This window comes from Triturus cristatus, chromosome 3_1 (assembly GCF_964204655.1).
Source record: "Triturus cristatus chromosome 3_1, aTriCri1.1, whole genome shotgun sequence".
NCBI lineage: Eukaryota > Metazoa > Chordata > Amphibia > Caudata > Salamandridae > Triturus > Triturus cristatus.
In genome coordinates this window covers 529,756,945-529,901,123 of record NC_140583.1, presented here as the reverse complement: position 1 = coordinate 529,901,123, position 144,179 = coordinate 529,756,945, and positions in this window count along the sequence as shown.

Sequence of the window (144,179 nt, the reverse complement as noted above, 5' to 3'; positions counted from 1 at the left end):
AAAGATACGTTCAGTAAAAGCACTTCCCTGCTGGTGTGATCAGATCAGGCCTCATACATGCGGTTGTGTATTCACATCGGCACATTACATTCCGCAGTGTGCGGTGCTGCTGGTCGATTACCATATTCTTTAATCAATATCTTTAAAATTGTGTTTTTCAGGAAGTGCGCTTCTTACTATTATGTTGGGATGGCCGTTGTGTGAGGTTTGAGAAAATGTTGTTAAGTTTCCATTGCTAACTTCTAGGCTCTGCTTAATTGCCGATTGAGTCACGCAAGGCACTGCAGACAGTGTATTACCAGGATAGTGCAGCGTTGAGTGAAGTGTCTATTTGATGATGATAGAACAACCTCCTTACTTGGAGGAGTGAAGGGGTGGAGCGAAGGGGAGATGGGGCAGTATTTGTAACGACCATGACAACTGGTGGTGCGCATGCTCGGTATGCACACATGTGAGAGTTAATGGATAGACACAATTGGAATTACACTGTTTATACAATCAGCAACATGGACCTCACGCACGCCTGGCGTAGTCACATTATTAGGGTAGATCCCATGGGTGGGATTTTGCATGTAGATTTGGCATCTGCTTACTCGGGAAAGTTTTGTTGATGCTGGTTTGCATTTGGGATTGATTGGGGGTTAAGAAAACATGGTGAGTGCAGGTAGCCTGATGTAGGGTGTGTGTACACGATACAGCATGCGTGTACATGGCTATTTTCAGCGCTGGTACTGCTAGTCAGTCTGTTGGCCTCACTAATGGGCTGCGTATATCATGCATGTAGGTGGTATTTTTATTTCACAAATAAAGCCTAAAGTCAATGGACAGGGTCAATGGCAAGAATACAGTCAATGAGTCAGTGGAGGGGAAGATGGATTCTGAGAGCGGAGGTGCACTATTAATTCATCATGACGTAACGTTCTTTAAAGAGCTTCAGCTTTATCTTTTCCTAAATTGAAGCAGCGTTGTGGGGGTCCTGGTGGCTATAGGGATGCCATTCCTGATGCTGGGTGAATACGCAGAGAAGGTTATCTTGCCTTCTTTATCTTTAGCACTTCTTCCTCTAAAGACTTATGGTGTCTTGGCATAGTTACCGGAGTGAGCTTGTCAGGAAGATAGGTGCTGTTGCTGGTTGTCGTGTCCGTGTTGATAATTCGGCTGCTTCTGAAGATGGTGGAGGCTGGCCAGATGAGCCGGCGGATTTCCATTGGAGGGAGAGTAATGTGACCATATTTCTTGAAGATCTTGTGAGGTGTGCTGCAGCATGTATGAAACATTTAAAGGTGGACTCTAGAGTTTTCAAGGTCGTGAAGCAGGGCATTGCCACCATCCAAAGCAATGGTGTGATTGCTTGAACTGCAGTTCCGAAGTTGTCTTCTAGGAGGAATGGTTTCACCTTCTTTAGTAGAGAGAGCTTGTACGGGATATATTGGCATATTTCACAATATTTACCTTCAGTCCGAGGTGTAGCTGAGTGACCTGGCATTGGATAAACGTTGAGGTTTGAATCTGTCCGTGTTCATGCCTTTTTGCCAGGTTTGGATTAGGTGGTGTTTGTTCTTTTGGTGGGGATGAGCTTTAGGTATGTGCTAGAAAGTCAGGTCTGGATAAGGCGAATACAGTTTATCATCTGGTGAATGTGTGGTACCAAGGTAACTTTCAACTAGAGTAGTGTGTTGTGTTGCATGCATGTCATTGTACATCAATCCTATTGTACATGTCATGGTAAAGGAACTGAGGAACAGGTATTGAAAAGCTTGACATCCTATGCACTGTAGGCCATATTTACAGAGGGATTAGATGTGATTCAAATTTATAATGATCATGGTGTCTTACTTTCATGTAGTGTTTGCAGGAAAATGTTGGCACATCAAATACTGTATGGTTCAGAATTCTTATCTAGACTTGTGTTATTTTGTCCTTTTTGCTGCACTTATTTATTTGTATTTTTACTTATAATATTTTATATAGTGTGAGCGTTTCAGAGTGCTTTATGAGAGGGGGAAGTAAGAGATAAGTAAGAGACAAGAGCAACAGTCACATATACGAGAGAGGTGCAAACAGAGATTAACCAGATGATATACTAGACCTCCAAAGAAAGTCGGCAATATAGTAGCCATGATCAACAAATGAAAATGATCACAGATAAAATCTAGAGACAAAAGGAGTTATCTTAGGGCAAAAATGTATCCATCAGAAGTGTTTTCACTTCCTTTTGGAATGAGGCGGTTGAAGGCAATCAGGCAAATTACCAGAGGCAGAGATTTCCAAATTTTCGGGGCGATGCCCGAGAAGACTCTGTTACACATTTTCTTTTTATGGAAAATCTGAAGTTTCAGCAGCAGATAGCTTGTAATTCGCAATGATCTGCATCTGCCCGATAATTCTAAATTCTGAGCCAAATTCCTAGCGGTATTGAAATGTAAGGCTCTATGAGTGATGCATGCAATTTGTAGTTGGATTCTTGCCTCATAAGGGAGCCAGTTAAGAGATTTCCGATCAGGGGAAATGTGCTTGTTCCTTTTTGTTCCACTGGCAAGTCTGGCAGCAGAGTTGAGAGAAGCTCTTAGAGCTTGTGTATAGGCAAGCCACAAAGTGCAGCACTTTCATAATCGATTCTGGGCAAGACGAGCGGTTGGACCGCAGATTTAAGGTCGTCCCAGGGGAGGAAGGGGTTTTGTTTCCTTAAAATGCTCATCTGATAATTCGCTTTTTTGGTGGCAGTACTGATGTGATTCTGCATGCTCAGGTATTTGTCTAGGGTAGTTCCCAAAGATCTCGCAGAGTCTATATAGTGAGGAGAGCAGTAGAGGGCCGTTAGATGCTTCATCCAAAGACCGATCTTGACATTGTGGTTAGGTGGGGTAATGAGGAGGAACTCGGTTTTGGCAGCATTGAGTTTGAGATGGTTGCAAGTATGCTAATTATGGGTATTTTGTAGAATAGTGTTGAGGGACATGATGTCTGGAGATTTGCAGATACAATTGGGTGTCATCTGCATACATGTGATAATGAATGTTAGAGGATGTCAAGGAGTCTGCTAGAGGTTCCATGAATAAGTTGAAGAGAGTCAGTGAGAGGGTGGATCCCTGTGGGACCCCCAAGGGTGACCACGGTGGGCTTGGACAAGGATTGATTAACCATTAATCTTTGGATTCTGTTATGGGGGAATGAGGTAAACCAGTGTAGGACGGACCCTGATAAACCCATCCTCTGTTCAAGTAGATTCAGTAGACTGTTGTGTTTGATCGTATTGAACGCAGATGATAAGTCAAGGAAGATAGGAAGACAGATTGTCCCATCATTTTTAATATGTCATCCACCATGTGAGTGAGGGATGATTCTGTGCTGTGACTTTGACGGAAAGCAGGATTGGCATTGGTCAAGGAATTGGAAATTATCTATGTGGTTGCAGAGTTGGATCTGGACACATTTTTCAAGAACCTTCGCTAGAGTGGGAATGTTGGAAATTGTGCGTAAACTTTTAAGGTAATCGCAATCTGCAGTTTGTTTTTCAAAAAAGGGGTTACTTGCCTTACTGTGAGGCAGTCAGGGATGGTGCCTTGGTAGAGTGAGGCATTTATGATCTTGGCCTATAAAGGGAGAATAGACGAATTGGTCTCCTTGAAGATATTAGGTGGTGATAGGTCGACAAACTGATTAAAAGGTCTCAACGCTACTAGCATGTTGTGAATGTCAATTTCATTGAGGGGTGTGAATGTGTGCATTGTTTTTGGGGGAGTACCAGGGTGATCAGCAGTGTGTGAGGGATGCAACAAGATGTGTGATTTAGCCGGCAGGAGCTCCCTCGCTGACTGCAGGTCATTTTCAATGATTTCCGTTTTTCCCAACATGAAGGAAGCAAAGTCCTCGCAGTTTGGGAGCGTGTTGGCCCAGGTGCCTCGAGGGTTTGGTAGGCAGCGATTGTTGCTTGACAAAATCAAAATGTTTTTAGGTCTATTTCTAGCTTGTTCAAGCTGGGTTCTGAAGAAGTTGGCTTTACAGCTTATGATTCTTTTGTCATTTGTGTTCCTCACTGATGTTAAGCATTTTAGGTGCTCAATGGATGGCGAGGATCTCCAGGTTCTTTCTGCTAATCTCATATTGAGGCTTTCAGTATTAAGGTTGTCGTTGAACCAGTGCTAAGAGACTTCGGTAGATATATTTTCAGTTAAAGGGGGGCGATCGGGTCAAGGTTGTTCAAGGTAGAGATATTGTAGTGCTGTGTGAGGTAATGACCATATATCATGTCCATTTATGCATTCATAGAGTTGTGACTGAGGATGGATAAGTCATTATTGATTATGTTCTATAAACTTCTTTTCCATTGTTTTGGTTTCTTTAGTTTTCGGGATCACAACCGCATTGATGAGGAAGGTGATACGGAAGTGGTCTGTCCAGTCGCAAGGGAGAATGGAATCCAAAGTGATGTCCGTTTTGCAAAGATAAGGACTAAGGACTCACCCTTGTTGTGAGTAGGGCTGTCACAGATTTGGGTCAACTCAAGGTTGGATAGAAAGGATTTGAAGCTGCATAGTCATTAAGGTCATTCCAGTAAAGGAGCCCTCATGGAAGAACTAGGTAACTTGATGATCATCGTTGGTTGAGATGACTTCCATTACTTGTTCATTGAAAGGTAGGTTGTCTCCTGGAGGGTGATAGAGAGCGTGAAGGTTGAAAATGAGTCTTTAGTTGATAGCGATATTGATGCAAAGAAACTCGCAAGTGGGGAAAACAGTGGTTTCTGACTGATTCACAGAGAGGGTGTTAAGGTGGATGTAGGTTACTTCCCCACCAGGTCTGCTAGTTCTATCTAGTCGTATGATGTCGTGACTACAGGGGACTAGTAAGTCTAGAATCGGAAGGGATGAATTATTTAGCCAGGTTTCTGTAGGGACAACAATATTGAACTGATTTGTGAGGATGAAACCAATAAGATCAGACGTATGGCTGACAGCCAATCTGCAATTGAGGAGCATGCATTTCAGGTGGTTATTGGCATAGACACTGGCAGGCAGGGTGAGGTTAATGCGCTTAAGATTGGCCTTATTTACCGCTATGGGGTTGTATCTAGGTTCACTTTAGGGGTTAGCATGAATGGATTGGATTTGATCCTGATAGACCTTGTTTGTATCTTTAGTGGGGAAGTACGTGAGGAGGAAGGTGTGGATGTCACTGTCAGATAGACACTATGTCAATCTCATGGGTCGAGAGGGGGTGTTAGGGAGCGGTATGGTTTTCCAACTAAGGTGATGAGTGTGAAGCATGTGTGCAGGCATTGTGACGGTTTGCGAACCAGACCAATTCATTAGGACTCTGTTGGATCTTTGATTGAGCAGCAACTCTGTCATGATGGATTCAAGTCTCTGTAGTTCATCCTTGAGATGGAGCAGGTTAAATGAAATCTCATCAAGGCAAAATTCCAAGAGGTATGGTGGTGGGTGGTCATGGGTTGGGGATAAGGCCAGGTTGAGAGAGGGAGCCAAGAGTGGAGGAATGAAGGATTTCTAGTTCAGGAAGGTCTTGCAGAGGGACAGTCTGTGTGGGGACGGAAATGGAGGGAGAGAGGGGGGGATTATGTATAGAGTGGAAGACCTAGGTGGCGAGAGGCTAGTCCTGCTAGGGGCTATGGATTCCAATGTGGTTGGTATCTGGGCACAGGGGGCGGATGTGGGAGTACAGAATGGACCCACACTGGAGTGTTCAGTGGACAGGGGTGAGGCTGTGGGGTAGGGATTAGGTCCTGGAATGAGGAAATCTGTGTTAGTTGTAGTAGGGGTGTAGGGTGCCTGTGGTCTGGGTCGGTGCATCATGTGATCAGTCTCAGATCATGCAGGATACATAGAATCACAGGTATGGATGCAAGGAGAGGAATTGGGGGAGCCTGGGCTGTCGGTGGGGTATGGGTTGAGTGATTCTGGGGTAAGAAAGGGCGTTACTAGGGGTGCAAGAGCGAAACCAGGGGAGCTAGAGTGACTTTGGATGGGGGATGAGATCTTATTGTTTACAACCTTTTTGATGATGGACAAGATCTTGTTCAATATTGCTAGCTTCTCATTTCAAAATTAAATTAGAATGCTCTCATTGTTATATAGGGATATGGTAATGTCTACTCTGCAGAAAGGTGAGATACTGAGAGTCTAAGACCGTGGGGAGTTTTCCTGGAGTTGGTGATCCAGTTAAACGAGTAAAGGGCATTCCTCCATTGTGCACGTCTTTTTGTGTAAAAGATGAGGTTACTAACTAATGTTCCCTTACTAGAGCAGAAGTATGGGTCAGAGATAAGGGTGTCAGGGTGGGATTTGAGGAGTCTGTGTTTAAGACATTTGGAAGCATTTTTGGACAGATTAGGAGAGTACTTCAATGGGAAGAGTTTAAGACCCATATGGTCTAATTGTATACCCCTTGCTCTAGGAGAGATAGGGCCCATGATGGGTGAGCAGGTAATTCCCAATGGAGATGAGAGGTAGATGCCCGAAAGAAGTGTTCCAGGTCACTCTCCTATGTCATGGGGTGCAGGAAGAGTTAGGATAATGCTTAATTTAGGCTGGACAGGAACCTTAAGTGATCTCTGAGGGAGAGGAGGTTGCCAGAACTAACAAGGGAAAGTTCATAATGCAGGGACGTGTGTGCTATGGCAGATCCAATGTAAAGGAATAAAAAGATTGTGATGGTAGCAAGAGGTGAGTGTAACCCTCTCCGTCATGAAAGCAAGCGAGGGGCTACAAATGATAGGGAGGAATTAAAACCCAGAGCCATTCCAAGATGGCTGCTCCATTCTGAAATCAGGGTTCCTAAGGTAGAGACTTAGTCCATGTTTATTTCCAGGTAATTCCTCATGGGCTGAGTCCTATGCCCCTTTCCATTTGAGGGAGAGGGCCCCATGTGGAGAGAGAGGGAAAGAGATCAGGGTTCTTAGGAGTAGAGCCTTAGTCCTTCTTTAGTTTCAGATAAATCCCTATGTCCCTTTCCATTCCAGGGAAAGGGTCGCATTTTCTATTCCTTTTGCAGGGAGATGGTCTTTAAATTAAATGTGCCTGATGGCAGTAGCATTATCTGCCCACATCTTTTGTACGTGTCCTTCCACATGAATAATAGTGTTTTCATGTTTTAGTGACATATACTAAAAGGTGTATAGGTATACAAGTGGTCAAGAGGGATGTGCAACGTGTATGGAAGTGCCATTGCATACTGAATGATAGGACTCTTTTGTGGTCTGATACAGCCCTCTGGACTCACCCTTTTAATCTAAAACTCACTAAGGTTGACACATTCTCCTAACACTCCACTGACTGCACAGGTTCTCAAACTGATCTGTGTTAGAAACATATTAACAATTTTAAAGTAATCCCTGGGCTAATGAATGTGCTATGACACCAAAACATTGGCAGCTTGTGTGTTCTATAAGTGACAAATAATAAAATGACTGTAGACATATAATTAGTCTTCCATTGTGGAAATTGTGCAGGTGTTGTGCTTCTTCGTGTGGGGATAGGTGTTAGTTATGCTGAAGCATATGGCATGGAGAATATGCTATGTGCAAATTACTAAATGACTGCCTGCATTTGAAGGCACGTAGGCCCTCATTCCAAGTTGCTTTGATCTCCAATGGGCGGAGTATCCAGATGTTCTGGCCTTATCGCAATTACGAGTAATGTGGTAATCCTGTAGGCCCAGTTACTTTCCGAGACGACTCCGTGAAGTCCAATTGCAGTTATGTCCCATTCCTAAGTGGAAGAGACCAATGCTTAATGCACTGTTTCTTCTGGCCCCCAGAGATACTGTTCTGACAGGTTGAGGGTATCTCTAAGGAACAGAATTACCAGATGCACTAACTGGCTACTCATAACAAGGGCAATAGTAATCTATGTTGATTGACCCTCATTTTAAGACTGGACAGTACAGCATATACAATCGTAAAGAATCTGTGGGTAAATCAGGCCACACTGCAGTCACAGCCCATGGGTCTGTTATTTGCGTTTGGTTCCCGTCAGTCATTGCATCTGCCATCTGCATCTTGAGCATCCACCATTTACATTTATTCCTGAAGCTCTAAAAAACTGTAAATAGGTATTGCACTCAGTATATTTGTTGTATTACAATAAGCATAATGCACAAGCATGAGCTACTGAACCATAAGACTAGATGTAATGAAGTTGTGGATGATGAACTGTATAACACATAACTTTATGGTCTATAATCTAAAGCAAGGCTAGAAACAATGAAGGACTATTCACTCAATAAACTGTACCTGTAAGTGGTTTGCTTACCCGAGAGTGTAGACGCTATACTTTGTAGTGTTTGGCTTTCTGGAGGCAAAACATGGCAGTGTAACGTGGGGAAGATGATCCCTCATAAAGAGATTGCTATTGACCAGGTACTAGTACTATTTGGTAAAAATTTGAACTGCTTTCAACCAGCTGTTTGAAGAGCAACAAAAATAATTGAACGTAATGAAGTTGTGTGTAATATCCCTGTTAGTATTTCTTCTTTATTTATTGTTCCTTGTATGACGCTTGTATTCTAGAATGTGTGTGTGATGTCATTCTAGCCTACTCGTTCATCGAGACAGTACGGCCTCTCTGCGGGTCCGTTATTTAGAGACTTTATTCCTTTAAATAAAGGATTACTTGGAAAGCGACTCTCGAGTTGTTTGTCTACCGCCACATAATCTGGTACCAAATTATGTGGCGGTAGACAAACAACTCGAGAGTCGCTTTCCAAGTAATCCTTTATTTAAAGGAATAAAGTCTCTAAATAACGGACCCACAGAGAGGCCGTACTGTCTCGATGAACGAGTAGGCTAGAATGACATCACACACACATTCTAGAATACAAGCATCATACAAGGAACAATAAATAAAGAAGAAATACTAACAGGGATATTACATTGTGAAAAATGAACTGCATGACACTACAAGACTAGAAACAGAAAAGAGCTATTAGCACCATGAACAGCACATGTAAGTTATTTGTTGGCCTGATGGTGTGCGGGCCCCATTCTGTTGTGTTCGGTTTCACTCCCTCTGCACTGACCTAGTCTTTTACTTCCTGCCACACAGCCAGTGTGGCTACTGCAGTGAGACTTTCTTCCCCCACATTATAGCGCTGACCATGGTACCACAACATTTTTGTAGGAAAGTGGAGTATTATGTAGTGATGCTGGTTTGGCACACTTCAGTATAGAATACTCTCAAAATACTCCAAAGATGGTCCTTGGCTTCACAGTAATAAATCCTTAGCTCAGTCCTGGTAGAGTGGCGAAGAGCAGTCAGGCTTTTCTAGAGAAACATGTGTTAAGAATTCCAGCGTACCAACATGGACAATAAGTGATTGGCATGACTCCGAAGAAATCTGACACAATTTTTTAAAAATAAAGCACATGTTTTTATATAAATTTAGACACAAAAAAAGAAGTCAATTGGATAAGTATAACAGAGTTATGGATTTTAGAAGCAAAATTAAATCATTGCAAAACAATACTGAAAAACTTTATCATTGAGGTTAATAGGGAAAAAAGGACTAGTGACAATCGTTCACTTGCAGGTCGAGTTGCGTGGAACCCAAGGAGGGCAAGGTGATGCGGGTCCCAGGACGAAACCTCGACAGTCAGTTCAATTTTACCTGACCGTAGAAGTCTGGATGCAGAGATGTCTTGGCTGTTCTTGTTGCTGAGTTGTTTTTACCACTTACACATGCTGGTGAGGAAACATGGGCAAAAAGTCAGCAAAAAAGCCACTGCTGATGTCGGATGAAGGTTTTGAGGTGTTCCTTCGACGTGCAGTGTTGAGTAAAGGTGGTGGTTGCTGGACTGGCCAGCAACAAGCCTTGGTAGCGGGAAGCTCAGCAGAAAGTTATTTCAAGGTCTTGGGAAAAACGGTAGCCACCTGATTCTGGCTGGAGGTTGGGACTACTTTTCCCACAATGTGCTGGACCATTTGATTTTCGGCGAGCCCTCAGAGGGCTCAATGGCAAGCGATTCTTTGGTTCTGGTACGTTGTTTTTACCTGCGGTGAGCAGGGGACTAGTGGCGCTAGAACAAGGAAGTTTGGATTTGCCTCTATCTCTCAAAGGATCCCTCTGTCTGGGGGAACTGGTCTTTGCAGTCATGCAGATCCAAGAAGGTGCAGAGTATCACAGATTTGGGTTGTGCAGCTCGCGTCTCTTGTGACCTTTGCTGCAAATCAGATCAGAGCTGATGTGCTGGTGTCAGGGGTAGCCCTTAAATAACTAGATTTAGAGGCATTAGAGGTGTGGGTGAAAGTGGAAAATAGGCCTCTAAGGTGACCACATCCTTGGGGAGGGGGGTGAGGGTGTCAGCATTGAGCGGTTGTAGTCAGAATATGCTCCAATAATGTTTTGTGAGTCATAAGAGACTTGATGCACTTGATTTATATGAAGACTTTTATGTCTATCTTTTGGTCACAATTTGTAATATGTCTCTGCTCTCTTCTTTCCTTCTCTTCTTAGGTCTGAACCAAGAATGTATTTATTTATTTTAATTTTATTTTATGCATTTTTGTATACTGCGGACTTTACCCGAAGGTGTCAGAGCGCTGTACAATAGAACCAGTTACGTTACATGTGAGTAATGTTACAAAATAGAAACGTTCCAAAAATAAACAGAAGAGGTAGGGTAAACCATAGAAGTCAATAACACAATATCAAACACAGCAAGCAAGGGTGAGGAATGTACAAGAAAATATTACAAATTTACAATGATGAACGGACTTCCTAGAGGGGTTTGAGAATGAAGGTTTTAGTTCTGACAGTGTCTTTGGAAGAGAAGAGATTTGAGGTCAGCTTTGAAGATCCGGATAGAGGTGGTGGCACGGAGCAATGGCGGAAGCGAGTTCCAGATTCTCACCGCATTACCTGAGAACGATTGAGCCATTGATCTTTCCCTTTTGAAGGAGGGGGGCTCAAGCAGAAACTTTTCCGCATTCCGAGAAGGTCTCGAGCCTCCAGACATTTTAAGTTTATTCGCCAGGTAACGAGGGGAGGAAGTTAGCAAAGCTTTGTGGGTGATGCAGGAAGTTTTGTAAATAGATCTTGCCTCGATGGGAAGCCATCGAAGAGAAGACAGGATAGGAGTGATGTGATCACTTCATTTGGACACTGAAATAAAGCGAGCTGCTGAATGGAGGATGGATTTGAGGGGAGAGAGGTGAGATTTGGGTAGGCCAGTCAAAAGAGAATTGCAGTAATCCAGTCTAGAGTGAACTAGCGATTGAACCAATGTTTTTAGGACTTTTTCCGGTAAGAACCGACGAATCCCCCACAGAAGGCGCAGCTGGTAACATGCGTTCTTAGCAATGGAGTTGATGTGGGAGATTAGGTTGAGTCTTTTGTCAAGTATGAAACCTAGAGATTTAGCGCTGTCGACAATGATGGGTTTATTGTTGAGTAAATTCATCTGGTCCATCCAGGATTGAACAGGAGGAGGGGAGAGAGAGGTAGATAGGAGGAGGAATTCAGTGTTGGTGGCATTGAGAATGAGTTGGTGAACTAACATTCAGTTGTGAATAGAGTTGAGAGTAGAGTTGAGTAGTGAGAGATCGTGTGCGGAAGACACCTTGAGGTAGATTTGAGTGTCATCCGCATAGAGATGGTAGTGGAGCCCAGATTTGCTTAGGAGGTTCCCTAATGGTTCCAGATAGAGATTAAACAAAGTGGGTGCAAGGATAGAACCTTGAGGGACGCCTTGACCTACCGCCAATGGAGACGAAAGACTGTTCGCTATCTTGATCATTTGGGATCTGTCCAAGAGGAATGAGGTAAACCATTTAAGCACTGTACCTTCCATGCCCATTCTCTGTTGAAGAGAGTTGAGGAGAGTGTTTTGATTAACAGTGTCAAAGGCTGCAGAGAGGTCAAGAAGAATCAGAAGGCACGATTCCCCAGAATCGAGTATATGCAGCGCAGCACCAATCACTTGAAGCAGGGCTGTTTCAGTGCTGCAACTTTGAATGAAGCCAGACTGGAACACGTCCATAATATGTAGGGAAAGTTGTTTCGCAACACATTTTTCTGTGATTTTTCTAAAGAAAAGGCAGGATGGTGATGGGACAGTAGTTGTTGAGGTCATTCGCAACTGCGGAGGTTTTTTTAGAAGAGGTGTAACCTGTCCTGTTTCAAGGCCAGCAGGGAGGGAGCCTTGACTGAGGAAGAGATTAACTAGCCTGGTCCAGTAAGAGAGAGTATTGGTGTAGACATCAATGGCGATGACACTAGGAATGGGGTCAGAAGAATGGTTGGAGGGTTTGGTTTCCAGGATGCATTTGAGGAGGTCATCTTCCAAGATGGCAGCAAAGTTCTGCCAAGTGACTAAGGATTTTTGCTCCTCAATGGGGGGGGGGGGTGGGTGACCTGATCCACCAGTGATTTGACCTTTTCATCAAAGAATATAGCAAATTCTGCTGCTTTCTTTGAAGAATCCTCAGGCTCGATGGTTTGGCGAGAGCAGTTTGGGTTTTTGATGAGGTCAAAAAGTTTTTGGGGTCTATTATTGGCTGAGTTGTGGAGGGATCTGAAATGTAATGCTTTTTTATGGAAGATGTGCTTGAGGTATTTGGATCTTGCCGAACGTAAATGAGAGAGATTGGAGGTGGATGGAGATTGTCTTCAATGTTTCTCCAAGATTCTAAGGTTCTTCCTTTCATCATAGAGAGCTTTATTGAACCAAGGCGCTGAGGGGGTGGGTCTTTTCCTTTTGCTATGGAGTGAAGCGATATTATCGATTTTGACTGCTAGAACTAAGAGGCAATGGGAGGTGAGATCGTTGACATCCACATTAGGGTCTAGGCTAGGAAGTGAACGCATAACAGAATCACACAGAGTGTCAAGATCAATGTTTTTAGTATTGCGGAACCAGGTAGAAGCCCTTTTAGGTTGGCCGAGAGTTAAAACGGGCAATAGGTGAAAACGGAAGGGTCTGAGGAAGTGGTCTGACCAGTCTACATGGATAGGGGGAGCAATAGTAAGCTGGTCTGCTTTAGATATAACAAGGTCCGGAATTTAACCCTTAGAGTGTGTCATTTCCAAGCAGTGTTGGAAGAGATCATTGGCTGACAGACAGGTGGCAAGCTTGTTGGCAGCCGAGTCTTCCAAAGAGCCGCAGTGGAGATTGAAGTCACCCAGAAAGATCTGTCTGTCATTTTGAGAATATTGGTCACTGATGAAGTCGATAAGTTCCTCTAAAAAGGAGGAGCAGTTACCGGGCGGGTGGTAGATGGCATGTAACCTGAAGGGTGAGCCGTGATGAACTTGAAGTTCTAGAGATAGGCATTCGAAAGTACGGAAGGTAATTGAAGGAAAGGCTTTAATTTGAAGGGAGTTTCTGAAGATGATAGCGACACCTCCCCCAATTTTGTCTGTTCTGTCATTTCTGAGGATAGAGTAGTCAGTAGGTATCAGAAGATCAAACAAAGTATGAGAGGAGTCATTAAACCAGGTCTTAGTGAGGAAGAGCATGTCAAGATTGTAGTGGTTGATAGTGTTAGAGATTTCCAGTTTGTGTTTGATTGCAGATCTGCAGTTGTGGAGCAAACATTGCAGCTCTGACGCAACTATTTTGGTGATGGGAGTGTTTGGGCTGTTAAGGGAGATAAGGATAATATTCTTGTAAGAGGGTGCCAAGGAAGAAAAAGGCTTGTTAGTCTGACAGAAGAGATGGTCTGAATAGTGAATTGAGTAGAATTATTAGGAGAGGATAATGGAGGGGGATTGACGTTGGTAGTCTTGTAGCTAGCCAGTAAGTTGGCAATGTCTGCAGACTGTGGTTGGCTTTATTGGGGTGCCGGAGCAAGGAACTCCTCGGGAGGTTGTTAGGGAAGGTGGATATCTTAGCACTTAAAAGTGAGATGGAAGATTCAAGCTGAGAAATGGTAGAGATGAGAGCATCAAGTTTATTTTCCAGGGAGAGGAGGGTTGAGCACGGAGTGTTGGGTGGCTCGATGGTTAAGGGAGGGAGTGCAGTGGGCGAGGGAGTACAGGGAGAGGTGGGGTGGTGGAGGGGTAGAATACAAGGATTCCCCTCAAGGGAAGATGAAAAGCAGCAGGTAGGTTTCAAGTCTTATTCCTTCTAGTTCTTGGGTGGGGTCTGTGAGGGAAGACACCAATTCCTAACCCAACACCAAGTGGGTTTTCATTTCTAACGTGTTTTCCTTTTCTAGCAAGTTTTCACTGTCCTATGTATGAGCCTTGCTCCTCTTCCAGGAATTTAGTACATGGCTTACAAGACATGGTAAACAAGAACGAAAGAAATGAAGAAAAACCAACAATCCACTCTTAAATTGTGGAATTAGTTATGCTCTCTCTCTATTCAGAAGTCTACTTCTCTATACAGGGTTTTTACACAGGAGAACCGTCGAATATCCTGGGCCCCGCAATCCCTTTTGTGACCACCTCCCGGGTCTCCAACCTCCCAAGTACCTGGTCACGCACTTGGGTTAGCCACATATCTCCGAGAACATCTAAAGTAGCCACCTGGGTGCATGCCACATCATCCTTTACATGAAATTCATGTCAGGAGTGATGAGGTACGTTGTTTGATACCAAAGATGACATATTTCAGCTGTACCATAATGGAGCTGGAGACCTCTAGTTTGCCCGGGGGCCAGCCCATGTTATCCTAAGGACCGCTGATCACATAGTAGCCGTTAATGGTAAAGGCCACTGTAGGGACATATAAGCTTGCAAAATATGTCCATATCTTTACTATAATGCACCCAGCCTCCTGGGCTCAGGAGGCCTTACTTGGGGGAACTGGCATATATTAAAAATTGTGCAATTACTTTGCCACACTTGGTGAGAGCAAAGTCCAGTTAGACATGTTTGCACTGCTCCTGCAGTCTGCAATGGCAGGACTGCTGTCATCAGTTTACTTGGGTCACTCAGGTTGGCACAAGCAGTGCTTCAGGCCCTGGTGACCCTTTAAACACCAATGCCATGGGTACCACTGGTACCATATACTAGGGAGTTAGAAGGGGGTTACATTTCTTACCATTTGAACACTGGCACTGGGGCCTGGCCAGCAGGCTCCAGTGCACTTTTAGAGCTATAACCATCAGCATTGGAGCAAAAAAAAGGGGGGAGGTGACCATACAAAAAGGACACTTTCCTACAATTTTGGATAAGGATGTTTGACGATACACGTTTGTTCCACCACAGTTCAAATACAATACATGAAAACTCAGAAACACAGGCAGTTGAGAGAGGTGATTTGTCAGGCATAGGCCAGACATCTAGACAACAGCAAAAGGAGTAAGAATCAGAATTAACTAGAAATTCTGAGGACTGGAAAGTGGAAGTGTGGCACAAGAGGAATATGTGGAAAGCAGCTGACCCATTACATGGCCCGTAGCATTTTGCTCTCTCCATATGCTTACACCATACAGTGAGGGAAATGAGGGGGCTAACTGATGTCTCACCTCTCTACACACTAACATTGGAAAATCGCTGTGGCGTGGCAGTGTTCAACCCGGAGTGCCAAAACTGCAGTTTTCAGAACATCTAGGAAAATGCCTGCTGGGATCTGTCACGTCTCATTTGTGCAATTTCTCTTCCTCTTCATGCCATGTATAGGAGGTTCTATCCTTCCCTTCTTGGCCATTGCAACAGGAACAGAATAATCAGGAAAGAGGCTTGTTCATGTGCCTAATTAAGATTCATATTGGTGGAAAATTTGTTTTAGGTATGAGTGATTACCTCTTGAGTGTGAAAGCCACACAAGATATTATATAACTGTATGTAATATATTCAATTCTCTATTCATTTTTAATTATAAAGAGTGTTATAATACATGAGATTCTGTAATCGCTGTATATGCTCTAATTTCTTTATAAACGGTGACTTGGGACGCACCCAGTCACCGATTATAAAGAAAAGACGCCAGAACATCATGATTATAATTTATTACAGTTGAGTTCTAATGTCACAATGCCTGTTACCAGAGCCAGTAACGGAGGTCATGTCACAGAGCATAATTGAAGCATCTGTTTATCAATGAAAACTGAATGTTGCTTTTCCTTCTTATGCTCTATTTTCTCCCTTACAATGACAAGCAGAGATTGTATTTTTATTTTTGGCAATTAGTAGATAGTTAGTGAAAAGCTAGATACTTTCTGCATGTTTCTACTCATTCTGAGCTACTGCAGCTTTTTTGTTTAAAATAAACTGACTTCTATTGAACTTTTTCTAATATCTGTTTGCAACAAACATCTAACAGGTTTTTGATGTGTTTAATTTTGCAGTAGAGGGTTTCATTTTATTTTTCATATTTGAAAACATGCTCACTCTTTCATATGAAAAAGCTATGCACCTAGGTTTTAAGTAGTTTGTGGGAAAGGTGATGGTGTGAACATGTATTATATGGAATAAAGTACCCCCTGGTGTACATGATAGAGACATTGCACGGCACCCTAGAGTTCCATAACCTTACAAAGGAACTCAACCTATGGCCTTGTTCCTCTATATAGTTATGGAACTCCTCTGTGACTTGCAATATCCTTATAATGTGCAGCAGGGGGTAATTCATCCCTTATATATCATGCTGAAATGTCTTTTTTTTTTGGGTCAAAATTATTTTTATTCAGCAAGACTTCTGCAAAGAGTGTTACACATTACCAATCAAACAAGGTTTCCCGCCCATCTTATCATCTAATATAAATTCAATTTCTAACAGTGGAAAGATCCCATTTTTACCAAAACCCAACAATGGGGAAAATACCCCCTTCAATTCGAAACAACAGAAAAAGAAAGAAGAAACTCCCCTCCCAAAACTGTCCCTCCCCGCCCTCCCTGGTGGTGGTGTATCTTCTAAAGTACGCATGTGAACAGTCCGTTTTGATTTGTAAAGCGGGCCATTACCTGTCTCACAAATATCGAGCCATCCTTAATAAAAATGCGCCACTAGTTCGGGTTTGGCTGTCGTTGGCTTTAAACTGAAAGAGGTGCATCGCTCTGACGGAAGAGGGTCAAACCGCAGAGGGAAGTCCTTGTACAAGAAAGTAATTAACGGGCCCCATTTGTATTCAAAACTTTTGTATTCGTCCCTGAAGATATCAGTCATCCGTTCCATTGTGAGAATGCTCCAGACGTGAGTGCCAAAGCGACAGTGCAGGCGCCTCCTTCTTTTTCCATGCTGCTGCTATAGTAATTTTGGCAGCCCCAAGACATGCCCACATGATTGCTTTATCCGCTCGCGTCTGGTGCTCAAGGTCAGGGTCCCTAACGCCCAAGAGTACCCCCTTTACAGTTGTCGGGATGAGGTAACCCAGCATATCTTTAATATATGATAGAATCTCATCCCAAAAAGCTCTAATCGCGGGATAGTCCCACCATATGTGACAGAAGACCCCAAGAAGACCACAACCGCACCAGCAGAGCTCGGAGGTGTCTGGAAATATCTTTTTGAGCTTGGAGGGGTATAGACACCAAACAAATAGGGTCTTGTAGTGGGCTTCTGTTAGAAAAAACACACTCCCACACCGGAAGGGTAGTGGTGGTGTTCTCCCAGACACGCTGTGGTAGCTTGGCTCGAGCGGTAAGGAAGGCACCGTGTTAAGCATACGACATACCCACACAATAACCATGCGTGCATCCGTTCCAAAAACGACACTACACCTTAAAAATTATACTGAAAATATATCTCTTTATCTTCTTTTCTCTTAGTTGCTGATTAAATAAATAATAATACAATCACAGTACACAAGACTTTTTCTGTGGAAGGGTACGTCAAATAAATACTATCTTAACGATCCAATAAATAAGGTAGATCATAAATAATCAAGGCATAAATATAAGTGCATTACATAACAGGCAATTAAATATTATGAGGCAATAAATACTGCGAGACCATAAATATTGTGCGACAATAAATACTGTGAAACAATAAATACTGTGAGGCAATAAATAGGATAAATACAATAAATACAGTGCTCTCAATAAATAATAAAAGCCAACAGTGACACTTGAAAATCAGTTCACATTCCTGAGGTACTATGGGATGATTTGACCCAATCCCAGCTTGTAGAGATTTGGATGGCCTGAGGGGTATACTCCCTGGCTTGGACAAGGCTGAGGCCTAAACTGAGGTAGATCAAGGGGGAATCTAGAGATCTGGCTCTCCCACACTACACAACCCCTCTGTATTAGTCTCAGCTCACCCCTGGCACAATCAAGCTGGTTCCAGCACCTCTCTAGCCCCTAGGATAGTCTCTCAGGGCTCCACAGGGCCTTAGGCGCCCTCTATTCCACTTACTGCCCTTTTTATGAAGCTCCGACGCCGCTGGAGTCGTGTCGACGCCGTGAGGCGGCTCCGGTTCGATGTCGGCAGCCTCGGCGCAATGTCAGTTCTTGACGACGTCGGTAGGCGGCTCCGGTTCGATGTCGGCGGCCTCGGCTCGATGTCGATCTCCGGTTCGATGACGTAGGGCAGTCTTGGCTCGATGTCGACTTCGGGCGGCTCCGGTTCGATGTCGGCGGCCTCGGCTCCATGTCGACCTCTGGTTCGATGACGTTGGGCAGTCTTGGCTCGATGTCGACCTCCGGTTCGATGACGTCGGGCAGTCTTGGCTCGATGTCGACCTCCGGTTCGATGACGTCGGGCAGTCTTGGCTCGATGTCGACTTCCGACGGCTCCGGAGTGCGATCTCCACTCCCGACCTCCGGCACGATTCTCTTCAGGTTCCGGCGACTCCGGAGTGCGATCTCCACTCCCGACCTCCGGCACGCTTCACCTCGGTCTCCGGCGACTCCGGAGGGCGGACTTCACTCCTCCGTCGACGCCGCACACTCGACCTCAGGTGTCTTCCCTCCTCGATCTCTGGTACTCTCCACGACCTCCGTCGGCGCCCTCTCTCAACCTCTGGTGGCTCCGGGTACGACGTCTGCTTTCCAGTCAGCGCCGCTTCTTCACCTCAGGCCCCAGGTCTCTAGGCTTCTCAACGTCGGACTTCAGGTAGTTACCAGTAACCAGGTCAGGAACTTGCTGTTCTTTACTTTTAAGGCCTGTTCCTGCTGTCCAGGTCCTTAAGATGGGGTTTCTTGCTTTCTCCCACACAGGGCTCCAGGCTGGGCTCAGTCAGTAGGGACTAGTATCAAGGGTGGGTTTATGGACCCCACTCCAGGCACAAGTTTCCACCCCTGCTGCCTCACTCCTTCCTCCTTCAGGTTTTTGCTGCTCTCTCTTCACCAGTCAGGTGCCAACTGCCAGCTCCAACTGTCAACTCTGGCTTAGCTTCCCAACATTCCAAACCGCCTCCAACTGTCACAGGGTTCCAGAATGTTGCAGAAGGTTCTAGTAGGTTCCAGTGATGTCACAGGTGACAATGGGTGGCCACCATTTTGTGCTCCAGGCCCTCAGACAGAAGTTCCAGGGGTAGATAAAATGGCTCCCTGAATCTGCATCAATACTAAAAAGTCTGGTGGTTCCCAAAAAGGAAAAATACTAACAGGGTTTGAGGCAAAAGTGGGACAAAATAAATAATGATGAGGAGGGACCACCCAAAGGGCTGACAGGTCTAACAGCTTCCCTCAAAGAAACTTAGTGGTTATGTTTGGAAATATCCGACCATATGTGCCTCCATTCCTCTTATACAATTCTCTCCCCACTACTTGTTCCCAGATCGATTGATAGCGTGCTCGTGGAGCGTGAGTTGTGGATAGAAGCATAGAGTGCTGAAGTCATCACTTTAGCTGAGCCCGCCCTACGTATCCAATGCTCTACCTGCGTATGCTCTCTGGTGGCTGCCTCCCTCATCTGTGGTTGGGATACCCAGTGTTTGAGTTGGAGATAGTGAAAGTGTTCACTACTCGGAACTTGAAATTCCCGTTGGCAACTTGTAAATGTTAGCACCTCAAAGTTGTAGAATAGGTTGGAAACCCTCAGGCACCCTCCCTCCCGCCCGCCACCCGTCAAATGGGCCTTCCCGCAATGCTGGAGAAAACTCTGGATTAAACGTGGATGGGCGTGTATGGGGAGGGAAAGGTAGTCCACCTTTTATCTTTCGTAACCTCATCCCAGACCTTGAGTCGTACGAGTCGGATACTGATGTAGGCGTTGGCCGGTCTATCTTTTCCAGAGCACATCCCATATCATCCTTCCCACTATAGCCCTATCCATATGGAGCCAGTGTTTGTCAGACTCTCGCATAGACCATTCCACCATCACCCAGAGTTGTGCTGCTTTGTAACACAGTGACAGTGGGAGTGCTACCCCCTTCCTTCATGGGCCTACGGAGAACATGGAACAAAAGTCGTGCCCTGCCCCTTTGCCAGATGAATTTAATGATGAGAGAACGAAGCCGTGGAAATAGCTCGCGGTCCAGGTCGATTGAGAGTGCTTGGAACAGGTAGAGCAGTTTGGGAAGCAGGGTCATTTTAATGGCATTTATGCGCCTGAGCCAAGAGATGAATAAGGGCTTCCAGCGTTTGAGCTCTTGCTGTATCTGTGATAGTAAGGTGGGATAGTTGGCTTGAAACAGGTCAGAGATCTTTGGTGTAAGTTGAATACCTAAGTATTGCAAAGAACGTTTAGCCCATTAAAAGATGTCTGTCCTCGGAGTTGCTGAGTCTCCCTTTCAGAGACCGTTAGATTCAGAATGTGGGATTTTGTGAGATTAACCTTAAAACCCGCCACCCTTTCATATTCACCTAGTTCTGTTTGTAGTGCCTGAAGCAAGGGGCCGGGGGTCGTGAGTGTCATCAGGATATTGTCTGCGAAGAGCGAGGACTCGTGCTCGGTGCCTCCAAAGTGTATGCCCTTGATTTCCGTGTTTATCCTAAATCGAGTGGCCAAGGGTTCAGTGCTAAGGGCAAATAGGAGGGCAGAAAGCGGGCAGCCCTGCTTCGTACCCCTGCTCAACGCAAATGGGTGAGACGACACACCATTGACTTGGACTCTGGAGTGCGGTGGCATATAGTTAGTCATAATCATGTTCAGGAATGTATCCCCGAAACCAAATTTTTGAATGGTAAGGAAAAGACACGACCACTCCACCCTATCAAAGGCTTTCTCTGCGTCCAAACCCACCAATATCACTGGGATCTTAAATTTGGAAACCTTTTCGATCAGGTGTATTGTTCTCCGTATGTTGTCATGCATTTGTCTGCCTTTAATGAAGCCGGATTGATCAGAGTGGATTAGTGTAGGCATCACGTTCTCCAAGCGCGCTGCCTGAGCTGCAGGGAAGAGTTTGGCATCTAGATTCAACAACGCAATAGGCCTATATGAGGCGCAAAGCTGAGGGTTTTTTCCTGGTTTGGGGATGATTGTGACCACGGCCTTAGCCATAGAGGTCGACACCAAGGAGACATCCGCTATGGCATTAAATAAGGCTGTGAGGTGGGGCAGCAGCTCCGCCGTATAGAAATTTGTAGAAGTGTGCCATCAGTCCGTCAGGCCCTGGGGCTTTGTGGAGTTTAAGCTTCGAAGTTGCCTGTCGCACCTCCTCGGCCGAGATAGGTTTGTTTAGTTGGTCGCTCTCAGCCTGCGAGATATGGGGGAGGTCCAAAGAATCTAGATATTGTTGGTGCCCAGCTGCATCGGAGGGTGAACCAGTATAAAGGTCCCCATAGAACTGGTCAAAGATGCGGGCTTTGGACTTGTCTGAGCGAGTCAGCACACCACCCACATCCTGAATGCCCTCGATATACTCTCGCTTTCTCTTCTCGCGAAGTTGTCATGCCAAGTGAGAACCTACCTTCCCTCCCTGTTAGTAGGAAGCCGGCTTAAATCTCAGTAGTGTATATTCCGCCCTGTTCGTGTAAATCACCTTAATTTTCCCCTTTAGCACACTAAGTTGGCGCAGCAGCACTTGAGATGGTGTGTTCTTATGTGCCTTCTCTACCTTCTCCAGTTCCGTCTCTAACTCTTCCAGTTCTTTAGCCCTTCGTTTGTTTAGTGTGGAGTTCAATTGGATACATCTGCCCCTGATGACTGCTTTAAAAGCGTCCCAGTTATTCTGCGGAGACGTGGCCTGGGGTTGGTTCAGTTCGAAATATTCAGAGATGCAGTTCGTAACTCATCTCTCAGTACCTTATCCCTAGTTATGGAGAGTGGGACATACCATCTTGGAGTTCCCAGCCCCACTCCTCCCCAGGAGAGGCTAATGGTTACTAGGCTGTCGTCTGAAATCGTAATCGGGCGCATTTTTGCCGCCTGCAAGGACCCTAGAATGGATTGACTTACAAATATATGATCAAGTCTAGAATAAATCACAATAGTTGCAGTGCACACCTTCGATCTCCCACTTACAGTATTAAATACCTGGGGTAACATGGGGTTTTGTTAATGACAGAATCATAGGGAGAATAAGATCAAAGAATGACACTGTGTTTATGGTGATTCAAAAAGAGGTGCATTGTGGGTCATGGAGTCACTAAGGTTAACATAGTGACCAATGGAAGTTGGTGATAGGCTCAACCATAGAGGCAGGATAATGTCACAAGGTTTAAAACAGAGGGAAGTTATGATGTGTTTGGTAACAGTCACTGATGAAGGGAACCGACTTGAGGGATACATGTGGAAAGAAGTAGTGAAGGTATGAACTTACGGAGATAAGGTTTGGGCTGTAAAGAGGGGTTAAAATGAAGGTGTTTTTCGATAAACGCAGGGTCACGAGAATAGAATTGGGAAAGTTAAGATTTATAAGTAGAGACAAGGGCGTGTTCCAGGTAACAGTCGTGGTAGCATTCTGCACCGCGCGTTAGAGGGGAGCGGTGTTTGAAAGGGCAATTTGAATACATGGCATGGAGTTGTCAGCTTGTATTTTCTAGTTACTTAGAGGGTAGAAAACTGTGTGCTAACTGTGATTTCTTTTCACTGTAGAGAACCCCCGAAGAAGGGCTTATGAAACAGCCCGAAATGCATTGGGTACAACATAGAGTAGCTACTGAGGATGTTTATATGTTTTGGTGTGTCCGGAAAAAGGCCCGGATGGGCATATCCGAGGCATGAGAAGCTATAAAACTTCTTAGCGTCTCACGTGTGAAACAAACGGAGAAAATAAACGAAGTTTAACAAAAATGTTGGAGTACTTTGATTAATCATCGACAAAAATTCAAGTAATTTAAAACACTGGGATTATTCCCTTTCTAAAGCTGTGCTCCGGGTTTGAAGTGATACTGCGCTCCATATGCTGATCAAGTCTAGAATAAGTCATAGGGACATGCGAGAAAAAGAAATAATCTTTAAAAGTGGGGTATAGTGCTCTCAATGCATCTTTCAGGCCCAAGGCCTGCATTTTCTGTTTAAGAACCTTTGTGAAGTTGCTAGTAGTGGCCTTGTGTGAGTGTGTGCTGTCCAACTTAGCGTACCACGTAATGTTAAAGTCCCCCATAAGCACCATAGGCCCCTCCGCAAAAGCACCTATCTGATCTAGGAGAGAAGTCAGGAACATCTCCTGTTCCGTGTTGGGCACATAAATGGAAATGAGAGTGCAAAGCCTTCCTCTGAGCTTCCCCTTCACCATAATTCCCTGCCATCCTTGTCGGTCTTTATGTCTATCAGTTTAAATTTAGCCGCACTCTGAAATAGGAGTGCCACCCCTCTCTGCTTGGAGGTAGTTGAGGACCTGTAAATTAGAGGGTAACTTCTGTGACGGAGCCTATGTTACTCAGACTTTTTAAGATGCGTTTCCTGCAACGCTATTACATCGAATTGGTGGTTGGCAAGATATTTCCAGACTTTTTGCCTTTTAAGGAGCGAGTTCAGACCTTTCACATTCCAGGAGGCTAAGGATACCATGGTAGGAATGTTTGACTTCTGTGCCGCTCTAAACTAGTATCCATGTCTCTGCCCCTCCATCTCTTCCGCCTTGTCCCCACACTCCCATCTGATCCAACTGAAGCTGCGTGGAGTACCTGTCTTCCCGGCGCATCAACAAGTATAAGAAATTCTCCCGGCACCACCACCTGGAACCCTTCCCCTCCCCCCCAAGAAAGAAAAAATTAAATTGTCCCTTAAGAACTTTACAATGTAGAGCCAACTGACTCTTAACAAATTCAAACATGAGGAAAAACCATATGGTAATGGGCGCCATGGTCCTAGCCCGAAACCACAGTTGCATCAAGTCGAAGATAGTCTCTGAGGGTGGTATGGAACGGAGTCCGCTTCAGCCCACTCATCGTGAGGACAGTGTCAAAGTTCTTCCAACCGTGAGTGCTGCGTCAGGCTATCACTACAGAGTCGAGGTACACTCTTCCCGGTGAGAATTTGCATCGCAACGTTGCCGTCGTTTTTAGGTAAGTTTGCCTTTGGATACTGTACGCCACTGCCTTGCCACTCCTTGCTGTGTCCCTGTCGTAGGTCCTGGACTGCCATCATCGGCTGAGAGCGGGAGGCCCAGGATGCATTGGCCTTCTTCTAGTTCCGTGATGTGTCTTGATTTGTTGTTGTACTCAAAGGCGAGACCGAAGGGAAAGGTCCATCTATAACGGATATTGTCTTCTCGCAGCTTCGTTGTTATTGGCCACAGTTGCTGTCTGCGTGCCAAGGTGGAGGAGGCCAAATCCTAGTAGAGAGCACATTTATATCCTTGAAAGGAGGTCTCCTCTTTTTTACCCGCCGCCTGTAGGATTGCTTCTTTAGTAGTGAAAGAGTGCAGCTTAACTAGTACATCTCGTGTACATCCCCGCTCTCCCATTTGTTGATTTCCCACACGATGCACCCTGTTGATCTTAATTGTTTTCTGGCGTGGGATCAATATCTTGGTGAACCGGCCCTCCTCGAAGGCACCCAGGTCCGGTCCCTCCGCTCCCTCCTCCAGGTCTCGGATGCATATGTTCACACGTTGAGACCTATTTTTGAGAACCTCCGTCTTCATGGGAACCTGCTGGAGTTGCGACTGGAGATCGTTCTGTTTTTCCTGCAACTTGAACGTGCGTTCGTCAAGTGCCTGAGTCTGGTCCTCCAGTTTAGGCACTCTGGATCCCGCGGCATCGACATCTTGCTGGAGAGAAGAGATGCGTCCGGAGAGGTCGGATTTTAATTGGTCTAGAGATGCCTGTATATCTTGCTTTATCTCCGCACACAGTTCTGTTTTGAACTCTTGTAGTGCCGCTACCAGGTCATCTCTAGTGAGCGCCATCAGGGAGGTTTGCTCCCCTATGTCGTGAGCCGGGCCCTTTTCATCTGAAGTGAAATAGTTGGAGACCTTGTTTGTTACTTTTTTCGGTGGCATAAGGGCTGCAGCACGAACCTGTCCTGCGAGGTGCGCAACTCTCCCCTCGACTTGTGAGCACCCTGCGCAGACTGGAGAAGGATAAGGAAATGTTGTTGGGTAGGAGTGGGGTCGGTGACGCAGCTTCCGGAAGTCAGGCCTATAAGGCATCTCTAGATCAGGCAGGTTAGGTAGGTCTGAGGTTGTGGGGCACTCCACCTTTCCAGTATTCAGAGCACTTGGTGGGGGTTAAGCTGAGGAAGAAGTGTGTATTCAGACCTTTCTCTCCTCAGAGTGCACTCGGAAGACCCCTGCAGCTACAATGATGCGTTGATCTGGGTGCCATTTCAAAGTCAGGCAATGCCCTGGCCTGTCCTTACAGTGATCATCCTCGCCTCGATAGGCCCCCAGGACAGCACACCCTTGCAAGGGAGATCTGCTGAAATGCCCCCACTGCTCAGTTTAGAAGAGCCTCGGTGTCCTGGAGTCTCCTGCCACGGCAGTCAAGATTGGCTCAAATCGCCATCTTACGGACAGGCATTGCCCTAGTGAGGCCCCACCATAAATATTTCGGCCTATAAATATCCTCAGGCTTGAGCGCTATGTCAAAGGAGATCCCCTGAAGTGCCCCCACTCCTCAAAACGGGAGTGCCCCGGTGCCTCGTTCACCTCCCGGTCCCAGACATGCCAACTCTCCCGATTCAGGCGGGAGACTACCGATTTCAAGACTAGTCTCCCGCCTCCCGATTCCTGCAAGCAAAAACCCGATTCCTCGGGGTTTCAGCTGACAGGGCTTGGTATTGAGTAAAATTCTTCCAGCAATAGTCTGAGTGTCGATGCAGGGGTTCTGGAAGGTGTGATAAACCACCAAAGCCTCATTAACAAGCGAATGGTCTTTTGAAGACCTGTGAAGTGCTGGGGGGCGGCTGTGTGGAAGCGGTCTCAGACCGGGCTGCCACACAGGGGGATGGAGTGTATGGAGTGCCAGCAACCTGCAGGCCAGTGCACAACATTTGCATCACCCTCTCTCTGCCTGCCATTGCGCTCCATGCTTCTGAAAGGTAAGAAAACAAGCACTGGCATAGCCAATTGGTCTCGCTTTTGGGACCTTATAAGTATTTACTATGCAGCACAAAATCCTTGGTGCAACAACATCAACTAATTGCATGGCTAAACACTTATAAGATCCCAAAGGCGAGACCTATTGGCTATGCCAATGCTTGTTTGCTTTGCTGCCAAGCCCTGAGACCAGAAGGCAGAACAAGCAGCATGCTGTGTGCCTCAGAAAGCGTGAAACAGAGTATACATCTGAGAACAAGGCACGCCAAACCCTCTCGTGCGAACTGAAAAGCCAGTAAGTACTCCTGGGGGAACGGGGGGACTGGTTGAACAGCATGAATGTACGCAGGGCCCGCCGCCCGCTGTGTCACGCTGGGAGTTGTCTACCCGGGGCTCGCTGCCCTGTACTGGCAGAGGGAAGATCTCTTACAGCAAGTGACTGAGCTTGTTACGCGCACACGCTCCCTGCCGTGACACATGACCTGCCACCGGGGCACGGACGAGGTCACAGACGGCCGACTTCAGGGCAATGACAAGACAGGTTTCTAGGCCAAGACGAGGTGTATGCGGGTCAAGTGAGGTGTGAAGTGAACGTCAGCGGGAGAACATCCTAAACACTAGAGTAAGCTATAAATATGAGGAATAAACCACATTTTATAATCTTTGATGCTCAAATGTATAGCACTCACACCTGTATGCAAGGATGGCGATGCGAAGGAAGCAGCAGTTTAGCCTCCGTCTCCTTCGGTCCAGGGGTTCGCCACCGCTGTAAAGGCGCTGCCTAACATGAGATTCGTTCCCTCAATGTCACTGTGTGACAGGATGTTTCTCTCATGCGGGCTTTACTTCAAAGTAATATATGGGAAAGTATACATCCAGCACACATAAAACCCTTAACCATTCCCAGTGGAATGCAAATGGCATCATGGCACATTTAGGGGAGCTTTAGGGGAGGAGTCAAGAGCTTCGTATTGGGTCAATACGAGTTAATACTTTTTCTTGTACACCCGAAAGGACAAAACTAATTGCCTCTAAACACTTCAACATTTTGTGAGACGAATGATGACGGCCTCGTGATGACGAATGGTAAATATAACAGTTGCAAAAACAACAATTGATGGACAGAATGCAGAACAATGTCATACATTCACCCCAGTACAGAGATCTGGGCCAAAATCCATCGTTTTTTTGCTCACCATGCCATTCCAGTTTGAACCCAGCCATATGCAAATCAGTCTTGACCCTGTGCCCCATGGGAACAGTCCAGCCCGAACTGCCAAGCCAGGTCCTCCCTGGACTGGAAACAAGCATCCTAGGACCGGTTTCGGGCTTTCAGCCCTCGTCAGCCAGGATAGCCTGATTCCAGTGGCATGGAGAGCAAGGGACTCACGTCTGAGCATACCCTTCCCACTCGGGGTGACAAATGCAAAAACAACAATTGATGGACAGAATGCAGAACGTGGGACCCGTGCTCACTACGCCACTGGAGTCAAGCTATCCTGGCTGATGACGGCTGATAGCCAGAAACCGGTCCTAGGATGCTTGATTCCGGTCCAGGGAAGACATGGCTTGGCAGTTCGGGCTGGACTGTTCCCATGAGGCACAGGGTCAAGACTGATTTGCATATGGCCATGTCTAAACTGGGGTGGTGTAGTGGGCAAAAGAACGATGGATTTAACCCAGATCTCTTGACTGGGGGAGAATGTCTGCATTGTCAGCATTCCGTCCATCATTTGTTTGTTGTAACGCTTTTCACCCTAAGTGGGATGGGTATTCCCAGACGTGGGACCCGTGCTCACTACGCCACTGGAGTCAAGCTATCCTGGCTGATGACGGCTGATAGCCAGAAACCGGTCCTAGGATGCTTGATTCCGGTCCAGGGAAGACATGGCTTGGCAGTTCGGGCTGGACTGTTCCCATGAGGCACAGGGTCAAGACTGATTTGCATATGGCCATGTCTAAACTGGGGTGGTGTAGTGGGCAAAAGAACGATGGATTTAACCCAGATCTCTTGACTGGGGGAGAATGTCTGCATTGTCAGCATTCCGTCCATCATTTGTTTGTTGTAACGCTTTTCACCCTAAGTGGGATGGGTATTCCCAGACGTGGGACCCGTGCTCACTACGCCACTGGAGTCAAGCTATCCTGGCTGATGACGGCTGATAGCCAGAAACCGGTCCTAGGATGCTTGATTCCGGTCCAGGGAAGACATGGCTTGGCAGTTCGGGCTGGACTGTTCCCATGAGGCACAGGGTCAAGACTGATTTGCATATGGCCATGTCTAAACTGGGGTGGTGTAGTGGGCAAAAGAACGATGGATTTAACCCAGATCTCTTGACTGGGGGAGAATGTCTGCATTGTCAGCATTCCGTCCATCATTTGTTTGTTGTAACGCTTTTCACCCTAAGTGGGATGGGTATTCCCAGACGTGGGACCCGTGCTCACTACGCCACTGGAGTCAAGCTATCCTGGCTGATGATGGCTGATAGCCAGAAACCGGTCCTAGGATGCTTGATTCCGGTCCAGGGAAGACATGGCTTGGCAGTTCGGGCTGGACTGTTCCCATGAGGCACAGGGTCAAGACTGATTTGCATATGGCCATGTCTAAACTGGGGTGGTGTAGTGGGCAAAAGAACGATGGATTTAACCCAGATCTCTTGACTGGGGGAGAATGTCTGCATTGTCAGCATTCCGTCCATCATTTGTTTGTTGTAATGGTAAATATAACAAGCAGGAAGTGGGATAAGGGAGGGGGTGGCAAATGGTGATCACTTTCGTGGCCGCTTTGATGTTCTCAGTGGCCGCGCGGCTCACTGAGAACATCAAAGCGACTGCGAAAGTGATCAGGCAGGCTGCCAAATGGTGCGCGCGCCCGGCGTACCTGCACTGTATTTGGAGGCCTGAAAAGCACTAGTTTGCACTTCTAAATCCCCCATTTACTAAAGCTCTCGCCAGAGCAGCTCTAAAGCGCTGGCTCAGGCGAGACCTAAAAACGTGCATTTGCGTTTCAAATGTCCGATCCTGCAGCAGCACGCTTCCAAAGCCCCTACATGACAGTAACCCGATTCAAGGCCCCATTCTCCCGATTTTTTTTTTTCTATCTCCCACTTGGCTCTTTTGAAATGTTGGCATGTATGCGGTCCTGTCGGCAGCGGGACCGGCAGCGTCGGACGGGAGTCTCCCGCAGTAGCGGTAATCTTTGCAGGTCTGCTAGCCTCACATCTCCCGGGGCCTCAGCAGGAGCGTAGGTAGCTTCTGAGACATTTCTGGCTGCCGCAACCGGGAGCAGCAGATAGTTTTCGCTTTAGCCGCTGCCGATGTCGTTCAGGAATTCTGCCCGGGGGCAGCTGCAGCGTCATATTGCCTCCGCCATCGACTCAGGCAGTGTACCTTAGCGAAAGCACACGCCGAGCCCCTTGAAAGTCTCACGCCCTCTTCTCGATTGATCTCAGTCAGTTTCTGCTCCTCCGCTCAGAGGTAAGATCTACCGGCTATTCAGTGGCTCTGGAGCTGAAGTGGATCACTGCCACTCAGCTATCTTGCCTGGCCACGCCCCACCTGAAATTTCTTTGGTAACAGATAAATACAATAAATAAATATACATAAACATTCATTATTGTTGTGTTATAGTATCATAATTTGAATAGCACATTTCTATCATTGGTGTGGTATTGTAGCGCTTTATATAATTTCTAATAAAATGCAGCACAGGGGTGTCTAAAAAAAGTCCAGATCTAAACCATATTTTCATGATACACACATACAATAAATATACCTAGAATGGATGTAAATGAAACTTATTTACAGTGTTTACTTTGAAAATATGGTCTGGATCTCGCCTCCTGAGCTTGTGTTGGACACCTAGAATATAGCGCATTTCAATTCCATGGGCAGGATTAGGATCATGTTCTATTAACTAAATGTTACAGATTTCTATATGTTATTGTTCTGTCTGTTAAAGAGAAACCCCAGGGTATCATTCTCTTGGCTCACGCTTAGCATTATCAGTTTAAAGAGAGCTCAGTGCTGATCTTTCATTATTCATCTTCCTTATTATGAGATGGCAAACCTTGGACCATCAGTCACTGATAGGTTATCATTTGCCATAGAAGTTGCAAATATACAGTGCACTTCTTTATGAGTCTTCAAAGATGGACTTCAGATACTTCAATTGACACTTGTGATTACAGGGCTGTCAGTGCGCACTATGCTGGACGATGTTTTGTTTTTCTAAAAAACATGAATTTAACTTCCTAACTATCCATATTTAACTTTGAGCAGTGCTTTTTCAAGTTTTGCCAACAGACGGCTAACAACGGTCTGTTTTCAAAGAACTGTTTTGGACAACAACAATTCTTTCAGTGGGATTTGGATCAACCCATTGCATACTGTTTATTGACTTTGTCAATCTCATCTGCTTGTATTTTACTCAAGGGGTTTCCTTCCCTTGTGTGTGTTCCTCCTTTGAAGCATAGCTTTTTTACCACTCTTTTGATTGGACTAATTGCATCCTCCAAAGGCTCCGCTCCAAGGAACTGTCTTTTCTTTAATTTTCGGTCCATGTATTTTCTTGTTCTCTCCTCCATTTGCAGCTTCTCTCTCAAAGCCCGGCTTCCCATGCCCTCCTATTTGCCTCCCTCCAAGCTTGTACGTTGCTTTCCCCTGTCGCTCTCACTCTGCTTATTTTGTTGTTTTTTCATTTAAACAACTCTGAACTCAGCACTTCTACTTCTCTCACCCCCTCTTGCCCACTCCACCATTGTTCCTTCTGTACTGCCTGCCACAGTTTGTTCCTTTGGAGAGTCCAGAAGCTTCAACTTGCACCTTTCTTTAAATAATGTATTTTGCCACGCTTTTATAATTTTGTATTTACTGCTTGAAGATGGGATCTGCCATCTTGTAACAGAAAATTAAAAAGAAAAGAAAATGGGTGCCTTGTCATGACACATTAATCCATGTGTCATTCAGCCGAGGCCAGTGTAAATTCATGACATATGTGTGTGCATACGTCATGACACATGCAAACATATACCTTTTCTTGCTCTCTTTGCCCTGCTGTTCTCGTGCTTAATTTGAGCTGGTGGTTTCCTGTGCTCAGCACAGGCACTTAGTCACCAAGCGCAGCACTTTTCATGAGCACCAGTTAAAGACACATTCATGTTGAGCTGATGCTGAGACTCGAACCTGGTTACCCAGCTCCAAAGTCGGCAGCTCTGGTCATTGCGCTACATCCTCTCCCCCCTTTAATGGTTAGCAGTTGATTCTGTTTTAGGCAATGCTAACAGGAGACATGGGCTGGTGCAAGCTGCCTCCTGACAAGAGCCCTGGCACTTATGTCTTTTTTACAAATTAACCACTGGCTGTTCTGCATCAGCAAACTTTTTTTTCTTTTTGGCGATGCCGAACACCATCAGCAAAAAGCGATGGCGAAGCCAAAGGGTCGGGTATCGTCATTCAAAGGTGAGAGCTATTGGTTCTGACAACACTTGTTTCTTTTATGCTTAGGAACCTTTCCCCAGTAGTCCTATTCTACTTGCATAAATATGATGAAACTTCACGATCAATTTATTTGCACTTCTTAGGAAATGTGCGTACTGTAAATAAATACACACAAAAAAGAAAGCATACCCATTTCATAAACCCAAACATCATAAAAACCTAATAAATGATCCATTTTATACATAATGAGCAGATCTGATTTCATTACACTAATTTGTCGACGCTATGAAAATACAAATCCAATCAGAGGTTATCACTTAAAAAACTGAATTGCATATATGGATTGCCTCTTCCAAAAACCTATACACATCGTTCCACAATTTTTGATCTAGCCCACAAAGGGATAATAGTCCACCCTCCTGAACGATTTTCAATTTATATTGCTTAAAAAGTTAAAATTCCCGTTAAACCCAGCAATCCGGGACCCAATTAGAAGCATTCAAGATGTCTTCCTGAGTTGAACTGAATATAGGATAGCACCTTTTGTAGGATCGTAGGTTTAGCCATCTCTACATAGTTGCCAATAGTTTAAGCTGATTGAAACAGCTGTTTGTCGATATAACAAATATTGACCTACAACCATATCAACAGCTTATCACCAAGGTCTGTAAAAGGCAACTAACCATTTACTGTTCTTAACTACACAGTTTGAAGAGATCCAAAAAACTGTATGAAGAATATCGAGTAGGGCTACATTGTTAAGATAAGCATATATGGGTCAGCACAATTACACTATTCTTAAATACAAAGCTATCTGGAAAGCAGTAGGTCTGAAATAGATGTTCAAGTGTGTCTGCAACATAATGTTTTGATAATAGGGCCAGAATACAGCCTTGATTAAGTATGTTAAATGCATATTTGTTTCAGAGTCAATAAAAGTTGATCTATGCTCATAAAATTCAGATGACATCTTTCCACCCAGTCGAAAGTTGCACTGAAGTCTACAAAACAACAGCACAGTATCTGCCCCTTACCCAGAAGTGAACATCAAAAAGATCGATTTTTAAATCTAGTCTTTGCAAAAGAGAGCAACTGCTTACCTTCCATCCATTCCACCAGATTATTTTATGAGAGACTGAGGAGAAAGGTCGCTTTAGCTGTTCGGCAAAGCTATCAGCTGGTAACCTTCAGATACATCGTGCCTTCCTTCCTTAAATATTCGAAAGAGAATACAACCCTTCATGGACTTAGGTATCAGATCATGCTATCCAACTGTCGAAAAGACAAGAACAAAACTGTGGGTTGATCTTGATAATAATATCGTCTCCAATTTCCATATAGGTAAACATTCACCACACTGTCAATTGGACATTCCTACACAAATGATTGATGTACATCAATCAGAAATGAATATGACTATAAATAAAATGTTTGTGAGAGGTTGGCTTAGTATATGGTGCTCACCTATGTAAGTGTAGCACTCTGCACTAATTGAGAGAACTCTTATGGTGATTTTAGTGGTTTTAAACAACCTTAGAAAGCTCTCTAAGTTGTAGCTGTGGAGAGCAGCCTTCAGGCTTAGACCAGAAGGAGTGTAAAGCAGCTTGCTTTACCAGTACTTAATCTTATGGTATAGGATAAGTGAAAAAGAACCACATAGTGTAGTTATAAAAAATATGTATTTATTATTACCACTCACTAGTACAATGTATTATCTCCTACCTGGATATACAACACAATACACACAATACTTGGTCAAAAGAATTTGTAAACAGCACAGCGGTCCACAGGGGGAGACCTAGCCATATACTAAAATAGTAGACTGCAAACCACGACCTAAGTCGAGAATAGACCCAGAAGACATAGAGGAGCCGGGGACCCAAAGGAATCGCAGTTGCAATTTTAAAGAAGAAGGACCCTTCCCAGCATACTCCGAAGAAACCCCGTGGAAGATGGAAGCTTGGAGAGTGACCCCACCCGTGGATACCCCAGGAACCAGGATACCTAAACCAGGGAAGCCGGGTGCATAGGTGTGAATTGACGTCGGAAACCACCAAAGACCACAAACGAGGACTTTGGAAAAGATGCTGCTGGCGAGGAAGGTGAAAGCGCCCGGTGGAACCCAAGGGTGGATTCAAGGTGAGAGGTACCTGCAAGCAGAGGGGACAGAGTCTATGCCACTCAGAAGTGACCAGGAGGCACGCAAGACTAATGCCCACCGATGTCGGAGATGCAGGAGAGTTGATGGTGCCCTTGAAGTTGCAGCTGTATAGACCAGGCGATGCAGAGGAGGACAATGAGCTGCACACGAGCTGTCCCACGTCGGATGCCAAGAGCCAAGGGGACAGCGCCCGGCAGGAGCACTAACAAGCCTTGGCAACAGCAACCAATATAGTTGAAGAAAAAGGTGCGGTGTCGGGACCAGCAAGGTCCAAGCGACTCACCACGAGCAGGTAAGTCAGAGCAGGCCCTGAGCCAGCAGGGAGCTCACTGAAGCCAAAGAAGACTCTCAAGAGAACACAATGGATGAAGGCACAGGAGTCGCAAGAGAACCTCGAGCAGCTCATCAAAAGATGCAGGCCCACGGTGCAAAGTATACGATGCAGGTGAAGATCTTGGCTGCAGGAGATGCTTGAGATTGGAGCTTCTTGGAGCATGAAGATCTCTGGAGGAGAGTCAACAAGCCTTGGCAGCGGCAAGTCGGTGCACAGGGGTTCCATTCCAGCGGTTCCGACGAGGCATACTGGCCTCAAACTCGGAGAGACAACAGTGCAGGCCTTGAGAGAGGTGTGGAACCATGACCTGTGTTGCTGAGCCTTTTGGAGTCCGTGGGAGCCCAGGATCAGCAGACCGGTCAGTTGTGTTGCGGTGCCTGCAGATGCAGGGGAGTGACTCCTTCACTCCAAGGGAGATTCCTTCAGGTGTCTTTGATGTTCACAAGCCCTGTGAAGAACCTGTATTGAGCACAGGCACAGACGTTGTAGCGGGCTTGCAGGACAATGAGACCAGGAGCAGCAGGAGTCTTCCCAGTTGCAGTCTTGGTTCCCAACACAAAGTTCAGCGAGTTCTAGAGTGCCCAGAAGGTCGAAGTTGAAGTGGTGTATGGATTGAATCTTGTCCCACGACTAATCTAGAGACCCACCCACAGGTAAGCCCTTAAGTACCCTAAGGAAAGATTTGGAATTATTCAGGGGTCCCTCCCAGAGGAGGGGCTGGACAGTGGGGAGGATACTCCCATGTCCTCTGTCCAGTTGTGTGCCAGAGCAGGAACCAATGGCTCCCTGAAGTGGTTTGGACTGGAGTATGCAAGGGGACACCAAATGTGCCCTTCAAGCAGTCTGAGTGGTGCCGGCAAGCACTCCCACCCTGTCCCAAGAATAATAAGTCCTGTCAGGGAGGTGTGACAGGATACCTATTCTCCTGCCTTCCTCTGCTCGAGCTTGGCTCAGCAGCAGGAGGGCAGAATAGTGTCTTGGTCGGCAGCAATCTGACCTCAGATATAAGGAAACTTATATCTGTCATAAGTGGTGCTAGCACCAGCTTGCACAGGCTGCACTGACAGGCCTGTAGTCACAAATTGAGTGGTCTCTCATGGGTGGCATAATGCATGTTTCAGCCCATGGGAGAACCATATACTAGGGACTTATCATGATATACCAGTAGCCAATCTGAAATGTAGCTAAGTAATCTCCATGTCGAATTTAGGGAATGAGCACTGAGACCGGGGTCCTGATTAGCAGGATCCCAGTCAGACTTGTCAGTAAAACATAATGACCACAGCAAAACGTGTGGGTGACCATGAAAGTAGATCCTACTTTCCTACAGGTACAAACCCTCTGCAACTAGTGACTAGAATTATGGTCTCTTCAACATAGCTTCTTAAACTTTAGTGTTCATTTTATTCCAAATGTACTTGTCTTGCTGACTTTAGCAGCTTATTATAGTTTTTAAACGGGTGACTTCATACTCTTCAGGCACATCAAGAGACTTTTTAAATGCTGCTCATAAGGATTGTGCCAACATATTTTTCTCCCTCTTACATGAACTTTGGTGTTCTCTTTTACGTCCCTGTGTATCCCTTTCCCTACCAATGGTCTCCAAGATGTTAATGACCTTCAAACATTTCTTGAACGAGTTGGTAAATAGCAGCTCTGGATCTGCTGAAGCTGCTGTAGATTTTAAATATATTTTCAAGAGACAAGGGAACCCAGTGGATCTGAGAGGGACCTCGGGCAAGAGTAATTACAAAGGAACAGTGGCACCTTTCAACACAGATAAGTAGAACAAATCAACACAGAGATATAATAAAGACTGTGTCATATAATTCTTATGGGAGAATAAACAATTTAGTTTTACATCATAAAGAACATAGGAAAAACACAAAAGAAAGTCGGGTAGTGTCGAAAAATAGGATTAGAAGAACTCAGGCATAAACAAACAAACATGGCCAGGACACAATCAATAGTTAGGCCAAAAAGCATAATAAGAGCACAATTGCACCAGTATACAGTAGTTATATTGAACAATTTTGTGTCAAGGTGCTAAAGTCGACGGAGTTTCGATCCCACAGAGAATAATGGGAGCATCATCAGGACAAAAGGGTGTGTTGCCTGAGAAGAATGCTTTATCAAGAAAACATTGTGGTGTGTAAGGCCACGGTGGTCCAGGGTGGGTCAGCAGTCATCCATATATGCACAGAGGGCCTGATGTTGATAGATGGAAGGAAGGTTTGTACGTGATATATCGTGCTACCCCGGACAAACAACCGGACTCCCGGAAGGGACGCTTACAGCCCCACCCAGTCTATCGCTTACTACCATTCCAAGACACCCGGGTCTAGGCATGCCGAGGGTTCTAGCCCCCAACCAGTTCCTCTCCCTTCATTAGGAACAAGCTACAGGACCAAGTATAATTACATTTCAGGATTCCTTATCGTGTTTGTCCCAGGTATAAACAGACCATGGAACCGCTCTTCGGGGTGCAGGTTCCCCCTTACTGACACCGGTGCACATTTCAGTGAGCACGTAATCATATTTAGTGCGCTGCTTTACATCGCATGACATTTTCACTACGCTGGGCTCCCTTCCATCCATTTCCAGGCTGTACCTGCAGCTTGCCAGTCAGAGGCATTGGGCCATTACACAACACTCTAAGGCTCATGCAAAGAGAGTAATGTGATGGCTTCCTGATAAAGGCATTTCCCAGAAACGTGCATAGTAATTACATCTTCAAGCCCTACAAAATATGGTATGTTACACTGTTATGAATTATTGGTAATTGCTTCTTCAAGCCCTCCAAAATATGATATGTTATACTGTTATCAATTATTGATTATTACCAGTGAATTTACACTTTGAGTGTGGCTCAATGATTAGAGCGACAGACCCTGATGCAGAGGTCTAGCCCGGGACCAGGGTTCAATTCCCCGCTTCGGCGGGTCTTGGGCTCAAAAATTCCACGGACCTGATAATTCTCGCCTCGGTGCCATTCCAATCATGGAGTCCCACTCTGCAACTCTGGGCAATAGCTTGCTTAATCTCCACAACGGCCCCCACAACGCTAAGGATGCCTGGCCTCCACCTTGGGGGTGCCCAGGAGTGGACACCTCACAGGGAAAGCCAGGATGGGTTCCACAGCGGTATTCGTACAAGCGCCTTGAGACCCTTGCGGGTGAGTAGTGCGCTATACAAGTATCAATTTACATTTAAAGAAAATATCAAGTTTACTTGAGAATATGCTCAGCTGATTATCATTATACCAAAATTACTTACTGTATGTTCATGATATGAATTTCTACTAGATGTGTCACAAAAGACGATCCTGAACAGCTGTTTGGATAGTCTCCCAATTATATTTTAGCTTTTTTATGAATTGTACATCAAATAAATATTGCAATTTTTAATATAAAATATACCAGATTTGGTCTATGCTTGCATCTCACACATCATTCATGCATTTCTTGGTTTAAGTCATTTGTATACAGTCATATTGCCGTAATTTAAAGGAAATATTTCTTGCTATAGAATTTTTCTAAGTTATATTTCCTTCTCCCTTCTCTGGGCAAGCCATCCTTCTGCAGGGGACCCACTTTTCCCAAATAATATTGCGTGTCTAATGCCAGGCAATACATGAATTAGTACATACTTTGGTGGTGGTGTCCGAGGGATACCTGAATCTGTGTGAAAATTGGTATCCTAGGGCTGAGCCAGTATGTATGAATGGGTTATGACCTGCAGGCGGAAGCCGATGTAGGAACGCAGGTACCAGTGGTGTAGAATTTAAGACTAATGTATTTTGAGCTGAAAACCTTTGCTCCCAGAAGATCTTAAGACCAGATTTCTTGCTATTACAACTCATTTGTTTCTGATCTTTATCGAAATCAATCTTACAAAAGGTATCCTACAACCCTGTACTCAATTATAAAATGGTGACCTGGTCCTATTGCGCCAATATAAATACTAAATACTTTTCTTTTTGGACTCCCACACACCCTATTGTTGTTATGCTTAATCATTGAGTCACTGGAAACCAGGGTGGGTTCAACCTTCTTCCAGGTTCTAATTCTGAAGGGGAGTGAATGTTGAAAATGCCTTGTGGTTACCCCAGTGTCCCTTCATTTTGGGTACCACTGGTATGGTTAAAAAGTAAATAAAATTTAGGTCAATAAAAGGGAGGTTTACTACCCTTATAACCTTGTGTTAAGTCTTGACCTTAACACACCTTTTGTAAGATTAATTCGAGTTAGGGAGACAATTTCCTATGATGCCCATAATGAAATATTTTCTCTCTCCCCTCCCGCACTTTTGTGTGCTTTTTTTTTTATTGTAAGCCTTTATTGAAATAAAAAAAGGGATTTTTTTACATGGAGTTTTCCCCATGAACAATAATTGTGACATACCTGCAACGTCCAGAGATAGGCAAATTACAGTGTATTCCTGGTTTAATGTTTAAGAGGGTACCTACCCGGAATGCATACAGGGAGGCCCAAACCACATCAGGCGCCCTGTACACAATCCCTGCTTTAGAGAAGGTTATTGGGGTACTAGAGCACTTTTGTGAAGGAATGTCTCAGGTTCAGACCCGTTTGGTGGTGCTAATTAAATAAATTCACAAATAGCCTCCAGTCATAGATCACTGCTGCCTGTGAATAGTCCACCCTTTGCAAACTTAACAGGAAAGCAGAGAACCGAACATACTAATGCAGGACACCAACAATAATACACAACCTAAGGCCAATAGTTTGCCATGCACAAGTAGTAACAGTTGCCAGTAGCTATCCTGGCTACTCCTGCATAATTCTTTATATCTTAATGTCCACAGCCAGTGCCTCTGCCACAGAGGCAGCGGGTTCGTAGTCTTTGCAAAATAATATATGTTATATATTTGCATTATATAATATAACCCACATTTCTATGCACTTTCTGTGCTCCGACCAGGGTACGACGCGTCAAAAATAAACGATGAGGTGGATCCTGATCTTTTGGCAGAAAACGTGCTTCGTTTCATTGTTTCAAATCCGTATTTCGCATTTTTTGACGTCTGAGTGTAATAAAATGTGGATTTTAATATCTTGCCAGTGGCAACACCCAACACTTGTAACTCCGAATGGATGAATCACTGGAACAGTGTGTTCTATAACATGTCTAAAATATACAAGGCTGATCACCCCTGTTTGCTTTTTATTGTATACTGGCCAAATATTTGATTTTGTTAGCATTCAGCTCCAGAAGTCACTCCCTGGTGTAAAGTTAAAAGTTTGTAAAAGTACAGCAAACTTTCATGTGCAGTCTAAGTGTAGATAAAATGTTTGTCTCCTTCTTGTGCAAGGCCTGGAGCTGTGATTTGAATGTCACCCACTGAGGAGGACACCATGCATGTATGTGAGTTAATACAAATTCTACAAGTATACAAACGGTATCCATGTCACTGCAGATAATGCCTTTACACAGAAAACTCCTTTACAAGGAAGCCACAATGCAGAAATTTCAACAACAATGTTAAGTCATACTATGTTCTTTATTCATAATTATGAAGTGCAGTGAGTGGAAACGTCTTGGCGCTGTATAAGTAAACATCATAACCACCATTTGTAGGAGTAATAGAACATAAAAAGCCTAATCTAGAAGTTAAATAAATCTTTTAATTACAAGGTATACTAAAAAAGAAACTTTTCTATCAAATTCCTTTACTGCTGAAATGTATGTCCCACCCTATATTTACCCTTGCCTCATACCCATGCCTTCACCAAACTGCAACACTAACCTTTCCCTAACCCCAAACTTGCATCTTGAATTAACCCAAATATTTAATTGAGCTGACTGACCTACATGAAACTGACCTCAACCAACCTGAACGCTAATCTTCACTCTGAACCTAATCAAACCAAGCCTCTGCTTGAACTCCTATTAAAGCCAGCTTTAACTTTATCGCTTCTGCCGAGCCTTACCTTATCCCTCTGTAACATCGTTAACTTCTTTATTCAAATGTTTTATTTTCTAGCTATTTCTTTGCACTACCCTACTATTATTTTCACATGCAGCGGCTTCTCTGTGAAAGTATTTCTCTGTGACAGCATTTCTCTGAAGTTGTGTCCATGTACGGGCATTTCTCGAGTTTTCTCCTAAAAAAAAAAAACTCAGGTAGGCGGTGCTCAGTATATCGGCAGCATTTGTAGGCCAACTGAAAAGAGTAAATAATTCTAAGGAAAAGTTTAACTGTCAATGAACGCAAATTGGCATGATAGTCGCCGAAGGTATGTTTCACATGCACTTCCTTGTCAGCAGCAGCTAATGAAACGATTACCTACCAGTAATCTCCACTACTCTCAGTCATGCTTCCTCATCACTGTCCCAATTTATGAGAGTTTGTCCTGACACAGCAAATTGTTCTCTGCTAACCCCTCTACCTCTTTAATGTCCATTCACGTTTCCATGTATCATGTTCTCAACCGCCCTATAACGCGTCTCTGCACCCAGGCTACAATATTGGCAACATGCCATCCACCGGTTTATAGTGACAAGGTTGGTATTTGCTTGGTATACATAGAATCTAGAAATGTGATGAAGAAGCATTAGACTAGGATTAATGTAGACTGCTAGAACGTAATACACGGAATAAAAAATGAGATGAGATACTTGGGCATTAAAGTTACACAGGAGGTAGATAAAATAGCTGATCTCAATTTTAAGAAAGTTGTGGAAGAGATACAGTCCCTTTAAAGTAGTTGGGCGTATCTTCCCCTAACTATTTTTGGAAAAGCAAATTTTATCAAAATGATTATACTTCTGAAATACACATTTTATTTAATACTATCCCTCTAATATTTAAGAAACCGTGGTTAGCCAAACTTGAGGGGGCGCATTAGTTCTTTTATATGGGCATCCAAGGGCTCGTGCATTTCTTGGAAGAAACTGAGAAGGAGACGTGAGAAGGGTGGGCTTGCGCTACCTGATTTTCAGGTCTATGCTTGGGCCTTTCAATTGAAAAGCTGTAGCAAGTGGGAGCCTACTTGAAGTAATGCTCAAAGATGTTAGGGGAGGTAAATCTCAGTTTTTGTACAAGGTTGGGGACATGAAGTTTTACAAAAAAGTGATCTTAAAAGTGCTTCAAGCTATGGCCTATGTGGAGGCACAAATCAGAAGAAATACTAAAGGACCATATTACAGTAAGTATGCACCAACCTGGGACTCACCGAAACACCGGAATGTTTGACAGATAATCTAGCAATGCCAATTAAAGAAGCAGAAGTAGAGAGGTGGAGGTAGTTGCTGCAGAATCGAAATTTAGTTTCAGACGAAAGCTTTAGTGGTTCCCAGAGATCCATTTCAGCGTTTTAGATTTGGCAGATTAAGGGGTGGTCCAACATCCAGGGGCAGGACACTGAAAATTCATTGATACTGGAAGATTGCCTATGGCCAGGAAAAGACATCAAGAGGGAAGTATCTTGTTGGTACTGGTTGATTTTGGATCAGATGGATGGGACTTTCGACCTTCCGGAGGAGCATGTGGGGGAGATGCTTGCCTCAGCCGCCATTTACAGGATTTATGGCAAGTATCTATATGTTTGCTTTACATTACAGTTAAACCTGCATGTCTGAGGAGGAACCATCTCTTTTCTTTACACGGGGCATTTTGGTACCTGGAAAAGTTGTGAAAACTGGGAAAGTCAAGTCCAGTAAGCTGCAAGAAGTATGCTCTGGAAAGAGCCAGCAATGTTCACCAATTTATGGATTGCCCAGAGATTCAGGGATTTTGGGAACAAGTATGCAAAGTAATCGGTCAAAGTTTTCATGCAAAAATCAAGATAAGCCTTGGAATAATTATTTTTGGTACGGTCGATACCAGGATGAATCTCAGCAAGAAAAATGCTATGTTGCTGTTTTGTTTTAAGCTGCTGGCTGGGAGGGAGATATGCCGGAAGTGGGTGTCAAGGGCTACGCCCACTTTGGTTGACCTGCTGAAACAAATTTGGAGTATGCAAAACTCCCAGAGGTCTCAAAGAAGGCCACAATTTTGGGCTACATTTGTCGCATGGTTGGATAGGGTACCATCAGCAGGGTAATATACTCATATGCCATGATTACACCAAACCTTGAACCAGAGTTCTGCGTGAAAATAGTTCTTTGATGTCATTTCTCTTCCAGGCTGGTAACCTTATAAGCTCCCCCGAGTTGGAACCTGTAGGAAAGTGCCCCTTTTTGCTTGGTGACTCCCCACGTTTTGCCTGATATCTGATGTACTTTTACTGAATGTGCACAGGGTCCCTGCCAATCAAGCTCCTAGTGCCTGTGTTCTTTTAAAAAACTGTACCTTTGTGTTCACAACTGGCACACCTCTGGCTCACCTGTAAGTTCCTTGTGAAAGGTACCAGTGGTACCAAGGATCTTGTTAACAGAGAGGGTCTCTAAGGGCTACAGCATGTATCGTGCCACTCTCAGAGGCCCGTCAACAAACACATACACACTGCCATTGCAGACTGTGTATTGGTGCAGACAAAACGTAAGAGTCAACATAACACACATCCCTGTGTGCCATGCCCCCCAACCACTGCCTATGGCATAGAAGCGTCATCCCTCTAGCAAGCCTCAGATTCCTAAGGCAGCGTGCACTATACCACTGGTGAGGGCACAGAAGCATGAGCAATGTGCCTCTACAGTGTCTGTGCCATTCACAGACATTGTAAGTACAGTGGGGCCATATTAAGGACATGGGCTGGGAGTTTGTCATTACAAACTCCACATCTCCATGATGACTTTACTGAATACTAAGAAGTGTGGTATCAAACTCCTCAGCATAATAAACCCACACTGATGTCATTGTTGGATTTATTGCAAAATGCATTCAGAGGGCATCTTAGCGATTCCCCATGAAAAAACGACCCACTCCCTCATATACAACTGACTGGTCTGCACCAGCCTGCCACACACAGACATGTTTCTGACCCTCTGACGTGGGAGCCCTTGTACTATTGTAGGTCAGGGACAAAGGCTGCTCGGGTTGGAGGTGCTTCATACCTACCCTCAAGCAGGAACAGCATTTCAGGCGGTGAGCCTCAAAGTTTTCCTGCCGTTTGATATGCTAGCCAGGGCCTAGTTAGCTAGTGAAGATGCCCCCTTGACCAAGATCCACTTTTGGCGCCAAGGTCGGCAGGAAAATTAGTAGTCAGGAAATGTGTGCCAGGGCCACCCCTAAGGTGCCCTGGACCAAGGTGACCCCCCCCCCCTTAGGAAATCCTCCATTTTGAATGGAAAGATTTGACCCAATCAGGTTAGGGGATTCCCCTTCCCCAAAGGGAGGGGATATTCTAAGGGTTTAGTCATCCTAAAGATAAGTAGCCTCTTGGCTACAATCTGACAGTGCAAAAACCAAAGGAAATGATGGACGGAGTGTTGAACATTGCAAGCACTCACCCCCAGTCAACTGATCTGGGTTTAATCCATCACCGTTCTTTAGCCCACTCTGCCACCCCAGTTCAGACATGGCCATATGCAAATTAGTCTGACCCTGTGCCTCATGGGAACAGTCCAGCCCGAACTGCCAAGCCATGTCTTCCCTGGACCGGAAACAAGCTTCCTAGGACCGGTTTCTGGCATTTCAGCCGTCTTCAGCCAGGCTTGCTTGAATCCAGTGGCAAAGTGAGCAAGGGACTCACGTCTGAGCATACCCTGCCAACTTATGGCGAACAAAGCAAAAACCAAAGGAAATGATGGATGGAGTGTTGAACATTGCAAGCACTCACCCCCAGTCAACTGATCTGGGTTTAATCCATCACCGTTCTTTAGCCCACTCTGCCACCCCAGTTCAGACATGGCCATATGCAAATCAGTCTGACCCTGTGCCTCATGGGACCAGTCCAGCCCGAACTGCCAAGCCATGTCTTCCCTGGACCGGAAACAAGCTTCCTAGGACCGGTTTCTGGCATTTCAGCCGTCTTCAGCCAGGCTTGCTTGAATCCAGTGGCAAAGTGAGCAAGGGACTCACGTCTGAGCATACCCTGCCAACTTATGGCGAACAAAGCAAAAACCAAAGGAAATGATGGACGGAGTGTTGAACATTGCAAGCACTCACCCCCAGTCAACTGATCTGGGTTTAATCCATCACCGTTCTTTAGCCCACTCTGCCACCCCAGTTCAGACATGGCCATATGCAAATCAGTCTGACCCTGTGCCTCATGGGAACAGTCCAGCCCAAACTGCCAAGCCATGTCTTCCCTGGACCGGAAACAAGCTTCCTAGGACCGGTTTCTGGCATTTCAGCTGTCTTCAGCCAGGCTTGCTTGAATCCAGTGGCAAAGTGAGCAAGGGACTCACGTCTGAGCATACCCTGCCAACTTATGGCGAACAAAGCAAAAACCAAAGGAAATGATGGACGGAGTGTTGAACATTGCAAGCACTCACCCCCAGTCAACTGATCTGGGTTTAATCCATCACCATTCTTTAGCCCACTCTGCCACCCCAGTTCAGACATGGCCATATGCAAATTAGTCTGACCCTGTGCCTCATGGGAACAGTCCAGCCCGAACTGCCAAGCCATGTCTTCCCTGGACCGGAAACAAGCTTCCTAGGACCGGTTTCTGGCATTTCAGCCGTCTTCAGCCAGGCTTGCTTGAATCCAGTGCCAAAGTGAGCAAGGGACTCACGTCTGAGAATACCCTGCCAACTTATGGCGAACAAAGCAAAAACCAAAGGAAATGATGGACGGAGTGTTGAACATTGCAAGCACTCACCCCCAGTCAACTGATCTGGGTTTAATCCGTCACCGTTCTTTAGCCCACTCTGCCACCCCAGTTCAGACATGGCCATATGCAAATCAGTCTGACCCTGTGCCTCATGGGAACAGTCCAGCCCGAACTGCCAAGCCATGTCTTCCCTGGACCGGAAACAAGCTTCCTAGGACCGGTTTCTGGCATTTCAGCCGTCTTCAGCCAGGCTTGCTTGAATCCAGTGGCAAAGTGAGCAAGGGACTCACGTCTGAGCATACCCTGCCAACTTATGTCGAACAAAGCAAAAACCAAAGGAAATGATGGATGGAGTGTTGAACATTGCAAGCACTCACCCCCAGTCAACTGATCTGGGTTTAATCCGTCACCGTTCTTTAGGCCACTCTGCCACCCCAGTTCAGACATGGCCATATGCAAATCAGTCTGACCCTGTGCCTCATGGGAACAGTCCAGCCCGAACTGCCAAGCCATGTCTTCCCTGGACCGGAAACAAGCTTCCTAGGACCGGTTTCTGGCATTTCAGCCGTCTTCAGCCAGGCTTGCTTGAATCCAGTGGCAAAGTGAGCAAGGGACTCACGTCTGAGCATACCCTGCCAACTTATGGCGAACAAAGCAAAAACCAAAGGAAATGATGGATAGAGTGTTGAACATTGCAAGCACTCACCCCCAGTCAACTGATCTGGGTTTAATCCATCACCGTTCTTTAGCCCACTCTGCCACCCCAGTTCAGACATGGCCATATGCAAATCAGTCTGACCCTGTGCCTCATGGGACCAGTCCAGCCCGAACTGCCAAGCCATGTCTTCCCTGGACCGGAAACAAGCTTCCTAGGACCGGTTTCTGGCATTTCAGCCGTCTTCAGCCAGGCTTGCTTGAATCCAGTGGCAAAGTGAGCAAGGGACTCACGTCTGAGCATACCCTGCCAACTTATGGCGAACAAAGCAAAAACCAAAGGAAATGATGGACGGAGTGTTGAACATTGCAAGCACTCACCCCCAGTCAACTGATCTGGGTTTAATCCATCACCGTTCTTTAGCCCACTCTGCCACCCCAGTTCAGACATGGCCATATGCAAATCAGTCTGACCCTGTGCCTCATGGGAACAGTCCAGCCCGAACTGCCAAGCCATGTCTTCCCTGGACCGGAAACAAGCTTCCTAGGACCGGTTTCTGGCATTTCAGCCGTCTTCAGCCAGGCTTGCTTGAATCCAGTGCCAAAGTGAGCAAGGGACTCACGTCTGAGAATACCCTGCCAACTTATGGCGAACAAAGCAAAAACCAAAGGAAATGATGGACGGAGTGTTGAACATTGCAAGCACTCACCCCCAGTCAACTGATCTGGGTTTAATCCGTCACCGTTCTTTAGCCCACTCTGCCACCCCAGTTCAGACATGGCCATATGCAAATCAGTCTGACCCTGTGCCTCATGGGAACAGTCCAGCCCGAACTGCCAAGCCATGTCTTCCCTGGACCGGAAACAAGCTTCCTAGGACCGGTTTCTGGCATTTCAGCCGTCTTCAGCCAGGCTTGCTTGAATCCAGTGGCAAAGTGAGCAAGGGACTCACGTCTGAGCATACCCTGCCAACTTATGGCGAACAAAGCAAAAACCAAAGGAAATGATGGATGGAGTGTTGAACATTGCAAGCACTCACCCCCAGTCAACTGATCTGGGTTTAATCCATCACCGTTCTTTAGCCCACTCTGCCACCCCAGTTCAGACATGGCCATATGCAAATCAGTCTGACCCTGTGCCTCATGGGACCAGTCCAGCCCGAACTGCCAAGCCATGTCTTCCCTGGACCGGAAACAAGCTTCCTAGGACCGGTTTCTGGCATTTCAGCCGTCTTCAGCCAGGCTTGCTTGAATCCAGTGGCAAAGTGAGCAAGGGACTCACGTCTGAGCATACCCTGCCAACTTATGGCGAACAAAGCAAAAACCAAAGGAAATGATGGACGGAGTGTTGAACATTGCAAGCACTCACCCCCAGTCAACTGATCTGGGTTTAATCCATCACCGTTCTTTAGCCCACTCTGCCACCCCAGTTCAGACATGGCCATATGCAAATCAGTCTGACCCTGTGCCTCATGGGAACAGTCCAGCCCGAACTGCCAAGCCATGTCTTCCCTGGACCGGAAACAAGCTTCCTAGGACCGGTTTCTGGCATTTCAGCTGTCTTCAGCCAGGCTTGCTTGAATCCAGTGGCAAAGTGAGCAAGGGACTCACGTCTGAGCATACCCTGCCAACTTATGGCGAACAAAGCAAAAACCAAAGGAAATGATGGACGGAGTGTTGAACATTGCAAGCACTCACCCCCAGTCAACTGATCTGGGTTTAATCCATCACCGTTCTTTAGCCCACTCTGCCACCCCAGTTTAGACATGGCCATATGCAAATCAGTCTGACCCTGTGCCTCATGGGAACAGTCCAGCCCGAACTGCCAAGCCATGTCTTCCCTGGACCGGAAACAAGCTTCCTAGGACCGGTTTCTGGCATTTCAGCCGTCTTCAGCCAGGCTTGCTTGAATCCAGTGGCAAAGTGAGCAAGGGACTCACGTCTGAGCATACCCTGCCAACTTATGGCGAACAAAGCAAAAACCAAAGGAAATGATGGACGGAGTGTTGAACATTGCAAGCACTCACCCCCAGTCAACTGATCTGGGTTTAATCTATAACCGTTCTTTAGCCCACTCTGCCACCCCAGTTCAGACATGGCCATATGCAAATCAGTCTGACCCTGTGCCTCATGGGAACAGTCCAGCCCGAACTGCCAAGCCATGTCTTCCCTGGACCGGAAACAAGCTTCCTAGGACCGGTTTCTGGCATTTCAGCCGTCTTCAGCCAGGCTTGCTTGAATCCAGTGGCAAAGTGAGCAAGGGACTCATGTCTGAGCATACCCTGCCAACTTATGGCGAACAAAGCAAAAACCAAAGGAAATGATGGACGGAGTGTTGAACATTGCAAGCACTCACCCCCAGTCAACTGATCTGGGTTTAATCCATCACCGTTCTTTAGCCCACTCTGCCACCCCAGTTCAGACATGGCCATATGCAAATCAGTCTGACCCTGGGCCTCATGGGAACAGTCCAGCCCGAACTGCCAAGCCATGTCTTCCCTGGACCGGAAACAAGCTTCCTAGGACCGGTTTCTGGCATTTCAGCCGTCGTCAGCCAGGCTTGCTTGAATCCAGTGGCAAAGTGAGCAAGGGATTCACGTCTGAGCATACCCTGCCAACTTATGGCGAACAAAGCAAAAACCAAAGGAAATGATGGACGGAGTGTTGAACATTGCAAGCACTCACCCCCAGTCAACTGATCTGGGTTTAATCCATCACAGTTCTTTAGCCCACTCTGCCACCCCAGTTCAGACATGGCCATATGCAAATCAGTCTGACCCTGTGCCTCATGGGAACAGTCCAGCCCGAACTGCCATGCCATGTCTTCCCTGGACCGGAAACAAGCTTCCTAGGATCGGTTTCTGGTATTTCAGCCGTCTTCAGCCATGCTTGCTTGAATCCAGTGGCAAAGTGAGCAAGGGACTCACGTCTGAGCATACCCTACCAACTTATGGCGAACAAAGCAAAAACCAAAGGAAAGGATGGACGGAGTGTTGAACATTGCAAGCACTCACCCCCAGTCAACTGATCTGGGTTTAATCCGTCACCGTTCTTTAGCCCACTCTGCCACCCCAGTTCAGACATGGCCATATGCAAATCAGTCTGACCCTGTGCCTCATGGGAACAGTCCAGCCCGAACTGCCAAGCCATGTCTTCCCTGGACCGGAAACAAGCTTCCTAGGACCGGTTTCTGGCATTTCAGCCGTCTTCAGCCAGGCTTGCTTGAATCCAGTGCCAAAGTGAGCAAGGGACTCATGTCTGAGCATACCCTGCCAATTTATGGCGAACAAAGCAAAAACCAAAGGAAATGATGGACGGAGTGTTGAACATTGCAAGCACTCACCCCCTGTCAACTGATCTGGGTTTAATCCATCACAGTTCTTTAGCCCACTCTGCCACCCCAGTTCAGACATGGCCATATGCAAATCAGTCTGACCCTGTGCCTCATGGGAACAGTCCAGCCCGAACTGCCAAGCCATGTCTTCCCTGGACCGGAAACAAGCTTCCTAGGATCGGTTTCTGGTATTTCAGCCGTCTTCAGCCATGCTTGCTTGAATCCAGTGGCAAAGTGAGCAAGGGACTCACGTCTGAGCATACCCTGCCAACTTATGGCGAACAAAGCAAAAACCAAAGGAAATGATGGACGGAGTGTTGAACATTGCAAGCACTCACCCCCAGTCAACTGATCTGGGTTTAATCCATCACCATTCTTTAGCCCACTCTGCCACCCCAGTTCAGACATGGCCATATGCAAATTAGTCTGACCCTGTGCCTCATGGGAACAGTCCAGCCCGAACTGCCAAGCCATGTCTTCCCTGGACCGGAAACAAGCTTCCTAGGACCGGTTTCTGGCATTTCAGCCGTCTTCAGGCAGGCTTGCTTGAATCCAGTGCCAAAGTGAGCAAGGGACTCACGTCTGAGAATACCCTGCCAACTTATGGCGAACAAAGCAAAAACCAAAGGAAATGATGGACGGAGTGTTGAACATTGCAAGCACTCACCCCCAGTCAACTGATCTGGGTTTAATCCGTCACCGTTCTTTAGCCCACTCTGCCACCCCAGTTCAGACATGGCCATATGCAAATCAGTCTGACCCTGTGCCTCATGGGAACAGTCCAGCCCGAACTGCCAAGCCATGTCTTCCCTGGACCGGAAACAAGCTTCCTAGGACCGGTTTCTGGCATTTCAGCCGTCTTCAGCCAGGCTTGCTTGAATCCAGTGGCAAAGTGAGCAAGGGACTCACGTCTGAGCATACCCTGCCAACTTATGGCGAACAAAGCAAAAACCAAAGGAAATGATGGATGGAGTGTTGAACATTGCAAGCACTCACCCCCAGTCAACTGATCTGGGTTTAATCCATCACCGTTCTTTAGCCCACTCTGCCACCCCAGTTCAGACATGGCCATATGCAAATCAGTCTGACCCTGTGCCTCATGGGACCAGTCCAGCCCGAACTGCCAAGCCATGTCTTCCCTGGACCGGAAACAAGCTTCCTAGGATCGGTTTCTGGTATTTCAGCCGTCTTCAGCCATGCTTGCTTGAATCCAGTGGCAAAGTGAGCAAGGGACTCACGTCTGAGCATACCCTGCCAACTTATGGCGAACAAAGCAAAAACCAAAGGAAATGATGGACGGAGTGTTGAACATTGCAAGCACTCACCCCCAGTCAACTGATCTGGGTTTAATCCATCACCATTCTTTAGCCCACTCTGCCACCCCAGTTCAGACATGGCCATATGCAAATTAGTCTGACCCTGTGCCTCATGGGAACAGTCCAGCCCGAACTGCCAAGCCATGTCTTCCCTGGACCAGAAACAAGCTTCCTAGGACCGGTTTCTGGCATTTCAGCCGTCTTCAGCCAGGCTTGCTTGAATCCAGTGCCAAAGTGAGCAAGGGACTCACGTCTGAGAATACCCTGCCAACTTATGGCGAACAAAGCAAAAACCAAAGGAAATGATGGACGGAGTGTTGAACATTGCAAGCACTCACCCCCAGTCAACTGATCTGGGTTTAATCCGTCACCGTTCTTTAGCCCACTCTGCCACCCCAGTTCAGACATGGCCATATGCAAATCAGTCTGACCCTGTGCCTCATGGGAACAGTCCAGCCCGAACTGCCAAGCCATGTCTTCCCTGGACCGGAAACAAGCTTCCTAGGACCGGTTTCTGGCATTTCAGCCGTCTTCAGCCAGGCTTGCTTGAATCCAGTGGCAAAGTGAGCAAGGGACTCACGTCTGAGCATACCCTGCCAACTTATGGCGAACAAAGCAAAAACCAAAGGAAATGATGGATGGAGTGTTGAACATTGCAAGCACTCACCCCCAGTCAACTGATCTGGGTTTAATCCATCACCGTTCCTTAGCCCACTCTGCCACCCCAGTTCAGACATGGCCATATGCAAATCAGTCTGACCCTGTGCCTCATGGGACCAGTCCAGCCCGAACTGCCAAGCCATGTCTTCCCTGGACCGGAAACAAGCTTCCTAGGACCGGTTTCTGGCATTTCAGCCGTCTTCAGCCAGGCTTGCTTGAATCCAGTGGCAAAGTGAGCAAGGGACTCACGTCTGAGCATACCCTGCCAACTTATGGCGAACAAAGCAAAAACCAAAGGAAATGATGGACGGAGTGTTGAACATTGCAAGCACTCACCCCCAGTCAACTGATCTGGGTTTAATCCATCACCGTTCTTTAGCCCACTCTGCCACCCCAGTTCAGACATGGCCATATGCAAATCAGTCTGACCCTGTGCCTCATGGGAACAGTCCAGCCCGAACTGCCAAGCCATGTCTTCCCTGGACCGGAAACAAGCTTCCTAGGACCGGTTTCTGGCATTTCAGCTGTCTTCAGCCAGGCTTGCTTGAATCCAGTGGCAAAGTGAGCAAGGGACTCACGTCTGAGCATACCCTGCCAACTTATGGCGAACAAAGCAAAAACCAAAGGAAATGATGGACGGAGTGTTGAACATTGCAAGCACTCACCCCCAGTCAACTGATCTGGGTTTAATCCATCACCGTTCTTTAGCCCACTCTGCCACCCCAGTTTAGACATGGCCATATGCAAATCAGTCTAACCCTGTGCCTCATGGGAACAGTCCAGCCCGAACTGCCAAGCCATGTCTTCCCTGGACCGGAAACAAGCTTCCTAGGACCGGTTTCTGGCATTTCAGCCGTCTTCAGCCAGGCTTGCTTGAATCCAGTGGCAAAGTGAGCAAGGGACTCACGTCTGAGCATACCCTGCCAACTTATGGCGAACAAAGCAAAAACCAAAGGAAATGATGGACGGAGTGTTGAACATTGCAAGCACTCACCCCCAGTCAACTGATCTGGGTTTAATCTATAACCGTTCTTTAGCCCACTCTGCCACCCCAGTTCAGACATGGCCATATGCAAATCAGTCTGACCCTGTGCCTCATGGGAACAGTCCAGCCCGAACTGCCAAGCCATGTCTTCCCTGGACCGGAAACAAGCTTCCTAGGACCGGTTTCTGGCATTTCAGCCGTCTTCAGCCAGGCTTGCTTGAATCCAGTGGCAAAGTGAGCAAGGGACTCATGTCTGAGCATACCCTGCCAACTTATGGCGAACAAAGCAAAAACCAAAGGAAATGATGGACGGAGTGTTGAACATTGCAAGCACTCACCCCCAGTCAACTGATCTGGGTTTAATCCATCACCGTTCTTTAGCCCACTCTGCCACCCCAGTTCAGACATGGCCATATGCAAATCAGTCTGACCCTGGGCCTCATGGGAACAGTCCAGCCCGAACTGCCAAGCCATGTCTTCCCTGGACCGGAAACAAGCTTCCTAGGACCGGTTTCTGGCATTTCAGCCGTCGTCAGCCAGGCTTGCTTGAATCCAGTGGCAAAGTGAGCAAGGGATTCACGTCTGAGCATACCCTGCCAACTTATGGCGAACAAAGCAAAAACCAAAGGAAATGATGGACGGAGTGTTGAACATTGCAAGCACTCACCCCCAGTCAACTGATCTGGGTTTAATCCATCACAGTTCTTTAGCCCACTCTGCCACCCCAGTTCAGACATGGCCATATGCAAATCAGTCTGACCCTGTGCCTCATGGGAACAGTCCAGCCCGAACTGCCATGCCATGTCTTCCCTGGACCGGAAACAAGCTTCCTAGGATCGGTTTCTGGTATTTCAGCCGTCTTCAGCCATGCTTGCTTGAATCCAGTGGCAAAGTGAGCAAGGGACTCACGTCTGAGCATACCCTGCCAACTTATGGCGAACAAAGCAAAAACCAAAGGAAAGGATGGACGGAGTGTTGAACATTGCAAGCACTCACCCCCAGTCAACTGATCTGGGTTTAATCCGTCACCGTTCTTTAGCCCACTCTGCCACCCCAGTTCAGACATGGCCATATGCAAATCAGTCTGACCCTGTGCCTCATGGGAACAGTCCAGCCCGAACTGCCAAGCCATGTCTTCCCTGGACCGGAAACAAGCTTCCTAGGACCGGTTTCTGGCATTTCAGCCGTCTTCAGCCAGGCTTGCTTGAATCCAGTGGCAAAGTGAGCAAGGGACTCATGTCTGAGCATACCCTGCCAATTTATGGCGAACAAAGCAAAAACCAAAGGAAATGATGGACGGAGTGTTGAACATTGCAAGCACTCACCCCCTGTCAACTGATCTGGGTTTAATCCATCACAGTTCTTTAGCCCACTCTGCCACCCCAGTTCAGACATGGCCATATGCAAATCAGTCTGACCCTGTGCCTCATGGGAACAGTCCAGCCCGAACTGCCAAGCCATGTCTTCCCTGGACCGGAAACAAGCTTCCTAGGATCGGTTTCTGGTATTTCAGCCGTCTTCAGCAATGCTTGCTTGAATCCAGTGGCAAAGTGAGCAAGGGACTCACGTCTGAGCATACCCTGCCAACTTATGGCGAACAAAGCAAAAACCAAAGGAAATGATGGACGGAGTGTTGAACATTGCAAGCACTCACCCCCAGTCAACTGATCTGGGTTTAATCCATCGCCGTTCTTTAGCCCACTCTGCCACCCCAGTTCAGACATGGCCATATGCAAATCAGTCTGACCCTGTGCCTCATGTGAACAGTCCAGCCCGAACTGCCAAGCCATGTCTTCCCTGGACCGGAAACAAGCTTCCTAGGACCGGTTTCTGGCATTTCAGCCGTCTTCAGCCAGGCTTGCTTGAATCCAGTGGCAAAGTGAGCAAGGGACTCATGTCTGAGCATACCCTGCCAACTTATGGCGAACAAAGCAAAAACCAAAGGGAATGATGGACGGAGTGTTGAACATTGCAAGCACTCACCCCCAGTCAACTGATCTGGGTTTAATCCATCACCGTTCTTTAGCCCACTCTGCCACCCCAGTTCAGACATGGCCATATGCAAATCAGTCTGACCCTGTGCCTCATGGGACCAGTCCAGCCCGAACTGCCAAGCCATGTCTTCCCTGGACCGGAAACAAGCTTCCTAGGACCGGTTTCTGGCATTTCAGCCGTCTTCAGCCAGGCTTGCTTGAATCCAGTGGCAAAGTGAGCAAGGGACTCACGTCTGAGCATACCCTGCCAACTTATGGCGAACAAAGCAAAAACCAAAGGAAATGATGGACGGAGTGTTGAACATTGCAAGCACTCACCCCCAGTCAACTGATCTGGGTTTAATCCATCACCGTTCTTTAGCCCACTCTGCCACCCCAGTTCAGACATGGCCATATGCAAATCAGTCTGACCCTGTGCCTCATGGGAACAGTCCAGCCCGAACTGCCAAGCCATGTCTTCCCTGGACCGGAAACAAGCTTCCTAGGACCGGTTTCTGGCATTTCAGCTGTCTTCAGCCAGGCTTGCTTGAATCCAGTGGCAAAGTGAGCAAGGGACTCACGTCTGAGCATACCCTGCCAACTTATGGCGAACAAAGCAAAAACCAAAGGAAATGATGGACGGAGTGTTGAACATTGCAAGCACTCACCCCCAGTCAACTGATCTGGGTTTAATCCATCACCGTTCTTTAGCCCACTCTGCCACCCCAGTTTAGACATGGCCATATGCAAATCAGTCTGACCCTGTGCCTCATGGGAACAGTCCAGCCCGAACTGCCAAGCCATGTCTTCCCTGGACCGGAAACAAGCTTCCTAGGACCGGTTTCTGGCATTTCAGCCGTCTTCAGCCAGGCTTGCTTGAATCCAGTGGCAAAGTGAGCAAGGGACTCACGTCTGAGCATACCCTGCCAACTTATGGCGAACAAAGCAAAAACCAAAGGAAATGATGGACGGAGTGTTGAACATTGCAAGCACTCACCCCCAGTCAACTGATCTGGGTTTAATCTATAACCGTTCTTTAGCCCACTCTGCCACCCCAGTTCAGACATGGCCATATGCAAATCAGTCTGACCCTGTGCCTCATGGGAACAGTCCAGCCCGAACTGCCAAGCCATGTCTTCCCTGGACCGGAAACAAGCTTCCTAGGACCGGTTTCTGGCATTTCAGCCGTCTTCAGCCAGGCTTGCTTGAATCCAGTGGCAAAGTGAGCAAGGGACTCATGTCTGAGCATACCCTGCCAACTTATGGCGAACAAAGCAAAAACCAAAGGAAATGATGGACGGAGTGTTGAACATTGCAAGCACTCACCCCCAGTCAACTGATCTGGGTTTAATCCATCACCGTTCTTTAGCCCACTCTGCCACCCCAGTTCAGACATGGCCATATGCAAATCAGTCTGACCCTGGGCCTCATGGGAACAGTCCAGCCCGAACTGCCAAGCCATGTCTTCCCTGGACCGGAAACAAGCTTCCTAGGACCGGTTTCTGGCATTTCAGCCGTCGTCAGCCAGGCTTGCTTGAATCCAGTGGCAAAGTGAGCAAGGGATTCACGTCTGAGCATACCCTGCCAACTTATGGCGAACAAAGCAAAAACCAAAGGAAATGATGGACGGAGTGTTGAACATTGCAAGCACTCACCCCCAGTCAACTGATCTGGGTTTAATCCATCACAGTTCTTTAGCCCACTCTGCCACCCCAGTTCAGACATGGCCATATGCAAATCAGTCTGACCCTGTGCCTCATGGGAACAGTCCAGCCCGAACTGCCATGCCATGTCTTCCCTGGACCGGAAACAAGCTTCCTAGGATCGGTTTCTGGTATTTCAGCCGTCTTCAGCCATGCTTGCTTGAATCCAGTGGCAAAGTGAGCAAGGGACTCACGTCTGAGCATACCCTGCCAACTTATGGCGAACAAAGCAAAAACCAAAGGAAAGGATGGACGGAGTGTTGAACATTGCAAGCACTCACCCCCAGTCAACTGATCTGGGTTTAATCCGTCACCGTTCTTTAGCCCACTCTGCCACCCCAGTTCAGACATGGCCATATGCAAATCAGTCTGACCCTGTGCCTCATGAGAACAGTCCAGCCCGAACTGCCAAGCCATGTCTTCCCTGGACCGGAAACAAGCTTCCTAGGACCGGTTTCTGGCATTTCAGCCGTCTTCAGCCAGGCTTGCTTGAATCCAGTGGCAAAGTGAGCAAGGGACTCATGTCTGAGCATACCCTGCCAATTTATGGCGAACAAAGCAAAAACCAAAGGAAATGATGGACGGAGTGTTGAACATTGCAAGCACTCACCCCCTGTCAACTGATCTGGGTTTAATCCATCACAGTTCTTTAGCCCACTCTGCCACCCCAGTTCAGACATGGCCATATGCAAATCAGTCTGACCCTGTGCCTCATGGGAACAGTCCAGCCCGAACTGCCAAGCCATGTCTTCCCTGGACCGGAAACAAGCTTCCTAGGATCGGTTTCTGGTATTTCAGCCGTCTTCAGCCATGCTTGCTTGAATCCAGTGGCAAAGTGAGCAAGGGACTCATGTCTGAGCATACCCTGCCAACTTATGGCGAACAAAGCAAAAACCAAAGGAAATGATGGACGGAGTGTTGAACATTGCAAGCACTCACCCCCAGTCAACTGATCTGGGTTTAATCCATCGCCGTTCTTTAGCCCACTCTGCCACCCCAGTTCAGACATGGCCATATGCAAATCAGTCTGACCCTGTGCCTCATGTGAACAGTCCAGCCCGAACTGCCAAGCCATGTCTTCCCTGGACCGGAAACAAGCTTCCTAGGACCGGTTTCTGGCATTTCAGCCGTCTTCAGCCAGGCTTGCTTGAATCCAGTGGCAAAGTGAGCAAGGGACTCATGTCTGAGCATACCCTGCCAACTTATGGCGAACAAAGCAAAAACCAAAGGGAATGATGGACGGAGTGTTGAACATTGCAAGCACTCACCCCCAGTCAACTGATCTGGGTTTAATCCATCACCGTTCTTTAGCCCACTCTGCCACCCCAGTTCAGACATGGCCATATGCAAATCAGTCTGACCCTGTGCCTCACAACTGGCACACCTCTGGCTCACCTGTAAGTTCCTTGTGAAAGGTACCAGTGGTACCAAGGATCTTGTTAACAGAGAGGGTCTCTAAGGGCTACAGCATGTATCGTGCCACTCTCAGAGACCCGTCAACAAACACATACACACTGCCATTTCAGACTGTGTATTGGTGCAGACAAAATGTAAGAGTCGACATAACACACATCCCTGTTTGCCATGCCCCCCAACCACTCCCTATGGCATAGATGCGTCATCCCTCTATCAAGCCTCAGATTCCTAAGGCAGCGTGCACTATACCACTGGTGAGGGCACAGAAGCATGAGCAATGTGCCTCTACAGTGTCTGTGCCATTCACAGACATTGTAAGTACAGTGGGGCCATATTAAGGACATGGGCTGGGAGTTTGTCATTACAAACTCCACATCTCCATGATGACTTTACTGAATACTAAGAAGTGTGGTATCAAACTCCTCAGCATAATAAACCCACACTGATGTCATTGTTGGATTTATTGCAAAATGCATTCAGAGGGCATTTTAGCGATTCCCCATGAGAAAACGACCCACTCCCTCATATACAACTGACTGGTCTGCACCAGCCTGCCACACATAGACATGTTTCTGACCCTCTGACGTGGGAGCCCTTGTACTATTGTAGGTCAGGGACAAAGGCTGCTCGGGATGGAGGTGCTTCATACCTACCCCCAAGCAGGAACAGCATTTCAGGCGGTGAGCCTCAAAGTTTTCCTGCCGTTTGATATGCTAGCCAGGGCCTAGTTAGCTATTGAAGATGCCCCCTTGACCAAGACCGACTTTTGGCACCAAGGTCGGCAGGAAAATTAGTAGTCAGGAAAGGTGTGCCAGGGCCACCCCTAAGGTGCCCTGGACCAAGGTGAACCCCCCCCCCCCCCTTAGGAAATCCTCCATTTTGAATGGAAAGATTTGACCCAATCAGGTTAGGGGATTCCTCTTCCCCAAAGGGAGGGGATATTCTAAGGGTTTAGTCATCCTAAAGATAAGTAGCCTCTTGGCTACAATCTGACAGTACCTGTAAAGCCCCTAAATTCAGTATTCATGGGCAGCCTTGAACCTGGATCCTCGGAATCCTGTGACCCAAAAGAAAAGGATGAACAAGACGCTGTGCAGCAGAGTCTGGAAGACGACTACTGATCTGGCCCCAGCTCTACCGGCCTGTCTCCTGCTCAAAGACCCTGGGAAGAAGATCACGCCTGTCCCATGGTCAGCAACTTCCAAGAATCCCAGAAAGAATGCCATTCTTCAGCCAAGGCCAGATCTCCCGAGGACAGCAGCCCTTTCTAAAAGAAACTACACCAAGGATTCCAGATCCAGACGACCCCTGCCAATTCTGCACCCGACGCCCACAGCCCAAGTTCGAGTAGCTAACCTGTCCTGTGAGGTCTCCCCAGCCATCCTGACCTTGTGTCCATCGGTGGATGACCTCTCCTGGATCCCACAAAGTCGCCTGCAGCCTCTACACGAATGGTCCCCCTGACAGCCAACGGCTGCAACCCAGAAAACCCAACACCAAAAGGTGCTTCTGCATCCTCAGCCCTCCGGCCTTGGGGAGCTCAGCCTATGGCACCTTGACCTCCCCCAGCACTGCAACTTACCTGCCCAGCTGTAGGTCAACTTCATCCAGCCTCCTGGTCCGAGCCTGCAGCCTCTTTGTGCGACCGAGAATCTCCATTGACATGCATTGGGCGCCCGACGCTAATTTTGCACCCTGCACCCGACCACCCCTTGCTACTGGTGGTGTAGCTTTGGTTCTGCCTTGTGGCTCCACTGTGCTGATTTTAAACCCTGGACCTTGTGCCCTGAAACCACAGGTACTTACCTGCAAACTGTGCCTCTTCGAGGTGTCCCCAATCTCCATTGATTTACATTGGGTCCAGAGATCTCTGCACTCGGGCGTCCCAGTGCAGCTGGTGGTGCAGTACCTAACTGAAACTGAACCTTGCACAGTGTTGGTCAAAACCCCCGAAGACTGGGATTGTAAGTTGAGTACTCACCTGCTAATGCAGAACAATGTTTTCCTTAGGATAGGATTGCATTGCATTCTATCTACTGCATACAACTGTCTGTCTTTCACATTGCTAAGTGTTACTGTTTCTGATTGAAAAATAACCAAAGTATTTCTAAAGACTGTAAAGCATTTTCTTCTTCATTACAAAAACAAAGTGTTACAAACTTGAAAAACGTTACTTACCTACAACTGAGTATTTCTTGGTTCTAAAAATAAAATAAGCAATTAATAACTTTGTATATAAAACAATTGGTCTGGACTCAGTTTTTGAGTGTGTGCATTCCTTTCTTGCCTGAGTGTGTACTATAAATGCTTAACACAGCCCTCTCATAAGCCTAACTGCTCAACCACACAACCACAAATAGAGCTTTAAATATTTTTTTTACACTTGCCCAGTTCAGTCCTGTTTAACAATCCATGAACTGATTTGCCCTTACTGCTCAATTTTCTAAAAACTGTCAATAACCACTTCACATACACATATCCCCGTGGTTTAAAACCATCACATCAATGTGTATATCAAAACTCAAAGTATGAGAAAAGAAGGAAAAAGTTGAGAAAAGGCTAGAAAGCACCTCACGTACACAAATCCACAGAGCTGCTAAAAAAATAGTAAAGAATTAAGAAAAAAAGGTGTGTACTAGAATTCCTCAGATGTGGGAAGTCGATCAACATAAAAAAGTGTGTGACAAACAGCACCGAGCCTCTATAGCTCACTCAGGACTCACTTGTCCCCAACCATGCAAAGAGAATAAAGTTCTCGTAAATTAAAAATGAGGTATCACTCACATAAAACATATCCTTTATTAATTGTTGTTAGCGTCCTCAGTTTAAAAAGCAGGCATGTGTCTGGGCACTTTCACTTGCAAAAGGCCAACATGTTTCGTTGCCAAACAATCTAGGCAACTTCGTCAGGGCTGTTGGGGAACCAATCTTCTATATACAGTGCCGGCTTCCTACAGAACCTTAAGGCAAGAGGGTTTTTTTTGTTTTCATGAGGCCGGATGTAAAGAGAAGAATAGGTGAATGAGGACAAATGTTTAAAAAAATTACTAGAGCGTAATCATACTAATTCCACCTCATCCATCTTTTGTGTCACTGTTCATTTTTGCAGATTTATTATAAGAACCTTACATGGTCAAAAATGTATTTCACATTGAATATAGCTACTTAAACTCATAAAATGAAAACATGATAATGCCATAACTTCAAACGAGACAAAGTGCTATTAATAAAATGCAGTGCATTCCGGTCCTTTAAAATACCAAATCATCTTATCGTGTACATATTAATCTAATTGTATAAAATGTAAGATCTCCTATTCATTTGATATTACATTCATTATTACATCTAATCCTGAAATGATAATCCACCTGGAAGAGTCAAGTTCAAAATCCCTCATCATATTAAAGTGCTATGCATTTGGTTTCTAGAAAATGCTTTCCTTCGATGTTTCCCAATGGAATTAGTCTGAATCTCCATTCTATGACCCAACACCCGGTTTTTACTCAGATCCCCCTCCAATCCATACTTAAAAATGTATAAGAGTGTGATCAATAAAGTGCAGTGCAGTGCTTTTAACAATTCCACAGTTGTCGTATTTATACAATCTGGCTTGAGTCAACTACTTGACTTGCTACTTTGTCCATATGCTTCCGCACCACTGAGAATCTTTTTGTAGCACCTATCAACTACTTGACTTACTACTTTGTCCATATGCTTCCACACAACAGAGAATCAGTTTGTAGCACCTCCCGTTTTTGCATAGGCTTCCTCAAATGTTTTAGTGCAGATCATTTTATCATGGCAGTTTAGATAGTCTGGGACTTTAGTTGTCCTCCAATTCTGTAGAATCAGGGACCGTGCCATTAGAGAGGATATTGCTATACATGCTTCCTCTCCTTTAGAGATTGGGAAATTTTGCCTCTGTTTTACAACACCAAAAAGTGCTTTTTCCGCCTCCGGTTGTAGTTTTCTCTGTAGGCCATCACTATGGGTGGAAAAAACTTTCTCCCAAAACTGGGCTAACGTCGGGCAGGTGAAAAAAATATGAAGCCAGACCCCTTGGCCCAATTGATGGCGGCGAAAGCATCTATTCCTGGATGCATTTTATGTAACGCTCTAGGAGTATAGTCAGCCATCCATCATGATAAGAATGACATTCTTTTAAAAGTTGCCGCTCTTAAAACCTTGTTGCCATAATGCGATATCACCTGTCACTTAGACTTTGGAAAAGTGCATTGGGTTTCTTGGGTAATTCTATCTAAAAAACGTGTTACTATGGAGCACTGCCTTTGGCTCCGTAAAACCCTGTACCAATTTCCCACCCCCCTTAGCTTGGTTCTAAAGAGGGCAGCCAATACAGACACTGATGCAACACTAGATGGGGGGTAATAATTTTTTAGCAGGTGCATAATTTGGAGGTACGCTTAAAAGAAGAGCTTGTACCGAACTCCACACCTAGCCTGGATCTCCTGTCAATTTAGAGACCTCCCCTCTACTGTAAAATGACTGAGTTCCTTAAAGCCCTTACTTTCCCAGAACCTTATCTGGATATGCAAGCCCAGACTTTTACATTCTGAAAGCTTCAAATACTCATATCCAACAGTATAGGTCTCCATTGAATAAAATGACAGAAGTCTGACCCCATACTCCTGTATTGTTTTGTATCTAGTTTTCTTTGTGAGCTTGGCGGTCTTAATAAACACCGGAATCTGAGATCCTGCTTCCTGCACCATTTTATCCAAGAAGAAGTTATCCTGAGATCCCTTACAATCTATCAAAGAAGCCATAATATCCAAAAAAAGAAGCTTCATATTAAGTACAAGCTTGGGGTAGTGCCAGCCCCCCTTGGCTAATGTCTAGTTGAAGCACTGAAAGTTTTACCCCTGAAGCTTTCTTGCTCTAGATAAATTGGCAAAAAATTGCTTCCAATTCTTTGAAGTACAACATATTAATTTTAATCGGGACATTTGTAAAAAGAAAGATTAATAGTGGTAGAATAGACATTTTTATAAGAGCGACTCGACTAACTAATGTAAGTGGGAGAAGTGTCCATCTATCTAGTCTATCTAATCTTGATAAGCATTGTCCCAAAATTCAGTTTAAAGAGATCCTCATAGCGATTGGTAACATATATTCCCAAATATTGAATTGGGTCAGGGGAGCAAGCTTGCCTTTGAAGATTGTGCTGGAGGATTTGACACAGGGTATTAAATAGCAGGATTTCAGTTTTATTATGATTGATTTTATAACCCCCAATTGATTCAAACTGCATGTACTCTCTCAGCATTATTTCAATATTTTGCTCTTCAGGTCTAAGATAGAGAATAATATAGTTCGCAAACAGTTTTAATTTGGGCATACCCTCTATTGGCACTTTTATCTGCTGATTGTTCCTAATCCTAGCCGCGAGTGGTTCTATAAAAAATGTAAACAGCACAGGGGATGGGGGACAGCCCTGGCGGGCTCCTCGATTTATATCAACCTTCCTTACTGGACAAGAATTTATAAGAGCCAGATTCTGGGCACCTTGACATAGATTCCACAACATTTTAATGTTTAATATTGGGAACCCCATTCTTCTAAGAGCTTCCCGGTTTACAAGATCAAATGCATTTTCAGCATTGACCCTCATTATTAGTGCTGGTATTTGGTTGATGTTAAAAAAATCAAGTGCTTGGACTAAGAACCCGGTGTTTGATGACATTAATCTCCCTGCCACGAATCCTGTCTGATCACCTTCTGCGCTACTGGAGAGAACCGATTCGCCCAAATTTTCATCAATATTTTTTAATCAACATTTAGCAGGCGATTTGGCCTGTATGAGTTGACATCTTTGGGATTCTGGCCCTTCTTAACGAAGCTGACTATAGTAGATTCTTTAAAAATAGATGGAACCTCGCTTCCCGCTTTCACAAAGTTGAAAAGCTCAGCCAAGAATGGTATTAGTTCATCAGAGAATGCTTTATAAAACTCAGTAGGAAGCCCGTCGTTGCCACAGGCCTTTTTGCCAGGCATTGAGGCAAGGACACTTTGAATTTCTGCACCTGTAATTTCAGCTGTTATTTCCTCTGCCCGAATATTTGTTAGTTGAGGAGGCTTGGTGCCATAAAAGTATTGACTTATCGCCTCATTTGCGGCCGTATATTTTGTTGCATAAAGCTTGTGAATATGATCTAGAAAGATTTTTGTAATCTTTTCCTTATATGCAACCAAGACCCCAGTCCCTGGTTCCTCTACATCTGTTATTACTGTGGCCTCCTGCTTAACTCTGCTTGACCAAGCCAGTAGTTTCCCACCTCTGACTTTTCTCACACACACGTGCTGGAACATCCGTGAGATGTTTATCTCTTCAAGAATTAAAAATTCTTTTAACTCTTGCTTAGCTTTGGTTAAGTGCTGCTCGGCTGCATAGCACTGTCCCAAACTGCTATTTTTCTGTATTAAAGCTGAATCAACTGCCTGTTGGAGTTCTGCCATGCGCGCCCCTCGAGATTTAAATTGTGAGGCAGTGAAAGCCAGCATCTGCCCCTGCATTGTGGCCCTAAAGGCCCCCCAGACAGAGAAGAGTTCTGTGGTGCCCTTATTCTCCTGAAAGAATACTTGTATACATTTTTTTCATATTCTCCACCCATTGGGGGTTCCAGAGGAGGAGACAATCCATTTGCCACCTGGACTTCTCCCTCCTTCTTGCCTCTATTTCGATTTCAATTCTAACTAATGAATGATCTGAGAATTAATTAGGCCCAATTTCTACATTTAGACAGTTAATATGACGAGAAATAAGAAAGAAATTGATGCGAATAGCAGGTAAATTGTGAAGCTTCTTGGTGGCACTATGACATGGATCGATTAGTTGATAATCCTGCTTTATAAATCCAAAAATCTTTTAGTCTGGGGCTGCAATTGTTTTTGTTTTATTGAAAGTATCCCTTTTCAAATCTTGAATAAAGTTGAAATCCCCGCCAAAGATTATAGGGCCCACTGCCCCTCTAAACCGCTTACTGATCTTCATAATGGCTTTGGGATCGTTTTCTATCCGGCGTAGTAATTCACAAAGTTAAAGAACTTCCCATTCCCCCCAGCAACAAGCTACTTCGCTGTTTGAGAATTGTCTATTTTGAATGGCCCTGGTGAGTCTCTGTTCTTTAATATGAAAATCTGCTAAATTGACTAAGATTGTTCGAGGCAGCTTTGAGTTTGGGTTCTGCTAGGCTGGTACCCTACATGCTCTTGTGATAGTTGGACTGTAAACTCTGGCAAAATGTTATTTTTAATAAACGTCTCAACCCATTTATAAGCTTGCAAGCCTTCACATCCTTCTGGGACTCCCACTAGAGGCATGTTGGAGCGTCGTGAATGATATTCCAGCTCTTCGAGCTTGCTTTCAAGGAAAATTTTCAGTTTTTTTTCCAGTGTGGACTGATGCTGCATCGTGCTCATCTGATCTTTAAGCTGGATGTCTGAGATTCGGCCTCTTGCATTCTGACCGGAAAGCTGCAGACTTCCGCTTCGATATTCGATGATGTAGAGATGTTTTCTCACTTGTTTGTGTTGCTTTAAGCTCACGTATCTCATCGAGAATAAGAAGAAACATGGTTTTAATGTCATATTGGACAGTATGCCCACCTTCTTGCAGAATTTCTAGCGACTGATTTTCTGAGGGTGTGTCTGATGCTTGCCGAGCCTGGTCTTGCAGTGCCGCCTCTGGGGGTTTACCCAAAATGGAAGTCAGAGGCCATGGCAGAAAATCTGTTGAAGCACCATTCTGATGCTCTAGGAATGGAGGAGCCTCTTTTTCTTTTTAAAAAATATGGCAGAGTGAGAGATTGGTCAGTTCGTGACAGTCCTGATGGCTAGTTAATGGTGGGTCCTTGTTCTTGTACTTGTGATGCAGTCACTAACGTTGGAGTTGTTTTGAATTTCATGAATAGAGCATATTCCTTAGATTTTTCTTGGGTTGGGCTAGAAGAACCTTCTTTTGAGACACTTGATTCGGCCCCTCGTCTTTATTTTCTGCTGCCCAACTGCCTTCATTGGAAATAGCCACTTTTCCAGCTAGAACAGTTTGAGCTAGAAGTTGTCCATCAGAGTCTGCTTCTTCTGCCGACCTTGCCTGCTGAATAGTTTCGATAGCTTGGCCTCCAGCTTTAGCCTCCATTCCATGCTCCACCATATCTTCTTCTGAGTTCAGGGGGCTTGAGACTGCATCTGACCCTCGGTGAGATTTTTGAGAGTGCTCGGCTCTTCCCACTGCTGAAGCTATCTTCATGTGGGCTGTTCTTGATTTAGATTTGAGGCCCACTGCAGAGTCAACATGAGCCATCACATTAGACATTTTTAGATGCTTCCCTATCATCTCAAGGTCCAAGCGAAGCGATCCTGTTAGCAATGAATTTTAAGGGAGCAGCAGCAAAAACAAAAAAGATACTTTTTAATGATACTGGCTGCAGCGTGGTATCCTTATGAGGGGGATGGCAGTCCCAATATCGTGAAAGCATAAAATGCTGTCTGCACCTATATACCTTCTACTTTGTCAGTGAGCCACCATTTCAATTCTCTTTAGCGAGCGTCACACGATCTGTACTCCGGAGCCAAGAGAACACCCTCAGCAAAGACTCGGCAAAGACAGGCTGTTGATGAAAACAAATATCCTCCAAAGATTAGCTGCCACCCACCATTGGAACCATAGCGCCTGTACTTGGAGTCCACGTTGTTTGTCTCAACGGTAGCACCTGCCAGTCAAAAACTCGTTGCTGCCTTTACACTCATCAGGAGATGTATACAGATGATGCAGCCCTTCTGCGATCAGCTCTTTCACTGCCGAGCTGGAAACTCAGCTCCATACGCTGCCGGTATGTTGCTCTGCCACAATAGATGGCGGTTTTCGGACATCCGTGAACACAGCATGGCTCACTCCTGTGGCTGCAGCTTCCAGCACCATCTCCACACATCGCGTTGGCGCTTCGGAAGCAGAAACGAGGGGGAGTGGAGAGGTTCACTAATGGCTGACCATGCTGGGTTGTGGCTGTCCCTCTCGGCTACCTGATTTGACACTGTTCTTATGAGAATACAGCAAGTGGAAAAAGCACTGGAAACAGACAAGAGCTTCTATGATATTCTTCAACACCTGCAATTCAAAACAAGTTAATGGTTTGTCAGTACTCCAGACCCAAATGTGCTAATCTACCCATCCCACCCATAAGTGATGGTGCTGGCCAAACGTTTATCAGGATACCCAAGTTGTTACAATGCATGTGTCCTGCGGGAAACATCATTTACATCGCGATGTTTACACCGCAATACCTTAACAATGCGGGTATTTCAGCGCAAGTCATTAAAATGACTTGTGCTGGATGGCGCTCTAACCTAAGGAATAATATGATTTACTATTCCAACACCTTCCCTACTGTACGTAGACTGGAGTTGGAATAGTAAATCATACTATTCCTAAATCCAGCGCAAGTTGTTGTAACGACTTGTGCTGTAATGCCTCAGTTGTAAAGGCATTGCGGTGTAAACACCGCAATATAACGTCATATATTCGTGTCCTGCATGTGGATGCCTTCATATTTTGCACGTAACCCAATAATCTCCTGGATTCATCTTTCCACAATCCAGCCTTGCAGACCTTATTCTGAAGTTTCGAAGTAGCAAACCTAACTGCCTACGTAGGATGGCCAAACAGTATTTCTTCCTTCAACCAGATGGTTCACATGTCACAAACTATGCATCTTTTTGATGGAATAAATAAGTAGAGCCCGGGTTAACCGTCAGAAGACCATGTAGCAACATCTTCGCCACTTAGAGTTTTACTTGAGAGTTGCTTGGGTTAATCCCAGTTCTCATCTCGGGGCCTGAACATGCAGTATGTTGCCGCCCTAAGTTGTGAGAGTCTGTGGGATGTTTTGAAGAGGAAAGGAAATTTCAGGGAAACTAGCACATGTCAACAATTTAGCAAAGCTACCTGAATCACATAACTACTTATGTTCAGTGAAATAATTAGAAAGATCACTGTACTTCACATACAAGATAATGTGGTGTCCTGCAGGAAAGTTTAAAGCACTGACAACAGGCTTGCAGAAATCACAGTGGTGTCAATCTGTAAAATGGAGAATTTAAAATAATCCTATTCTAAAACCTAACATCAGAAAATGTGCAATGTTTTTGTACAGTAAAAAAATCAGGTGCCTCTAAGTGAGTTTACCTAGGAACTGCGTTCCAGCCAGTCACTTTCTTACACTTTGTCTGACTCAAAGGCAGGAGTCCAATGAATAAAAACATTTGTGTTTTAGATTAGAATTCTGTATCAAGCACGTGAACAGTTTTATCTTTAATAGTCAGAGGATGAAATATTTTGTATCTTATGATTCTTCCTGACAATGGCCCAGTTATAGCAGCCTCAAATACATCATTGCTTCTTGGTTCATTTTACTGTTTTGCAGATCCATTTGGCAACTTGACAAGATCTGGAGTACTGCAATACTGTAAAATGCACATGACCATCTATGACAGAAGAGACGCTAACACTGAATTGGAATTACTTTGCAGATTAGATGCTTAGATTGAAGGAGGAACATGGCAGGTTTTTAACATTCTGTAAAAAAAAAAAGGAAAAAAGTCTTTCAGAACCTCGTTCAGAGGGCCACAGGGGCTACTGGGCCCAACCGTGGTAGGTTGAGACCTTTTGTTCCTGATGCCCCTGGTCCCCTCCTACTATGGATCCTGAGCAATTAGGCGAAGTACTCCATCTGCACGTGACAGTGGTAGCTGTAGTTGAGCAGTTAAGGCACACACGGAGGTGTAGATACAAGTCAGAAAATATGGCTCATAACTCCAAGTGTAAACAGTATGAACAATACATCAACGTCCAGTCAAATACTCACTATTATGGATAAAATAAGTATTTTATTTCTAACTCTACACATACACCCAGCACATGCTTTCATTGCACACACACAGCGCAGCGCTACATCTTTCATGTCATGTATTCCTCACAGGCATACATACACTCAACATATGCACTAATCTCCCCTGTCCTACACACAGTACTACTATATCCCTGTACCCTTTCCAGGCACACATACAACCCATGCAGATGTACTGATCCTGGGCTATGCGGTGCCCACATCTCCCTAATGTAGGCCAAGGGTGAGTTAGCGACACAGCAGGTGTAATATTTAAAAAGTGAGTAAACGTGAAGGTCTCACTCCAGTGACACAGAGTAAAGGTCCTTTTCACTACTACTGGTCATAACATGATATGCTGCCACCACTGTGCTGGTGCTGATTAACACTTGGTGAAGGCACGAGCCTTCCACCACTATGCGGATAGAGCTTTGGGAACCTCTCCTGGTCCAACAAGACAGAAATCTGTGAGACAGGACTTTGTCATGGGGCACACGCATGATCCATGTTTGCCTAAGACAAAAAAAATCATCATTATTGACCCAGACAACAGCACAGTTTGGTACTCGGGGCAGAGGTACACGTCTTTACCATGCAGAGGAAATGTCTGTCCCAATAAAGAAATTATTCTCAAATTTGGCCAGAGACTTTCCATGGTAAAGGAATACCAAATTGAGAAGGGGTACCTTCCCATACAACTCTTCCTGCAGTGTATCCCTCACACTAGATTTGTAGGTATTGATTGCAACAATCTGTTAGGGACATATGCCTGATTTCTGCCCCCCAGAAAAGAAAGTTCAAAAAGGGTGAAGTGCATGATAGCTATACAACTGATCATTTTGTATTTATAAAGCACAACTTTCACGAGTAGATATTTTTGCGTTGAAATCTCTAGCATTCCTATTGATAGCTAACACGCCACTGTATGACTATTGCACACATTAAGGGCATGGCGGCTCCTCCGCAATGGCGGAGGAGCATTACGCCACTAGTTCAGAGCCAGCGAGTGAAAAATAAAACTATATACCATAATCGATGTATCTTTCATTTGCTGGCTCTGAACCAACGTGTGGCGGGAGGGGTCGCGCCAGGGTGTGGAAGGGGGGGGGGGGGTGGGGGGAGGAGTGCTGTGTGCACTTCTAAGTGTGTTTGGCCGGCCGTCTCAGGCACTGAGGTTTCTCCAACCCAGCTGTATTGAACAGCCGGGCTGGGGAAACAGCACAGATTCCCGGTCCTGAGAGGAGCGTCTTGCCTTTTGTATTTTCCTAAATTTCATCAATGCTTTTTCCTACCGAAGAAAGACTTTTCCACAGTCTTGCTGGTGCCACTGAAAGAAATCGACCTTCTAGAGTGGTTCAACAAAATGTAGGCACATTCACTAAACGCATCATTCTCAGAGTGTAAGTTTCATTTAGGAATGTAAAAAAGAATCATTTGGTTAGGGGGCTAGCTTTATGTACCTATTGTCATGCAACGCTTTGTGGACTAAACATTGCCCCTTGAAAGTGATCCTTTTTGAACCGTGAGAGAATTTGGCTAAACCCGGGGTGATGGATTCATGTTTCCTAATATTTAAAATAATTTTGACAGAAAGGTTTTACAGCAACTGAAGTTTATTTATCAACGTAGCCGGGACGCCAGCTCAGTCCCTCATATAGAGAAGCATTCATAATCTGCATGCATTGTGTGGATCAAACAGGTGAATAGTCCGTTTTAGAGCCTGTAAATGAAATAAACAGGATTTACTAACACCCTCGATCTGTTCTTTACATATGAATCACATTTTATTCCCAAAACATTTATACTTAGCCCTGCGATGGGCTGCAAGCCTAAAGAGGATGGTTTCACACCGCTGTTTGGAGAATGTAAGTCTTTTCTCTACTGAGTTTTAAATGGCTATGTACCTTCCATTTTTAACACTTAACATTTTGGTAAATAACCAACTCTAATGGTCGGATCGCCATCTATCACCACTAAAATGTTGTATTGTCTACATACAAAAGTGATGTAAACCCAAATCTTTCAATTAGTTGGGATAAGGGAAGTTATATGTAATTTGTACAGGAGAGGGGATCTTATAGAATCCTGTGGGACACTACTCTTCAAAGTTTTTGCCTGTGAATGTTTGGCACTATTTCTACTTGTATCACTCGACCAGTCAAAAAATAGTGGGAACAACTTAAAACTGTATTGTTAATACCACATTTCGCCAGCCATTGCAACAACGGCTGATGGCCCACAGTATTCAACGTGGCTTCCAAATGCTGCACTATAAAGGCCACGGGACCATCATTATCCACGTACAGCTGTGGATCATTTAGGATGGGCGTAACTATGCTTTCAATGCTTCATCCAGCATGACAGCCTGATAGACTTAAGTGGAGAAGGCTTCTACTAAGGTCCCAAGTTAGTTGAAAACTACTCTTTCCAATAGGTTGGCCGACTAGGCGAGCTAGGACACTGGCCAATAATTATCCAAACAGTCAGGAGTAGGTGTCAATTTCTTTAATAGGGAGCACATCCTCGCATTTTTAATTCATCTGGCATCTTTCCCGAAAGGAGAGACATGTATAACAGCTTGGATTGGTGCTTGAAAGCTTATCTGAGGTTCCTTGTGAAGTTTGGCCAGTATCCGTCCTTCAGTTATATGAGCTGACTACACTTCCTAGGGTGTTCAGTGTTCACGTACGAAGTTGGTAAAGTCATCGTTAATTGATAGTGTTGCCAGGTGAGAATTATTTAACTCGATTTTTTGCTCAAAGAATTTTACAAATGCATTATATCGGGGAACATAGTAGTCTTCAGCAATGTGCCAGGAGCTTATTTTAGCTCATTAGTATTCTGAAATATTGCCTTGGTAGGGTTGGGTGCCCATGGGATGTTATTTGTTTAATGATTGGCCTTCGCAGCTCTAATAGACCTTTTGTATTCTTTTTTAGAAGGAAGTCAAACATATTTTGCTTCATCTAAATAATCCCAATGCCATACTCATCCGAGCTATCAAAGCTTGTTTCTCATACTTTAGAGCTCTTCCGAAAATAATTTCTTGAATTCTTGTTTCCTTGTTTAAATGTGATGTTACTCAAGACATTAATTTAGGTATCATCTTTAATCAAGTGTATTAATTTATTGACGAATCAGGAGTCATGATTTTATCACTTTCACTCCGCCGTTGATCAAATTTGTTCGATTGGTGAATTATATTCAGGTTCCTCCAAATTCTCATAGGCATTGGAGTGTCAAAGTTCATATTATTAGAGTAAGGTGGAACCAACTCCCACCTGAAGGGAATAATGAAGCGGTCTGTCCAAGGCACCTTAAAAGCTATATTTCCAATATTTGACAAGGCCAAATTACTTCAATAGGCCGCTCAGACGTTCAAGAGACGTTCAAGGGCAGCTTTTTATCAGTGATATGTGCGAATTGATAGAAAATGAAAACTGAGAAACCGCATTGAAGGAAACCAACTCATGGAAAACCAAATCATGGAAAACCCATTTTAAGAAAAGACAATTTTAAGGAAAAATCCCAAATTACATTAAACTTTTTGGAGTTTAGGACTACTGTGGGGATTTTGGGTTCAGGGATGGGTAATTTTTAAGTTGATGAGGGGTTTTTAGGGGTGAGGAATAATTGGATTTCAGGAAAAGAAAGGGTTTTCAGGGTTCAGAAGTGGGTGGTGTCACGACAACCGAGCTCCTAAGGATCAGGGCGATGCTCAGAGGGGTCCACCTCCTGACTTCCCCACACTCTGACCATATATATATACACAGAGCATAGAGGCAATCAAGCGAGGGATAGGGTTAGGGTAGGAACAGCGGTAGATAAAGGGATACCTGAAACAAAACAAGCAAACGATTAGTAACCTGCAAACCCGGTCTACTCTCATGTAATTCTCACTAGAGTGTTTCCATACCTAAGGTAGGTTTATTCTTGAGGTGGACCCTTCTTCTACCTCTCTCTCTCTAAGGCAAGATGCTTCTCTCACCGGAGGGAAGTTGCTATACCTAAAAAGTCAAAGCACACTTTAATAACCTCAAAGGAATGCAGTACCATACTCTTATCCCACCGCTAATCATCCACATACGTATCCTCTGTCACACACCCTATAATCCACAAAGAAAAAAACAACTCCAGCACCAAGAAGAGTTCTCTGTGCAAGATAACCGTAAAAAGGTACACAGCTAGAAGCCACAAAAAGGTTTGCAAATACGGTTCCAAGACAGTCTCAGGAAAAACAGAAGAGTGTCAAACTAAGGACTCCAAGTAACAACTAGCCGCTTCAGCAATACAGTTTGTTAATACTTGTGTTTGTGTTTCCACCAAATCAAGAATGAAAGGAATGTCTCTTTTCCCCAACATCCAATCCGGATGCCCAGGGAGCTTACCGGACCTCCAGATGTATCAGATAATCCAAGGGCATGGAAGGAGCCCCACCAGGACAGAAGATTGGTCCCTCAGCTAAAACACGCTGTCCTCCTATTCTTTACTGCAGCCACGAGTAAAGATCCATGGCCTGGGAGGGAAATGCGGAATGGGAGTGGAGCCAAAGATCAAGGCGTTCACGCTCAGCCGAGCGGAACGCAACGGAGGGCTCGGACGGAGCCCAGCAGAGAACACGGAAGCACTTCCTCCGCAAACGGGAAAAAAACAATGAAGCAGGCGTTCCTGCTCAGCCGAGCGGAACGCGACAGATGGCTCGGACGGAGCCCAACACCAGATACTGTGGAATCTTCGTGTCTCAGCCGAGAACGCTAATCCGAGGAAAAACACGGACAGCACAATTCAGAGCAGCTGCTCTGACACTGGAACCACCACCAACCAGAATCACGCACAACGCTCCATGCGTAGAACGTGATTATAAACGTCATGGAGTCCCTCCCAGAAGGAAGGTCTTCTGGGAGATGTAGTCCTGCGAGTAATGTAGGCGCAACCAAATCATGTCCTGACAGGTGGAGTATGGTGTTAGATTTTAGGATACATGGATAAGTGGTGTATAGGTGTGTGAGGTGTTTTTAGGTTTCATGGATGGGTGGAATGTAACGGTATTGAGGGGTTTTAGGGACAGAGTTTAGATCTGGTGAGGGTTTTTAAGGTTCAATTATGGGTAGCGACTGGGGTGGTGAAGAGTTTTTGGGGTTCAGGATGGGGTGGAGTCTACGGTTTTGAGGGGTTTTAAGCATTCAGGGATATGTGGAGTTTAGATGTAGAAAGGGATTTTAGGCTTCAAGGATGAGTACTTGAGAGTGATGAGTTCTTATGGATCATGGATGGCTGGTATTTATGTGAGGGGTGGCGTTTTTAGGGTTTAGGAAAGAGTGGAGTATGTGTGTGCTAAGGTGTTTTGAAGGGAATTGAATGGGTGGGGTTCAGGTGTCGAAAGGGGTTTATACGGTTAAGGAAGGGGTGGAGTTAGGGGTAGTGAGTGACTTCATGGGTCAGGGATGGGATAAAAAGGGCTTTTATGCTTTAGCGATAAGTAAAGTTTGGGTGTGGTGAGCAGTGTTAGGGTGCAGGGATTGATGGTGTTTAGGGTTTGTGAGGGGTCAGCAATGGATGGTCCTTACAGGTGGTGATGGGTCAGTGAATTAAAAGCATCCAAAACAATTGTTTAACAACGTAAAAAATCTAAATATGAAATAATGTCTTGTGAAAGTAAAGCACTGAAATAAATCTATCCGACAAAACTGTATTTCATAAAGTAACATCTGTAACCATTGCATATTCACTTATAAAATAAACAGTCAAAATCCAATGTCTACCAAAAAGACATTTTATGAATTGGTTTCTACGAAAATGTAAATGGCATTCTTTCTGAAAATTTCCATTAAACAGTTTAGATGAAATGGTTTCTCAGTAATGGTATTCCATGAAATCATTTTTCTATGAAATCGCATACAAATACTTAGCAGTCTGAAGTTGAAAAAAAAAGTGCAATATGGTTTTCAGAGTGTCAATTAATTTTATCTGTAAAATGTCAAGATCAGCATGGATACCACCCTGTAACGTCTCACATTTTAATGAGTATTTGACAATCATGGTTAACCCCCAACCCCGTTTCTCTTGTCTGTAGGCTGACATTACTTGGTTGTTTGGATAAAATAATTAATCTAAGATGGTCATATTTTCAGTTTTTCAGTCATGTTCCCATATAATGTAGGTCTAGAACACATTCAATAAGCACATCATAAATATTTTGGCGATGTCTACCACTGAGAGCACACTTAGCATTGCTCCTTTGAAGCATATTTTAATATTAGGGGATATATTTTGGACCCGGTAATTAACATGTAAGTAGCCTGACCTCTTCTGTTGTATTTACAGATAGGGAACCACATGACTTATGTCCTCAGTTAACACACCCAGCTCACTTAACATTTCAACATACTTGGTGTCCAGGGAATTAATACAATTGGCCGATTCATGTGGCTCACGAGCAGTGGATTTTAATACATAATTACCTGACAAATTTCTTTCAGAAGGGCGGCACTTCAGGCCACTGATCGCAGCACAGGAATTGACAGGTGCAGAGGGACTCACCTTTGGTGCGCCACTGGCAGGGCCGAACTGGTCTAGAAGGCAAATAGGCGGTGCCCAGTGGGCCCAACTGACAGATCATGTGGGCTGTTTTTTTACTGTTTGTGGGCCTGTTTGAAGGTCTGCTGGGCTGTTTTTTACTGTTGGGTTCCCTGATATTAAAGTCAATATTGCCTTGCAAAACACTTATACAGCGCATCCTTACAGTATGAAACTGTCCATATTTGCAAACATGGGACACCTTTTTAGCTTTCTAATTCACTAATGGGGCCACTTTTTTTTTTTTATGCCCAGTCCTATTTTCTGACGCAGTCTTACCCTGACCACTGACACACCCTGTGCACATGCACTAGCCTTACATATCAACCCTGATTACACGTGGGCAGCTAGTCCACGGACCAAAGAAATGTGGCGGTCCATAGGAACAGTTTGGAAGTTGCAGAACTATTTTTAAAGACAGCAGACTTAACACACCCACAATGGCCTAATAATGGATCCATAGACCCACAGGTGCAGGCTGTAGTTTCTTGTGAGTTAGAGTTGAGGGGACCCTTTTGGTTCCTGATGGACTCTGTAGAAGAATAACGCAAGTGTTTAGGTGTGGGTGATAGAATTCCTGATGTAGAATGCGCAGTTAACGGTTACACGCTGAGAAATAAAGAAGTTTAATACCAAGTTCCGTGTGTGGTGCAATTATTTACATGTACCCAGGCTGGGGAGGATGCTACAACTGGTGACGAGATAGGAGATTACATAAAACCTGCGACCCAAAGAATCGAGAGTACTCTCTTGGAGAGTTTGTCGTGATCCCGGAAACTGCACATGCGTGGCACATGTGTGCCACATGCGTCTCAGTTGAAGTGAAAATCGGCGTATGTGGAGTCAAAGCACCATGCCAGCCTGTAAAAGGCCTGTGAAGAACGTTAAGGCCTTACAGAAAGTCTGTTTTTCGTCAGCTAGAAATTTGCTGGTAAAGTTGAGACAAGAGAAACTGTGCCACAGCATAACACAGAGCCATCATTCATACAGAGCGACAATACTAAAGGCAGCAACAACCAGGTACACAGAAGCGTCAAATACAATGATCACTGAGTGCAAGGAAGTGCTCAAATCGGTAAACATTTCTAACACAAAGAAATGCTAAAGGCAATGACAACCAGATACGAAAAGTGCAACGAGCGGTGACAGCCAGGTGCAAGAGAACGCTTTAAGTAGAAGTGGATAAATGCAGAGAAACAGAGGCAGCGATAACCAGATATGTGCAGAATTCGATCATGCTTACCAGAGTAAAGTGAGCCATCTGACCTCAGCACCAGGCACCGCAACCCAAGCAGAAGCACTGGGGTTGTGCGTACGAGGCTGGTGGATTGCATCAGCTTTTCCAATGGCGCTGAAAATAGCGTCAAAAATGGCGCCACCGCCTTCTTGAAACCATTGCCTCCCTTTAATACCGCCAAAAAGAAAAATATTCGACTGTCTGGATCAAAAACTTCAATGATTTCATTGATGCACTGAAAGAAGCAAAAGATCATTAAATATCTTAAGAATTTGGCAGGTGAAGGAGTCAAACAAGTGAAAAAGAAAATACAACACAGTTGTGAAGTGCCGTACCATCAAATCAGAGGCGATAAACATCAAGTTTAATCCAATGCCTATTGTTGATTATAAAAGGTATATTTTCAACCAAGAAAAGCTGAAAATTGATGGAACAATGGATGAGTTTGTAGAAAGACTTGATTCGCTCAAATAATGCAAATTGAATGAGTTCAATGATGAAGAGAGCATGCGTGTCAGAATAATAGATAGTTGTCTCTCAAAATCCTTCAGACGACAAACGTTGAAAGAGACACTCAGTATGGAATGAGTACTCATGGGTGCTAGATCAGAAGAGCTGTAAGACAAGCAGCTAGCATGGAGGCCGGAACGGTCCAAAATGAATCAGCCCGAGTGTGAAAAGCAAGCCTAAACACAAAATAGAAGGCCATAAAGAAATGTCTTCAAAGAAAAAGAAGTTGTGTTTTGGATGTGGATTTTCCTTTCCACATGTAGTTAAATGTCCTGCCATTGGACTGATATGCAAAGGCTGCGGGGAAAGAGAACTATTTTGTAACAGTCTGCAAAATGAAGGGAAGATCAGGTGCTTCAAGCTGAGGCAACAAAATGGATGGCAGAATGTTTCAGAGACATTCCAACCATGCCCACAAATCCAAGCAGCAACATCAGTTGAGGCAAGTAGAAACTGAACGTCGATTGGTGTCAAATTCCTCCTCTAAAAGTTTGTTACCACCATTGTTGAGCAACAGTGAGGAAGATGGGGGTGTGATGTCAATGTCAGCCACTGGACAGTGGGCGCATGTAGCATTAGCTTCTTGCATGGAAGAGTGCTGGTCGAAACGAGATCGACAAGTGAAAGTGCGAAATTAATTTGGACACTATCCCAAAATCACACGGAAGGTGAATGGGGGCTTCAAACCATTTATCATAGACAGTGGTGCATCAATAAACATTATGCAAGGGGAAAAGCAACTGGGAAGCATAAAAAGACGAAAGTACAAGCACCAATTCATGTCCTGCCAGGCACTTCATAGAGTGCATGTTTACTCACTTTCAGCTCTGCCGCTGACATGTAGCTGGTTTCTGTAAACTACAGCATCAATACCTTTCATGAGATAGTGAATCAGTTTCCATCTTTGTTTCATGGACTAAAAAGACCTAAGACAATGAAAGTGTACCTTCCTATAAATGAGGACATCTGTCCTGTTGTTCAATGGCATTGTCGAATTGCATTTCATTTACAAGAGAAAAAACTTGAGACACTGTTAAAGCATGACATCATTGAGCAATCAACTGATTTGACACCTATGGTATCACCCACAGTGGTAATGCCAAAAAAGGATAGTGGAGAATCCGTGTGCATCTGTGTTGGCATGCGCCAAGCGAACAAGGCGAATGAAAGAGAACAACATCCAGGTCCACACATTACTGACCTGATTACTCAGTTGAATAGAGCCAAAGTCTTTTGCGGCCTCGATTTAAACAAAGGGTATGAACAGCTAGAAGACAATTGAAGATATATTACTACCATTTAGACTCATGTTGGGTTGTTTAGATATAAGAGGCTACGTTTCGGAGTGTCGTCAGCTGGAGAAGTCTTTAAGGATGTAATTTGTCTCATAATACAGCCAGTCACAAATGCTTTCAATTACAGTGATGACATACTAGTTTTTGTGGCCACACCAAAGGAACATGATAAAGCCCTTACACCAGTATGTTGTATACTTGCTGTTGCTAGTCTCACTTTAAATGTAGAAAAGTGTGAGTTTCCTAAACCAAAACTCAAGTTTTTCAGTTACATCTTTCCTGATGAGGGAATGACTCCAGTTCCAAATAAAGTACAGGCCTTGCAATCCACTTCTCCCCCACAAGATGTAACTATGCTGCAATCCTTCCTTGGTATGGCCAGATACTGTTCAAGGTATATACATGACTTTGCCACCGTGAGTGCACAATTGAGAGACTTAACAAAACAAAATGTTCAATTTTGATGGTCATGTGACTGTGACTGTGACTTCCACTCCTCACTACCCTCGTTAGCGGCCGAATCTGCTATGTCTTCTTCCAACTTCACGGTGCTGGGTGACTTTAATATTCACTTCGACAACAGCACTGACAGCACCGCTAACGAGCTAGTTTCTAGCTTAGCCGCTATTCAACTAGAACAATTAATTAGGTCCCCCACTCATAACAAAGGTCACCTGCTCGACCCAGTCTTTAGCAATTGCCCCAACCTCACGGTTGGCACTATTACTCACCTCCCATGGACTGATCACTTTCTCATTCCCCTTAACTGGTCCACCCACAGATTCACTCCCTCCTCCCCCACTTCACGAAAGATGAGAAACTGGTCGAGACTCTCGCTAGAGCAGTGGTCGAGCCTCCTTTCCACATCCAAACCCGCTCTTTCCCAGAGCCCTATACCCGATAGCAGGACATTCAATAAATGGATCGAGGACTCCATCGACTCCATCCTCCCCTCCAGGAAAACCATGTTAAAAAGAGCACGAGAAACTGCCCCCTGTTATTCGGAGAAGCTCAGGGAGTTAAAACGTCAGTGTAGAAAGCTGGAAAGGAAGTGGCGCCTAGGATACGCCATCACCAAAAAAAAACAGGTATAGGGAAGCTATTAGGGCATACAAACTCGAAATAAACTCAGCTCAAACCAATTACTACAAAGAGAAAATTATGGCAGCTCGATCTAAGCCAAGAGAAATATACCAAGTAGTTAAAAGCCTTTCTAAGATCTCCCCTCCCTCAGCCCCAACCGACAATCCTATAGCTCGATGCAACGAGCTGGCTGAATTCTTCTTTCAAAAGATCAATAAAATATACTTATCCTTCGCAGCCCCCAGCCCAGAGACTATCACTGCCAAACCACCACCTCCAAGCGCTACAGAACACCCTCCGCGAGTTTCCTTGAATGAATTCCCACCACTAGACTTGGAATCACTCAAATCCCTTGCACATCAGGTAAAATCAGGCTCTCCCCTCGACCCAGCGCCCCCTCAGATGATGAATATGGCCAACCAAGTCATCCTCCCCACCCTCATGGACCTACTCAATAGCTCCATGCAAACAGGAGTGGTTCCCCCTTCTTGGAAACAGGCAATGGTGAGAGCATTACTTAAGAAGCCCAATCTCAATCCTACGGACCCTAACAACTACCGTCCAATCTCCCTGTTGCCTTGGGCAAGCAAAATTCTGGAGAAGCATATTCATCTCCACCTCACTAAATTCCTCGAGGAGAATCTTCTACTGGACTCCACCCAAACAGGATTCCGTCCTAAACATGGCACAGAAACGGCTCTTCTAGCCGTGACGGAAGAATCCAGGAGGATCTTGGACCGAGGGGGGTCAGTGGCAGTGGTCCTCCTCGATCTAAGCGCCGCGTTCGATACGGTGTGCCATAAAACCCTGCTGTCTCGACTAGCCGATCTGGGAGTCTCAGGAGACGCTCTTGACTGGTTGGGTTCCTTTCTGAGCGGAAGGACCTTTCAGGTCTTCGACGGTGACTCCTGCTCCACTAGCAGACCTCTAAACTGCGGGGTACCCCAAGGTTCCTCTCTGAGCCCCATGCTGTTCAATGTGTACATGAGGCCGCTGGCTGAGGTCGTCCGACAATACGGTATCAAGATCATCTCGTATGCGGACGACACTCAGCTGGTGGTCTCTCTGGCACAGAAGAACAGCGGGCTCCCCCAATCCAACCTGGCAGCCTGCATGGAGGATGTTAGAAGATGGATGACAGCATCCTCATTAAAACTCAACGGCGACAAGTCCGAGATTATACTCCTTGGCCCCCCTACTCCCACCCCCACTGACCAGCTATGGCCCTCCAGTTTAGGCCCACCTCCATCCCCGAAGGAGGACATTAAAAGTCTGGGAGTCTGGCTAGACAAAACCCTTACCTTTAATACTCAGGCAACTAAAACAGCAGCAACCTGCTTCGGGATCATCCGAATGCTGAGAAAGATCCTGCCGATTCTGCCCTTGGAAGCTAAGCAGGTTGTTATTCAGGGCCTCATCCAGTCCCGACTCGACTTTAACAACGCCCTCTACTTGGGAGCCCCTGAATACGTGCTGCAGAAACTTCAGCGCACGCAGAACTGTGCAGCTCGCACGCTACTCCAGATCCCTTGCAGAGAATCGGCTAAGTCAGGGATCAGGTCACTCTACTGGCTTCCTGTCAGGGAAAGAATAAAATTCAAAACCCTGTGCATATCGCATCAAGCCTTCCATAGAGCTAGTCCTGAGATTAACCACACACTTCTCACCCCCTATTGTCCCGGTAAACCACTTCGATCTACGAACGCATTCCTTGCTGCAGTTCCCAGAGTCAAAAAGTCCAGAGCAGGAGGCCGGTCCTTCACGCTCAACGCTGCTAAATTATGGAACTCCCTTCCCTTCTCACTAAGGTCCAACCCTATTCTCTCGTCCTTCCGTAAAGAGTTAAAAACATTCCTCTTCAGAAATTAGTTCCCCCCCTGGATCTCTCCCCCCGTCCCTCAGAGTTCTATTCCCTCTACTTAGCGCTTGGACGCCCTCGGGCAGCAGCCGCGCTTTACAAAACCCCTTCATTTCATTTCATTTCACTGTGAACAAAGCTTCAAGAAGATCAAACATGCAATTGAGAACACCACTCAATTGGCATACTTTGACCTGAAAGTGCAGGTGGACGTTTTTGTTGATGCAAGCCCATTGGGGTTGGGTGCTATTCTTGCCCAGCACACTCGATATCCCAATGCCCCAAAACACATTGTGGTTTATAGTAGCAGGGGTTTGTGATTAACAGAAAGTACCTATTCACAACCTGAAAAAGAAAGTAATTTTTATGTGTTCCTGTATGAGAAGCATTTCGCGGGTTGTCTCCGACCACCAAGCATTGCTCACCATTTTCAACAATTCGAAAGTCAAGTTGCCCCCTTACATTGAGAGGTGGGGGTTGCAACTGTAGGAGTATGATTCTACGATTGTGCATTGTCTAGAAAAAGATCAAAATCCCACTGACTACTTCTCACGTATGCCAACACCATATCATGGCACCACTTCTAAAGCGGCGAGTGCTTATGTTAACTGCATAGTGAAATCCAGTACACCTGCCGCCATATCAGTAGAACAAATCATTGCTGCCACGAGCACTGACAGAGATTTGCATATCCTCAAAGACTTTATTACCCATCAATCTTGGAGAAAGCATGCTCAACATCTTCATGATGACCTAGAATACCAGAAATTGAGAAATATGCAGGGAGAAATTTCAGTTACTCCAGAAGGCATTATATTATGAGGCTTAAGAATTGTCATACCTGAGAGTATGAGAAAACAAGTCATTGAACTCGCACATGAGGGACATCGTGGAATTGTTGCTACTAAACGAGCTCTATGGGACCAAGTATGGTTCTCTCATCTTGAGGAAAGTGTTGAAAAACATTAAGGGCCTGTTATTTGTGCAACTGCTTGTTATCCAAAACCACCCTGCATCCATTAAGCATGTCTGATCTACCAAAATATGCATGGGAGAAGCTTGCAATTGATTTCTTTGGGCCCCTTGGAAATGGACATCGCCTACTAGTCATTGTAGATGAATGCTCACGTTTTTCCCGGTGGGAGATCTGTCATCAACTACTCATGACAGAGTCATTGAGAGGCTAGAAAATATGTTTGCAAATTGGGGTGTTCCTTTGAATTTGACATCTGACAATAGCTCGCCTTTCAATAGTCGAGAATTTAAAGATTTTCACGCTCATCTAAATGACAAGCATCAGAAAAGCACGCAGGGGCGGTGCATCCATTAGGACGCAGGGGCATTGCCCCACAAGCTGCCCACGCCTGCAGCTCCCTCGGCGTCTGTGAACTTAAGTAAACTCTCTGTTTACTTAAGTTCAGAGACGCGAGGGAGAACTGATAATCATGTCAGTCAGCATGACGTCGGACCGCCCACCCCCTTCAGAGTCTGAAGGGGGTGGGCGGTTCGGCGTCATGTTGACTGACATGCAGGGGCAGGCAGCAGCACAATGCACAAGTGCGCATGACTGGGGAAGGTCAGCAAATTTTTGCGACCAGACCAGTCATGCGCACAAGTGTCTGCTCAAGCTGCGGCTGCGCATTAGGAGAGCAAGGGTTGAGCACAGGCTCAAACCTCAGTCTCCTAATGGGCAGGTGGGTGAAGATTACCCCTGCCTAGCCAATCCTGGCACTGCTGGAGCAGCGCCAGGATTGACTGAGAGGGTTTGCCAGCCAGTGCAGCAACTCATGCAGAAGACGACGCATGTTGAAGGCGCCAAACGCGGACCGCGGCCCAGAAGCAGACACTCAGAGGCGGCGGACCCGGTCAGGTAAGGTGAAGGTTTTTTTAACTTTATTTTTGCCCCCTCGGCCCCCCACCCCCGCGTAACCCCCCCTTCCACCCCCTGCGAGTTTTGCGAGCTGCAACTTTCTGTAGCTGGTATTAGGAATGCTTTGCCAAATCGTGATTTACTGGAAGGCGACATGACTGCTGAAAAATTAACATAACTAAATGATTTAAGGTACGCGCTCCAAGGTTAGCTGGATTGGCGCTTTAATGTCATCCCGAGTTTTAAGGCACCTCAAATACAATTGGGCTAATGGGCTGTTTACCTGCTGCCTGAGGGATTCCAGTGCTGCCTTAGAAACTGCCGACTAATGCCTCTTCAAGTCGTTGGCAGTCTGTGTTTGCAAACGCCCCAGGTACTGGTGTGCATGTAGATGTCTTGTCATTATTGCAAGCAGAATTTGGCAGGGCTTATAAATGGACGGTATAAACAATGTCTTCTGTTCTGTGTGCTTTGCTGGTAGCATTACATGGTAGAGTTGATTTTTAGCTGCTAACTTTCAATGTAAATTTGCTGTAAGTGGGCACTGAAAGTATAGCTCGAGGCGTCCCTGTGTAATACACAATGTTTACTTGAACCATAAACACTTTAATATTCTAATTTCCCCACACTGCTATTGTATTTATTTTTCTTTACCATAAATAACATCGATTTAGTTTCACTGATATGGATAGTGGGTAATTCTGGATGATGCTGGCATTTTTTGACACTGCCAACCACACTGCTCGCCGTTCATTAATACCGTATAAGCGTTCTCACCAAAGACCCCATCAAGATGCTAATTTCCCCTGAGATGCTGTTTAACATCATTTTACATATTGTGGGACGTATGCTTTTTTTTGCTAATTTCTTTTTGTGGCGATCACTGCAGCAAAACAAAATCGACGTTCCCTTGTATTTTTTAGGTAGCAAAAACATTTTATATTCTATCTTCAGAGATAAAATAGGAATAGTTATAATTGCCGTTGCGAAGGCGTGTTGATCACGACAAAAAGAAATGGAGCGAATATGACACTTGTAATGTAACATGAACTGAATGGCGCCTTTGTACACAGTATCACCAGCAGCGCACTTTAAGTAATCCAGCCCTTAGTTCAATGATGCAAAACGAACTTTCTTAGATGGAATAAGGGGCGTTTCATTTGACGAAACCCTGGACAACATGATTGACAAAGATTCACCCCGCTGTTATTGGATTTGCTCTGCGCGTGTGTATTTATAAAGAGAGCTGGTGGTCTACATGGGAGGTTGGCTCGTCCATATGCTCTTATTTCAAGGGCCGTTTAGGTGGTCTGTGTGTTAATTATGGGAGCACGTAAGATGGCATGAATGTTTACTGTGAAGCCGTTTGAATAGTCTGTGAAGCTGGTTTGATGACCAATCTCTTTTTAAAATAAGGTAGATTGCATACTGTAGGTGAATCATCAATCTTGCAGTGCAAAGGGTCCATCGCTGCATGAACGTACTTGTAGGTATGCACACAGGCTGAGATAGACACAGAGTTTTGAGCTCACTCTGCCTTTCGATAAAGAGCATCAGTTGGTGTTTAGCAGGATTCTATATAAAAATGCACTTCAAACTCCTGGGATAACCTGGTGCCCTACTCTCTCTTTTACTTAGCGGGGAATAAATAGGCAGAGTCTGCACACATTGGCGTGCTGGGCACTCACTCTTCTTCTCTGGGGTACACATATGCCAAGTTCATCCAAAGCCATTCTTTCTCTGCCAGATCAGAGCATCCTGTACCGAGCACTCTCTCTCAGATACAGAAATAATTGTAGACCGAAGGACAATCTGCATTCACTGGCTCTCGGGTGCAGTCTTATATAGCCTGAGTGAGGAACTTGTAGATAAGCCTGTGAGGGCAGTTTAGGCCCAGCACTAATTGCTTTATTAACCTTCCTGCTTCCTCAAATTTGCTTAAAAATGCACAGTTTGTCCACTCTTTTTTCAAAATTTTCTTGGGGTGAGACACCCCCCAAACCCCCCGTAGGTTGTTCGAGCTCGCTCACCACGCTCGCTTGCCGCAGTGCAGTACGACAATAATGGTACGCCTCACCACTTTCAAATGTCACCAGCCGCCCCTGGAAGCACGCCTCTCTTGCCTCAGGCAAATGGCGTTGTCGAGAGATTTATGAGCAACCTCAAATCAGTTCTTCAGTCTCTGGTTCATGCATGCAGGTCAAGGCTTGGGTGAGAGAAATCCTGATGCCTGGGGAGGACGCTACACAGGCCACCAGCATTCTGGTACTGAGACTGTGAACTATAGAATGGGACGAACACAGGAATCTGGAATGCCTGCACCCATTAACAAATAAAAGAATAAAATAAGCAATAATTCAGTAAAATACACTACAAAACCCCTCCCTGCCTAAATATAGCAGTCCCTTATTTTAAGTTCTGTTGACTCTTAACAGTCTAATATAGCAGCTGTTTCACAGTCTGCTATGAAATATAGGATTTTACATTCCACTGCATTTTGTGCAGAAAAATCAGGCAAACATGTAATATATATATATGTACACACACATCATATTTAACACGTATACGTATATCACATGGCTTGTGTGCTTTTATTGTACAAAGGGCAGTGGTATAAAACCTGTATTTCACAGGAAATTTTGAAATATAGAAAATATTTCATGGAAACATATTGACTGCCCCCCAAATTGTGCTAAAGAGCCTTAGCATTGTCAGGGCCACTTAGATTATGTGGAAAGGAATTTCAAATAATGTTGCAAGGTTATCAAAATTATGTGGAAAACTACAAATTACACAGCACAGTTTCTGCAATCCGCTTGAGTTAGAAACACATTTTTGGGTGAAATCGGCAAATTATGCAAATGATGTGCAAAATTATGTGGCAAATGCAATACAATCAATAATTACGTGGTAAACACTGCAGCCACGTTATCACACAAATCCACTGGCCCTCACAATTTTCCCAGTTTTTCATTTTTTTTTATCAACTATTCATTCATGAAAAGATAACCATTACCTAAGTATTCTGATTTCAATCTGAGGCCAATGTTACCCGTACCCTGAAGAAAAACGTTTCTTCAAGCGTAGTATTGCAAATTAAATATGTGATATAAAACATAATAATAGTTACATATGCAACATGGCCCTCTTTTCTGGTGACAGTTACCAGCAGTTTCATCATTGGCCTCGTTGTTTATGAAGTCACCATCACCTCTTAATGGAAACATTGGACCGTATCACCTGATTACTCATTACGTTTATATATGACATGTTTGGCTCCTTTTATTGCACAAAATGTAGGCGTATAAACCCCATATTTCACGAGGGAACCATGAAGCATGGAAAATAGTCCAATTTACAAAGCTGTACTGCTGTCAGGGCTACTAGGATTTAGTGACACCAAGGACTAAATTATGCAGCAAGATTATGTACATTATGTTTTGCACTAAATTCTCTGGCAATATTATTTTCATCTGTTTGAGCTAGAAAATGTTTCATGACATCTGCAAAAATGTGGCAAATTATGCTGCAAATCAAATATATCCCTAAATGAAGTAAAAGCTGTAGCCACTGCATTGCATAAATCCACTGCCCCTCACGATTTCCCATTATTTTAATAACTATGTATTCTAGAGAGATACACAAAACCGGAACGTATTTCTGATCAGTGCCTATTGTTAACTGCACTTTGAAGAAAGCAACTTTTTAAGCTAGCTACACAAAAAAAATCATTTAACATAGAAAATAATTAAAGGATAATGTTTAACATTGTCTTACATTGCCATCAAATGGTTCTGGGGACATTTAGTAACTACTGACAATAGTTAAGCATATTACAGTTACCCATTATGCATCCTTTGTATATAAGCAGATTTTGTCCTGCACTAATCACTACAGGTTCCAAAGTGTGTTAGTTCCAGGAAGTTATTTTACATGAAGCCACAAATTCCCTTTTGTCCTTCAGAGTGCAGCTCAGTAGACTTTAGATGTCTGCATATTCGAGTAGGGTAATGACTTGCAGGCGAAGTTGTAGGCGTGTAACACCGCCTCGGCCTTTCCTATTTACCCTCGCTCACGCATGTTTACTCCTGCCAGCATGATTCCCTTTCCTTCACCTGCCTTTCTGTGCTTTCAGAATGTGTTCAGCTTCAGCAGCCTACAGAGCACAGACTTTGGCTGAACATTACCTTGAGTAATATTTGTCCTTCATAGCATTGCGATTACTCATTTCCGTGTTTAAAAAGGGAGTTGGCCAGAACCAAGTCCTCTATTATTTCCTCACTCTTCATGTTTCTCATGAGGAGGGAGACTTGTATTTGTTTCTATTGGAAGCATTCAGCACAGATACCAGATTCTAAATTTGGCAACACATTGCAATGACTAGCAACAGTTGTTAACAAAAGCTGTTACTCACTATCGGTAGGTCAAAAAGGAATTCCAGGAACCTCTGGCAGGGTCCCAGGAACCTCTGGCAGGGTTCTCAGAGAGCAGCCCTGCAAAGCAGGGAGCACAGATTGTATAATAGAAGGACGGGAAGGCACAGAGAGAGGTGCAGTGGGAGACCACGTATTTTTTTGGGACAGGGAGAAGAGGCTGTTTATGTATGACTTCCCAATTATTCCGCTGCCATTGTACAGCCGTTAAAAGCAGGGGCCGGTGATTTTGAGGACCATGCATAGAATAACATTATAGCTGAGTAAAACATGAATTAAGGGCATGTTTGGCACCTCGGGCTTAGGAGTGACATCATGGGCACCTCGAGCTTCGGGCACGTTATTGTTTGACGTCACTCAGAAGGGCTCTAAATATAGAAAATACCTAAAATGAATGAGGACCTCAAAATATCTTTTGCCCCTGGCCTCCAAAATCCTGAAAATAATTCTGCATTGCAGTGCCTAATTTGTGAAAATAGGGAGAAATGCTAGGATCCAAAGATTTTTTAGGAGTTGCCGAATATCACGTCTGCCCAAATCTCATTTCATGCCGCTTTCTTCCACCACCGTACACTTTCTGTCTCTTTAGCTCACTCTAGCAGATCATTTTTACATTCCTGCGGTCTCCCTTTGTCAATGTTTTAATCTATATCTCTACCTTTTTCTTTCTTACTTTTCAGTCTTTCTCTTTCTCTCTGCTCTGTGGGCAAAGTCTGATGATGAAAATTAAGATCCGATCCCTAAAATGAGTTCTGGAGCCCAGCATCTGCATGTACCCACCCGCCATAGAAACCGCAGCGACAGAAAACAACACATCACTCCGTTTATTCTTGACCTTTCTAAACAGTGACCTGCGTGGTGGGCACCCAACAGGGTCAGACTGGCTCACCGGGCAATCAGGCAGTGCCCGATAGGCTGGTTTAACCGATTGGTCTGTGGTATGGTGTTTTATCAGTTTTTGGGCCTGTTTTATGGCCTTGTAGGCCGGTTTTTGTTGTTGGTTTTTCTGATTTTGCCATAAACAGTGCCTGCAGCTAAGAGAAAGGCATGCCATCTTGTATACCTTGCAAAATACCCATAAAGATTGTCTTTACAAGTCCCAAACCGGCCTGATTTCCAAATATGAGCCTCGTTTTTAGTTATCTGTGCGGCCACTTTTATTATGGTGCCCGGGCCCCTTTATTGTCCCAGTCCGACCGTGGAAACCAACTTCTGGGTGCTCACATTTCTTTTACCCCAGTCGGAAAGTGCTGCCACTGGCAAACCCAGCAGGTTCAATAGCACAGTTAGAACTTGAGACAGCAGCGCTTCCAGTAACTTTACATGAGAATGACGATGACAGAGACAAATGTGCCGTGGTTTGCAGCAATCCTGTGACTCCCCAACCCTGATTCCACCAGGAATAGTTGGATTTGGGACATTTGCACTTATGTGCGTGGGACAGTTGCTATGGTTGTTGCAAGGTCAGCAGCGTCCATGATATCTAAGCATGGGTTTCACAAGACATGATAACGGAGGCATCCCACAGGAATGTCACAGAAGGCACTTCTTTATCTATAGTAAGATTCTATTCATAAACTAAATTCCAGCACTCAGTATTCGAGGGTAAAGTTCAAGGGAAGATAACTGAACCGCATAGAATAAATGGTAAAATATGAGATTAAAACTGAAAGTAGAGAATTCCTTATCACAGTGATAAACATACTATTGTTGGGGTGCGTGAATATTTGAATACACCTCCAGTGCGCCCCTGGACCCCACAGGGAGTGCTGTCTCCCGAGGTGCTTGTACAAGGATTTAGTTGAAAGCAAAGACTCGCATTCCCACTGCGCAGTTACACACAGACTTATGTCTGCATCTAGTAGTGTTATGAAAACAAAAACCTAAAGGAAGGACAAACATCAGCTCTCACATCATTCCCCCAAAATATTAAAAGATAGTCTTAGGTGAAGGTTTACCATAAGCTGATACAACTCATTTTGATGTCTACTCTTGCCACACAGACCACACATAATGGACTGTCAGACAAGCATCAGGTAATATTTAACACCATCCAGATATATTGGCGGTGCTGAAATTCCAACTATAGCTTTTAGAAGTATCACCAAAGACTAATCATTAGCTGACCCCTATTATTAATGGATGCAATGTGGTCTTAAATTGACATAAAGAGATCAATGTTAGCCCCAAAAATCATGTCAGAAGCATACAACACACTGCGGCTGATCCTTTGAGCTCTGATTCAAGAGGGAACTCAGGGATGGAAATCTACTGATGAACCTGGTACGACGCGGAGTCCGATTAGCTTCTTCGTCTCTTAATTAAAGATCGATGGCACACCACCAGCGATTCAGCCTACCGGTCACTCCCAGCCTCCAGCATCACACAGAACACTGCCTGCATGGAGACTGCGAACATTCCTGGCATGAGCGGCCCACACACACTTAAAGGTCTATGCAGCATAAAGCCACAACAGAATCCCTAACCTTGGGTACATGAGGGAGATGCTCCTGTGTTGAAAGAAGTTGAGAACAACTTCTGCTGTACATAGTTAAAACGTAACGTTTTCACAGTCGTCCGTCCCGGTCTGTCTTTCTGTTCCTTAAAGCAACTGCGAACATACCACACCTGATTTGTGTGACTACAGGTAGCCCAGCTACTTAAATCAGGTTGTGTGTGTGATCGATTTGCTCTCTGAACTTATAGTCAATGCAGCTCAGTAGCAACTCAAAGTCATTTCCATCTGGCACACCGTACAGCATGACCTGAGGCGGTGCCCGCAGTTTGGTGTCCTAAATGCAGTTATAGCTGTGACTAAAAGCCACCACCAAATCTGCCTATGTTTATTGGCTGAGAAACGAGGGCATGGGTACCTTTAGCATGCAGCGTGACTCCGTTTGCAACTAATGCCTTTTGTAAAGTGTTCTGATGTAGCCTAAGGGGCATGTTTATGAGACCCTTGCGCTGTCGGAGCGTCCATTTTTGTGATGCTTCAGTGGCGCAAACTCCAAAATCTTTCTATGAGGTCACGCACTTTGAATGGCCACATAGATATGGAGTAAGGCAAGGAAGTGTAAATCACTACTAATTCTTCATAATTATTATGAGTATTCTGACTTGTTCTGGTCCACTTTTCTGTTGCAGATAGAGTGTCAGAATGCAGTGGTGTAGAGTGCAGTAGAGTGGTGTAGAGAGCAGTGACGTAGAGTCCAGTGATACAGAGTAGAGTGCATTGGCATAGAGATCAGTGACCTAGAGTGCAGTTACGTAGAGTGCAGTGGTTAAGAGTAGAGTGGCGCAGAGTGGAGTAGCATAGAGTGGAATGGCGCAGAGTGGAGTAGAGTGCCATAGAGTAGATTGTTTCAGAGTAGAGTGAATTGGCGTAGAGTGAAGTAGTGCAGGGTAGAGTGCAGTAACATAGAGTGGCATAGAGTGTAATGGCGTAGTGTAAAGTGGTGTAGAGTGCAGTGGTGCAGAGAGGATTAGAGTGGAGTGGATTAGCATAGAGTGCTGGGGCATAGAGTTGAGTGTTACAGAGTAAAGAGCATCAGTGTAGAGTGTTTTGGCATAGAGTGCAGTGGCATAGAGTGCAGTGTTGCAGAGTGGCGTAGAGTACATTGGCATAGAGTGGAGTTGTGCAGAGTAGATTGGTGTGGCCTAGACTGGAGTGGCAAAGAGTGTAGTGATGTAGAGTAGAGAGGCGAAGAAGTGCATTGGTATAGAGTAGAGTGGTATAGGGTAGAGAGGCTTAGCGTGAAGCGGCATAGAGTGCAGTGACACAGACTGGTGCAGAGTGCAGTGGCGTTGAGTGGTGTAAAATAGAGTAGTGCAGAGTAGAGTGCAGTGGTGCGGAGTGGTGCAGAGTAGAGTGGAGTGGTGTAGAGGAGAGTATGCATGGTATGCTAGAAAACTGCCATTACAGACAACACATTTCCAATTAAAATGACCATTACATTTGCACAGACATACAGTTTTACCAATAAAACTATACAGTGCAGAATAAAAATGTGTGGAAATTGTGTCACCTAGTGTAATAATTTGTTTTTTTATCATATTAAAGTATTTGTTTCCAACACACTTCAGAAATAACAAACAAATTGCTACATTTGTGTTCCTAATTCTCATATATTCTGAAAGACTTACACAGTTTATTTAAATGTTGTGATGTGCTAGAAAGCTAGAAAAACCTTTTTTCTACCCCAAGTATCCAGCAAGATTATCACATAAATCCTCTCATTTTGAAGTCAGAGAAGTAAAAGTATCCAATTGCCTTTGGAAGACAGCACCTGACATTTGACCTCGGTCTTTGAATGCATAGCAAATGTGCCAAGATAAGAACAATATTTAAAGGCCTGTTTACAGAAAGGGAGTTCCTGGAAGAATTCAGTAAACACACTTTAGGCAATAGGAGGTACAAACTGATCCTGGAGAGCCTAAAAGAAATAAAACTTGCAGACAGAAAGCCAGAAAATGTGAGTTACAAACCACAAAGCCAATGGTAATCAACAAGCAGAATGCATTCCTAGATCAAATCCCTGAAAGTCCCCAAGACGTCTTTAGCAATCCAAACAGCTGCACTGTCTGGAAGGCTGTGACATAAAAAGGAAAAGTGATGCAGGAAAAGATCCAAAAATATATTGGACATCTCCACTGTTTTTTGTAATATTTTTCTAATCACTCTAGAAGTGACCTACTACCCCCCGAAAATTAAAACAAAGACCTACTGCATGTTGTGTACAACAATTGTATCTTGTTCAAATTACACATTGAATCCTCCATGATTGTAAAATTGAGAAATGCAATGCAATTTACAGCAAACAATTTAGTTTGAGCAGGCATGGTCTGGGATTTAGGAATTGTTTTCTGGTTGATCGGGTATCTGTTCAACGATTATGTGAGATGTAAAGCATAGTCCTACAGGTCACAAGCAAACACTTTTATCATGGTCCAGGTGTGACAAAAGCTAATGATATGAAAAATGATGACTGAGTGTTTTTTGGGGATATACTTGTCAACTGGTGGAAGATGACTGGTAGCTTTAGCTATCTATGTCCACCATGATAACCTTGTAACATCACAGATTAATATACTGGTGCTCAATAGCACTTGGCTGTTCAAATGAAAGACATCAAAGTTCTTCCAGTGTCTGTGAGAGTTCAACGAATCATGCCTGAGTAATGTCTAGCTCTAAGTTTTTTACACTCTGTAGGAGATGTTCTTTGCAAATTTCTCAAATGCATGACTTGGACATACGATATCCTATTCCCATCAAACGTCTAGTCAAAAATGTATCAAATTTCACAAATGAAATTAATGGGAAAATATAAACACAGTGTGTAATAAACCAGTACCATTCTGCAGACCTTCACCAATAATAAAGTCTCTACAACAATCAACTCTATAAGAATGGAGATTCAGCTACCTGGAAGAGTTCAAGGACAGCCAATGAGTCATCAGAAATGTCCTCATTGGCAAGACCAAGGCAAAATTAAAGTTTTGCACAAAGCTACATGCATACCACCAGAGACATTAGAAAAAGAGACTGAAGGTTAGGAGTTGAAACTAGTTTGCCAGCTCTTCTGATTTCTAACGAAATATCCTGCACTTGAGCAGTATGCCCAGCCTCCCACTCCAAGCTATTGAAGATATCAAATGTCCTTTTTATGGTCTGCCTTGACAGTCAATTATTTGAGTATCACTAGAGAGGGGCTTTGGCCCTGCCCATGTGTTGGGAGCCAGGAGTACGTTTTGATTGGGGCGAAGTTATGTACCTTCACAAAAAAGTGTGTGCCCTCCACACAACTGTGATCATTTTGTTTATGTATGCAGCTGCCTGAGCTTCACACTCACACACATGACACTGTAATGCTGTTAAAGTGTCTTAGATAACGAGATATTTTTGTGTTTTCCTCTGGTTGCAGCACACATGGGAGTAGAAATGTAATTAACCTACATAGATGTTTAGGTCTTACTTGGAAGTGCAACTGTGATCTTACCCTTTAACCTTAACCTATATTATTGTAGGTATTCGCTTCCACACCAATACATATCCATTTCCATGCTATTTACTGGTAATGCTTCACATTACCATACATTCCTTCAAAAGCAGACCTATTGACATTGCCAATGCTTGATTTGCTTGTCACAGTGGATATATAAGCTTTGGGAGTTGTTGAGCCTAGAGGAGAATTTCTTCAACTCAGAGTAGTTTGTGGTTCATCATTCGGGGGATACGAGACTAAAAGGCTTGCTGGGAAGCCTCGAGCAGCCAGACTGGATGTTCCAGATATGACAGTGTGGAAAAGAGCTGCGCAAAGGAGTGTGTGAAGGGCAAGCATGTCTTCCCATGTTCACTGGTTAGGAGGAGCTGCTGCATAGGCATTCTGCACAATGTCACTTTGCAACACATTTACCTTTAAATATGCCAATAGAGATGAATTCGACTTAGTTAATGACCAGTCAGCCCCTGGAGACTAATGGACTTATTTGGAATTTGGCGGATAGGTTACAGCATCACAATTATGATGGATATCCCATTCGCCTTATTGCAAATACATTTTATCATATGCTATTTGTTCTAAATCGAACAGGATGTCCGTCATGTTTGTGATGGAGTAACCCACCCACGAACTCTACATCAGGCAATAAAGGCCTGATTTAGAGTTTGGCGGATGGGTTACTCCATCACTAACTTGGCTGACGCCCGCCCGCTATATTACAAATGCATTACAGCCTATGACACTTGTAACACTGAATTGATATCTGCCATGTCTAGACATAGTATCCCATCCGTCAAACTCGAAATAAGACCCAAAATATCCTGCGGCACCTTGTTAAGCAGAGAAATTAATATGACCAATTTACTGTCTGTAGAAAGGGTAAGATAAGTTCATGTCTTCAAAAATCTCCAAAATTTCCTGCACTCTGAAAAGTATTGGAAGTTTGGTAGTCCACACATCTTTTTTGAAACGATTTTGTAAGAGCACAGACAGCAGTAAACAGATTGGTATGTGGTTTCATTAATAAGGACGAGTAGCAATCCAGATGGTAGCTGTCATCTATTACCCATTTGGCCACAAAAATATGTCACAATCAGGGCCGGCTTTAGGGCAGTGCGACTGGTGTGGCTGCACTGGGCGCTCACCTGTGGAGGGGGGCGCTGTGACCTCAGGGGGCGCTATGTTTAGCAATATCTTATGATATAAGAGATGAGGGGCACTTTTGTAGGTGGTAGTGAGGTAATCCGAGGAGGTGGTCAAGAGAAGTGGGGGCGCCAAAAGGGATTATCGTACCGGGCAACACAAGCGCTAAAGCCGGCCCCAATCATAGTCATGTATGAATGAAAACCGTTCTAGAGGCCTGTTCTAAGACTATTTCCTTTGTGCCAATTTCCTGTTTAGAGTCTGTTCCAAGGTTCTCAGATAATAACATACAAGGGGACAAAAAGCATAGAGATACCTCCAAGATCAAACATTTTGGTCAAGTTGGAGAAACGACCACAGTACACCATACCATATTTAAGTGAATACTTGAGAGTGGGTGTTGGTTGCCCGGGGGTGATAGTCAATGTTTTGAAGCCTGTTTTCTTGCCATACATTTAGTGCCAGAATTGAACCTTATTATTGATTGCAGGAAAACAGGAGCAGAACAGTACATTGAATAATAAAGTGGAAATTGATTGCTCAAGAGCACACAATTTTGTTGCTTAGTTCTGCAGTTTCTGTCGGGCTTGCTCAGCTCCCGGCCGGACTTGAGGTGGAGGCGAGCATTGACGGCATAAATCCGGCCTTCCTGAGCCGAAGATCGCTTTGCGTTCTGATGACACGTGTGCGATTCTCCCGCTCTCGCTCACTTATCTTTTCTGCTTTCAGGGTCACCCTAAGTCGCCCGCGAGCTGCTGTTCGGTCCTCTTTGATCTTGCTTGGCGTCCTCCTCTGCTTCGGCTCCGCTCCTTGTTCCGTGGCTGGATCTTCCTGCAAAACACAAAGGACAAGACATTTAAAGGATCAAGTCTACTAGAGCCTGGTCTGTTACAAACTACAAGTTATTTGCTTATACGTATCTGAGATGTTCTTCTGGTCACAGGAGATCCCGTTCTTTTCCTTATACTTGCATTCTGGTGATATAAGAAAAAGACATTGTTTAGAACTCAGTTTCTGCTTTTTTTTAGAGAAACATACTTAAAAGGACAAAGAGGCCCTACACATTTTTTGGAGTTAGTTTTTGTTTTGTTATTAAAGAGTATATACAAGAAGTCTTCTATATGCTATTCCAAGGTATGGAATTTACGGCAGTTTGAGCCTCATGTTAATACGGATTACAAAAAGCTTTTAGGTATGTTTGTATGTTCCTACCTTTCTACATAAAAGATAGATAACCTGTTGTACCCCTCATACCTAAGCCCTGTCTTTCTATTTTTATAGATTGCATACCACTCCTGTGTATGCAGTCACTTACTTAAATTATGGAAGAGGGTATTGTTACAGGTATTTCTATACAGTTACACAGATATATGAATCACTGTTAGCACTGTTGATTTATTCTTGTAGGGCATAACACATACACTGATGTCCCTATTCTCTTCTTTGTATGCAGGAGACGCTCAGAGACTCCCTGGGTGTCATACACTTCCCTTCGCTGACTCCGTGGGACCTTGTGTTGTTTCTCTTCCCTTCACATCTTTCCCGTTCCACCTCGACTAGCTTTGACAGTGCTAGGCAATCTTGGTGGTGGGAGGAAGTTGGGATTTTGCTTCACTATATTCCTATTGCTCCTGCGGAAATATTGGGGAGATTTGACAGTTTCCTAATGATCGCATCAGTGATGGACGTGGCTCCCTCTGCCCTCCCCAGTGTACTACTAACTTTGTTGAGTGATCTGTCAAGGTTTTTTTAATAGAACTCACAACCTGAATAGGGGTTTTGACAGAAAGAGATTGTTTGCCTTTCCTATGAATCATGGGCAATAGATGATCAATGGTCAGTATCTGTGATGGACACTGTCGTTTACTTTTGCTAATCTAGGGCCTAAGACATTATTTGATCCCAATAATATAACTAAGTTACCAACTTTGTACTCCTGACTCAGCAAGAATAGCAACAATAGTGAGAAATGTTGCGTCACAGACACAGCAACTGCACTCAGTAAACTCTGTGTCAGGCCAGATTTATACCTTGTAAAGAGACTAGGGGGCTAGGGGCCTGAGTTAGAGGAAGGGGCTATGGAAAGATGCCCATTCGCTCATAGGACCTCCTCCTCAACAAACGTCTTCTGATGGCTCCTGGCTCAAAGTGCCTCCTCGTTTGAAAGCGTATCCTGCAAAGAGATAATGAAAAGTTGGCTTCTTTAGCTCAAACTGCTCTTGGTGTACCTTCCAAAAAATGTGCTGATGCATGATAAACTTGGAGCCTGACAGGAGGAAGCCAAGTGGCCAGGCCTGCTTGACTAGAAGAGGTGGAAATAATGTTATTGACAAAGTGTGTAGTCCTAACTAAACTAGAGATACAGCTTACTCGATGAGAAAAAAAAAATCAGTCTTGGATAGAATTCTATTTTACAATTGCTGCCACCATTCAGTCCTCGGTCACATAGAGGCATCTCGGCAGATGGTGGACAACATCCTTCATCAGTAGGTTTAGATATACTGTGGTGTCATTAGCCACCCAGCCATGGCAACCAAACCCCCCAGTGTGTCCATATAAAGACTGCATAAGTTTAGAGTTAGGTAATGATACTCTTCACCCTCCTTCATAGCCTGGAGGTGCTGGAGGGTGCCCTGGCATCCCCAAGCCCCGTAAGAATACTCAGCCCATAGGAATGGTTGAAGGGGTAGGGTAGAAAAGACAGCTCCACTATCCTCTCGAGGAGAATTTAACAAAAGCATTTCTTACATCAATAACGCAACTGTTTGCGCCACTTTTGGAGGTTGCTGTCTATTTTCTGCATTAATGGGTCATCAGTCCTCACAGCCCCTACCTGAGACAGGTGGGCGGCAAGGAGGATTCTGATATATTTCTTTTTACCACAGTACCTCTGCTGGGTGTCACTGGTTTGCTTTATGGCTTCAATTGTAGTTCTAAGCGTAGTAAGTTGGTGTTTCCCCAGTTAATTTTGCAGCCTGTGACATCTAGGACACCCTTATGAGGAGAACGTATTATAAACAAAAAACGTGTACCGCATTGATGCATTCACTGTTCGCCAGAGGTAATGCCCAATTGTTTGCATTGTTACTCAACGGCACATCACTTGACTCGTACGATGTTGATCTTAAGCACAGCCTTCAGAGCCTCGTGGGGTTCCCTTTTCACTTAAAAATGATGGACAAAAATCCCAAACCTTCTGTAGGTAGGACTTTTAACTTCTCAACTTCCTAACTCTCCATCGCTGGGACAAAATGCCTCTCCTAACACCACCAGACATAGCATGCGGTTGGGAGGATTTAAGTTGAAAGATCCTTCACTATTTGTTTAAAATAGCTGATGTGAAAACAAAAAAATTTTGATGAAATTCCCAGAGATCTGGCTACCAGTCTGGGCACTCCTGCCTCTCTCCCCCAATTTTCTTAAAAGATTAGCGAACGTGCTTGGCTGGAGTTTGAAGGCCGCAGTTTATCATTCATTGTGTTTCCCACTCACAGATGTGTCTTCACTGTGGAAAAATATTGAACCAGATTAGATTATGTACATAAACACTAATAAAGTCTTAGGACACAATTTAAAGTTTGGTAGATGGGTTACTCCATTCCAACCGCGACGGATATCCTGTTCCCCTTAGTACATGTGTAATGTGGCGGATGGGATATTCACCACGTTTGTGATGGAGTAAGCCTTCTGCCAAACTCTGAATCAGGCACTTGGACCACTGATGATGTTGTTTCACCGGACTTTGCCTTTCCATGGGATTGACTATTTGTGGTGTTTTAAGCTTAATTTCCTAACTAGGCAACTTTTGCCAGCGCTTTTAATGCTTTGGGCAGCAAGTGCCTTGTCTGCGCTGCGGACACAACCATCAGAGCTACCGGTCCCTATCTAGTGGAGTTTCTGCTTGCCTTCCCAAGCCTCATCGGTATGGACCACCTTCCGCTTGTCCCTTCTTAGCTGAGACCTTGACATTGTGCTTGTGGGGCAGGTGGCAGACCACCTTAATAACTGCTTACCACCCCCTTTGATTCCCACCTAGATGCTATGCTGGGCACCTTTGCCGTCTGCCCCGTGTTTCACCCCAGTCTCTTGTGTGGGTGGGTCACACTTTCTCCTATGGCTACTGGATGCAGGGTCCACAGGGGTGTTTAAAATCACCCTGCGGTGACCACATAGGCTCTTTCAAATACAACCCTACACAGCCACTGGCTGTGTCTTCACTGCAACCTTTCACGCCTTACGCCACTAGGTCAATGTTGCTGGCTTTTCCGGTGCCCTCCCTGCTCCACGGCCTCCCCATGTGGGGAATGGAGCCCTATTTTCAAGAAATGAGTGGATAGCCGGGCCCATTATCCTATGTATGGCTCCTGCTCCCCCAGTGGCGCTTTCCTGGCTGGGCCTTTACTCTTCTAGGCAAAGGGTCTTCACAACTATGCACAGTCACTGATAATTTCTGCGGCCATGCTCGTGAGACCTGGATTTTAGAAATGAGACATATTATCAACATGAAGGTTATCCCTGGAGTCTAAGTCCAGCTCATGCAGCACTTTAAAATGCACTTTAAAATAGATCCCACGGTCACAATCTGAAGTTACAGAAATCGCAGTGAGTCTAGCGGAAGTCCATGATGATCCCATGAACTCAGCAATGAAAGGTTTGAAGCCCTGTCAGCGATTGCTTACAGCTTTGAGCTGAGCGCGCAGTCAGTCCTTCGATCCCTCTTTTGTGGCAGCTGTGAAGGGGCCGCCAGCACCGCCCTGTGAAGGAAAGGATACAGGGAAGGCCGCAGAGAGCGAGAACAGAGGCCCGTATTGTGAATCTTCTCATTCTGCGCCCTTCAACGCCTCTCCTTCGGCTTGGCTCATTTGCAAGTTATAATAAAACGAATCTTTTGTACGGAAAGCCTTCGACGAGCAAGATCTTGCTACAAGTGAGCAAAGCTTGGCCATGAATGTACCCACATGTTATAAGCCAGCGGCCTTAAGCCATCGAGATGTCAGCCAATCATTTCAGACCAAAACTAAAAACCAAACCATGTTAGAAAATGCCTTGAACTGAGAAAGCAAGGAGCCTTTTTAAAGATCATGTTCTAGTAACTTCTTTCAGTATCCAATGTTCTATTTTCCCTTCTATTTCGGATGCGGGCATAAACAAAAGTTTCTGCCTAAATTGGAATTACAGAAAGTGGTTAGATCACAACCGTGTTTTTTCTGGTGAAATGTAAATGTGGAAAGCCGACCAGCATGGCGGGAATAGATGCTGGTATTGGCGCCGAAGTTCGGTTTCATGAAGTTATTTCCTATTCCAGAGCACACAACTGATAATGGCCCAGCAATCTTGCCACATGGAAACACCCATCTTCGTGGTATAGTCACTCCCGGGTGCGGAACTACTAATGGAGTTCCCTATTATTGAGGGCTTTGGAGTAGACTGAGGGGCAGCAGTATCTAGCCAGTAGGCCCCCCATGCATGTGATCCTCATGCACCGGACTAGATTGCACTTCACATGTTAAGCTTGCGAACCAGGCAGGATCACATACTCTACCTTTGTAACCATCCAGAACGTGGAACAAGGCCAACAGGTCCACATTGCCCAAGAAATCGGAAACCTCAGAAGAACCAAGGGGCAACTCCTCCGGGACAGCCCCCGAAGTCATGGGACCTCAGCTGAAAAGCAACAGCATGTATCCCAGGAGCACCGTACAATCTTGGGCCAACAGATAAAAGACAATCAACACCAGATGACAAACAATCAGGGAACATCCCAAACACCAAGTCCAATAGGAAGGAGTCCTTCGTTCCAACATTATTCCAGGCACTGAGTACGAGGTTCGAGAAGGAGCTGCCACCGCCTCTGCGGATGCAGGGGATGTGAGTAAGCAAGAAGTAGAAACAATCCTTGAAAAAAATCCCACCCTGACACAAAGCACAAGAGTCTCAACGTGTGTCCAGTAGGGTCGGTAGCTTTGTGGTAACAGAGGCGCGGGTTAGGCCGCAGCCTCCCAGAAGCGCAGCTGTGTGGTATGTGAAAGATATCTTGGGGAGTTTCAAAAGTTGAACTGGGAATGCGTTTTTCCCGTTGCTTCCCGTTGGCTTTATGGTTTGGAACTCACGTTTTCTTGCTTTGTCATTTGCTAGCTTAGGGTCTCCAGGATCACTTCATCCCTCCCATGCTGAAACCTTTTTTACGAGTATCCTTTCAAGTGCCCCCTTTCTGTAAATAGGCCTGTACATCTTGGTCTTATCTCGCCGCATTTACTGTGCATTCAAAAACCAAGGCAGACATTCAAAGTGAGAGTGTTTACGGGCATAATGCAGATCGCTGTCCCCATGGAGTGGGAGTGTCAAGGTGTCTGAAGACAGATTGGCAAGTATTTGCAGGTGGGCAGTCTTAACATGTAGTAGTGACATATTTAATGCCGGCAAGAATAAAAACAATCTTCCATGTCAACCCAATTGAACATTGCTATGCATGTACTGGCCAGTCCTCCAGTAATGTGCTGTGTTGCTTGTTACTGTGTGGATGGGCACAGTTTTTGGGTGGAGTTTTATATAGCACAAACTCCGCTCGAAGGTATTGGAGAGCTTTACATGAGCACCAATTACATTACACTAGAGCACATTCATTTTTGGCAGGCACAGGGAGATCAAGTGATTTTCCCGGAATCACAGGTTGAGCAGACACCGAGACTTGATCCCAGGTGCCCATTTTCAAAATGGCAGCTCCGGTCATAGTACCACCCCCTCTCCTAAACCCTTCAGCTTCTTCTCTTTCCAAATCTACCGGAGTATACGTTATAAACCACGGGCAGCGCTGTCAACTCTGCCTTCACTGCACAAGATAATACTTGGTTCTTCCTCCTCTTGTGGGCAAGCAGCAGGTTAAGTGTTGGAACTTGGTATTTGAAGCGTACTCATTCCACTGCTCATCCTTAAAGTGCTGTGGCCATATGGAGTGTGCGCTTCTGCTGAATTGTGGCATTTCCTAAAGCGTGGGCTCTGCTTAGATGGATGAAGCTTCCCTTCTCTGTGTGCTTGTCCTTCGGCCCGCGTCCTCATCTCTGCCTTCCTCGGTGTCAGTGCTTTAGTGCCTCCTACCACATGCCAGGGTCTCTAACTTCCAGAGTCAGAGCAATTGTGTCTTTGCTGTCCTCGTGTCTGTGTCTTTAAATACAGTGCCTGTCAATCCTTTTCTTTCTGCCACCGTGCCTTTGTCTTTAATTCTAGTTCAAGCTTATTCTTTGAGCCCGATTTCTAGGTCTGTGCCTTCTGGCGTCCGTGGTTACACATCTTTCTTCCCAGAACCTGTCTCTCTTAAGTTTTAGTGTCTTTTTCCCTGTCTGCTCATGTGTCTAATTCTCTACATTTCAGTGTCAGTGCATCCGCGTCTGTCTGTCGTGGTGTGTGTGTGTCTAAACCCTTCTATCTGTGTCTTTGTGACACATTTCCTAGTTCTACATACCGGTGTCAGTGGCTCAATGACTTTCTCCCTCTTGTCTGACTCTCTGAATTTTAGGGTTCTTATGCTTTTCAGCCCCCGTATTTGTAACCCTCAGTCCCATGTCTTTATGCCCCATTTTCGTACGCTTTGTTTTCAGTGTCCCGTGTCTGTATTCAGTTCTAGTGGCAGTCTGTCAAGTCTCTCTGCCCTCGTGTCTGTCTCTAAATTCCGGAGCTCGTACATCAGTGCCTGTAACTGTACCAGTGCGTCTAAACGCCAATGTCAGTCTGTCCCTGCATGTTACTTTACCTGTGTGTCGAAGTCTCAGTGTCAGTCTAACTGTGACTTTTACTGTACCTGCATATTTATTTAAGTCCCAGTGTCCTTGCATACGTACCTGTTGTTGAACCTGCGTGTTTAAGAGTCCCAGTGTCAGGCTAGCCATGCCGATTACTGTACCTGTCTAAGTCCAAGAGTCATTCTAGCCGTGCCTGTTACTGTACCCATGTCTAATTCCCAGTGTCCATGCATCTACGCATGTTACTGTACCTGTGTGTCTAAGTCCCAATGTCAGGCTATCCATGTCTATTACTGTACCTGTTTGTCCAAGTGTCAGTCGATCCGTGCCTATAACTGTACCTGCCTGTCTAAGTCCCAGTGTCTGTGCATCCATGCCAGTTACTGTACCTGTGTGTCTAAGTCCCAGTCTATACCCATCTGTTACTTTACCTGTGTGTCTAAGTAACTTTCTAAGTCTATCCCTGCGTGTTACTGTACCTACATGTGTAATTCCGAGTGTCCATGCTGCCGTGCCCGTTCCTGTACCTATCTGTCTAAGTCCCAGAGTCAGTCTATCTGTGCCTGTTAATGTACCTGTGTGTCTAAGTCACAGTGTCTCTATATCCGTGACTGTAACTGTACCTGTGTGTCCAAGCCCCAGTGTTCGTGCATCTACGCCTGTTGCTATACCTGTGTGTCTAAGTCCCAGTGTCCGTGTATATGCACTGGTTAATGTATTTATGTGTCTTAAGTCTCAGTGTCAGTCTATCCCTGCCTGTTACTATACCTATTTTTCTAAGTCCCAGTGTCACTCGGTCTGTGCTTTTCACTGTATCTGTGTGTCCGGGTCCCAATGTCAGTATACCCATGCCTTTCTGTCCCCCCACCCCCTTCTCAACTGGAGTGTACCTGTGGCTCTCGCGTGTGCGCAGCAACGCTGCCTCCAGGCCTCTCACAGCCTTCAGACGCTTGCAGTCATAGTGCACCTCACACACTGCAGTGCTGCCTGCCAGACTTTTCACCTCCTGCAACAGAGGGGACCAGGGGTGCGGTGAGGAGCTGGAAGAGGAATCGCAGAAAGAGCACTTTGGAACTAGGACTGCAACAGAGCTTGGGGACTTGTACTTTCTAAATGGTAAGCAACAGACAGGAGGAGGGGAGAGAAGGGTGGGAGAACACAAAACCCCAAAATTCAAGCAATTGCAATACTAACATTCCAGGCCCTACACAGAAAATATACATTGATACAGCGACCCTTGACCCTGTTCCAGGCAGGTCGCTCCCCACGCCGCACAGTCCCACCTGTTGTGCCCGTGTCCTTAAGCTCGCTGTTGCCGCTACTGCCGTGAGTACGAGGCCCTCCTCCACCCGTAGGCTACCACCTGCGCCTCATCCCTGGTGGCCTAGTGGTAGGCCGTAGGTATCTGTGTGCTCGCTCTACCCCTTTTTTCTTGTCTGCCCTGCTGTGATTTTCCATTCGGTTTTTGGTATTGTAATCTGCTTCATTCCTCCTGTATTCCTTTTTGTATTGTTATTGTGCCCTTCTGTTAATTCCGCCCGCTCTGCTCTCCTGGTTCCCGCCGCTGCGTCCCCTGCGGCCCCACGCCCCGCTCTCCCATTCGTCCCGCTCCCGCCTCCCAGCTGCTCCTCCCTCCCACCTCCCCTTCTTATGGCGGCCGCTGCGTGGCCGAAGGTGCGCCTAAGGCAAGGCCATGTGCGCCCGTCCGCCCCTGGACCGCGCCCAGTGCCAGAACCCCTGCCACCCGCGAACACCACGACACCCGACGCCGCAATGACGCCAGCACCCTCCACGCACAACACCGGCCGATCACACACCTGATTCCGGGCATCCCCGAAGCGCACCCAAGTCCCTTCTCCTGCCGGAACTGCAGCTACACCAGCCTCCAACCCACCACCACGTCCATCGGGGTAGGACGTAACAACCTCCGATGCATTCTACTCAACACCCGCTCCGTCCGCAAACACGCCATCTAACTCTGGGACCTATTCGACTCCTCGTCCCCAGACGTCGCCTTCCTGACGGAGACCTGGATGAACCCCTCCTCGGCACCCGACATCGCCTTAGCCATCCCTGACGGCTACAAGATCACCCACAGGGACTGCACCAACGGAACAGGAGGAGGAATCGCCATCGTCCACAGAAACCCCTAAGAATCTCGACCAGCACCGACAACACCCTCAGCGCCGTGGAACACCTGTTGGGATCCACACCGACCCCAACACCACCCTCAGAGGAACCCTCATCTACAGACCCCCCCGGCCGCAGTTCAGCGACTCCATCGCCGACTTCGTCAGCACGCACGTTCTTGCATCCACAGACTACATCCTCCTCGGAGACCTGAACTTCCACCTTGAGAACACCAACGACAGCAACTCCACCACCCTGCTCGACAACCTCGCCAACCTCGAACTCAAACAGCTCGTCATGTCTCCCACCCACTCTGCCGGACACACACTCGACCCCATCTTCTCCACCAGCAACCACGTCACGACCGAACTCCACTGGATCGACCATCGCTGCGTCCACTTCACCTTTGAGAAGCCTACCACGCACCACCGCACACAACGGGCCCCCCGCCGCAGGTGGAACAAAGTCACTGAAGACCAGCTAGTGTCCACCCTTGCCCAAAAACCACCAACGGACACGACCGACACCGACTACGCCGCTCGCAACCTCAAGCAATGGATCGACGACTGCGCCAACACTCTTGCCCTGACCAAGAAGCCCTCGAACAGACGCACCGACAGAAAAGCCATCTGGTTCACTGCCGACTTCCAGACATCCACATAGGCCTGCCGTAGGCTCGAGAAGAAGTGGCACCACGATCTGACACCGGACAGCAACATAGCCTACAAGAGTGCCATCCGCAGACACTACCCACTCAACCGAACCGCCAAAAGGACCTCCTTCAATGAGCGCATCGACAACAACGCACACAACAGCAAAGAGCTCTTCAACATCATGAAGGAACTATCCAACCCCAGCTCCAAATCCAACGACATGCCGCCATCACAAGACCTCTGCGACTCCCTAGCCACCTTCTTCCACCGCAAGATCGCAGACATCCATGACAGCTTCAACATCCAGGCCCCTACGACAGACACAGACACCTCAGACTCACCACCCCCCCAGCCACATCGACCCCATGCTTTCCTGGACCCACGTCAATGACGACGACACCATCAAAATCATGAACACCATCCACTCCGGCTCACCATCCGACCCCTGCCCGCACCACATCTTCAACAAAGCAAGCTCCACCATCGCACCCCATCTCCGCAAGATCATCAACAGCTCCTTCGAGACCGCCACCTTCCCGGACAGCTGGAAGCATGCCGAGATCAACGCCTTACAAAGGAAACCCAAAGCTGACCCCAAGGACCTCAAGAACTTCTGGCCCATCTCCCAACTCCCATTCCCGGCGAAAGTCATCGAGAAGATTGTCAACAGGCAACTGACCTCCTTCCTCGGAGAGAACAACATCCTGGATCCGTCCCAATTTGGATTCCGCAGCAACCACAGCATCGAAACAGCCCTCATCGCTGCCACCGACAACATCAGGGCCACGCTGGACAACGGAGAAACCGTGGCCCTCATCCTCCTGGACCTTTCGGCCGCCTTCAACACCGTCTGCCACCACATCTGCCGCACACGCCTCCACAACACAAGGATCCGTGACGAAGGCCTGGACTGGACCATCTCCTTCCTCACTGGCAGAACCCAGAGTGTCCACCTCCCCATTCCGTTCTAAAGACACCAAGATCATGTGCGGCGTACCCCAAGGATCGTCCCTCAGCCCGACACTCTTCAACGTCTACATGGCACTGCTCGCCAACATCGTCCGATCGCACCACCTCAACATCATCTCATGTGCCGATGACACCCAGCTGATCCTCTCCCTCACCAAGGCCCCCACCACCGCCAAATCCAACCTCCACAAAGGAATGAAGGCCATCGCCGAATGGATGATGAACAGCCGCCTGAAACTGAACTCGGGCAAGACGGAGGTCCTCATCATCGGATCCACCCCCTCTGCCTGGGGCGACTCATGGTGGCCGGCCGCACTGGGAGCTGCACCGACGCCCACTGACTACGCACGCAACCTGGGGGTCATCCTGGACTCAGCGTCGTCAATGACCCAGCAAGTAAACGCCGTCTCCTTCTCCTGCCTGAACACCCTCCGCATGCTCCACAAGATCTACAGATAGATCCCCACCGGAACCAGAAAGACTGTCACCCAGGCCCTCGTCAGCAGCAGGCAGGACTACAGCAACGCTCTCTACGCAAGAACCTCAGCCAAACTCCAGAAACGACTACAACGCATACAGAATGACTCTGCACGCCTCATCATTGACATCCCCACCACAGCCACATCACAGCCCACCCAAAAGACCTGCACTGGCTCTCCATCAACAAGAGGATCACCTTCAAACTCCTCTCCCACGCTCACAAAGCAATCCACAACACCAGACCAGCGTACCTCAACAAACGACTCACCTTCTACACCCCGAACCGCCAGCTTCGCTCCGCTAACCTCGCCCTCGCCACCGTACTCCGCATTCAACAAGCGACCGCCGGCGGCAGATCATTCTCCCACCTCGCCGCAAAAACCTGGAACACCCTCCCCATTCGCCTGAGACAGACCAAGGACCTGCTTGCCTTCAGGAGACTGCTCAAGACCTCGCTGTTCGAGCAGTAGCAACACCCCGCACTCCCCCAGCGCCTTGAGACCCTCACGGGTGAGTAGCGCGCTCTACAACTGAATTGATTGATTGATTAATTTATTATAGTGAAACGGACTTACCTATGCCGGTTAGCCTCCACATCTGAAATCTAACAAACCAGAACCGGTGTCTCGTCCCCCATTAAACACAGACTCCAGCTTTGAATACCACACATCTTTATTGGAGCGTCCCTATAATGTGCAGTCCAGACGGGGAACGCAGGTATCCTTTCCGTGGGGAGTAGGCCCTCGGTACGCTCAGGAAACACAGGATTCCTCCACACCAACCATTTGAGCTTTCAGGACCACTGGCCAACCCACGCCGAATGGTGCTGTGCTGCACAGGACACATGCAGCATTTAGAGGAGAGGCTTTTGTTCGGCTGCCACACGAGGCCCTCGGTGAGATTACTGGTCTGTACTTCTAACTGCATTGGCATGAAAGGGGAACCCTGTAAACCACGGGTACTCATAGTACGGCCCGCGGGCCGGCGGCGGCCCGGCAAGCCTTCCGTGGCGGCCCGCGGACCTTACAGACATCATACCTGTGTGTTTTTTACATCGCCTTCTGGGGCCCGGGCGATTTCTTTTAAAGACCATTAACTTGTAAATGAGGCTTTGTTGAATTTCACCTCTTCTTAGCGCCCCTACAATAAAGCCTCATTAACAAGTGAATGGTTTTTAAAACACCTGTTAAGTACTTGGGTGCGGCGGGGGCTGTGTGTGTTCTCAGAAGCTGTCTCAGCGCAGGTGAGGTGTCAAAGGGTGAGGAGGACAGCAGGGTGAGGTGACGGAGGGCAGCAGGGAGTGAGAGCAGCAGGTGAGGTGACAGGGGGAGGAAGACAGAGTGCGCAGAGGGAGGAAGACAGAGGGAGAGGGAGAGGGGGAAGACAGAGGGAGACAGATAGGGAGACAGACAGGGAGACAGAGGGAGAGGGAGGGAGACAGAGGGGGAGGGAGGGAGAGCGAAAGGAGACAAACAGTGATTCAGAGAGAGAGAGAGAGGGAGGGAGACGGAGAGAGAGACAGAGAGAGGGAGGGAGACAGAGAGGGAGAGGGAGGGAGACAGAGGGAGGGAGACAGACGGAGGGAGAAAGATGGAGAGAGGGAGGGAGACAGACGTAGAGAGAGAGAGAGAAGGAGACAGGGAGACAGAGAGGGAGACAGAGAAAGGGAGACAAACAGAGTGAGTGAGACAGAGGGGGAGAGAGAGAGTGATAGAGAGAGGAAGGGAGACGGAGAGAGAGTGGGAGGGAGACAGAGATAGAGAGGGAGGGAGACGGAGAGAGAGAGGGAGACAGAGAGAAAGGGAGACAGAGTGAGTGAGACAGAGTGAGACAGATGGAGGGAGACGGAGAGAGGGAGACAGAGGGAGGGAGTGAGACAGAGGGAGACAGAGGGAGGGAGATGGAGAGAGGGAGGGAGACAGACGGTGAGAGAGATAGAGAAGGAGACAGGGACACATAGGGAGGGAGACATAGGGATACGGAGACAGAGGGAGACAGGGAGGGATAGGGAGGGAGGGAGGCAGAGAGAGAGGGAGGGAGAGAGAGGGAGAGAGGGAGAGAGAGAGAGAGAGGGAGGGAGAGAGAGAGAGGGAGGGAGGGAGACAGACAGAGAGAGGGAGGGGGGGAGACAGAGAAAGGGAGACAAACACAGAGAGGGAGACAGAGGGAGGGAGAGAGAGAGAGAGATAGAGGGAGGGAGGGAGAGAGGGAGGGAGGGAGAGGTAGGGAGACAGACTGAGACAGACAAGAGGGAGACAGAGGGAGGGAGACAGACAGAGGGAGGGAGAGGGAGGGAGAGGGAGGGAGGGAGGGTGACAGGGAGGGAGACGGAGAGAGAGGGAGGGAGACAGAGAGAGGGAGACACAGTGAGGGAGACAGAGGGAGAGAGAGAGAGGGAGGGAGACGGAGCGAGAGATAGATAGATAGATAGATAGATAGATAGATAGATAGATAGATAGATAGATAGATAGATAGATAGATAGATATGTGTGAATGCCGGGTCTGGTGGCTCAGTGGACGAAGGCGTCCGCTGCAGGGGCCTGTGTTCAACCTCATGGTCATAGTTTTTTTTTTGCTCTAGCCCCGCCTCCTCCCCCACTGCCCCCGCCCCCACCGGTGCGGCCCTCAGCCACAAACCACACTGTAAATTTGGCCCCCGAGAGAACGTTTGTGAGTACCCATGCTGTAAACGAACCAAGGGTTAAACAGATGTTCGAAGAATGTCGAGCACAGACCCTTTAAGCACACGGTGAGTACCTGAACCAATGCAAATGTTGACACTGCTAATGTATTTCCACATGCTAGTTTGAATTCATGGATTATTTGCAAATACATAGATTCATTCCAGCAAACAGGAAATGTATCACCCACTCTGTATTGTCTAGTAGTGCAATATCAGGATTAATAGCATCACTGTCTCTTTTTTTGTAGGTGACATCTCTTTAAATTTTGTGTTAAATGAAAGCGTGGAATGGGTACAGAGGGTCCCTATGTACATCCCCGTTGGTGGATTTGGCAATGCGACGGAAAGAACTTAAGGAAGTGTTGAACCATGGAATGTAATTCATTATATGTTACTCAGAAAAGTGTTTTACGTTGCTGCTGATGCAAATATGATCCTGTATGTGCAACTGATAAACTCAATAAAATGTTATCCAAACATTTTTTTTTGTGTTAAATGGATAACGTGTTAAGATTGCCTTCCTTTTGGGGGTACATACAAAGGGTCTTATAATTCTAAGTCATGAGCGTTACAATTACATGCTGACAGGGTTTTGTTCATTGGTTACAAAGGGCATGGCCAGCTATGACAACAGGGTCATACTGTGATTGAGTTGTAGATGTGCTCGCTGGGTTATCCATCTTATGTGGTGTCGATCAAATGTTACTGTAATATAACTGGACACCTAGGAAGTCTAAATTTCATACAGTACAAGGAAATACAAAAATAGCATTTTTTGAGATATTTTTTGAGATATGTATATCAGGTATACTGTCCCCAAATGCAGCACGTTCTATATCACCATATTTTCGGCAATCGCATAGGGAGCCATGATAACATAGTCTTAGGTAGGCATGACCGCCTGGTCCATCGGTAAATTCTGGCAACATACAGGTGAATGGGAAAATAATTTTCTTGTAAGTTATAAGCCAAAAGTGTGTCAAACCATCTTCTTTTACGTATTGGCTTTGCCAATGTTCTGAAGTATCGACTAAAGAAGACAAAATGGCACCATGACGTGAAGGCACGCACAAGCGTATACATGTCAAGACGCTGGTGGCGTCCAAGTCACTACATATGCACAAACATAGCTATGATGTAAACATATACACACATATATATATACACACACATATATATATATATATTACCTACTGGCAGTCGCCACTAGGTAGTTATAGTTAGGACCAAGTTTCCATAGGAAGAGCATTTTTTGTTTTGCTTATAACTTTGGCGTCGTTTGATGAATCTTCATGAAATTTTCCAAACTAATTCTTTGTTAATATCAGCTCCTATGTGGGAAGTTTGGGGGTGATTCGTCAAGGGGGGGCTGAGAAAAGAGGGTCCCAAAACGTGTTCTCTCCATGTTAATTTCCATTGGAAACTTTAGACAAGGCTACGGGTGAACGGAATTGCCCCAAATTTGGCAGGGAGAAGGGTCTTGGTCTAGAAAGCACGCTTTTGTTTATTTGGTGTAAATCCGTTCAGTAGTTTGAGAAATATTGAAATTTACAGATATCGATATTTGGAAATTCTGCCATCTGATTGGCTGAGGCGTTACGAGCTTGCTGCTTATTGGTTGTGAGCGCTGCAAGCGGTTGCAACTAGGGAGTGTTGGCCGCCACTTTGTGATTCCATTGAAGCGAGTAAGGTGAAAAAAGGGGGAAAGAAGTGGGAAATAGGAGGTTAGGAGCACTGTAACCTCTGTGGGGTGTTTAGGGTGTGCTATGCGAAGCAAAGTATTTACCCCTACCGGTGTGGAAGTGGTGGGCTACGGAAATTAAGTGAGGTATTGGGTAGAGTCTGATGCGGGTAAGGTGAGCTGGTGCGGGACTCGGGGATTAAAGCGTGAGACCAAATTGTGTGTCTTATGAAGTCATGTGCCGTGGCCGCTGCACTACAGTTGTGGAAGTAGTGTCCGGATGTGTTTATAACTACTAGGACGAACTACTGACCCGTACTGGTATGAAAGTCCTGGGGTACGGAATATATGTGAGGTATTGTCTAGAGTCTCATGTTGCTAAGCTGAACTGCTACCGGAGTCGGGGATTAAAGCGTGAGCCCAAACTGTGTGTCATATGCTGTGAAGTCATGTGCTCTAGCCGCTGTGCCACATCTGTGCAAGTAGTGTCAGAATGTAGTTATAGGTACTTGGATGAAAGTTTGTTTAGAACATTGTAGCTTGTGTATGGTGCTTAGGTGGCATTGTATAGGGAGTGTGAAGGTAAATCAATATGGTATTTGTAGAGCGCAAACTACTCACCCCTATGGGTGAGTAGAGCTGGGGATCAAAGCGAGAGGTATGTGCTCCAAAGTGAGATGGTCTGGCCGCTGCGCCACAGCTGTGTGGAAAATAAATTTTGGTGAGGGTGCAGGAGTTGGCGTTATCTGGCCCTAAAATAGCGGGCCTAAGTTGTAAGTTATAGGGTGGCTCTAAAAAGAGCCCTGGTGTTCATTAGTTGGAGCTACATATAAGTGCGGATGCACAGCTTCAAGTTATTCAGGAAAACTCCGTTTCCCTGATCTGTAAAGTGTACTCCATCACTTCTGTATATATCTGCCATATCAAAACGTATGTTGTTGTATATGGACCCCATTTTGTGGTCTCTGAGGTATGCAGAGACAGCTTTGTTGACTTTTTTCCGAGATTTTTCAATCTGAGGACAAAATCGTTTGGACCATTTCCACTTCTGTTTTAGGCATATATTGGAATATACAAAGACAGTTTGAGGCAAAAGTAACATCAATTGTCCAAAGGTGTCCTTCATAAGCATTTCCAAATCTACCCCAGTCAATGTGCCTAGGTCGTTTCCACCACAGTGCACAATCATGAGGTCAGGGTGTTGGAGATGCAAACAGGTTTTAACCAAAGGCAACAATTGGTGCCACTTCAATCCTCTCTGTCCACACCATTTAATGTCCACATTTTGTAAACCTAGGTCTAAGTCAATACGTCTCTGTTCTGCATACCTCTTGCACCAGAAAACATAGCCATGTCCTACGATCCACACTAGCATTTTGAAGGTATGGCTGGAAGGTATGGAAAGATGTCTGTAGTTCATGCAGTTCCTTCGTAGAATAAGAGATATGTTTAAAGATGGGGAACTAGTTTCTTTTCGCATACAAAACGGTACCTGATTGGGAGATGAAAAGCATTGTTTTTTAAAAGTAGGGTGCACATTCGTTTTATGGAAAAGTATGTTTGTGATTGGTTAAGAAAAAGCAGTTTGCATGTACATATTATAGGATAAAATTTGCTCACCTCAACCACACCTGCTACTTGCATTTGGAAGGCACTGTTCGAACTTAAAACAATCGTGAACTTTTAACCTGCACGTGCCGTTAAATGTTCGAGAAAATGTTGGAAAAAAATATCGTTAGGTTTAAAAAAATTGATGAACTTTTAACCTCCACGTGTTGTAGAATGTTCTAGAAAGTGTGTTGATATAATATGTTGCATTACTGACTTCGATGTGTACTTGAATATTTAAAAAAACTATTTATATGGAAAAGTAGAAAGACAGTAATAGAGAGAATTTTTGAAAGCTAAAAGAATCAAGGAACTATTGTAATTCGTTCTAGATTACCTACTGGCGGTCGACAGTAGGTAGTTATCACTGTTAACGGTCTGAAAGTGCCGTGTTGCTCAGAGTGGCATGGTGGTGATATGATATGGTGCTACGCTCGGGTATGAAACCCGAGTGTCTAAACGGTGAGGTCATTGCTGTAAAGTGATGTGGTCTCGTGTTTGTAGCATACATGTGCAAGTAGTGTTAGTAGGTGTTTATACCATACAGGGAGTGGGAAGCGAACTACTGACCGCTACTGTGTGTTGATAGTATATCGGAAGCGGGAAGCAAAGTAGTTACGCCTACCGGTGTGAAGACTTGGGGATGAAACCAAGCTGATGGCTGTAAAGTGATGGGCTCTGGGCGGTGTAGGATACTAGCCGCTATAGTAGAAGTGTGTAAGTAGTGTTAGTATGCGTTTATAGTATATAGGGAGTGGGAAGCGAACTACTCATACCTACTGGTGTGAAGACTCGGGGATTAAACGTGAGCCTAAATTGTGAACTCATTGCTGTAAAGTGATGTGCTCTGGGCGCTGTAGCATATTTGTGGACGAAGTGTTAGTTTACTTTTATACAATTTAGGGAGTGGGAAGCGAAAGTCTTACCCCTACCGGTGTCAAGACTCGTGGATGAAACTATGAGCTCATTGCTGTAAAGTCATGTGCTCTGTGTAGTATTCCATTGTAAGTCATAGTAGAATGTTAGTATGTAATTCTACTAGAATCTAAGGGGCATATTATCAAGGAATGGCGTTAAAATTATCGCCGCAGTAGCGGCAGGAAACTGCCACTAAAACGGCGATAGTGGGCTTGATAATATGCCGTAGAGAATTCCAATAGAAGCCCATGTTAACACGAGAACATGGGCTTCTATTGGAATTCTCTACGGCATATTATCAAGCCCATTACTGCCGTTTCAGCGGCAGTTTCCTGCTGCTAAAGCGGCGATAATTTTAACGCCGTTCCTTGATAATATGGCCCTCAGTATGTAATGTTAGAATGTAGGGCTGTCATGAGGGGAACCTTGCGGAGTTTGTACACGGTGCTGGATTAGACGGTTGCTTTGCTGTCTGCTCCCGTTGGTGGTTGTTTCAGGGGTCTTGTTTTCTTGTAATAAATCTACTTATTGGATTCACTGCTGTCTGCCTCTTCACTACATAAATTTGGTGACGAGTGGGAGAAGGCAAAAAGAAGGCACCACTCAGCAATATTTCAAATTTGCTTGCATTGTGCTGAAGACCCGTTTTGTTCGTGTAGCTGTTTCTACTCATTGCCAGGGTCGTCGGCTCATTGAACTATGTCATCCGAATTCTGGTAGGATTTATATTTTTAGATTTTGCGCTTCCTCTGCTTCTTCACTACATTCTGGTCGCTGTACTACACATATGTAAGTAGTGTTAATATGCGTTTATACTAACAAATGCCTCATGGTAGTAGGGAGGGCGACTTCTCAGGCACAGCTCATACGATGTCCCGGGGTGTGCATTCGCTGGACGTTTGTGTTTGCTATTAGAGGGTGGTGCATGGCTTCCACCCTGTGATAGCAAATACTTGTTCGACTACTTGAAACGAGAGGAGGAAAACCTCGTATCGCTGTAATAGAGGGGGATGCGGATGGTAAAAATGGAGAGAAAAGACCAAACAAAAAAAACAGGGTCTCACCCGTTCTTTTAAATAAGGCCCCTGGTGGGTGGGTAATGTTCCGTGGCCAATCCAATTATTATATTGCGGGGTCTCTGTAGGACTGGGGATCTTAATATCACATGTAAATTAGGTACGGAAGGGCACAGAGACGTTTTGCAGCCTAGGGGAGCGGCACCTTCACGGGTATTGTTTACTAATTGTTTGGGGGGTTCGAGGCCAACTGAAATCCGGGGATCGCCACACTCTGGATCTTTATTTAATTATGCAGGGTGGGCCTCTGCAGTCCCTGAAGCCTCGGTGGTCCGAGGCAGTGCCTTATTTGTTCGGTAATCACACGGGCAGTACTTATGGTGTTATAAAGTGATACACTCATAGAACTCTTGCGGCTGTACAATTACCCAGATTTCATTTGTCTAATAGTCAGTTAGATTATGTTTGGTAGGTGCACTCTTATATTAAATAATGTTGTCCTTAAAATCTCCTATAAACAGATGATTTTCACAATAAACAATAGACAAGTGTCGTCCGAAAAAGAAGACCTATACACTCAATTATTTATTTGAAAAAATAAGTAACCTTTATTAAAACAGAAATAAATAGAAATGTAACTTTAAAAGCACAGTATAATAAAAAAAATGTGGGTTGGACTCCAGTGGAAGCAGCATAGGAAACCTGCAAGACAAAAATGAAACATAAGTATGTGTGCTATGTGGAAGAGGTAAAGAAAGGTAGTCCGAATGAAAGGACCACAGTGAAAATGGAAGGGAGGGGGAGTGGGTGGAAGGGAGAAGGGGAGGGAGAGTCAAAAGAAGAGAGGGAGGAGGAGACAGAGCGTTGGCCTATTGCACCCAGCCCTTAGTGTTTACCTTCCGTCACCCGTTTGTCTAGGACGCTGGGGTCTGCGAGAAAGAGTGTGGTTCTGCAAGTCCTTAAAATCAAAAACATGAGGCCAGAGATTATGGGCCATATTATGTAGGAAGGCCGATAACATTATCGCCGCTATAGCGGCGATAAGGGGTTGATAATATGCCCTTGTGAATTCCCTTAGAAGCTCAGGTTCTGGTGTGAACATGGGCTACAATGGGAATTTACAAGGGCATATTATCAACCCCTTATCGTCGCTTTAGCGGCAGTTTCCTGTCGCTAAAGTGGTGATAATGTTATCACCGTTGTTTGATAATATAGTCCTACATTATTAGCAACGGGAAAATCGCTTGCATGCACCTGTGCACCCAGGGTGCTGCACCCCAACCCCTTCCCCCGCACTGTGCTCAATTGTAGGTCTTGCACACCGAGGCATCACTGCTCACCTGCCACCACTGGTGTGTCCCACGACGTGTTGGTGCAAGCTCCTAGTCCGGGGTTTGTTTGTCCAATAGACCATGTCTCCGGTCTGGGACGGTGTCTTGATACCACGATGGAAGGTGTCAGAATGCCAGGGCATCATTGCGGGATCAGCTCCCGCTCTGCCCTTCTTGTGGCAATCAATGGAATGTCTGAAAAGGGAGAAATAATTTAATGGTGGAAACGTCTGGAGGTAAATGAAGGTTTAGTTCAAGCTTTATAGCAAATAGGAGCTGAGTGCATCCTTTGTTTTTGAAGTACGACCTACCAACTGTTAGTGGTAATCGTAGTTCAAAGAGGAGTTGGAGTGCACGAGAATATACAAGGTTAAATAATAATATGTTATACCAATGTTCACATACAAAGGAACAGAGCGCATGCTAGAAGCATAATGTGCGCGTGTAATGCAGTGGCGGGAGCCTGTGTGCATGTACACTTAGTAAGGAGCTCACTACAGTGTCCTAAAAGCCAACGCCACGTGTCTGTAGGGCAGCGCTGCCCGCTAGCTCAGGCCTACAGTACGGTCCAGCAGGTCCTTAAAATTAGACCGATGTGACTGAATGAGGTCAGAGATCACATCATTACGCACGGCAACATCACTTTTTCGCACGTGCGCACTCAGGGTGATGCACCCCACCCCTCCCGCAGAACCACCCTCAACAGGTGTCTGTAGGGCAGCGCTGCCCGTGGGTTCAGGCCTACCTTATGGTATAGCAGGTCTTTAAAATGAGACAGAGATGTGACTGAATGAGGTCAAAGATCACATCATAACACATGGCAATATCGCTTATTCGCACGTGCGCAGTCTAGCTGATGCATCCCATCCCTCCCGCAGCACCGCGCTGAAGAGGTGTCTGTAGGACAGCGCTGCCCACTGGCTTAGACCTACAGTACAGTCCAGCAGGTCTTTCAAATGAGACAGAGATGTGACTGAATGAGGTCAAAGATCACATCATAACACATGGCAATATCGTTTGTTCGGACCTGCGCAGCTAGGCTGAAGCACCTCACCCCTCTCGCCGCAGTGTGCTCAATTGGAGGCCCTGTGCACCCAGGCTGCTCTGCTTACCTGCTGTCATTGTTGTGTGAGCAAACACTACGGGCAGCAGTGCTCACAATTCAGATGGAGTGTTGATTGCAGGAGAGTGTACACCTCATGGATCCCTTTCGTAGACGACGGGCAGTAGGGCTCACAATTTAGAGCCCGTGTTAATTGGCAGGATGGAGTACACCTCATGGATCCATTTCTTTTTTTTATTGCGCATTGTGATATGCGGGGTGGATGCGGCAAATCATTTGAGGTAGTGTGGAAGAAGATGGACGTGTAACGTTGTGGTTATCCTATTTATACGTACGCAAAGTGGGCTAGGCTTGCGTACGTCAGGCCAGCGTAGGGGTGTGAATAATTATTCCGGGGACTTGGGCGTTGTTCAGTTCCGGCCTGGCCAGGAAGTGTACTTATGTGTGTTTCTTTTGTAGTTTTGACCTTGCAGAGTGTGCATTTTAGATTAGTGTAGCATGTGTCGGGAGGGCGGAAACTATTGTTAATGAGATGGCATGTGATCTAGGATGTGCAGTCTGCCCATGGCTGATGATGCTCATTAGAGCCAGCAATACCCAGGACGAAAGACAGCACAATAATGTGCAGACACACACACCAGGGGCATCGTGTAACACATATTTGTTTTTGGATGGAACATTTGAGATGCATGGCAATCACACGTGGAAGGCTAATGTACAGAGCATGAATATTGATCAACAGAGAAATTGGCACTCAGCACTTTAGCCCGAGCCCCTGCCCTGAATTGAAAGCACCCAGCACTTTCCACACGGTCCCTGGAGGGACGATAATGCGACGGCGGCGGTCCCGCAGCACGGGAGACCACAACAGAGAAATTGGCACTCAGCACTTTAGCCCGAGCCCCTGCCCTGAATCGCAAGCACCCAGCACTTTCCACACGGTCCCTGGAGGGACGATAAAGCGACGGCGGCGGTCCCACAGCGCGGGAGACCGCAACAGAGAAATTGGCACTCAGCACTTTAGCCTGAGCCCCTGCCCTGAATCGCAAGCACCCAGCACTTTCCACACGGTCCCTGGAGGGACGATAAAGCGACGGCGGCGGTCCTGAGCGCGGGAGACCGCAACAGAGAAATTGGCACTCAGCACTTTAGCCTGAGCCCCTGCCCTGAATCGCAAGCACCCAGCACTTTCCACACGGTCCCTGGAGGGACGATGAAGCGACGGCGGCGGTCCCGCAGCGCGGGACGCGCGCGGGCCCTGGTGAAGACCGGGCATAGACGGGCCCGTCTTAGCCCGTCATAGACCGAAGTAGACTGGACTTGGCCACGGCATTTGAGCCTGTAAGGAACTGTGGAAGTGGGTTATCGCTGTCATTACTGTTTGATATTGTGCTCTTTGTTCTCGACGATTTGACTATACCTGGTCCTCTAGCTGTATCCTGCATCCACGGAAGTAGACCCACACCATTTAGGTCAAACTGTGTAATTATGGGCAAAAGAAAGGCACAAACTGCTCCTCAAAATATTAACAACAGGCAGCCTAATACACAAACGCGCTCACGCCAGACACTACTCACTTACTTGACAGGGGCAGTGGGAGTAATCGAGCAGCAGATTCTAACTGTAGAGGAGCCACTGAGCACGGCTAATTTAGAGCCGGTTACAAACCCAATAACTGATAACAGTACACAGGGGTGCCTTGATTTACCAATTGAAAGTTCGCCATTAAAAACTAATGGGCCTAGTGTGGATACATCAGTTCATATTACAGGAAGTGATCATGATCAGGAAGGACAACCACCTCCCAAGCGAGCCAGAAATCCTGCTTCCATTCCTAAAACAACGGGGACCCTAGGTGCACTACCGGCGATACCTCAACTTAAAACACGAAAAAAGGTCTACAAAAAGTGTTTATCGCTAATCTCGCAGAAACCAGGGGATAGGGGTAAACATGTAGGCACCCCGAACACTCATATTGAAAAGGAGGTGACCAAGACTAACGATAAACTGGATTTCCTGGATATCTATATTAGAGCAACATTAGATAACTTATCAAGCAGAATTGGGAAGCTGGAAGATCTAGTACTTACCAGTCTTAGCAAAACACAGCAACTTTTCGAGGATTTATTAGATGTGCATAAGCGCAAGAAAGTATCAAGTGACAAGAGAGAATTGTCAAACTGCTGGTATATTACCCATCAGTAATAATGAACAGACCAGAGGCTTACTACGTAGACCAGAGAACAACTTTACCTCCCATCAAGAGGCCCATCTTAGCACTCACCCTCTAGCCCCGCCCGTATCTATAAAGCCCCCTGGCTCCAATCTTAGCTCTATTAGCATTGGGCAGGGCATTGAAGGTGATCAACGAAACAACAATCCGTATCTACCGCCCGCAGCCACCCCCTACGTAGTCGTGCTAACAAACGTACAGAGTCCACAGAAGGGGAGCCGGAATCATGGGAGAATCTAAGAACTAAATCACTACACTGGCTAGGCTCTAGGACAGGACTCACAGAAAGGCTGTATGATGACTTTAAGATGACTTTAAGATGGCCAGAAGGGCCCCGTGGACTGGCAAAGGCCAGAAGATCATGAGGGGGGACTGTGTGATATTGACATTTAAATCTCCAAAATTAGTCCGTGAAATACTGAACAGAGCTGGGTCTCGTACCATCTTTACCAAGGGCATTAACCTGGTACCATTAGGCTTTTTTTACCACCCAGACAGTATTAATAAATTTACCCTCTCCAGGGAAGTACCAACCCCGGGTCCTACGAGTCAGTTCAATGTCCCTGTTCATAACCGATTTGAAACATTCTCTAACCTTGACCTAGTTGATTGACAACAAATGGGGGAACCTTGCTGTACAGTTACAACTAATACTATGGATCGAGCGCCCTGTATGAGTCATCTTGACCTTCCACTTATTAATATATTAGACGAGCCTCTTGAACCGGAAAGAACCGGCCCAGAGCGGGACACGGTGGGCACCAGCACACTGGAGGGAATCCCTAGCCTAACACAAAACATCTGTTACTCTCAGCCATATGTTCAAAATGCCGGGATAAATGACACTGGAAGAGACCCAGAGGATAGGAGCCAAATACTATTCTGGAACATTGCAGGATTGAAATCCAAGGAAGATAATACTCTGTGGATTGAGTTTATTAACAATTTTAACATTATTAATCTACAAGAAACTTGGATGAAAGATCCTCTACACATCAGTGGTTACAAAACATTCCACACGCCAGCTATTGCAACTACATCTGGCAGAGCCAAGGGGGGCTGTGCACATATGCTTCACACTATCTCATTGTTGGAAAAATTGAATTTATAACCACTGAACCTCATTATCATATAGTGATCTTTCACGTGGATAGAACTTTTTGTTTGGTAATTGTGAACTTTTATAACAATTTGATACCTGCTCTGGTTACAGACACTCTGAGATCACTGAGCTGTTCTATACACACTTTAATTACCCGATTAAAGAAAGAGGTCTGTGGACTAACGTACGGAAATGGGGAAAGCTTTGTTCATTTTCCGCACACATATGGGCACTCCTTAAATGACATAATTTTGATTTAGGGTTTGCTAATAGTTTATGTTCCCCCACGATTCCTTTTACCCCTACTTTTAACGCACGAGGTTCAACATCTACAATAGATTTTATTCTATCCTCATGCAGATATTCCCCCTGTATCAATAACTTTATGACACATGAGATAGCCCTAAGTGATTACTTCCCCCTTAGCGTAGACGTAACCATGCTCAAACAGAGCACAAATGCTAGATTAATAGCCGCTGACAACGTTAACCATATTGTTGGGATTAGGCAAAATGGCTTTGCACTAAAATGGGCCAATGTAGACACCAATGAACTCATTCTAAAAATTGTTCTAAATTGCAAAAGCATGCTTTTGACATGCTTAGATGAAAGTACATCTAGCAAGGAGATTAGGGAAAATTTCCTGGCTATTTCAAAATATATAAATGAGTCACTTTTTGTCAAAAAGACCAGGACCTCGACAAGAAAACAAGGGTGGTTTAATGCTGAATGCAGAAAAGCATACACTAACCTTAAAAACTGTATTCATGCCCCCGACAAAAATACTGAACATATCAGGGAGGCAAGACGCAATTAAATAACTGCCCTTAAAGATAGTAAGTCTATCCTAAAACAAAATACATGGCGGGCTCTACGCGATGCTGCTGATAGCCACGATTTTTCTGCCTTTTGGAAAGTGGTGAATTCCCCTTTCATGGCAAATAAGGAACTGGCAGTTATGGAGATTGCCATCTCCGAACTTGAATGGGTAAAACATTATTCTAATTTATATAAAAACCCGATTTTAGAGGACCAACATTGCGCATTTAATACAGTGGGTACAGCACATGATTATAAGATGAACTTTACCCTAAACGAGATTACTGTAGCAATTAATTCTAGTCTTGCTGGTAAAGCCCCAGGCCCAGATGGTAATCCCGTGGACCTTTTTAAATCAAACGTGGCATTATGGGGTCCACTCCTAACTCAGGTCTCTGATGCATGTAACAACAGTGGTTTTTTACCAACTTGGTACGTATCTGTGATCGTACCAATTTTTAAGAAGGGAGACAGATCGAACCCAGCTTGCTACCGCCCGATATCGCTGCTGGATTCCACTGCTAAGATTATCGGGCGGGTTTTATTGAACAGACTGCAGATCTGGGTTGATGAACAAGATATCATTAGCGACCTACAATATGGGTTCCGTGAGGGTCTGGGCACAGTTGAACAGGGATTAAATCTGCATATTTTAATGGACAAGTATATAAGGGCAAAAAAGGGCAGACTTTTTATGACTTTTGTGGATTTGACGGCAGCTATCGACTGTGTTATACATGATAAGCTGTGGGTGATTTTAGAAGGGCTGGGTGTAGACTTATTAATTATCACTTTTTTAAGGGAACTTTATTCTGGAGCAAGGGCAAAGGTGAGATATGGGAGGGGTGGAGAATGCACGAGCCACTTTGGAATATGGGGGAGGGGTGCGGCAGGGCTGTGTCCTTGCCCCATTTCTCTTCACTTTGTATATAAATGGTCTGGAATCCATTTTAATTAAAGAGTGCAGGGACCTACCCAATGCGGGCAAGCGACCTATCCCTGCACTCTTGTATGCAGATGATGCAGTCTTAATGGCCCGCACACCACTTGCACTTCAAGGGGTTGTTAATTCATTTACTAGCTTTATGTCCAATTTGGGACTCTCAATAAACTGCTCCAAAACGTACACAATAAATTGTGGGGCAGGGACAAACAAGAGGGTCAAAACTGTATATATTAACGCCAGTCCAATAGAGCACACTAAAACATTTTCTTATTTAGGGATTTTGTTCGACAGGACAGGGAGCTGGACCGAGGCGATTAAAACTAGGCGCCTGTTGTTTGCTAGGGCATTAGCGGCCCTGTCAAACTTCACCCGCAAACTAGGTAAGCGCCCACCGGTTGAACTTTTATACATCTACAAGGCCAAATGTGTGTCTATTGCTACATATGGAGCGGGTGTATGGGGCTACGCAGACATAAAGATCATGCAGACCGTGGAAAACATGTTTTTGAAGTTTCTTCTGGCAGTGCCCCAAAGCAGCTCAAATTATATATCCCATATGGAACTCAGTATTCCATATCTAGAAGACATCATTAAGACCCAACCTGTTCTTCTTTGGCACAGAATTTGGCTGTCAGACGAAACTGGTTTTAACCGCTACTTACTGACTGACGTATTGAAGTCTGAGGGTGTTAAATCTATTAGGTGGCTGGAGTACGTGAAAAGGTTTTTGTCAGACATAGGTCATCCTGAATACTACACAAATCCCAGTTTGATGCGTAGCATATCCAGGAAAGACCTCGAGGCTTGTTGTATGGACTTTTTGGGCGAAAACAGAACAGCTATAGAGATGAGAAGACCGACGGTCCAAGCCCACTATTTAACTCTGCCGTCACCCACTATTCAATTATATTTAACTGTTTATGACTTTGACTGTTTTTTGCTGACCCGTTTTAGATTTAAATATTTTATTTAGATTTCTAAGTTTTCCAGTGATGAACGATTGGACTAGAGACTTGTGTAAATGTCCTTGTGATGGCGCCTCATTACAATCCACTATCCACATAATGTTCTTTTGTAAATATTACGATGTATTAAGAAAGAGATGGATTATTCCAGTTTTAAAGAGCTTTGGCTTGAGACGTTGCTGCCCGGCTCTTTTAGCATTGAAATATTTAGAGAACAAATTTGTTATTGCATCTGTCACTGTATTCCTTTAAAATACTTTTAAAAGCCGGAAATCAATGCTAATGTGACCTGCAAATTAGCATTGTGCTGACCAGGAATTTACTGTTTTAAAAACTGTTTTAATACTGTGCTTTGATGGTTATTGTATCTTATAACCGAATAAAGTTATGATGAATGAATGATCAAGATGATCGTTGCATGTTGTGTGTAGTATAAGATATGTGTATACAGGAAAACACTTTTCAAAAAAGCTTTCTAAGCAGGAAAGGTATCTCATCAAACGCTGTAGAGAGAATGAGTAAAATGGGTGGGGTCGTACAACTGTTACAATGGGAAATGTTATGAAGCAATCAAATGCTTTTTTTTAAGGTCACATGGCAATCACACACCGAGCGCGCAAGGAGGCCGCACCGGACGCGATTTTGACAAAGCATATTTATCATAATATAAGTTTATTACAGTTAGAAATATATAAATGTTTAAAATAATTTAGATTTTCGCGTGCTCTGATATACTGTTTAAATTTATTTAGATATTTTTGAGACAAAAAAAAAGGGAATGGCGTACCCGGCGTGATACTATACGTCTGTAACGTAACACAGGGCCTGGCAGCATGTACTCGTCGAATGCGCAACACGCAGCAGGCGCGACCCCATACGTACATGACGTAACGCGTGGCTTGGTACTGCATACCCGTTGGATACCAAAGTAGTACCTGGGGTGACTTCATGCGTATTTGATGTTACGCGGGACGCGGTGCCACGAACTCGTCGGATACGAAATGCACATCATTTACGAGTTTAGCAAAATGGCGGATAGGATTTGTGTGGGGATGGAGCTTGGTACGCTACCGGTATGGGAGTGCAGTTTTCTCCCAACACAAAAAATATATATACATATTTTTGGGGGAAGATATAAAACATTACATGATTTTTAAAGTTAAAAACAAGTAGTATAATAGAGTTCCAAAATATTAAAAAATATAATAGAATATATATAGGTTTTATAAATATTAAAATATGAAATTAATATTTAAAACACCTTTGAAATTCACTGAAAAACCCATAGGTTTTACAGACGTTAAATTAGGATTTAAAAAACCTTTGAAATTCACTAAAAAACAATAGGTTTCAGGGACGTTATAGTTAGTTGAACATTTGACTCATATAAAACAAGAAATTCGCCTGTTATAGTTAGTTGGGCTAACTATAACTCGCGCGCCCACAATGCACTGCTTATGATGTCACATATTACATCACTCATGACATGGTCAGTGACATCACTGATGACATCATCCACGTGCCAATCTGATGCACATACTGATGCTCTAATATAAACTTTGATACACCCATTCTAAAATGCTGACTACTATTTTTGAAACCATACATAGAAGAATGCCATATACTACATAGCACTCACTATTTCCTAGGTCTACACACACATCCAGTCACTTATACATGTAGTTACTCATCAATAGAGGACTATGATATGCACTCATAAATCTATACATGCAGTCATACGCTGCCACTCATCCATAGAGTTACTCACACGCCTAGTCAGTAATACAAAGAATGAATCACATACCCATTTAATCATGTATACAGTTATACACACCAACTTCGTTATTTTTAGACATACCACATCACTTATTTATACAGATACTAACACATATTTACTGTCTTATACAATCACTGATAGAAGCAGGCACTTATTTATACTCCCACTCTTGAAATAACTTAGTCTCACGTATACTCATTTACGTACTCCAACACTCACATATAATGGCTTAAAACATATGTAGTTAGTCACAGATATACCAGAGACATTTATTCACTCACCAACACACCCATAGACACACTAACTCACCCATACAGCCCTTTCCAGATGCACTTTTTAATCCATACAACCACTGAATCACCCACTCAGACATCTATGCACAGACTCAAACACCCACCCACCCACCCACACAGACACCCAGGGACCCATACAGATACTCAGACAACAAATCAATAACCTATATAGACACTTATGTAGGTATTCAGCAACCCATGCAGTTGCTTACACACCAATGGAGAGACTAATACAGACTTTTACACAGTTTAGTCAGTAACCCATGCATTCAGTAAGACACGTTTAATCACTCACTTATACAGTCAGTCACATACATACGAAATAATTCCTTTAGGCACTTGTAAATGCATTCATTCTTCAATACACCTTGGCATATATATATAAAACATATTTACATTTTATAGAAACACACATTCACTGGATGATGTCATGAGTGATGTCATTTGAGATGTCACTGACCATGTCATGAGTGATGTAATATGTGACATCATCAGCAGTGCATTGCGGGCGCGCAAGTTATAGTTAGCTCAACTATGAGTCAAATGTTCAACTAACTATAACGTCCCTGAAATCTATGGGTTTTTTAGTGAATATATATATATATATATACACATATTTTACTAAGCCATGATGGCGGACGCCACTTGGAACAGTAAATAATGAAAGAATGGACAGGACAGGAGTTTGCCCCTCCCCCTGATGGAGTCCGTGATGGCGTGGTGAGCGTGGAGAGCGAAGCAGACAGAAAGAAGAAGTCTGCCTGAAAATTTTGCCATTTTCACCTACTTTTCGGCACGGCTGCGGTCCGGTTCTATAATCGGACCATGAAATCTCGGTCGGCCGGTCTTGGAGATGCGTGGCGGCTGTAAGATATAACTGATTCAGCCGGTTGCAGGGCTTGCGGGAGCTCACTTCTGCCGGTTTTTGATGACGCCTTGGATTGCTGCCTACTGCTACTGCTCGAGGTCAAGGCTGTGGGATCCCGTCCTGCGTCTGGGGGTCTCGCGCGCTGGTGTGGATCGAAGAGTGGAGGCTTTCAACCAACAGATTTACCCACACCTGCATTGTGCAGTGGGGGTTACTTTTTCACCGCACGGTTTTTTGAGTTTCTCGAGCACCCGAGTTGGAGCGGGGAATCATGTGGAGTTGAATGGTCTGAAATCCTCGTTTCACGGCTGAAGCCCGAAGAAAACGCTGTGGGACCGTTTTCGGAAGGAAAGCGAGGTGAGGAGTGAAAGGAACATTATAAGAACCGTGGGCTTGTTTGTACAACGCTAGTATATTTTTGCACAGCTGTCTAAAAAAAAAATAAGAGGGGAATCTTTAAGATAAAATGAGGAGACTATGAGGGGAACCTTTGAAACCTTTGGTGCAAATCTAACCCTCAGAGCTTACCGGGGATAGCGGCGGAGACGCGCTGCTCGCGGACGGGGCTTGCTGCTTGGCTGCTGGTGACCGGGGCTTGCTGTTCCCTCCCCTGCTAAAGTCGAGGAGGCTTCCTCTGCGGCGCGGGACGCGGGCAAAGGGCGGGCCGTCTGTGGCCGTCAGAGGCCAAAAGAGGCTGGGCAGGGCCAGTACCCTAACATCTACAGGAGGCTGCTGAAGGTCCACCAAGGTATTGTGTTGAGCTCATCACAAACGAGGGTGGATGTTACGTAAGAGCTGACCTGGGATTATAAGGACAAGGGCAGACTATTGTAAAGTCCTATATAAATTTTGACATTACAGTAATAGCGACATGTCCACTAAACCCAGAACACGATCGGCAAAAGTAAATACTACGGACCAATTACACCCTAGAAAAATGAGCAAAGCTTTAAAGACCCCGCCACATGTACCAGCGCCACAGACTGCAATTGATAGAATGTTGCTTAAAGCTATTGGTGAAGTCTCCTGCGAGATTGCACGCACGGAGAGGCGACTTTCATTAACACCCCAATTGAGTCAACTGATCTCGCCTCCCCCTACTCTACCACTGACAATTCAGGACTCGGGTTTTGGAATCCCCTGAGACTGCTAGTTCCCCTGTACAGATATCCCCGGATAAGTGTTCAAATGCTAGGGGTAAAGGGATTAATATGCAAGCTGGTAAACTGAAAGTGACTAGTAAAAAGAAACCTAGGCCTAAAAAGGGCAGAGGTCGCCCGGCCATTAATGGTAATGATATAGTAACCATTCTGGCGGAAGAAACAAGGGACCAAGCAATGGGCTTTCAGGTTCCCCCGGGCTGGGTGACAAATATTATTAGCAACTTGAAGTCACACTTTGAGCAATTAATTAATGCCCAGACTAAACAAATCCTGAGTAGGCTGGACAAAGTCGTGTCACTAGTAAAACAAAAAGGAGGGGGTAGTAATACGCCCTTAACATCATTGCCCAATATTTCAATTAGCGACACAGCCACTACAAAGCCAGCATCTGTTCAGAGGGAGAATCTTAGAAAAACTAAGTCATTGGCAAAAAAGACCTCGCCCACCACCCCACTAGATAACCCCGTAGCAGGGCCTTCAAGTGGTTGCATAGGACTCCCGCCATTGGCCACTCATATTCCCCTTCCCACTGGTGGACGAAATAATGACCCCAGCCAGAATATCAGAGAGGTACCTTATACTAAAGCAGGTAACAAGGGGTTCTGTTTAAATTTACCCCCAGAAGCGGCCCCTTATGTTATCATCCTTACAGGGGTCCCAGAGTTAAAACTTGGCCAAACAGAGATGCACGACGAGCTTAAAAACAAAGTCACGCACTGGCTGAATAAAAATAGGCCATTGCCAAGGGATGAACAGGGAGAAATCTTGCACGTAAGAAGGGTCAGGTGGATCGGAAATAAGGCAAAAAACACAGTGGGTGATTGTGTGGTGATAAACTTTAGGGCCAGTAGAACAGTAGACTACATATTAAGTTGGGGCCCGGCAGTTAAGGATAGCACCATTAGTCCCGCACCCTTATGGTTCTTTTATGCCAATGACTCAAGTCCCCCGTCTAGGAATTGGGCAATCCAAAGCAGTGAGGAGGGTTATCAGACTAGTAAGGATGTCTATGGCATAAAGTCACATGTTCTATTCAGAAATCATGGTGGAATAGCCCTGTCAAACAGGTTTGATCCCCTTATGTCCATGGATGAGTGGGATTGACTGCAAAGGGTGGAAGATCAAGAAGAGCAAACCATACAGGATTTGACTTCTGATCAATCCCCCCCTTTGGTCAATGATCAAGTCCACTCTACAGGGAGTAAATTAGGTCCTAGTTACTTGGCCGGGGAAAGATCCCGAGACAATACCAATGTAACTAAACTTACACCGGATAATGTGGTGGGGAATAAGGTAGGGACGCAAGAGGACAAAATTATCGAGTTGGAAGCACAGGTGCCCTCCCAATCACATCACGCACAAGTTGTACAAATTGAGTGTGTATTAAAGGAAGTTCCCACTGAAGCAAAGGTTCACCCCCCCAATAGCCAAACAGTTCCATCAGGATCGGTAAGAAAAGAGGGGATTGAAATGGTCTCCTGGAATATTGCGGGGCTAGCTGCCAAATTCCACAACCAGGAGTGGAGACAGTATGTCAACAGATTCCGTGTAATCTGTTTACAGGAAACATGGGTGGTGGACCATAAACCTTTTCATCTTGATGGCTATAAGTGTTTTTGTGTGCCCGCAAGGAAATTGGCTCCGGGAAGACCAATGGGAGGGCTAATCACATATGTGGACTTACAGCTTGAAGGTGTGTGGGCTGATTTGCAGTGGAACTCAGCTAATATACAAGCTATTGGGCTCGAAGTCAGGAAGATGAACATTGTTTTGATTAATGTATATAATGCTGTTTCAGGGAACGGGAAGAGCTCAATAATACAAAACCTAGACGATTTATTGACCGATGAGCTAGCGGCAAGTAAGAGGGTAGTAGCCCCATATGTGATCCTAGCAGGGGATCTAAACTGTCATCTGTGCCCCAATTTAAGATGGACGGAGGGGGTTTGGTCTGGTTGCACAGTGGGAAAAGGCCCACACCTCGAACACACCCCTGATGGATTGGAGTTAGAGAGGGTCTTGAACAATCATGCACTTAGGCACACAATAGACCTGATGAGGCCTAAAGATGGCCATGAAATCACCCCAATATTTAAGGGAAGAGGGTATTGCTCCATTATAGACTATATAGCAGTGTCTATTCCTTTTGTGAACTGGTTAATCAAGGCTGGAATTGAATGGAGCATATTCAGTGACCACAATCCCCTAGTCTTGAGGATCAAGAACTGGGCCCCTTGCAATAACAAGAAAAGTGATAAGGCAAATAGCACACTGAGGGCGATGGACCAGGGGAGAAGGCTCAGATGGGCCAGGGTGGACGGGGACGCCTTTTATAGATCCCTTATGGAGGACGGTAAAGAAATGATTGGGGTGTGCTTAGATACCTCACTTAAGGGTTCTATGGTGGTTAAAGCCTTTGAGGCAATGGCACAGGTCATCGATGGCTTATTAAAATCTCCTGTGTCAGGGCCAATGAAATGCTCCCCTAGATGGTTCAATAGAGATTGCTCTAGGGCCCATAACGAACTAAAAGACAGTCTAAAAAAGGTCCCCAGAGACAAGGGGTGTATTGCACAATGTAGGTTAGCATACAAAAAAGCTATCAAATCAAGGAAATTGGCTCTGCAATCACAAACATGGGAAAACCTACTGGAGGCTGCAGATAGAAAAGACCCTAGGGCATTCTGGGAAATAATAAACAACCCTTGCTTCCAGGACGTGGTTGCACCGGAAATTGGCACAACCATTTTACCGGAGCAATGGTTTGACCATTTCAAAGTTCTGTATAGCCACGCTAATGAGCAACCGGGGGGGCGGGGTAATCTGCCCATGGAGGACAAATGTAGAATTCACGGTGGATGAACTGGTAGTGGGGATCAAGGGGCTGATGCAGAACAAGGCCCCAGGCCCGGACGGTATCCCCCCGGATCTCTACCTAAGTAAAGTTGATCTTTGGGCACCCATCCTTACTAGAGTAATAAACATGGCAGTCTCCACAGGTATGCCAAGATCCTGGTCGACAGCCACAATAGTTCCAATTTTTAAAAAGGGAAAAAAGGACGACCCCAGGTGTTACCGACCGATTTCTTTAATTGATGTAACGGCCAAAGTATTGGGGAGAGTTGTCCTGAATCGCCTTTTAGACTGGGCTGACGAACATGATATAATAACAGACTTGCAATATGGGTTCAGAACAGGAAGGTCAACTACAGACCAGTGTCTGAACCTCTATTTATTAACAGCTAAATACACTATCGCAAGTAACCAGTCGGTTTATATGGGGTTTATGGACCTCTCATCGGCTTTTGACCATGTTAATAGAGAAAAACTCTGGAACCTGATGATCAAACTAGGGGTAGATGAAGGCCTGGTAGTTATCTTAAAAGCACTCCACTGGAACACCTCCGCCAAAGTGCGTTACAATTTGGAGGGTGATACTACAGCTCCCTTCCTTTGCACCAGCGGGGTGCGCCAGGGCTGTATCCTGGCCCCGTTCTTGTTCTCACTATATATAAATGGGCTAGAACAGGCACTATGTTGTTTAAATGTAGATACCCCTAGAGTAGGCGCACGAGCAGTACCGGTGTTATTATACGCCGACGATGCGGTACACTTAGCTCGAACTCCGAAAGGCCTCCAGACTTTGCTGGATGGGTTTGTCAGCTTTATGGCTAGTTTAGATTTATCGGCTAATTTAGCGAAGTCATATATATTGTTGGCTGGTTCTAAACCATGTAAAAAGTTTTGTTATAAAATCGGCTCACACGTAATGGAACAGGTTAAAACCTTTTCCTATCTGGGTCTTTTATTTGATGGGCTCTTAAATTTTAAACTTTTCATGGAAGGGAGAAGTGCAAAAGTAGTGGCATCAACAGGGGCCATAATGAACTATGGACGTAGGCTGGGCAGGTGGTCGCCTGAACAGGTCATGCACCTCTATGGCTCAGTTTGTTGTCCCAAGATAATGTATGGGGCCGAAGTTTGGGGCTTTGTAAACCCCACACAAATTCAAACTGAGGAAAAAAAATTCCTGAGGAAGGTCTTACAAATCCCACAAAGCACGTCAGCTGATATCAAACATGCAGAACTGGGAAGGGTATATATGGAGGACCTGATTAAAGTTAGACCACTTATGGCCTGGTTAAGAATTTGGACTAATAGTGAGGCTGGCCTGAGCAGACAAATAATTAGAGATTGTATGGGTAGAGACAAGGGGATGGATATCCCATGGTTGAGTTACGTAAAGGGTGCTTTGACTGGATTAGACCGTGAGCATCTCTTTACTGAACCCACAACAATCACCGCCGAGGAAAAAACCAACATTAAAAGAATTTTTTTGGCAAAGGAGATTGCACGCAGAGCCGCCTCAGAAGAAAGTAAATCCACAGTCCGTATTTATAGCTCAGTTAAGTCAGCTGAAGGGCTAGAACCATATCTTGCCTTACTATATAATGCACAAGATAGATTTTTAATTACCCGTTTTAGGCTCAACCTTTTACATCACCTTTTGGCTGATCCGCCCGGCTTTACTGCCACGGTTGAGCAGAAGGGTACCTGCGGCTGCGACAATAGGTCTCCGCAGGATACCCTTCATTTTGTATTACTTTGCCCTTTTTATTCAGTACCCAGACGCCGCTTTTTAGTAAGGTTTTTAAAACAATTGAAGTTTAGACATGCCAAAATTGCGCTTTTATACTTACAAAAGACCGAGAACCCATTGACGTTAGCTTGCATTATGAACTTTATTAGAGTTGCAATAAGACTGAGACACACTAGAGGGTCACTTTGAATGCCTTGATGCAAATGGTTCCCTAAATGTTAATGCAAAATGAAATGTACTGAAATGTTTTTAACTGTATATTGTACTTTTATGATATTTTTTAAATATCGAATAAAGGATTTTGATGATGATGATGAAAGAATGTGTACTTGTGTGGAAGGGTTTTTCTGAAAGTGGAGAGACATGGCAGTACATGGGAGGTGCTGGGCCCCCCAAACATACATTTTTTTTTCTTTTCTGAACCTCAAGGGGTGAGGAGTAATGGAGGAGAGGGTGGGGAAGTGTGCAGAGAGGGGCGGATGTGTGGAAGCAACAGGGAGTGTGTGGGGAGATCCAAAGGATGAGCTTCGGGAAGGGAGGGGAGTCGTAGAGGGGGCGGGAGGGAGGTTGGGTGTTAAAAAGTAAAAACAAGCATTGGCATAGCCAATAGGTCTCGCCTTTGGGACCTTAAGTGTTTAGCCAGAACTTTTGGCTATGTTCTAGAGCATTGTGGCTGCTGTGGATTATGTTGAAAAGTTATAATAAAAAGTGTTGAGCATTTTTGTTACCTTTATACAAAACGAAGACGACATTATATACAACTGAAAAACCTGATTAAAAAAAGATTTTCTTCTAGTTTTTTTGTACTTGCACTGCTGGCAACTTCTTCCTGCCTGTTCTCATGCTTGTTTGTTATAATTTTTTTTGTTATGGGGGAGCGGGACATAAATAACGGGGGAGTGGAGGTTGGAAAACAGTAATTTAATTTGAACACGAGCAGCGGACGGACACTAGGGGAGAATCAACAGATACCAGATTCCAAGGCCAGGCTGACGTGATGCTTAGGTGGTGTGCTGATGTAAAATGGTGGTGGTGAATGATGTTTGGTGCTCAGGTGGTGACACTATATGGTGTGGATTGGAGGTACGTTGTGGAATGTAGAGTTGTGGAGTTGAAATATGTTGTTCGGTGTGTAATTATGCGGTGTGTATTGGAAATGTGTGGAGTTGAATTGTGTGGCCTGGAACTGTGGTGTTGAGTGAAATTATGCTTAGTGAAATTGTGTCATGGTGTGGAGTGCATTCATGATGATTGGTGGAATGTGGTATAGAGTGCATTTATGTGGCGTGTATTTATGTTGCATTGAGTACAGTGCAATTATGTGGCGTGTAATTATGTGGCACTGAATGGTATTATGTGGAGTGTATTTATGTTGCATTAAATAGAGTGTAATTATGTGACGTGTAATTATGTGGTACTGAGTGGTATTATGTTGAGTCTATTTATGTTGCATTGAGTAGAGTGTAATTATGTGGCGTGTAACTATGTTGCACTGAGTGGTATTTTGTGGAGTGTATTTATGTTGCATTGAGTAGAGTGTAATTATGTGGCGTCTAATTGGAACTGTGGTGTTGAGTGAAATAATGCTTAGTGAAATTGTGTCATGGTGTGGAGTACATTCATGATGATTGGTGGTATGTGGTATAGAGTGCATTTATGTGGCGTGTATTTATGTTGCATTGAGTACAGTGCAATTATGTGGCGTGTAATTAAGTGGCACTGAGTGTTATTATGGCGAGTGTATTTATGTTGCATTGAATAGAGTGTAATTATGTGACGTGTAATTATGTGGTACTGAGTGGTATTATGTTCAGTCTATTTATGTTGCATTGAGTAGAGTGTAATTATGTGGCGTGTAACTATGTCGCACTGAGTGGTATTTTGTGGAGTGTATTTATGTTGCATTGAGTAGAGTGTAATTATGTGGCGTCTAATTGGAACTGTGGTGTTGAGTGAAATTATGCTTAGTGAAATTGTGTCATGGTGTGGAGTGCATTCATGATGATTGGTGGTATGTGGTATAGAGTGCATTTATGTGGCGTGTATTTATGTTGCATTGAGTACTGTGCAATTATGTGGCGTGTAATTATGTGGCCCTGAGTGTTATTATGGGGAGTGTATTTATGTTGCATTGAGTAGAGAGTAATTATGTGGCATGTAATTATGTGGTCCTGAGTGGTATGTGGAGTGTATTTATGTTGCATTGAGTAGAGTGTAATTATGTGGCGTGTAACTATGTCGCACTGAGTGGTATTTTGTGGAGTGTATATATGTTGCATTGAGTAGAGTGTAATTATGTGGCGTCTAATTATGTGCCATCCAATCAAGAGAGAAGGGAGCTAGAAGAAATAGTCATCCATTCTTCTTCCTTAGCTTATATCATGAATCAAAGAGGGGAATGGATCACTTGTAACTAGAAGTAGGGGTTCTTAAAACTTTGTTTGATCCTTTGACACCTTAATAGGTATTATGAGAACCCTCAATCGCGTATTTTAAGATGGTGTTGGCGGTTTATCTTGATTCTCCGCCTTCAGAATACGCGTCAGCATTATCATTGGGTCTCTTGTGTTCAATGCTGCCTCCACCTGGAGGGAACCACTACTTCTTAGTAGTGATCAGTAATATTGGTGCAAAAATAGTGATAGTGGAGTTAAAAGTGTCTTTCCCACACTGCCCTCAAGGAACAATTTTTAATCTGTTGGGTGTGTGGGGAGACTATTAAAAATAAGAAAACGTGGTGCTGTAGGTAAATAATGTAACCAAAGCACATTAGGTGTCCATATCAAAAAAAGGTCGACATGTTTCTGCCCATCTAGTGCCCCAGGAGGGGGTCGTGGGGCATTCTTCAGGACCTAGTCGTAGTCAGAACCGGTGATGCCCAGTTCTAAAATTTGGAATTCAGCTGTCTTCATAAATATGATAGCTAGCAATGTCTCAAGGTTTATGTTACCTACAAGGAAATAGGAGTGAAGTTTATAAGAGACAAACAATGATACGAGCACCATATTTGGTGTTTCTGAAGTAGATATTAATGGAGAAAATTGGTGATGAAAGTTAATGAAAAAATGAAATAATGGCAATTCTTTGTGATACTGTAGAGCAACGTATACAATGGCAAATCTCTATAATACTTTGCAAAAAACAGCCCTAGGAATGGATGTTTAATGATACGGTACATGGAGTAAAGTACCGGGCATGTTTTTCGATATGTTTCCCTTTGTCTGTAACCTGTTAAGTTCAATAAAAATCATTGTTCCAAAGAGTAGGGTCCGTACAGAGCATAGCGCTAAATCGTCACAACATGATTCTGTGGTAAAGATCATTCTGTAATGTGGACGATGTTACATGTTTGCAATCAAAACTCTCATGGATGGTAAAAGCATTCACTCGGTGCAAACAGGGAGAAAAATAGGAAACGGGCGGGTTACCTTAAAATGTGTCCGTATTTCGGCTTTGCCTTGCCACCGTTAGCGTCTCGCCTAATTGGTAAAGAAACGGGGGAGGGCAGGGGAGACATAGGAGGGGGAGGCAGGGAAGGGAGAAGGGAGACGAGAACGTGGGAAGTTACGAATACCGTTAGGTAGTTGTTTGTGAAAGCGGCTGATTGTCGTCATAAGGATTGTCCTTCCGTACCTCCTTTGCGGGCTGAGCACGACTTGTGCTGACGCTGGCTTGCAGGGCTCGTGCTGGACAAGATCCCGTGTTTCGCCGATTTTTACTCTGTGGGTAAAAACTAAAAAAGGACTAAAGAATTATTCGTGAGAAATGTTAAATAAAGTGTGACTCACAAAAGTTCTTGTCAATTGGGAAGGTAAAGCCACTATGCATAGTCTGGATGAACCAGTGAAATGTTTTGTGAAATTGGACATTTGAGATGCCTGTATGGCTGGTATATGTATATGTTTCATTATTAAAAGAAGACGTATGGAGCGAGTCAGAAAAGCCGTCTACTGACGTATAAATCAAATCAAAGCAACTAGTCAGGTGACATGTACATTACTTAAAAGTGAGCCAAGGTATATTGTCGTTCAAACCTTTAGTATCTGTACTGAGACGGTGAACCCACCTCTGCTCTCTTTCAAAAAGGATTCTTTCAGCATTGTTCTTGGATCCTACCAAAGACTCGATTATGATCCATTTTAAATCATCCACAGAATGTTCCTGTTCAATGTAATGACGACTCATTTTGGTAGTTTCACGTTTACATTTCACATTACTTCTGTGCTCGCAGATTCTCACCTTTACTTTCCTGCATGACATTCCGATGTACCTTAGATTGCACGGACATGTAATCATATAGATAACAAAGGCTGTATTGCAGTTGGTGTGCTGTTTTATAGTCCATTTTAGGTTTGGTGTCAGTTGGATAGTCTTAGTTGGTGTTGTGAGATGACATACTGAACACTGTCCACACGGATAGTGACCTGTGACTGGTTGTAAATCCCATAGGGTATTCTTCAGTTTTGGTGGAGCTGAGGGTCGTGTATGCACCAGAATATCTTTTTAATTCCTGGTCCTTTTATTGGCAAACCTGGGTTTTTGCCATTTCAAATCTCCTGAAATCAGAATTCGCCAGTTTCTGTTAATTATTTTCTTAACAGCGTTGCTCGCTGTGCTGTAGGTGGTGACACAGGTAGGTGTGTTATCAGCGGGGTTCCTTGGTATAGTTTCTAGTAGACACTCCCTTGGCTGGTTCCTAGCTCTTTTTTTGCATTTAGATATGATTTTGGGTGGATAGTCTCTTTTCAGGAGTTTGGAACTCAGGTCGTCCGCTTGTTTTTTATATTCTGCTAAATCACTGCAGTTGCGTTTGAGCCGTAGGAACTGGCTGTATGGTAGGTTCTCTTTCAGTGGACGAGGATGAAAGCTATTGAATGACAGGAGACTATTTTTGGCAGTTGGTTTGAAGAATGTTCGTGTTTTGATGGTATCTTCTTCAATATAAATAGTGAGATCAAGAAAGTCTAGCTGTGTGTTGTTAGCTATGTAGGTGAATTTCAGACATTCATCTTGTTCGTTCATCCATTGATGAAAGTTGCTTAGACTTTCCTGGTCACCTTCCCAGATCACCATGATATCATCAATGTATCGTTTCCAAAAGCGGATGTTTGTGTTATATGGGTTTCTTGCATTTTGTATGTACATTTGTTCGAATGCGCTAACGTGGAGTCCCGCTAAGCTAGGCGCAAAGGTACTACCCATTGAAGTTCCGTGTCGCTGTTGGTACAGTCTTCCTTCTATTCGAAATAGTTCTCCTTGAGAGCCAAGGTACAGCATTGTAGGATGAAATGCCTTGGGGTTTGATATGTCCAGTTTTGGTCAAAGAGTATTGTCTCTAAAGTTTCAAGGGTTTTCTGTTGGGGTAAGCTGGTGTATAAACTTTCTACATCGAAACCTACCAAAAGCATTGTGTCAGAAGAGAAGTTTTCATTCTGCAAGAAATTTAGTAGGTCGCGAGTGTCCTTCAAATAGGTTGGTGTTTGTTGGACCAGTGGTTTTAAAAAATGGTCCGCAAATTGTGAAAGCGGTTCTAGGACTGATCCTATACCCGACACAATAGGGCGACCTGGAGGTGGTCTCCTCTCCTTGTGTATTTTGGGGAGGGAGTAGAAGTATGGTATTCTTGGCGAGGTCGTTCTCAGAAAATCTGCTTCATTATGCGATATCCATCTATTGATTTCGGCTTCTTCCACCATGATCTTAATTGTTTGCTGTAATCTTGCTGTGGGATCAATAGTGATTGGGGTATAGAATTTCTCATCAGACAGTAGGTCAAGGCATTGATGGTTATTGTCACGGCTCCCCGATTCTCCTCAGGATCTGGGCGATGCTGAATAGGGTCCACCTCCTGACATCCCCAAACTCTGATTGATAGTGCTCCAGAGTATTGAGGCGATCAGGCGAGGGAAAGGATAGGGTAGGATCTGCGTGGGAAGGGACACCTGTAAGACAAGAGTATACAATTACAACCAACTCGCAGATAGTCTACTCTCATGAAGTCTCACTAGTCATTGCTCATACCTGCCACGGGGCTTCTCTGAGCACCAGTCTTCCCGTTGGGCTGGCAGGGTACTTCTATATACTGAAGAAACAAAAAGGCCAACACGTTAACACCAAAGTCCCTGTCGATTCATTCCTCCACCCCGTTCATACACCTTCGTCCTCGTACGTACCAAACAACGCCTCCCCACACTCCTTGTACTAGGACTCGAAGAAATGATAATCGGGCAGTGGCCTCAAGAACCCTTTACTTCAGGGCTTCTCTTCCCCACCAACAGGTCTCGGAGTCTTGGAGATTGAACCCAGCTCCCTCTCCTTGGTGGTGCTGTAGGCACTGAACCTCCGTCAAAGAAATGAAGAACTATTGGCCGGCTCCACCCACATGGCTGCCGGATGGCCACTAATAACGAATACAGCTAGGGTCCAAACAAGGTTTTTTGTCCGCCGTGCACACATACACGGCTTACCTGACCAGGTCTGTTAGCGTCCGGACTTGCCGCTCCGGAAATTCAGAAAACGAGAGTTCCAACGGCGTCCTTCAACGAATCCCACCGTTTCCTCGACTACTTCGTTGAAGAGGCCTAGGTCCGTCGGCCGAGATCCCTCGGCGGGTTTCTACGAGGTTTCACTAGACTGATTGGTTGAGCCGCAGCAGCGTGAAACGTCCTCCGCTGCGTTCAGGTTCCAGAATCACGAACAACGCCACGACGCGTTGTTCGTGTCTATGAAGTCTTTTAGCCCCTCCCCTCACCTGGGGTTGCTGGGACTTGTAGTGTTCGCCTACCAGGAGCTCGTAATCCCGTAGGCGCCCTGATTCTCAAATCCTGACAGTACGTCCCCCTCCCCAGCGCCTCCTTGACCCTGGCTTCTCAGGATAGCGGGCATGAAACCGGCGCACCTTCAGAGGGGCATGAACATTCGTGCTTGGCTCCCAGGAGTCGTCCTCGGACGGGAACCCCTTCCAGGAGATCAGATACCACAATCGACCACGTCTGAATTGGGAGTCCAGAATGCGGTGGACTTCATACTCCAGCTGGCCGTCCCGTACTATCGGCGGAGTCTTGCGGCTCTTGGCTTTCCTCGCCGGTTTCAGAAGACCACAGTGAAACACCGGATGAATCCTTAACGAGGCAGGCAGTTTCAACTGATACGACACAGGGTTGATTTGTCGCACCACCGTATATGGTCCGATGTAGCGGGGATGAAACACACTGCGCCATCGAAAGCGGATGTTCTTTGTGGAGAGCCACACTTGATCCCCCACCCGATACTCCGGTCCCTCTTGCCTGTGGCGATCGGCCCAGTGCTTGTACTGTTGTTTAGCTTGTATCAGAGCGCCCTGTAGCTTTTCGTGGAGCTTCAAGAGCCTGTCCACTTGTTCTTTCACCGTGGGCTGATTCCGTACTTCTTGGGGAATCGCCACCGGCAGTGTTGCGGCATGAAACCCGTGATTGGCTCGGAACGGTGTTTCTTGGATGGAGCTGTGCCAGGTGTTGTTGTACGACAGCTCAGCCAACCACAACAATGAAACCCACGACTCCGTCGCTTCTTCTGAAAAACAGCGCAAGTATTTTTTGAGGGTTTGGTTAAGGCGCTCGGTCTGCCCATCAGTCTGCGGGTGGAAACTGGTGGACAGAGCAGGCTCCATATGTAGCGCCTTGCACCACATGCGCCAGAACCTTGCCACGAACTGGGGGCCCCTGTCTGAGACAATCACTCGCGGGAGGCCGTGTAACCTCACCACCTGGGTCAAGAGCATCTGCGCTGTTTGTCCTGCCGTGGGAAGGTTTTTGCAGGGGATAAAATGCCCCATCTTGGTTAGGCCATCCACCACCACCAAGATAGCGGTGAATCCTTGATCAGGGGGTAGGCCTAAAACGAAATCCACGCTGATGGTGTGCCAGGGTTGTGGTGGTGTGGGCAACGGCATCAGTTTCCCTCGAGCCTTCTTGTTTTCTCCTTTAGCCCGGGCACAGGTCTCGCAGTGAGACACCCATCGTTTGACATCTGCATTCAAACTCTCCCACCAGAAATGTCTTTGCACCAGGTGTATCGTTTTCTGGTTTCCAGGGTGTCCGGCCAACACCGAATTGTGACACCAATTGAAAGCCTGTAGCTGTAGCTCCTTTGTGGGCAGGAACAGCCGGTCCTTGTGGAGAGGTATCCCGTGTTTCAGGACTCTACCGGGGTCCTGTTCCACCCAGCGCTGCCACCGTACCTGGGATCGACTGGCCTTGACGTGCTCCATGAACTTCTCCGCGGTGATCACACACAGGACTTTCTCCGGAGGGACTATGGCTTCCAACGGTGGTTGCGCCGCTGCTTCGCTCTCTCCGATCCTCGATAAGGAGTCTGCTTTTCGATTGTCTGAGCCTGGACGAAAGGTGACCACGAACTCGTATTCAGCAAAGAACAACATCCAACGGAGTTGTCTCTGCGATAGGAGCCTGGCCGTCTTCATGTATTGCAGGTTCTTGTGATCGGTGTAGACGGTGACGGGATGAAGAGCCCCCCATAAATAGTGCCTCCATTCCTGGAAGGCCCTCTTGATGGCCAGAAGTTCCTTTTCAGCCACCGAGTAGTTGGTTTCCGCAGGACTCAATCTTTTTGACAGGAATGCCACGGGATGTAACTGTCCCGTCCTCTTGTCTCGTTGAGACAACACCGCCCCACAGCCACGTTGGAGGCATCCGCCTCTACTATGAAGGGAGCGTCATTTTGTGGGTGTCGCAAGATGGGGGCTGTACAGAAGGCTTCTTTTAGTTGACGAAAGGCTTCCATGGCTTCCGGGGTCCAAATGAACACGGCCCCCTTTCTCAGCAACCTGGTGATGGGAGAAACCAGTTGCGAGAAATGGGAGATGAACCTCCGATAATAATTGGAGAACCCAAGGAAGCACTGGACATCTCTCACACAGCTAGGCACCGGCCACTCCTGAACTGCTTTCACCTTTCTCTCAGCCATTCTAAACCCCCACGGACTCAGAATCACTCCCAGGAATTCTACTTCCTGGACTCCAAACTCGCACTTGTTGATTTTGCAGTATAGCCGCTGTTCTTGTAAGCGTTGGAGAACCAGTAGTACGTGACCTGCATGTTGCGCGGGGGAGCCAGAGAAAATCAGGATGTCATCGATATAAACGATGACAAATCTGTCTATGTACTCCTTCAAGACGTCGTTCACGAAATATTGAAATGCCGCCGGGGCATTACAAAGCCCGAACGGCATCACAAGATATTCGAAAAGACCGAATCTGGTCTTGAACGCGGTTTTCCACTCATCCCCACGGCGGACTCGGACCAGATGATAGGCCCCTCGGAGATCGAGCCGGGTGTAAATGGTGGCCTCCTTCACCTGATCCAGCAACACAGGGATGAGTGGCAAAGGGTATCGGTTCCTGATGGTGTTTTTGTTTAACATGCGATAGTCTATGCATGTTCGAAGATCGCCGTTCGCCTTCGATACAAAAAAGAGGGGGGACGCCGCGGGCGAGCGGGAAGGGCGAATAAACCCCAAGGCACAGAATTTGTCTAAGTATTCCCGCAGGTGTTTGGTCTCGGGCTCCGATAAGGCATACACCCTACAAGCGGGCATTACCGCCCCATCCACCAAGTCTATCCTACAATCGTACTCGCGGTGGGGCGGCAGTGTCTCCGCCTCCTTTTCGCAAAACACACTCCGGTACCTGGCATATTCCTGCGGTAGTGCGGTCTCTTTTTCGACCGCCGTGGCTACCTGCCAAATCGATGCCAGGGCGTGCGTGTGGGGTACAGACCCCCTCTCCTTCATACACTGTTCTAGGCACTCTGGGGAGGTGAAACAGACAGTTTTCAGTCTCCAATCCATGGTTGGGTTATGTCGCCATAACCACGGCATCCCCAAGATTATCTCATATTGCGGGGCCTCGATGATGTTCAACTGGATCTCTTCTACGTGATCCTGCCGCTCCCCGTGGAGAACCAAGACTATCTCCTCCGTCTGTGCGGTGATGGGACCGGAGGTCAGAGGAGTCCCATCCACAGCTAACACTGTCTCAGGTTTGAGAACCGGGACCCTACCCAAGCCCAACCTACGTACCAACCCGTCGTCCATAAAGTTGCCTGTGGCGCCCGAGTCTATCATAGCAAGAACCTGATGTGAGGCTGACCCGGTCTTTAAGGACATGGGCAGCACAATATGGGTTTCGGTAGTCTTTCTCTCACCCACCGCTAGCGAAGGCAAGTTCCACTCTGTTGAGACTGTTTCGCTCTCGGCTTTGTCTGATGGAAGGTTTTCTCCACTGGCTGTGACTGCCACCTTTTTCCCAAACGAACCGGTAGGTCGTTTCTTGGGCTTCTGGGGGCACTCCCTTACATAGTGGCCCTTCTTCCCACAATACATGCAGAGTCCCAGGACCCTGCGACTTTCTCTCTCGGTTTTTGACAATGGAGGTCGTATAGCTCCGACTTCCATGGGTTCGGGCACGGGTTCAGGAACTACTGGCGGGGCTCGCCTATCCTGCTCCCATCCTCCTGCGCCCCTCTCGCCTTTTCTCGCTGCGAGCCTATGATCTAGACGTAGTGTTAAGTTGACTAACTCCAGACAGGTCTTGCGTTGGGGTTCTATCTGCGCCAGGACGTCTTTAAGGTCATCCTTTAACCCGTGATAGTACAAGGCCATTCTTTTCTCCTCGGGCCACGCTGTCTCCCCCACTAGTCTATTGAACGTTGTCATGTACGTAACCAAATCTTTCTTGCCCTGGCGCAATTCTAACAGCTCTCGGTCGGCACTAAGGGTGGTAGCCCGTCGATCGAACACGCGTTCAAACTCCGCACGGAAGGCGTTCCAGTCGGTCAGCAACGGATCATCGTTCCTAACCAACGGAACCGCCCAATTAGCGGCATCCCCCGTCAAATACGAAACTGCAAACGCCACCCTGGAATGATTCGTCGGGAATGACGACGGACGGCATGAGAAATGAAGCGTGATTTGGGTGAGGAACGCCTGAATCTTTAAAGGATCTCCCGCATACCGCTCGGGACTAGCTAAAGGTATGGGTGGGGGAACTGTGACCTGAATCTGGGGTTGTCCAGCCCCTATATCAAAGGGGTTCCTCGCCTGTCTCTCCACCCTATCTCTTAAGGCAGCTGTCTCAGCGCGAGACGCCACCAACTCTTGTTGCACGGCCGCTAGGGCTTGGATCACCTCCTCTAACGTGCCCATCTGTGCTCAAAGCCCAGACCGGGAGGAGTATGTTTCTTGGGTTCGTGATTCTGTCACGGCTCCCCGATTTTCCTCAGGATCTGGGCGATGCTGAATAGGGTCCACCTCCTGACATCCCCAAACTCTGATTGATAGTGCTCCAGAGTATTGAGGCGATCAGGCGAGGGAAAGGATAGGGTAGGATCTGCGTGGGAAGGGACACCTGTAAGACAAGAGTATACAATTACAACCAACTCGCAGATAGTCTACTCTCATGAAGTCTCACTAGTCATTGCTCATACCTGCCACGGGGCTTCTCTGAGCACCAGTCTTCCCGTTGGGCTGGCAGGGTACTTCTATATACTGAAGAAACAAAAAGGCCAACACGTTAACACCAAAGTCCCTGTCGATTCATTCCTCCACCCCGTTCATACACCTTCGTCCTCATACGTACCAAACAACGCCTCCCCACACTCCTTGTACTAGGACTCGAAGAAATGATAATCGGGCAGTGGCCTCAAGAACCCTTTACTTCAGGGCTTCTCTTCCCCACCAACAGGTCTCGGAGTCTTGGAGATTGAACCCAGCTCCCTCTCCTTGGTGGTGCTGTAGGCACTGAACCTCCGTCAAAGAAATGAAGAACTATTGGCCGGCTCCACCCACATGGCTGCCGGATGGCCACTAATAACGAATACAGCTATAACAAAGACGGTTCCACAAGACGGCCGTCTTGGGTCCAAACAAGGTTTTTTGTCCGCCGTGCACACATACACGGCTTACCTGACCAGGTCCGTTAGCGTCCGGACTTGCTGCTCCGGAAATTCAGAAAACGAGAGTTCCAACGGCGTCCTTCAACGAATCCCACCGTTTCCTCGACTACTTCGTTGAAGAGGCCTAGGTCCGTCGGCCGAGATCCCTCGGCGGGTTTCTACGAGGTTTCACTAGACTGATTGGTTGAGCCGCAGCAGCGTGAAACGTCCTCCGCTGCGTTCAGGTTCCAGAATCACGAACAACGCCACGACGTGTTGTTCGTGTCTATGAAGTCTTTTAGCCCCTCCCCTCACCTGGGGTTGCTGGGACTTGTAGTGTTCGCCTACCAGGAGCTCGTAATCCCGTAGGCGCCCTGATTCTCAAATCCTGACAGTTATAGCCTTCTTTACTTATCAGAACAATTCCTCCTCCCTTATCTGCTGGCTTTATTATCATGTCTTTGTTGTTTTTCAATGTTTCCAAGGCTTGTTTTTCTGCTTTAGTTAGATTCATAAATGGTTTTTTCAATTGTGTTAGTTCGCCGATTTCTTTCATTATGGCTTGTTCAAAAGCTTGAAGTTCAATGGGAACTTGATGGTTTAATGGACAAAAGGTAGATTTAAGGCGTAGCGACGTATCACCTTCTTTTTGCTCAGTCTCTTTGTCAGAGAAAAAGGCTTTCAGTTTCAGTTTTCTACAGAATTCGGCGACTTCACATTTTGTTTTGAAAACATCTAGATTAGGGGTTGGTACATATCCGAGTCCTTTATTCAGCACTCTTTTTTGAGCTTCTGTGAGGGTTATGTCTGTCAGGTTGATTACTAACGAGTCGTGCTCGTTCCGGGTTTGTCCTTGGTTATGTTGGACATGCTCCTGGTTTGGACTTGTCTTTCTTGGTCTGTCCATGTAACACCTTTTCTTCGTCCCCTCTGGTTCGTCTGGCCACGTCCTAAAAAAGGCGGTTGCTGCATGTATGGTCCCATATAGTGTCCTATTGGTGGAGGCCCTGTGGTATACGGATTCATCCAGCCTTGGAAGTTTGATGTGTATGGTTGGAAAGGGATTGGGTGTTGATTCCCAAATTGAGGGGTACGCTAAATGTTGGGTCTCCGCTGTTGTTGGCGTCTATAAGGGCCGCGGTTCCTTCTTGATTGTCTCATGTCTGTGGTATTCCAGTCAGAGTTATCACTTGAAGTTCCACTATTATCGGTATCAGACTGATAGTCCGGTATCTCGTAATCTTCTTTACTATATGGATGCATCTTTTCCATGGAGAAGCGTTTTAGGTCTTTACCCAGTTTCTGTATTTTGTTATTGGTGATATAGTCTTTGGTCTCATTCATGTCTTTGTTTATTTCTTCAAGTCTTTTCTTATAGACTGATATTTGTACCATGTTCTTAATTTTGGTTTCAAACAGTTGGATCTTA